We start from the raw sequence: 121896 nt of genomic DNA, 5'->3' as shown, positions 1-121896 counted from the left end.
TTTTTCTTCTATTTCAGCTCAATAAGTAGATATTCTTTAAAGGCAAACTTTTTTTATATGAAAATAAGCAAAATTAACAAAACTAAAATGTACATTGTGATCATCCTGAAATATTTCACTTTCTAAAAAGTTTGCTAAAACTTGTCCATATATTTCTCCCCTTTTTTTTTCTATTTCCCACTTCAAAAAAACTCACCAGCATTTCTTTCTCCATCATTATATTATACCTTATCCTGTCCTGTCTCTTATTGGTTCAAATTTGGTGGGCACAATTATATAAACATTTATTAAGCATGTGCCAGGCTTTGTGCCCTGAAATAAAGATTAAAAACCCAACCATCCTTGCCAACCTGAAAACACATATGATGTAATAAAAAAGCTACACACAAATAAGTGTGATACAAAATGCAATGGAATGCGGCAAACAAAATTATTTAATATGAGGAGGGGTGATAATTTTCAACTAGGGCAATCATAGAAAAATTGGATGAGCGTTCTAGAGCTGGACCTTAGATGTTATCTGGTCCACCCTCCTTGTTTTTCAGATGAGTAAACAAGTCTAGAGAAGCTAAATGGCTTGCAAAAGATGCCACAGATAGTGAGCAATTGAGTATGGAGACAAAATCGAAAGCTTCAGAAATGACTGATCTGAGTTAGGTAAGGAAAACAGTAAATCAGTGCAAAGAAATGCACAGAGGTAGAAGATGACAGAAATAGTTAGGGAACACAGTTGTTATTTGGTTTGTCTGTTAAATAGTTTGTAAGAAAAGGAACAGTACAAGGTGAAACAGGAATTGTAGCTTGGAAGCAGGTTGTAAATAGTTGTAATTAAGGAGGGAAGGTCCTATTGCTTGCCAAGACTGAGATTTCAGAGGATTTCCTTCAGCCTTCCTGGTCCACTGAAAAACCAACTTAGAGCAGCACTGAATTCAACTCATATTCTTTAAAAGTGTGCGCTGACATTTGTTCATAGAAAAAGAACTCAATTATAGCAAAATTCACCTTCAGCAGGATGTTTTTCTTTTCTGCCCCATCACAGAGGGAGGTACTTTCCCCAGACACTGAACAGGAAAGGTGTTGTGGAGGAAAGTGTGCTGAATTAGGCCGGTCCACTAAGCTATCGTTCAGCCTTGGCTTTACCACTTATGACTCTGCCTTAGGCAAATCCTTTAACCATTTGGAGCCTGTTTTCTCAAGTGTATGGGGATAATGATACTTTCATTATTATGGTCTGATAAACGTGAGCCATATTTCCAATTCTCTTCTTTGATTATGTCTTCTTCCTCCCCACCCCCACCTCATCTAAAACAATCCATAAGAAGTTATGCCTCACTCTTCAATTCATAGCTCAAAACACTTAAGATTCCTTTTCTCCCCTCAGTTTGTGTGACTCTTACCTCCCCAAATTGAAAGTGTACAGGTCTTTCATTTGACCTTGAGCAGGTCACTTCTCATTTTCATCTGCCAAATGAGGAATTTGGATGGCTGATATTTAAAGTTTCTTCCAACTCTAAATCCTCTGACTATATATTTTGCTTATTATCACATTCAAGAAATCCAGGGATCATTCACAGATATTGAGAATTATGAGAACATTGGCGATACGAAACTGTCCTGACAGATCTTTATATTTTGCATAGTAAAAAGAAAAATGTCTATATATACAATCCCTATATGAGTATGCACTTTAATTTAGATTAATTCTAAGAGACTTTCTAAAAAGATTCTAATCATCACTCCATATGGAGCTTATTTGCAGACTCTGAATTTCCCTGAAGAATTTCCCTGGAGCAATTAGCTTTTATTTCTAAGGTTGTGTGGAAAATTCATTTCTTTCTTGGTCAAATAAGTTCATTTTCTCCCTTTCCCCCAATTATCTCATTATTTATTGTAAAACAACTTGTAGAAGGTAGATTGTGATGTTTTGCACATATGATTGTTGTGCAATTTTTTTTCTTTTTTGTACATAAAGACCTTACTAGTACATCGGGAACCCTTGAAGAGAAAATCATTCAGACAAGCTGAGCTTTTCAGATCATTGGTTTATCAAACACAAAGTTTTGTTTGGAATCATTTTTATAGAAATCTTTATAAAGTACATTACTCCTTTTCTTGCTTTCTTTAACAGAATGTACTAAAGGTAATCTTTTCATATCTTAGAATCATTGTACATATCAACATATTGTGAATTTATTATTTCACAATAATAAAGTGATGTCTTTAGGGATTCATGAAGTGCTCAGCACCATGTGTACTGGTGGTTGGTCTTTGTGCTCAAAGAAGACCACAATGACATAACTATGTTGGGGTCGAGGTACAGTGTCTAATCCCATATGTGTCTAATCATTCCAATACAAGCTCAGAAAACTGCCACAAGTCCATGAGAATTTTTGGAATGGAAATGTCTCTAAATTTGTACATCTCACATTTCTTTTGAGCTACACAGTTGTTTTATTGGTAGAACACAGCAGCCTCTTTATTGAGTCATCCTGTGTCAGTGTCTCCCTTATCTCACAATCGCTTCCAAAGTTTTAAAGAGAGACCTTGAGAGTATCACTGTATCATTTCTGGTTACTGCTACACAGTCTAAAATTGTTGTATTTTTAAAATTCTTTTGTCTGCTTTTTATAGTTTCTTGCTGACAGCTATTGCTTTTCTTTACTAAGAATCTCCTCAGATTTTCTACTTTGTTATTTTTTTTCTCCGAGTTTGAAAAACAGAACATAAAATCAAAAATTTGAAGGTTATCTAATCTTTCTTTTTAATAGGTGAGAAAGCTGAGGCCCAAAGAGTTTAAATAACTTGCCCAAATTCAAAAATACAATAATGATGGTATTTGAATGCAGAATCTCTGACTCCAAATCCAGCATGCTTTCTACTGTGCCACACAAACTATTTTAAATTGTGAATAAAAAAAGACTGAAAAGGTTCTGAGTAAGGGCTTCTTAAATGAATAAAAGAGCTTCATTACACAAATATTGTGAAATTCATTTTTAACTCGGAGGCCAATTTTTTGGCTTCACTTTAATGAGCATTTATTATTCGTGGTCCTCAGTTGTGTTCCAGAGAGATGAGTTTCTCAGAATAACTGTTGGGCTACCTGTACATCTCTCCCTTTTATGAAACAATATTGAAAAGGTTTTCTTTTTTTTATTCTTAATTATGCCTATACTTTAACTTGTCCTTAGTATGACACTGAGTAGAACAGAATGACATTCTTTTTCATCTGTGTCATCACAGTAAACTTATTTTATTTTAACTCATTTGCATATCAGTTCTAAGTCCATAGATCCTACATTTTGAAGTCTTTCTTTTATCACTGGCAATTCTTTACAAGAAGCATGGGGAACCAAACAAGATAATAGAGCTTTGACTAACATATAAAATAATTTAAAATACTAAGTATATTGTTCTCTAAGTGATTGTATTTTAAGAGCCATAATAGTGAACAAACTAAAATTTGTGATACTTACATAACTAATGTTTAATGTCTATATTAGCTAATTATCATCAGCCACTTTAATTGACAATATTCCAAATGTTCACTATTAAGTCAACAATTTTTTAGTCTGTTATTGTCAATACTAACTACTTGATTAACAGTAAGGCAGTTGTATAAAACAGACTTCTTGTTTTGTTTTTAGTTTCTGATCAGAACTTTGAACTGTCCTTTTTTCTATACCACCCCTCCACATTCATGTAGAACCAAAAATATTTTTCAAGAATACAAAAGATTTTAGTGCTTATTGTAATAGATTATTTGAATTTTCATTATTACTTTTGGCAGTGCCACAGTTTAGAGCATTAATGACCTGTAGCCAAAAAGAATTCTGAGGGAAAAAAAATTCCATCCGGAACAACAACAACAACAAAAATGAATGAATTGTCCACAACTTAAGGTTCAACAAATTTATAGCCAAGCTTTTAGAAAATTAATTCTGTTCTGTCTATATAATGAGATGTAGTCCTAATAGGCAAAATGAGATCATTTGAAAGACATCAAGACATAATTAATATGATTGTGTTGATTAATCATTCTATTTTCAATACCTGTCTCTAAAATTCCTTAAACTTTATGAGTAAAAATGTACCCATGTCATTTGCACTCAGTAAGAGTTAAAATGATTTTTTATAACTGTAGCTATCTATTCTATAATGATGTTACAAAGAATGTATACAAATAAATTCATACATTAAAATTCTCTGTATGCTGTTCTCAAATAAGAAAGTATAAAAATAAAGACTCTACAGCTATTATACCTAGAACCATATGGGAAAAAATATTGCTTGTAATTTTAAATCTTTCAAGAAGGCACATTTTAACTTTTGTATCTTTTGTATCTCAAGGGGCCACTAATATATGAAGTTGATAAATAAATCCCTTTTACCATCAACCCTTTTCCCAAAATTCAAATTAGTTCCATTTTCATGAAGATGAATAAATCTCAACTTTAGTTTTGCCTCTTATTAATTGCATTACTAGTTCTTCTTCAAGGGGAACAAAAAGAGGGTGAGGCTAGGGTAAACACAACAGGCCTTATGTATAATCAGTAGATTCTGAGGTGATTGTAAAGAACTTTTTCCTTTTGAAAACAAACCAATTTCAGAATTTGTCCTGAAAAAAGACAATAAGGAACTGTTGTATTTGGTTTTGGCCGAGCACATTTTAGAACTTCCACGTTGATGCACATTTCTTCTCTATTAAGAGGCAGATAACTTGTCTTTGTGTTTCTGATAGGCTTTTAAAATTTCAGAAATTACTGAAGGGTCCTCCAGAGTGGTAATGTCTCCCATATCCTGAGTACTGTCAGTGACTATTTTCCTTAAGAGTCTCCTCATGACTTTTCCAGACCGAGTTTTTGGAAGACGTTTTACCACCTAATAAGAAAAAGAAAAGAGAGGGGGACATTATTATAATTTGGAAATTATACCATCATTATTAGGAACTGAAGATAGCTATAAAGAGAATCTAATTGAGTGATAAAATGAAAAGGTGTTTTCTCTGGGCCACTTTATTACTTCACATAAAAAAGTAATTTTTTAAAATAAATTGATTTTTATAATTCATCCTATAGAGAGATTCCTTGAGTGGTAGTTCCCAATGATGCACTCTATATATACCTTATAGGATGAAAGTTTCTTGTCATAGTATTCTTCCAGATTTCTGTATTAGTCTCCAATGTAAAGCTAATCTTGACAAGTAGAACGTGAACCCCATATTGAAATTTACAATTGACTATCACTTATAAATATTTCTCTTTTTTCTTTAATTTCCTTACTTTTATGGAGATGGGTGTCTACACCAAACACACTCCATTCATAATAAATAAGAGCATCATGTTTAAGTATACTTCTCTTGCACTTCTATCTTCTTTGCCTAGCATTCAATTTATTTTATGTGTAAAGAGGTCACTTGGGACAATGGATATAAGTAAACACCAATGTTTCCACTTAAATTCTTTACCCAACAATATGGTGTTAACAGGATAATGAATGGTATCCAAGGTCAGCATATATTCCTGATTAAAGGAAAAAGTCTTGTCAAAGGATATATAAGGAATCCAAAAGGTCTTAACTCTTAACAGGGTTCTCTGAGGCACCCCTTCTATGTTCATCTCTAGTTAAAAATTTTCCTCTCCTGTAAATTAAATCAGGGTACCTTGATGCATGTTACTCAACATCCCCCAAATCTAAATATATCTCAGAGAATTTGAGAAGACTTTCTGGTTCCAGGCCATTTACTCAATACACAAGCAGAATTGTCTTTATATAGTGTCTTACCTAAAATCTCTGATCTCATTGTGAAACTGGGAAATCAGCAAATCTTCCACAATTTATTGTTCTCAGAAAGTTATCTGGGGCACTGAGAAATTAAATGACTTGCCCATGATCATGCAGACAATATGAGTCAGAAGTGAGATACGTACCCCTAGTACCTTCCACCTGCCCTCTCCCCCTTTCCAAAGTTTTGAGCATTGTGTTAAATACTTTCAATGCTGTCTTCATCACATTCCCTAGAGATTCCCCAAACATGCCTTTGTATGGACCCAAACCTTCCATAACTGAATGTCTTTGGTGGTCTAACATATGACAGTTATCAATGTTCCACAAATCTTATGTCTGCTATAATACTTAGAAAAATCTAAATAATCACTGTCTTGAACACCCAATGAAAATACATAGATGTTCCCATCTCCCAAAAGTAAGCCATCCTGTACAGAAAACCTGATGACCTATATTAATAAAGAGGAGTTTCCACAACAGGACTTAATATACCATTGAAGTCAGATCCAAACCAAATCAAAATGTTCCCTTGTACCTGTGAGAACCAGATAATAAATATTCTGATAAGAAGGATTCCTTGTATTAACATTCTCTCCATGACATTCTCCCTAAGAGTATCCATGAAGCATTAAATGCCACAATTTTTGAAGAATCAATGTTACTTATTATCCAAAGATTAATGAAGAGCCATAGTCATCCTAAATTAGCCACAGTATATTGCCAATGATAACTTACATACAAATGGCATAAAACATCAAGATATTTAAGATCGAAAAAGAGAGGTGCCTGTCATATAATGACAGCAAGAGATAATAGGTGGTCAGACTAAATATAGAAGTGATGCCCATGGATCAGGCCTAGCAAGCTAATCTCTATAGGACTTATGGGTACATGGATAAAAGAAGCACAGGATGAGAAGCCAAATAAGGGTTGTAGCTTGTACCACTGAAGACAGTGCCCATATCATTGAGATCACGAAGCCACTGCAATATAATAAAAAGCAGTAACTCTACTGAACTGGGACAAAAAAAATTTTTTTGCAGTTAATAAATGTGTATAACTTGGGGCCTCACTCACCAGAATTTGATCAGGCACTGCATATTTGGCTATCTTGGTGGCAACAATTGATTTGAGTTCTTTCAGGATGATGTCTGGATTATCTATATCATCTTTCAGTACTATGAAAGCACATGCAGCTGAAAGAAAAGGAAAGAGATGAAATGTTAGAATACAAATCATCTTCTAAAAATGATTTCTTTTGCTCTGTGTTATTATTTAACCAATTTTTTTTTACTAAATTCATTGACAATATAATTGAGTATTAAATAATAGGTTAACAATCCTACCAAAAACACCATAACTATACTGCAAAGGTACTCACACTGCTATCTTTGCCTTAAATTTAAAGATGTGTTCCAGAATTGAAAAACTTTTGTTACCTTGGAGTACCAACCAATTTTTCAACTAGAATTACAAAATTTTTAAAAGTGGAGACTTCAGTGGCTATTTAATGCAACTCATACTTCAAAACAGAAATACCTAGCAAATCATCATCCATTATCCTATTATCCTATCCTGAAGACCTCTGATGGGTGGAAATATCTCTCAAGGCAAACTACTCCACTTTGGAACAGTTCTCATCATTAGGAAGCTTTTCCTGAAATCAAACCTAATTTTTACTTCTTGGTTTTCCTTCTGGGCCAAAGATATCAAGCCCAGTTCTTCCATATGATAATGTTCCACATACTTGGAGACAAGTATCATGTCCTTTGAAATCTTATCTTCTTCATATTACTTATTCTTAGTTTTTTCAACCATTTCTTCTGTTCCATGAATTTTATACCCTTCAACTCCTTTGGACATGATCATATTAATCCTCTGCTCAAAAAAATGTCAATAATTTCCCTATCATCTACAAAATAGTCCTAATCCCTAGTTTGCTATTCAAGGACTTCCATATTCTGGTTCCAATTAATCTTTCGAGCATTATCCTCCACTACATTGCTTCATGCATCCTTTGCTCCAACCAAACTAGATTCATTGACATTACCCCTAAATACTCTGTGTCTCCTTATCTTTTTATATCCATCTAAAATTTCTTTGTCTCCATTTACAAAAATCTAATCATTCCCTCAAGGTCAAACTCAAATACTGCACTGTCTATGAAGTTCTCTTATTCACCAAATGGGAAGTAATTTTCTTTCTCTACTCCCACAGTATTTATTTTTCCCCTCTTTTTGTAGTGTTTATCTATCATATATATGTATTTCTATACTTTATTTCCCATAATGTCAGTAAAGTCCTATTCTTATGCCTCATATGAATTAAAGGTAAACCCAGCTTCTTAGTGCCTATGCTGGCAAAACCTAAGTTCTAATCAGTCCTATCAATATGGGAAATCCTGCAGGACAAGCCTTTATTTGAGAATTAGCATAATAAAGATCGGAGAAGCTTGCCACGAGATAGATATACCATAAGAAATGAATTTTTCAGCCAAAACATTTTTCATTGACAGACTTTGAAGTTGTAGAGACCTTGCAACTTAGATAGATCAAGTATCTGCATCAGTGAAATAATGGATCCTATTATCCTAAATTATAAGCTGAACATAGGCATTATGATTTATCTTCATAATTCCCCTTTCCCTGATACATATAATGTCTACAGCAGTATTTTGCAGATAACAGGCACTCAATAAATGTTTACTGAATTGAGTGAAGTAAAAATGAAACATCAGATTGAAGTTTCTTAAGATGCATTATAATAAGCAATATCAATTATAGGAATTATTCTCAAATACCATATTGGCTTTCTGTGATATCATTGCACATTCATATAATCTTTTGATAACTATACGTAAGAAAGTACACATTTTAAGACAATCTCAAAAGCAATTTAGTTTAGCATTGATTCCCAGAATACTTTGGAAGCTATACATGTTTTGAAATACATGGTTAATAAAATTATCTGTGTAACAGTTAGAACTAATATTAACAGGAATATCTTAATCCCAGGTACTTGGGATGTTCAACTAATAAATATTCAATATTTTTTTTTTATTTTTCCCAAAAGAAATATGTCAAAAACTTTCTAGAATTTATTCTTCCAGTTCCTCAACTCTGATTGAATTGTATGGGCAAGTAGAGAAATGATTTGTTATAGTAAGCCAAACCCTATTTTTTCTTTTTGTCTTTTAACAGGTTGGATTGATTTAAAGGGAGAGAAGGGAAAAAGTTATTTTTAAAAATATAGTTGAGAGTTGTCCAGAAACTAGGCAGAAAGTCCAGGAACCATTGTAGAGAGTACAACCTGTAAAGATATTATACTAGACATCAGTGAGCAGTGATCTTGAGAGGTCTCAGTTGCAAAACTATTAAGGATTAGAAACTGAGGAAAGAGTAATTAGGGGTCAATGATAGAAATGGATAGTAATGGCTCACTTTGCCATACTCACAGAACAATAGGTTTCCTGTCCTTTCCCAATTACCTGAACTGAAAATATCTCTGATAAGGTAGAGCCAGAACTAAATTTCTAGTAAATGAATCTCTCCCCAAACCCTTCTCCTTATTTCATTTCCCTTTGGGCTTACCTACTGAGAGGTCATCAAAGCAAATCAAACCCTGAAAGGACATTCATTCAACAAACATTTATTAATCTCTCTTTAGAGTAATATGATAAACACTTGAGGAGATATAGCTTACAGTCTAATAGGGGATGAAGATTCAAATAAAATATAAAATAAGTGCTATGTGAAGTTTAAGGAGAAAGGATAATACTTCTTTTTGTGAGAAGATAGAGAAAAGGGGAAATTTATTCCAACACAAAGTAGAATAATCAAATACAGAAAACCGTGTTTTTCTTAGCTCAAACAATCATAAATAATATTATGTGTTTAAGATAGTTACTTGAGTCCAGATTTTTGAACAACCAAAATGAAAGCCAGATAAAGAAATATTTTTATTTCTAAGTTCTTGGCTATTTGGCTGAGAAATCATATATAGATTAATTTCATACATATATATGTTTTCCTTGGCACAAATACAACATTCTTCAGACTAGATGTCAGCTAGGTGCAGAGAAATCTTGCCATCTTTTTAAGGAACCTACTATATACCAGACATTGTAAGGTTCTAAGTTTTACAAAGACAAAAAAATGAAATAATTGCTGCTAGCAAGGAGCACACATTCTTTCAAGGGAGACAACATGTACGTAAATAAAAACATGCAAAATAAATACAACAAGAGCACCAGCAATTGTGGGTATCAGGAAAATCTTTGTAGAGAAGATGAACTTTGTCCTGAAGGAAATGAGAGATTCTATGAGTTGAATGGGAGTATTATATACTATAGACATGTAGCCTTGCAAGAGTAGAGAGAAGGAATGGAGAAAGTTGGATTGTCATGCATGAGGAAGAGAAGAAAAGACCTGTTTAACTGTGCTCTAAGTGGGAGATAAGAATATATATATAATGAGTGTAGAAAAATAGATTGAGACCCAATTGAAAAGAACCTTTGGAAAAAAGGATCCCAAAATTTATCCCACAGGCAATAGTTTAATTACAATTTGTTGAGTGATACTGGCAGGTTTCCTGATAATTATTGGGCAATGAGAGTAGATGTGTAAGATCTCTTGAATAGAGATGAAGATGAGAGTCTTTACTCTTTTAAAGTCCTTTGAAGAATATATTCTACTTGAAAGCAAATATCTTACTGATATTTGGAGTAAAGAAGAAAAAGAAAGGTCTCAAGAAATAAGCCCAAGGGGCTGAGAACTATTATCCAATATACCAACAGAGGTTTTAGAGATGAGAAAATAAAAGGCCATTTGTAAATAATAATACCTCACATTTATATACTGATTTATCAGTTAATTTCCTCACGATTGACCTGAAGGAAAGTGGGAAACATACTGTTGTCTCATCTTAAGAGATGAGGAAACTGAGATTCAGAGAATTTAAAAGTAACTTACTCAAGGTGAGAGAGAGCATAGAACTGGGACTAAAATCCATATTTCCTAAAATCATTCCTGAAATTGTGGCCTGCTGCCAAATTTCCTCCACCTCTTTACTCCTTTTACTTCCCTTTACAAATTCTACATAGTAGTCAAAGCAAGGTATTCACAAACCTCTATCTTGTTTTTTCCTGGATTTATGTCTTTGTTCATAAGCACTCCATGATTCTTGATTGTCCTTTCCACCATCTACCTATCAAAATTTTATTTATCCTTCAAAACTCAACACAAAATCTCATATCCCACAAAAAGCCATGGCTGGCTTCCCCCACAAAGAAATGATCTCTTGAACCTACAAACTCCAATATTACTTGTTAACTATAGCATTTTTGTGATGCTTACCAAATACTACTTGTATTTTGGTTTTAAACCAAGTAAGCATTCAACAAAAATTTTCAAATGAAATAAAAAAAAATTCTAACCTCATACTCTCCAGCCTCATGTTGACTATCCTAATCCTTTCTATGAGAGGAAACAAAGCTGGAGAGCAGTGGAAATTTTCTTGGCAAACAATCCAAGCTCAAGAATAGAAAAGAGAAATAAAAGACTATAAAGCAACAAGAAACTACCAAAACTTTGGGATGGATAAGAAATTTTCTTATGTAAAACTTAAGCCCAAAATAGATGGATAATCAAATATATAATTACAAAAGATCCTTAACTGGTTTTTATTTAAAGAAAATTTAGATATAAGATGATAGCTTAGGAAGCAATAAGAAGAGAAAACCAGAGAGGATCTAGGACATACTTAGCAACTTGTTATGCATTGGTAGGCTTTTTTTTTAACTTCACTATTTTATCCAGGGTCAAAAATTGTCACACTCAGCAAACTCACAAGAGGTCACTGGGTTATTATAAAATTTTTGAAGGAAACAGGATTTTAGGTATTTGGACTTTCTTGTGGAGCCAAAAAACTACAAGAAACCAAAAAATTGAGGGGGATTCTATTATAAGACAAAATGATAAATAGACTTTGGGAGAAGTATCATGGATTCCTTTATAAGCATTCAGAGAATGTGAGGAGGGCATAACTTCCCTTCCAGTGATTCTCAAAAGACACTCACTTCTCTTTTAGTGCCATCTTCAAATAATACACATTTATTATGGATCAATTTCAGACATTTTTTATTACTACATAGAATGCCTACCTTTTATTTCAAATGATAATTTGCCCATTAGGGAGGAAAGAGAAGAAAAGAACTGCATTATACTCTTCTTCTCGCAGCTAGGGACCCCTATTTTTTTTTTTTTTTTTTTTTTTGCTGAGGCAATTGGGGTTAAGTGACTTACCAGGGTCATACAGCTAGGAAGTGTTAAGTGTCTGAGACCAGATCTGAACTCAAGGACCCCTATTTTCAATGTTCTTTCATAATTTGTATAAGAAATTCAAATAACTCATAAATTATATCTCTTCTTTAACACTCACCTTCTCCTTTTATGTCATGAGGATAGCCAATCACTGCTGTTTCAGGCACAGCAGGATGGTTAGCCTGATAATATAAAGAGACAAGAAAAAAACATGAAACTAAATAACCAAATTCAGTAGATAATTAATCCCCAAGTTCGATATATACCAATACACCTGCTTCCCACCCCCTAATTCAAGATATTAAGAAATGAGGTAGTTGCAAAGGAGCAATTAGGAAAATGACAACTTTTCTTTGTGAATTACCAGTGCATCTTCAATCTCTGCAGTTCCTAGCCGATGACCACTGATGTTTATAACATCATCCATCCGTCCGGTTATCTGGTAATATCCATCCTCAGTCCTATAAGCACCATCACCAGAGAAATAATGACCTGGTATAATAAAAGAGTTTAGTATCAGCAAATGAAAACTTAATCCTGAGAAAGATCTTGCCAGAGTTAATATCCTTCCAGTGACAGAAGTTTAAAAACAAAAATTCTAGTGGTCAAAGTGAATCATCCCTGGAATCATTAGTCTAGAAAATATAGTAAATGACTTAGAAATTAAAGGCTAAGATCAAAAGGACCAATAAAATTAAATGCATAGAAAATATAGCAGAAGGATACATGAAAGCAAGAGAATACATTTGTTTCAAGTTAATATACACATTTTAAACAAATTGTAAATAACTTTGAGTTTATGATTTAAGGCATGATCATTTTCTCAGGATTTAAAACTGGAAAAGACATTAGAGATCATTTGGTTTAATTAGTTCTTACTGCAAAGATGAGGAAACTTGAGCTCAGAGGATGGAAATAGCTTGCCCTTTTTTCATAAAGCTGGAATTTGAACCCAAGAATGACTCCTAGAGTCCAGGGTTTATTCAACTGTACATTCCCATCTCCTCTCAGTGAAAATTGTGAGTCTTCTGTCTAGAATTCCATTACTTTCACAAGCCAGCTTAGGAAGGGTAGGGGTTTTTTTTAAGTCATTCTTATAGGATTTAGAGCTAGAAGGAACCCAGGAGATCAAGTGTGACTTCATTATCCCAAAGAAAACAGAGGTCTGGGGATTTTAAGTGACCTGTACAAGATTACACAGTTAATAAAGTAGCAGACTTTTCATTATTGGAAAAGAAGCTGAGAATTCCTCCAGCCTCCAGATAAGCATAAACAAAGAATTCATATGGATTTCACCTTAATTCATCCACAGTAGGTGACACTGTGGATAGAGCACTGGGCCTGAAGTCAGGAAGCCTCATCTTCATGAATTCAAATCCAGCCTCAGACCCTTATTAGCTGTGTGACCCTGGGCAAGTTCTCTGACCCTATTTCCCTGGTTCTGCATTTGTAAAATAAGCTGGAGAAGGAAATGGCCAACCACTCCAATATTTCTTCCAAGAAAACCCTAAAAAGGGTTAAGTCAGACATGAATGAAAAATGACTGAACAACTCTCTACAATAGGTACTTGTCCTTTTATTAATATAACATGTGTTATAATTGTATTTAGTCCTGGACTATAATAGTATTTAGTGAGGACTCTAAGCGAAGTCTTATTTATTTGAATGTTTTATGTAAATACTTTTTATGCTAAAGAAGCATTTTGATACCTCACCATGATATGAAAAATAATTTGCTTTTTGAAAGCTATGATAACAGAGTAAAAGCTCCAACAGGTCTTAATAAAAAAAAAAATGGTTCAAGTACAATCCTAGAGATGGACCTGTTTTCTATTGTCCAAGTAATGGCCTAAATGTAAGCCTGGAACAACTTCATTACTAAGTTGACTTCAAAGGAATGATTTTTTCAGCCACAGAAACTCTCAAGTTATAGAATATTGCAATCTGTATTCCATTGTTGGAGTTTCTACACTAATAAAATCTCAGAAAGAGTAAAGTTTATCAATATTTGTTTAAAGGTGATTAAGAAAATGAGGTCCAATTAATATTCATGAAATTCTAAGATCTTTGAAGGAAAACACTAAATAAACATCATTCCTTCCAACAATAGGAGGTAGTATGTATTGTTTTTTCAGTTTTAAACCCAATAACACAAGACAAAAATTTCCTGCCTTAATTTACATTTTCCTCATTTTTTTTCCTCACTCTTTCTTCATCGCTCATTGTTTCCATGAAGCAAGAAAGCACTACTTTGCTGAGCTTAGATTTTATCATGTCCTTAAGCTATACCAAGTCACTTACTTATACACTCTTACCTGGATAAACTTTGAAGTATGCATCAATAAATCTCTGATGGTCTCCATATATTGTCCTTGCCATGCCAGGCCAAGCCTGAGAAATACACAAAGCACCAGAGACATCACCACCTTCTATGACTTTTCCCTAAAAATCAAAAGATCAAAAAAGAAACAAACAAAAAGACTCATCAGAAAATAGATTCTGGTGGAGATTTGCAGAACTGAGGAAGAAGCTTGCAGTTAGTATTGTTTTCTTAGATGTTTGATATGAAGGAAAGAATGAAAAGTACCTGTCCCCTAAAAAAAATTCCCTTTGACTCTTCATCTCTAGTAAGAATATCTCCCCCAGACTGAAGATTATTACCAAGTACACTATCCAATACTTTTGCCAGGCATTATATGAAACAAGTTATAGAAATGTAGTCTCTGCCCTTTAGAAAATTTAAATCTAAGGCAGATGAAAATGTCAGTTATCTGAAAGAAAAATTGAGGGGAATATCACTATTAAATATTATATATTAACAAAAGGACAAGGAACCATTGTGTATGTGAAATATTATAGGGAAATCACATGAATTCCATGTTAATACTAAGTAGGGGATGGAGGAATTTTCAACCTCTTTCTAATAAAGAAAGGAATGGACTTGGCTAGCTAAACAGGGCAAAATTGCAGAATAAAATATTTTGGTGAAGTACAATCTCTAATTGTTAGGTTATATGACTATTTGACCCAAAAGGCTATGCGTGCAAAACAAAGGGTACTTGAAGCTGCCAATAATTGTCCATTACTTGTTGGACTTTAAAAAAAAAAAAAAAGCTATAAGACATTCTCTTGATATTAGTGGTCTCAAGATGGGTTAGCAGGATGTAGAAGATATAGCAACTTGGTGTTTGAGTTAAAAGGTGTAGTTCATCTAAAAATTATCTTAGTGCTATAGTAAAATCCAAGTTCAATATGAATAGTGGGCTATGAAGCATGGGAAAGAATAGCTGCTAGGGAAGAAAAGGTTAATGAGTACCACTGGTTCCCAAGTCCTGAGACTTGTGTCTAATGCCTATCTCTACCATTATGCAATTATTTAGATATTTAGGGAACAATGATGAAAAGGGCATTCTTCTACAAGAAAACGGCAATTAGAAAAGCACAAGTAGGTCTTGAGGTTTGAGTAAAAGCAGTGTGAATATGAGGAGGTTTACAACACAAATAAGATTTGATGTGAACTTAAACTCACCTTTTCATCCATCAGAACTGGAGTAATTCCAAAAAAGGGTCTCATGGCCATGCCAGGGATGATCTTAGCCCCCTCCTCAGAAGGCCGTGGAGCAATACAAATGCCTCCTGTTTCTATATAAAGAATATGCAAGTATTTTTGATTTCCTTCACAGGCTAATAGTACACCATTTCAAAATCCGATTCTTTTTGTACAGCAAAATAACTGTTTGGACATGTATGCTTATATTGTATTTAATTTATACTTTAACATATTTAACATGTATTGGTCAACCTGCCGTCTGAGGGAGTGGATGGGGGAAAGGAGGGGAAAAATTGGATTAAGAGATTTGGCAATTGTCAAAGCTGTAAAATTACTCATGCATATAACTTGTAAATAAAAAGCTATTTTAAAAAAGAAAGAAAGAAATAAGATAGCAAAACCAGAGCAGTAGGAGGAATTTGATATACTTCTTTTGAAAACAGAAAGGCCAAAAAAGATAAACATGAAAGGCCAAAAAAAAAAATATATATGCAAGTAAGGAAAATTGTAAGTTAGCATAAGGAGAGATATTTTGTACTTATCTAGAATTGCTTTTAAGGGGACCAAAGAATATTATACATATTATCTCAACCTATTCATTCTGCAAACTTCCAAGTACAAAGAATTATCCCTATTAATAAATTCATGGTGATTATATACCTGCAAAATTTGAATTTTCTGAATTTATATGTATTCTATTTTAGAAAGGAAATTGACCAGTAGATAGACTGAGAAATTAAGTGATATCAGAAAGCAAATTAAATTTTGTGGTACAGGGGCCCAGATGACTTCCAATTATATTCATTTTATGAATTTTGCAGATGACTTTGTAATTCCTGCATTTGTCAGACAAAAGCTAAATTCATTAAGGGGCAAGGTATCATTTTTTAATTTGTATATATTTCCATATACTATGACTTGATACAGAATTAAATGATGCCTTTTATTTGATAACAAATATAATACACATAAGCATTTAACATAAAACATATACATATATATAAATAATAATGTAATATATAGTTTCTCATTCTAAATCAATTTACATTGATTTGCAGAACCTATATGAAGTGTTTTGCAAAACTAAATTACTCTGATTACATAGAATTAAAATGTCCCTGCCATTCTGAGCATGATGTGATTATTGTCCATTCAGAACTGTGTTCTTCATCAGCCTGGTTTCATCTCTGCTCAAATGAACTTTATAGCAGATGGATGATTTCCACAAGCTGCATTCAGCAAATTAGAATGGTCTTTTGTAATACATATATTAATACTGTTTCAAATATTTAAAAAAGAAAGAAAAACTATGCTAATTTAAAAGTTTAAAAAATTGGATAATAGAAAACCTGTACTCATTTAAAAGTTTAAAAAAATTTTCCTATCAGAGTTAAAAATTTAGTATCCAGGCTTCTTTAGAAATATCCTTATAAAATTCATGATGGCACATAGACTAGAACCATAAAAACCTTACTATCAGAAGGGACTAATGTAAGAATATTTATATTGGAAACTCCAACACATTGCTTCCTTTATCAAACCAATCTTTGTCTTATCTTGACACTGTTAGTAATATTGCTTTGTTACCTGTCTGCCACCAGGTGTCTACTAGTGTGCACTTGCTATCTCCCACCACCTTGTAGAGCCATTCCCAGGCTTCCTGGTTAATTGGTTCTCCCACTGAAACCAAAAGAATTAAAAAAAAAAAAAAAAAAAAAAAAAAGAATGATGTGAAAATTGCAAGATTTGGGTTTTAAGAAGATTAACTTAATTCTTTATCATTTTTCATTGAGCCTATTTACAATTAATTGTCTTTGTCCTGTAACTACCCAAGTTATAGTTCTTTTCTTTAAACTTAGCTTAGAAATTCAGCTGGTCTTTTTTAGGAGTTAAGCTTGGAAACTCAGTTCTACTAATCTCTGTTCTATTCTTGTCTCAAGAAAATCTGTTATGGGGGATACAGGTGAATACCAAAGAATCTGGTCTAATATCTTTATGCCACTAAGCTATTTTTCAAGGATTTCTGGTCACAGGAGGAAAGGAAGGGATTGTTGCTAGCCTTTTGATTGCCAACTTCCAACCTATCGTATTATCTCCCTCACCTTAATTATATAGCTACTTATGTTGTCCTCAACCCCATGATGTGACCTACCCTGTTCTATTATTTGTTTGAACTTTGTAAAATTAGTTAAGTCTTAAGCTCAGAGTCTTTGGTGTAAAAACTGAGTCAGAGACCTATTCTGTTGATAATTTTGTGCTCTAATAATAAAATGTTATCTTGCTTGGAGAAAGCTGCATAAATATAGCTTTACTGAATTTTATTTGTAATAGTTTTGAGTTGGGTTACTTTCCTCTTCCCATAGACAAGATAAAAAGAAATTAATCTACTAATTACAAAAATATGTATGGTTCTCATCTTTGGCTCCATATTCAAGGCCTGGAAGGATTAGCTATATAGCCCAAAGTAACATGGAATATGAATATCTTGTAATGATCTACTACACAGTGAGTAGAGGTTCAGAATTAATGACTAACACTAGTCATATTGGTAGGGGGGTGGTCCAGAATTAAGGCAGCAGAACTAAAAACTCTAGCCACAGAGAAATACAGGAACAGAGAGTAAGGCACAGGTCAGATTAAAAAAAAGAAGAAAAAAAGATTGTGTATGGGATGAAGGAGAGAATCAGGATGGAAGCCAAAAATTAGGAAGCAGACTTGGTCAGGTCCTTGGTTTTTGTCTTCTATTTTCATCCTGACACAGAGAAAGAAAGTAAGTTCCCCTTTCTTTCCTCCCATAACCAAGAAGCGCTCATTGAGTCCACCTGCAAGGTTAAAAGAGGGGGCCAGAGGCAGCCTGGTGATGAAGTAGATAGATCATGACCCTGAAGTCAATTTGTGAGAGTAATTTGTGCTTTAGCTTTTTCAGGGGATTGGAGATGGGGTTAATAAGCCAGGGTGTAAGACAATGAAGCCTACCTCCTCTCTATTAAAAGTCCTATAAGACCTTCAAGACTGACCCCCATCTAGATCTCATGGCTCTGTCCAAAGCAGAAAAGCACTTGTAGATAAAAGAGTTGAGTATGGCATGCCAACCTTATTCCTTAATGTTAAACATATTTGTATTAAAATGTAAGCATTCTGAGAGTAAGGACTGCAAAATTCCCTGAAGAAAAAACAAGAGACACTTAGTGCCAACTGAGTCAAACTACCAGGTAACTAGAGACACAGGTAGCACAATGGCTAGAGCACTAGCTCTGAAATCAGGAAGTCCTGAGTTCAAATCTAACCTCAGACACTTACTAACTGTGTGATCTTGGGAAGTCCTCAACTATAAAATGGGGGAAACAACTGCCTCACAAGGTTACGAGGATCAAATGAGATAATATTTGCAAAGTACATATACCACATAGTAGGTGCTATATTAATGCTTATTTCCTCCTCTTTCCACCACCCCTAACAACCTCAACAACTGCCACCTTTCCATAAGTCCAAATGGAGATACCATCTGAACCTAAAAGCCTTAGGAATATCAGTACCCCCAGACCATCATTCCTGCTGCCAGTCTGACCCCTGTAGCCTTCATCTGGGGAAGCAAGTCCTGTGGAAAAGGGCCTAGCCATCTCCACCAACCTACTAGGCAAGCAGGCCAACCTAACTGAATCAGGAAGGTATTCTGAGAGGGAGCTAGGATGTGGGAGGTCCAAGGCAAGTCAGACTAACAGCATCATTACTCTCTTTCCTCATACTCTATTTCAAGATTGCCCAGGACCCAAACCCAAGAGCTTTAGGAATAGCAGTGCCCCATTGATCCTCCCAGTCCTACCAACCCCTACAGAAACCTTTGGAAGAAGAAATCACTATAGAGAAGAAACCCATTTTCCTCACCAATATCAAAGTCAACCACTAACCAATACTAACCACCCATAAGCAGATAAGCCCAAAAACTCTAGTAGGATTACACCTTCCTTCTTAACCTCAAACCCAAATCACTGGTCCTGCTTCCAAACTATTCAGTCCATCCTTTCATCTTGGGAAGTAACCCTGAAGAGATGTGAGCTGGAAACTGCTTCTGAGAATTACATAGCAACAGCTACTCAAGATAGAGGAAAAATAGTTCTTGTCACCAAAGTCCTTGGTTCTATTCAAATGATGTATCAGAAACTGATAGGATTCTATCAGAGCAAATGACTTAAAGATAACGCATTTCATCTGGTTTGTTACTGCACTATAACATCTTGGGTCTTGCAGCTGAAATGTTCTCTATGTGTTGTCTCCGTCATTAGAATGTGAGCTCATTGAGAGCAATTTATCTACCCAATATTTGGTGGAGTTCTATGCATATTGTAAGCAATTAATAATTTTTTTCATTCATTCATTCTTTGCTTTTGTATTCCTAGAAAATAGCATAAAAGTGGGGAACCTTTTTTTGCCAAGAGCAATTTGGATATTTATAACATCATTCACATGCTGTACAAAATTATCAATTTAGAGAACTCAAGCAGTGGGAAAGAGATTAGTTTATCTGGCTTTCAGATCATCTTCCCCTATAGTTGATGAGCAAATGATTTGAAGGGATTTATATGGCCTGTGGGCCAAAGGTTCCCCACACCTGACCTAGCATATACCATGTTAATTAATGATGCCATCAACTATAAGACAGGAATAATATAACCCAACGTTGTCCAAAAAACAGCATAGTATTTTTTTCTAAACATAACTTTCACGTATACACATTAAAGCATATTTCCCTCTTCATGAAATAATTGTTTGTAATACAAAATGTAAAACCCATACTTTCTGTTGCTTTTCCAATTATACTATGTTTTTAAAATACTCACTTACTTCTTAGATATTTTGAATAAGAAAAGCTATGCCCTAAACTTCTTCTAACATAAGCAAATGTGTGTCTTACCTGATCCCAAGGTTCTTAAGGAAGATCTGTCGTACTTCTTAACCCAAACATCTCCATAATTCAATAGCACTCTTACAGCAGTGGGAGCACCATAGAACTGATTAATTTTCAGTCTCTCTACTGTCTCCCAGTATCGACCTGCAGAATGCACCAAAATTCATTGTCATTTCCACAGGTCATAGAATGGTATTGATAATTCTAAACATGTATAAATGACAAAGCAGTGGCTACAAACTATAGGATGCTGGCAGGTGGTTTTTTTTCATTTGTTTACAAGGTGATTAGTGCCGAGTTATAAATCTTAGGCAATATTAATACTTTCCTACTGTCCAAGAATACTAAATGTCCATGGCTAACATTTTTAGGAAAAACCTTCTTTTGTCACTAAGTAACCATAACTAGTTGAAAAAAAAAAACAGAATTTGATTCATGCCTCATTGAGAACGAAGATAGCAAAGATCTTACATTTTAATAAAACAATTATAAATAAGAGTAATCTCCTTGTTAGGATTTTGGTAATGCTCCAACAAAGTGACTATATTGCCTTAATTTATTCATTAGTATATGGGCAGAATTAGCCATGAAATCTGAAGAAACATTCACTTGCAAAATAGGCTTTCTAGTTTCCCCTGAGACAAGAATAAAATTATAATCATCATTATAAATATAACCATGATTAAAGAAAACTCAGAATATAAGTATCCAGATTTTTCCACCCAACAAAAGGATCTACTATAGGGATTTTTTGAATAGCCACATTTAAAGTATGGTTTATAATTTACAAAAGTTTGATGTATTCACAATTTTTCACACAGTTATCAAGTAAAACTTCTGAATTATCTTGCTTACATATAGTAGTAATTGGCTGTTTTATCATTTTTCTCTTGAAGTGGGCAAGTATATTAATGTTGTAATATAGTAATTATAAAATTACTTTTAGTATATTATTTTACTATGTTATATATTATATTATATTAATTTAAAAATAGTAATGTTGTTTACCAAAAAAGATAACGGTTTGTTCTATCAGTGACTTGAGCAACTTGTTACATTAGAAAATATTTAAAAGGCAATTTAGTGTCAATTTAGTGCTTTATCAAGAACAATGTTAAGAGCACTGAATTTCAAATCATAAAACTTAAGCTCAAATCTGGACTCAGCAAATTACTATTTGTCCCCAGTCAGCTCTGAGCCTCTAACAGTTTTAGAATACGTGATAGCTTCCTTATCTGTAAAATGGAACTGATAACTACCTATTCTGCAGACCTCACAAGGTGACTGAGATTATCAAATGAGGTAATGACTATGATCTTTGAAACTATAAAATGCTACACAAGCCTAAGTTTCATTATTCTTATTCTTTCTCTTCAGGCAAGGTCCACTGAATTGCCCCCTTCATTTGTTGACTACAGAGGAATATAAAGGAACAGGTTGTTTCTACTCTGCTGCTCTTACAACTGAACTAGTAGTTTTCTTTCACTGTTTTCCCAAACCTCACTGTGCCTCCAAACATTTGCAATCTTCTTTTTGCAGTCCCTAAAACCTCATTATTTTTCAGGAGACTGTCAGTTCCCTCCTTTTGGAGGTCCTTGAGTAAATACAAACTAGCCACTTGTAAGACATGTACAGGAAATAATTTTTCAGATATTTATTTGTTGAGCCATATATCCTCTGAGTTCTCTTCTGATAATGGAATTCTGTGATACAATCTGATTCCAAAAGGAGGCACAGAAACCTTACCTGCATTGGGATAAACGGGGGTGCTCTCAAACAGGACACTGGTGGCTCCATTGCAGAGTGGACCATACACAACATAGCTATGACCTGTAATCCATCCAATGTCTGCCACACAGCCAAATACATCCCCTTGCCTGAAATCAAATACGTGCTGGAAAAAGGACAGATGTTCAAAGATAAGCATTATCATTGTAGTGATGAGGAAGGACCATTTGGTTCTTTGAACACAGGAGATACTCAATCTTCATATCCTGTGTTTCTAAGGTGTAAGTGGGGGGGAAAGGAAAGTCATTTCAATAAAGCAATTCAAATTAGAATGACAGTGACACTAGATAAATATCTGCATTTGTAGTAATAGTGGGAGTAGGAATGGTGGTGGTAATGGTCCAGGTGATTACAGGAGTGGTAGTGTAGTAGAGTTCAATAGTAATGGCACTGATGAAATGGAATTTACCTGAGAGCCATCTGGCAGAGGGACTGCAGTCCATCATCTATGGCCAAGAAGGAGAAGCTAACCTTCAGGCCTAACCAAGATCTAAAACTCTGAAGAATCATGCTCTAATAAACTGTGTTGCCTAATCCAGACCATAAGACATTCAATATTTGCTGATCTTAGAGAATTATTGATTTAAAAAACTCAGAAGTCATTAATTCCATTCCTCTCATTTTATAGAAGAGAAACTGAGGTCTACAAGGTTGTGTGACTTGCCCCAGATCACACAACTTGTGAGAATCAAAGACAAGATTTGAACCTGAAGCTTCCAAGTCCATTGTTCTATCTGACATACCCCATTGCTTCATGTCAGCAGCACATCCTCTCTTTTGAACAATATTTGAACAATATTGAACAATTACCACTTGTAACATCCTCTACATAGGTGACAACATTTCACTAGGCTAATAACATTTCCATAGTGAAATTTAAAGAAAATAAAGATTGAGACACATAATAGCAGATTCAGAGGTAGGGGTAGGGCATAGAAGGAACATGAGGAATAACAAAAGCCTATTACAATTATTCCCAAAAGTAAAGGAATAGGAATGCTGCCCTTTTTCTATCTTCCTCCTTCCACCAGGACTGTGTGACTTGGAAGATGACAAGAAGTGAGGAGATCTACTAGAGAAAAAAGAATGGAAGCATAACTGAGTAGAAACATACCAACAGCTACTCCAAGCAAAGCTCCTAATGGAGTTACAGGGATGGGATATGGTTAAGAGGAGCCTTCCCAGTGCGTTGGCATAGTCTCTTGAGCCAAATAGAGAGTCATAATGCTTTTGAATGCATTCACCTCACAGCATCATATACATGTCAACATCATTTACATATATGTGTAAATTTTATATACACACACACATATATATGAATGTATCAACATCATATTGATTGCTGATTATCTGTTGATAAGAAATGATGGCCTCTTCTACTCCTAGCAATACTCCAATTGGTACCTTCCTTATAACAAGACTACCCTAGGACCCCAAAAGAGTCCAAGTACATACTAAGGGACAGGTCTAATGTTTCTGTTCATAAAATGTCCTAAAACTCTATGTAAGTAGATGATCCCCATCTTGTTTGTACCTCTTCCATTAGAGAGGTAGCTAGGTGTCTAGGTGGATTGAGTATAGGATTTTGAATCAAGAAGACTGACTTTGAATTCTACCATACCCACTAGTTGTGGGACTAGCCAATCACTAAACTTGACCTCAGTTTTCTCATCTGGAAAGTGAAGATGATAATAGTAGTACCTATCTCAAAAGGTTATTATAAGAATCAAGTAAGTTATATACAGTATTTTGGAACCTTAAAATGCTATGCAAATGCTAGTTATTATTATTTGTCTTCTGCCTAAGTGTGATGATAGCATGAGAAAATTTGGGATTAAAAAAAAAACATAATTTGATTTAGCTCTTTCAGATATAAAAGGGGCACTCTACCGCAAGTCTAGTGTAAAAGAAAAGAAGACAATATGATTCTCTTACTCTGGCCACCATTTGCCATGATTCTGTCCTTTGCATATGAGTATACTCAGTATCAAGAAGATTAAGAGTCAGCATATCTTTATGGGATCCATAAAACATACCCCATAGGATTTTATATTATGATAATATTAGTTTCAAATAAAATAATTTGCAAACATGCCTTGTACTCTGTTCATCCTCATTTGCAACGTAAATGTGAGCCAATAAGAAAATAAGTACATGAGCAAAGGTCCAGCTCATTCCCAAAAAGGCAGTTAATGACCTTAATAAAAATACTAGTTTATCACTAGTGATAATTGAATAAATGAAACCAAAGTGAAAGATAAAAATAGTTGGGTAATTGCTAAAATCACACAAGCTTTGTTGTACTATGGAGAATGTGATCATTTCAGGGCTTGAGAACAGGGAATAAGCAGCTCATTGAAAGTCTTTTCTCCTCCCTGTGGCCCAAGAAATTCAGAGAAAATAGGTGGAGTTCTCCATCAATGGGATGATTATGTGTGACAAACTATTCAGGCAAAGTCTGTGACTCTTTCTTGATATCACTCTCATTAATTCATCTCACAATCACTCTAGCAGATTAAGCTGATATTACCTCTTGCCAAATGGAAAACAACTGCCTCAGAAGTCAGCAAAACTAATCAGACTCAGCCTTGTATGTTATATATATTTTTTTTAAGCCTGTGTTAGTATACCTGGAGTCTCCATTTACTGAATACAAAATTCAAAAATTCAATCTTGATACCCATACAGAAACTCACCATACAGAAAGCACAATTGGACTTCCTGTGGTCAAGATTTCTTTATTACTTGTACTTGAGGATTTGGAAAGTATTTTAATTGAGAAAGCTTTTTTATCTATGCAAAGGTAATGTCTAGGCTGACAAAAATCATGGTACCAACTATGTCACAGAGATATAAAGAGTTTTCAAAGGAAAAAAGACTTTAATATCACTTCAGGGCATAATTCTCCATACCTTTGTCATGGGATTTGCTTTCTACATCCTTTAGATGATTGAAAGAACTCTGAACTAGGTTCTCCTTTATTAGTTCCTTTGGAGTACATGACCTTTTTCACAGAAGGAAATGATGACCCAGTCCCTTTTCCCACACCTTAATCTTTGACACAGATTGTTGCCCAATGATTATAACTGGAAAAGGCCACAAACTGATCAGAGATCCAACAACAATGTTAATAGCATATGGAGTACATTTGACTTGAGGTCAAAAGTCCTGAGTTTGAATTTGTATTCTGCCACTATCTGTGCAGCCTTGATTGGCACATCTGAGTCTCCCTTTTCTTACTTATTAAATGAAAAGAATAAAAGCAACACTTCAAATTATAAAACTGAGAAAAGTGGCAAGCCACCTCTGACTACCTTTGAAATGAATTATATATATTTGTGGGAACAAACTGACTCTGAAAGAAAGAAACACTCTGGGATGATGGGAGGAAATAGTGAGACCTCTGGAAAGTAAAAGGGCCCCATGAGAGATGAGGGGAAGGACAGAGAGGGCAAATAGATTCAACATTGAAAAGAAAAATAGTAGGGAGCTGGAATAGTAGGGAACATGGCAGGGAACTGGAGAGAAAACCTGGGTATGAAAGACAAAAATGAATAAGAATAATTACATTGGAATAAGATTTGTTCCCAAGGATTTGTTCATTTCTCTACTGTTAAAACTAGGGGACAAAATTGAGTTGTTTGAACTGAGAAGGCCAAGATTCAAATCTTTCTCCTATTACATACCAATTATGTAACGATAGGCAAGTCCCTTAACCTCTTAAGCAATTCATCAATTTTAGATAACTTGAATATCCACATCAATAAAAGTAATTCACATACCAAAAAATATGGAACATGGTTTGGGAGAGGGGAAGCAGAATTATTTTTAAGTTATATGATTCTTGATCTGCAGCTGAGTATTCATGAAATTAATTCAGTAGGTCAGGTTATAACAGAATTAACAGCAACAAACAACATTTTAGCCATAAAAATCAATTTCTCTATATGTAAGAGGATTGCAATAAATACCTTGTGTGTCACAGCAGCATAGAGCAAATAGCCAGCCTGGGTGTGGACAAGTCCTTTTGGTTTGCCTGTGCTCCCTGAAGTATAAAGCATAAAGAGTACATCTTCACTATCCATGATTTCAGGAGCACATACAGGATTCTCCTTGGCCATCTCCTAACAAGAAAGAGAAAACAAACAGAATTACAGAGGGAGTCTGTTGGCTTCTTCCCCAGATTTCGTATCTGCCATCTTGGCTTTTTCGAAATCGGCATCTCATTGGTGATCAAAATTCTCACAGGGCTCAAGAAATGGGAAGAGCCCTGACCTGGGAGTCAGGAGGGATCTGAGTGGGATTTCTTCTGTTGACCTATTCTCACTATATGGCTATGAGCAAGCTACTTACTTTACCTGGCGCTTAGTTTTCTTATCTGTAACATGAAAATAATAACTGCTGTCAATAAAGGTGATAACATCTTGTAAATCTTAAAATGCTATATAAACACCAGTTATTTTTGAGAGGCAATGTGCCCTTTTGGAAAGTTTTAGAGTTGGAGTCAAATGAAGTGGGTTTAAATCCTGCCTTGGATCTTTAGTTGTATGACCATAGGCAAGTCACCTCAGCTCTCAGCACCTGTTTCTTCATCTATAAAATGAGAATAACACTTTCATTGCTCATCTCAAAGGATTATTTTGAGGAAAGAGAGGGCATTATGAATTTTAAAGCTCTTTACAAATGCTAGTTATTGTTACCAAACAAAAATCACAGATTTCGTCTGTGCTTTCTGTGCCTCTGTCTACTGTCTTACCTGGGACCTTGATGCCTATTACTCTCACTGTCTGAATTACTCTCTTCTTGCACAATCCATGTCCTTCTCTGCCCCTTTATAAATGAGCTTAAAATTCATCTCTACCAATAAATATCTCAATTACTTCTTTACTTCATATTCACTCAGTAATCATACACAACAAAAAGTTATATGCATTTTGTGGCATTTTAAAAGACATAATTTTTGGATAATTTAACCATTTTGTTAATAATGTTAGCATTTTAATTAAAGGATGATCATTTGGAATTTATTTTACACTAAAGACTCTAGTGATAATGGATTCCCAGATTATGTGTCCATGAAAGAGAAGGTATTCTCAAGGCTGGTTCGTTAACAATTAATGAGAAAATTAATATTACAATGAGGATCTTGGGGTTGATGACTTAGATCACCCAAATCTTAGTCAAAGAGACTTGTCAATTTCCATATCACCTGACTGACAAAAGGGAAGATTCACATTTCCCCAGACCTATCTCAGCAAACACAATGAGCAGGTATGCACTCATTAGCCCAAAGGGGAATACTGTTCAGAATTGGGTCCTTATTGATCAGTTCTTCTATTATGGAAATAGGGATTATTTGTAGGTAAATCAACATGGATTAAGGATCATAGACTCAGAACCAGAAATTACTTCAGAGATTATCTAGTCCATCTCTTTCTTAAAACTGATAAGGAAATATAAACTCAGGGAGGTTAAAGAAATTGCTCAGCGTTATATAGGAAGATTAGTAGAAAAGCAAGGATTCAAATTCAACTCTTCTCCCTCCAATGCAATACTCTTTCCACCATATCAGTGGAAATTTCAGAGAAGTAAAGTCCTGTTTAGGGATTACAATTCTTATGAATTTCCCTGTAGCCAGATACCTCTGTCCAGAATCTCCAATGAAAACACAAAACCCTCTTCTTAGGGTAACACTAACTGATGATCATTCAATACTTTATTGGAAATAAATTGTTGGGAGAGAAGGGGAAAAAAATAATAGACCAGAAATTCTAACATTAAATGAACTTACTTCCTCGAGAGGGACATCCAACTTCCCCATGTGGGTTTTGTTGTCTGTTCTCTGAGCTACTAAGACATGTTTAACTGTTGGACAGTTCTTCACAGCTTCATCCACTATTTTCTTCAGTTCAATGATCCGTCCTCCCCGGACTCCTTGGTTGTAGGTGATGACCACTTTGCATTTTGCTAATTATATAAAGATAAATTTGAAGCTGTTCAATTATATTTCCATTCTGCTACCCAACTTGTGTTTCTAATTAGTCACTACAAACCACAATGTTATAAGCCTACCATAGAGAATATTTATCTTTCAGTAATTAGTCTGTCTTATTTTCAAGGTTCCTACACAAAGTAGGAGCAGCTAGATGGAATGGATAAGAGTGCTAGGTCTGGAATCAGGAAGAACCATCTTCCTGAGTTCAACTACTTATTTCCTAGCTATGTGACCCTGAGCAAAATATCTAACCCTGTTTGCCTCAGTTTCCTCATCTATAAAATGAGCTGGAAAGGGAAATGGCAAACTGCTTCATATCTTTGCCAAGAAAATGCCAAATGAGTCATAATGAGTTGGGCACTACTCAACAACAACAACCCAATGCAAATGTTCAAAGGGTATAGAGTACAGAGTAGCCTTGTCAAACTTGAAAACATCAAAGAGGAGATACTTGTACTTATACACATGTCTTTTAGACTAGGGATCCTTAATTTTTTCTATATCAAAGACCCCCTTTGGCAGTCTGGCAAAGATTCCTTTTCAAAACCATATTTTTTAAAAATTCATAACAGAAGGAAATGCTAAATTTCAGGTGGTAAAAATAGAGATTTAATTTTTTTTCCATCAAGTTCACAGATTCCTTGGAATATATCCAAAAGTTCTCTTGGGAACCTAAAGACCTCTGATTAGGAATCTCTGCCTTAGATCAAATAGTTCAATAATTCATATCAACTTTTTATATCAACCTTTGCTCAGCTTTGGGATGATGTGTCTTTTCAAAGATTTTTTTAACAGTCACTATAACATTAAAGTTCTTCTATTTATTCTGAATTTAGACAATATCATACCAAGAAATGTAGGCTAAAAAGCCCAGCACTAAGAAGAGTTCAACAAATGTCTCCTAACTTTCTCAGCCACAAAAGCTACTCTGGTTCTTACAGGAATAACATAAGTCTTGGACAGGTTCAGCAAGTTTTATTCTACCAGACTTAGCCTTAAGGCCATATTTTGCTGACTCCTACTCTAGGAGATTTCTGCTTGAATGGCTCAGTCTTGAGAGTTCTAGCCTAGTCTCCTAGAGAATTACTCCAGTCTCCTAGAGAAATCAGAAAGATTGGTTCCAAGACAAATCTTAGAGTTCAAGGTTACTGTACATTGAATTCAATTCAGTTTTAATCCAAAATGGACCTCTGACCTTACTCAAGCACATAAGAACTCTCAAGTATCTTTCTAACCATGGGCCAGTTTAGGCATCCCAAAGTTACACTAGAGACTTACAATTTGCCATAGAGATCACCTAATCCAATCCTCTTCTTATACAGATGAGGAAATATAAACCCTGGTAGACTGGTCATATAGATAAGGCCACTGGATTTGAACCCAAGTATTTTGACTATTATCAATAAACAACAATTAGAAGCATAACTCTTTAAAGCTAAAAGAGATAATAGATATGATATAGTTCAACTTCCTCATTTTACACACAAGAAAAGTAAGATCTATAACCCTTAGGTGATTTATCCAAGCATACACAGCAAGTTAGGGGCAGAACTAATACTAAAAGCCAAGTCTCCTAAGCATGATTCATTGCTTTTTACCTATATTGTGCTGCCTCCCTAAGTCAGAGCTTTATGGAAAAGGGAAAACATTTACCCAGATTTTATCCAAATATATTTTTTCAATGTAAGCCAAAAAGAGAATGCCTGTAAATATATTAATGTGAAAGCATTCTTTATCATGCATTGCTCATTTATTTGTTCAATAAATATTTATTAAACAGTGTAGAATACTATGCTATATCCTGGGGAAGAAATAAATATAAAGATTAATTAAAACATGATCACAAAACTAAAAAAAGTGTCAGATGCCATTTAATCCAAACTACCTAAACAGTGCATATCCTTTAATCCAGCAGTGTCTCTTCTGGGTCTATATTTCAAAGAGATCATAAAAAAAGGGGGAAAGGATCCATATGGGCAAAATTGTTTGTAGCAGCCCTTTTTATAGTGGCAAGGAACTGGAAATTGAGTGGATGCCATCAGTTTAAGAATGTCTGAATAAGTTATGATGTATGAATGTTATGGAATATTATTGTTCTATAAGATATGATCAACAGGAGGATTTCAAAAAAGCCTAGAGAGACTTACATAAACTGATGCTAAATGAAGTGAGTAGAACCAAGAGAACATTGTACATGGCCTCAGCAAGGTTATGTGATGATCAACTCTGATGGACTTGACTCTTTTCAATGACAAGGTGATTCAGGCCAATTCCAATAGACTTGTGATGGAGAGAGTCATCTGTATCCGAAGAGAGGGCTATGGGGACTGAATGTGGATTACAACATAGTATTTTCACCTTTTTTCTTATTGTTTGCTTGCTTGATTTTTTCTATTTTTTCCCTCTTTGATCTGATTTTTCTTGTGCAGGATGATGAATGTGGAAATCTTTGGAAGAATTGGACATGTTTAATCTATATTGGATTACTTGCTGTCTAGGAAAAGGGTATAGGAGGGAGGGAGAAAAATGTGGAACACAAGGTTTTGCAAGGGTGAATATTGAAAACATTTTTGCATATATTTTGAAAAATAAAAAGTTATCATTAAAAAACATTAACTTCTCTGACAAATGTAATTCTGTCCTCAAATCTAGTAGAGGGGAACTTTTTCATTCATCTATAAATCCTAGTTAAAAACTTTCTCTACCTTCTCTCTGCAACTTATACTGTTAGAGAGCTGCCTGAGCCAAAGAGAAGTTAAATGTTCCCAGAATACTACAGCCAGTATATCACTGGTAGTACTTACAATCTGGTCTTCCTGAATCTAAGGCCAGTTCTCTATCCACTATCCCAGTACACTTCTCAGCAATTGGGAGGATGGGGGAGATTTAGAAGGAGTTCATTAGACAATAAAAGTCAATACATGTCAGGTACTCTTGAAATATATAACATAGGCACTTATATCATTTCACAACATATTATATACACAATTTTCTCTCTATCTATTGAAAATAAAAGCATATACTTGGTATAAATCCCATGCCTTCATTCACTTTTCAAAGCATTGCCCTTCCTAATAATTAGCAATTACATTTACTTTGATGCTGATGAGTTTTAGGGACCTGTCCTTTGAAGGGATAACCACTTTTTAAGTGACAGTTCTAAGAGCTCTCAACATAAACCTAAAGCTGACTAAAACTAACACTGTAAGGATTCTTCTGTTATATCTTTCCATTAGAGATAATGTTAAGGTTGCAGCAACCTAAATTCTATTAATACCTATAGGAACAGGAGCAAGAAATGGATATATAATGAAAGGGCTTATTGAGTAGACACTAGTATGCTTATCTGATAAGAGTACCTCACATGGATGAGACTGGGGAGCTTGCTTCTGGAGAGTCAAGATGACATTAATAAATATACTATTTAGGGTTCTTACAAAAGAAATTTAACCCCAGTGTGTGCAGGATCAATGTGCAAAGAGATCAATTTGGCCTATCAAGACTGTCAAAGACAGTATCTTAGGAGTCTTTTGTATCCTAAATGCTTTTAATCTAGAGGTTTCTCAGGGACAGTCATCCTCCCTCCAGATTTCAATAAAAACCCATTTTCATCTCCTACACTAAGGTATTATTTCTATTAGCTCCTATATTTAGTGTCTAATTAGAATAATGGACATTTAGGTAATAATTTGACTCTAAGAAAGCCACGTAGAGACCATGGACTAAAATAGAAAACTCAGGAAGAGGTGAGAAATTGCTTCCTGAATCTTCCAAATCTTCAATCTTTATAAAAAGGTGGGAAAAGCTACAATTCTCAATAATTGCTAGAGAGTGGGCCAAATGGAATTCATGGCCAGGCTTGATTGGGGTTTTTGGAAAGATTATAAAACTCCTATTCTTTTTCCATATGATCATCATCATTTAATCAACTTTTGTGTCCACTATTTTATTTCATCCTGTAAAGTAGAAGGGGACGCATTATTGTCCCTATTCTATAGATGAGGAATCTGACGCCCAGGAGAATTAACAGTCATCCAGTTAGTATGAGAGCCAGGACTGAAACCCAGATGACTCATTTTGAAAGGTGCACTTTTAAATGGTCAGGGAAGAGCTATATGGGCTGAATCAGAGAAGAAGACTAAACAATGGGGACCAGTGAGTCTCCCCACCCTCTTATGGCCCCAGGGACATGCTTACCATCATTAATTCTTCCAGCTAAGGACTCGGCACTAAAACCAGCAAAGATCACTGTGTGTACTGCCCCAATTCGGGCACAGGCCAGCATGGCTGCCACAGCCAGCGGAGACACGGGCATGTAGATGGCCACCCTGTCTCCTCGACGCACTCCATGTTTCTTTAATGTGTTGGCCAGGCGGCATGTGGTCTCCAGAAGTTCCCTGCAGCACAGGGAAGAGGTTGACATTGGTAACTATGAAGCAGAGACAAAATAAATTTGGCAGGCTAACCAGACTCCCTATGGGGCAGAATTGGCTTTGGATATTATGTTCACACCTAACTTCACAGATAGATTATCAGTTACTTTGGATTTGAAGATAATTTATTCTTGAGTTATTGAGGCAAAAGTTGCTTTAAAATGGTATTCGGTGCAAGAGTTAGAGTTAATCTGGGCACCTAGATTCTCTCAGAGGATATCTTCTTATCTATGAGCTTTGCAAATATACATTTCCTTCTAAAGGAAAAGAGTTTGGGTTGTTATTATCTAATAAAGAAAGTGAAGGCTTCTTTTTTCTGTATCATAGTACAAATAGATTATTGTCTACTAGCTCATGAAAACAGCAAGCATGATTCTTACCCCAATATCCATCACACTACAAACCCAAGCCATGGGCAATATGTTCCTTGGTGCAGAGGAAACAGGGAAAGAATAAAGGATCATGACTTTAGAGCTAAGAGAAATGTAGAAGTCATCTGATCCAGCAGCCTCATTCTACAGAAGGGACAACTAAGGCCCAGTGAGGATAAGGGATTGCTAACAGTCTTAAAGTTCTCAGTAGTAGTGTTAGCAATGGAACCCAAGTCCTCTGGCTTCAAATCCAGCACTCTTTATATGATGCCACACTGAGACATTGTTTAATTTAGTGATTAAAGGGGAAGGGAATTCAGTCATCTGAAGCATACACAAGAATTAATATAAAGGAAGAATGCAGGGAGAAAAAATTCCTTCCCTTTTATCTCCCCTATTCCCTTAATAATGACTCTTTTTTCTAAATACTTATTTCACTGAATTTCATAGGAGATAAGTGTTATAAGAGAAGAAGGAAAAAAAATTTTTTTAAGGCAGTAAGCAGAAATAAGCCCTATAGGCTTATAAATGCAAGCAAATACTTGGTGGCTTGCAGTTCCTGGCTGTTAAAGTATTCTTGGGAGTGGTTCCTGGAGACATTGACCTCAGTAGGACTTATACATGCCCTTGGTTAAAGGTTAAGAATTAATCAGTATATCATGGAGCCTCTTACATCTGCACTTGCATAGTTCCTATTATGAATCAGCTATTTAAGAAAAAGAATATTAAAAAAAAAACATAAGTGACAGTCTATGGGATCAGTAACAATGAAGATGCTAACACTTTTCAAAAGAAAATACTGTATGCATAATGAAAAGAAGGGGAAACATTTTCTCCTTTCTAGCAGAAACCACAAAGAAATGTTATTTCTGATAGGCCAGTTGGAGAGGAAGCTAGACTAGAAAACTTAAATTTTACCCCACTGCTAAGGTTGGTTCTACATTATACGGAATGTTCATTGTGACTGTGCTTTAAGTCTTTTCAATGTTTTCAAAAAATTGTTTCTCCCCAAAGTTTTCAGAACAAAGACAAAAACACTGCTAGAAGCCCAACTTCTACTAGAAGAGCTGTACCTTTTCCCTAAACCAGTCACTATAGTCCTCAGTATTCCAGTCACTCCATCTCATGTGAGCAGAACTGTAAGCATAAGGCTTCCAGGAGGCTTCACAGGGAAGAGGGTGAACTTCTCCAAATGAGCTATGCATGCAAGGACAATGGAGGAACACAAGAGGAAGGTCCATGCAATTATTCATTATCCAGGACCTACTTTTTGTTGCATTAATTACAACTACACCCAACCAGAGCAAATTGTGTAAATGCAATATGATCTGGAGACCTAAATGTGGAGTATACCCAGGATCATTATCATTGGGGAAATGTAGCTGATTCAGAAAGTCTGGGAAGTTCTATTTCTTCTTCTTTCCATAATGACAACCAAATTTATCCCAAATGAATGAATTCTCAATGTTAACTCTGTGGGTTAGAGTGAAAAAAGACAAATATGAAAGGGAAACAGATAAAGAATTTGAAAAATTTTGAAAAGATACAAAGGATTTTAGTTTAACTCCTTGTATCAGAGGGAATCTGGCTAAAATTAAATTTGAACCTCACTTAGCTCTTGTACATACTATAATAAAAGTGATTAGGATTTTCAATGAGACTGACAGAAAAAATAAGGGTAGATCAAGTAATTTGGAATAGTTGATTATATACCTACCCATAATCATAAAATAAATATAGTATATATAAATCATAAAAATAAATGTAATATATGATCATCTCCATAGTTATGTGTTTATTTTACCGCTCTTTAAGAATGAAGAATAACAACCAACCATTTCAGTGATTAGATTAATTTCAGTGATTAGAAATATCAATTTCATAACAATTTCCACCTCTTGGTATAGAGGCATTTTATAAAATGAGTTAAACAAGTGGGGCTCGATAGTTGTATTTAACTATCTGAAGGACTGTCATGGAGAAGAGCAATCAGACACATTTTATTTGACCCCAGATTGTATAACTAGGAATAATGGGTTGAAGTTGCAGAGGCAGTTTTGTCAAATTTGTCTACAACTTAAGGACTATCATTTGGTCTAATGAGTGGTCATAGCCATGGTGGCCATGGAACCATGGAAAAACACTTGAGCACACAGCAGGAAAGAAATACAGTTCTCCAGGGAGGAAATGGCTCTGGGCAAAGCCCCAGCTGTCCTATACTAGTTACCATCCTGATGTCATGTCATTTGCCTTCATTCATTTTTCACTTTGCAGTATCATTTCAGATTTTGTAAGGAATAATTATCTACCTTAGCCTTTTTGGAAAAGAACACTCTATAACACTTCTGAAAAGCTAAGGCTAAGACAAGAGACCACAAATAGGGGGCCCCAGAATAGAAAGAAATAAAAAAATTTGCATGTACACCCAGCAACAGGAAGTGTTTGTCACTTGAGGACAAGTAAAGAGTCTAATCACTTTTATTATAGCATGTACAAGAGGTAAGTGAGGTTCAAATAAATATTTTAGCTGGTACTGAGTACAATCATCACTAGTTGATGGAAAGTGCCAAAAAATTGGATATTTTGTGATGAATTCCCTGACTGGGACAGCTAGCCCACACATGTATTCACACATACATACACACATACACACACACACACACACACACACACACACACACACACACTCACGCTTACAGAATTTAATGCACATGAAATATATGGTCTGCAGGGATGCATGTTTTTTCTGTGTCTATTTAAATGCAACAAAAATATACACAGTGCAGTTATGGCTAGGTAGGCTCCGAAAATATAACCTCAAATGCAAATTAGGATCTTGTCCTGAAATCAATTGCCTTCCAGTCACAATTAGTTGCTTCATAATAGCAGATATCTATCAAATAGAAAAATAATATATGTATTCTCTCCTAGTGTGTTCATGATCAATATCAGATCAACAGACAGACAGGAAACAGAATGTGGCTGTATTCCAGGAAAGGACAAGCTGCAGTGACTTGGTTTTGCAACTTGTAGAGGCCCAAGCTAAGCCTGAGTATTTCTATATTTATTTAATTGCCTAACTCATTGTATGACTCATAGAGTCAGACCTGATTTTTCAGGGTTATTCTGAAGCAAAATAATTTGAATGTACTTTTTGCACCTTCTTTCTCTGATATAGATTCAGTAAGTTATTTAAAATTCTTTCTGTATTTTCCCTTTTAAAAAAAAAAAAACCTGGAAAACATATGTTTTGGCATAGATAACAGTTTAAAAAAAAAAACACTTTTTAGGATATTCGAGTCTACTAGGCACATAGCTTCTTAAGGGAATTTTGTAAAAGTTTGAAGTAAGGAAAGAGGAGTGATGAAGTGGGCTGTAATCCCAGTTTTTTTTGTTTGTTTGTTTGGTTTTTTTGTTTGTTTGTTTGTTTGTTTTTATCATTTGACTCTCTTTTAGGAGACTTAAACAAAAGGACTTTATCTATAGATAAATTATAGGGTGATTACTCCTTATGTGATCTCAGGAAAGTGATTTTATGTCCATGGATCCTGGCTTCCTCATTCAAATAAGGGGGCTGAACTAGACAGCCCATTGGTCCCTTCCAACTGAGAACTGAAGTATGATCCAATTCTTAAGAGATAAAACATGACTCAGTTCTTGAGGGAACAGTGGTTAGAGTACTAGACTTAGAGTCAGGAAGACTAGGTGATCCTGCAAAAGTCACTTAACCCTGCTTGCCTTAGTTTTCTCTTCTGTAAAATGAGCTGGAAAAGGAAATGGCAAAGAAAACCCCAAAATGGGGTCAGAGAGTATCCGAGACAGCTGAATAACAACAATAACAACAAATAGTGCTGAAGAGTCAGGCCATGTGCTCCAAGCCCATCCCTCCCTTCTTTGGCAAACCCTTTCTCCGGGTCTATGATAGTGACACCTCAACTGTCTGTGAGACCAGAGAGAGAAGGGCTCCTTCTTAATGCATGAGCATTGCCTGGCCATACCCTTCACAGGGGCCATCATTTATTCAGTGGGATTTGAAAGAGCTGAAGAGAGGTTCCTAAAACTTCAGACGACAGCTGGGAGCCACCTTGGATATGGCTGGTCCATTCCCCTCACAGTACAAGTCAAAGGCTACTGAGTCCAGTCCCTTCATTTTTCATATATGGAAACTGACCCAAAGAAAAAGAGGTCTTGTCTCAGGACACATAAAGAGCAAGCTCCTAAGTTCCTCAGACCCCCAAAGTCAATGTCTCTCATGCTGCCACGGAACTACAATTCCACCATTAGAGATTTATTCTTTTAGCTTGCCTTATCTTTTCTGGACTGGAAGTCAAAGGGGCTATGTCCTGGCTCTGTCACTTGCTCCATCCTTTCATACCACTGGTCATCGGTTTCCTCATCTGTAAAATGAAGGAGTTAAATTAAATGATCTCTAAAATCCTTCCTAGGCAGCTAGGTAGCTTGCCACAGTGCACAGAGCATCAGCACTTGAGTCAGAAAGACCTGCATTCAAATGTGATTTTTGTAGCTTACTGTGTCATCCTAAACAAGTCACTTAATCCTGTTTGCCTCAATCTCCTCAATTGTAAATCAAAGGAGTTAAATTAAGTGATCTCTACAATCTCTTCTAGTTCTGATGATGTGTAATTCTCTCATTCTAAATTGATAGTGCCTCAAGGTAATTAATTTTATCCTTTAACAAGAAGGACACAGGAACAGCAGGAAAACTAGGCTTCTGGAGAAGGGTGGTACAGAAAGGGTATATGTGGCCACTAAAAACAAACTGAATAACCAGATGACCTTTCTGTTCCTGCTCCTTTTCATCCCCATGTCCCCTGGCCTTAGGGTGAGCCATATTATCAGCATACAAAATGCACCACCTTATCTCTAGGCACATACCCCTAGCCTCTCCCTCATCACTTGAGCTGTAATAGATGTCAGAGGGGTGGGTTAGGAGGGAGCAGTGGAGAAATTTCAAGCAACAATCCCAGTTTCATGAAACAAGTTGCCAACTATTCTATTGGCTAGTTGTATGCCAACAGAGTCTAATTTGTATCCTTTAGACATTCTCAGCCATGACACAGCTCTGGCTAACAGGAAATCAGCTGCTGCTGACAACAACCCCCAATTTCTCACAGTCACCAGTTCTGCTGCTGATACTGAACTCTGTCAGCAAATAAATACCAAAGCAGGAGGCCTAGCTTCAGGGAGGAGGAAGAAAGAAAAACCTTTGTCTCTGATTCCTCAAATTATGGTTTCTTTGGGACCTTTTAAAAATAGTCAAAAGGATTTACGCAATGCCATGCTTATCCACTAGAAGCTCCAAAAAAATAGGGAATAACATTGCTTTCTATCAGTGTTTATCAAGTGAATCTGGTTTCAAGATTCCCATAAGACTTAAATTTTGGCATCCTGGGATGATGTCCTAACCAAGTTAATGGATACCATTACATATGATGCAAGCCCTTTTCCCTGTCATTCCACTAACCGGAATTTCTAGAAAATGAATACAAATTTAAAGGTAATCAAGTCTAACATTTTGGATCCCAAGTTACTTCCAAGCCAGATCTTATTTCTCCTTTAACTTTTATCAATGTTTGGGAGAAGGAGAAAAACAATTATCTTCCTCATCATTAAATCTTCCAGAGTGATAAAAACAAGGACTGCTGCTCCTAATATCCTACCAAAAATGAGGCATCAAAAAGATAAAACATGTGAATTTCTATTCTGGTAAAACTCTAATTTGTCTGACAATAAGATTTCCAAAGTATGCAAATTCATGCCACCTAAGTAATTTTGTTTTTCTTCCCTATGACTTCACAAAGCTGACATTAACATTATTCTGTATAAATACACTAGATAATACATTGGATACAGTACTGAATCTGGAGTCCAAAAGACTTGAGTTCAAAACCAACCTCAGACACTTACTAGTTATGTGACCCTGTGCAGGTCACTTAACCTGTTTGCCTCAATTTCCTTAACCATAAAATGGGAATCATAATTGTGCCTATGCCACAGGACAGTTGTGAGGATCAACTTAAATAAAATCTGCAAAGTCCTTAGCACAATGTCTCCTTGTGGCGTTATGTACCATAGCATACCAATACTCTCCACAGGGTTTTCTTAGCAAAAATATGAGAGTGGTCAGCCATTTTCTTCTCCTGTGGATTAAAGCAAACAAATTAAATGACTTGCTCAGAATCACACTGCTGTAAGTACCTAAAGTCATATTTGAATTCATTTCTTCCTGACTCCAGACCCAAAGTGCTACTCTATCTACTGAGCAATCTAGCCACCCTGACCTGATCCGTACTAAATGCTATGAAACAGAGGTCTTTATAATTGGAGAAACAATTCCATCTTATACCCTGACACCCTCATTCAACTATTCAAAAATCTAAATATTCTTCATAACTAGAACAACTTTTTTGAAAACAGTTTTAGAGGAAACACATAATTGAAATAAACAGTCCAGTTCAATTTAGCTCAGTCTAGTCCGATATAATCCAGGCCAATTTCATCCAGTCCATTCAGGTCTGGTCCAGTTCAGTCCAAACTAATTCAATCTAGTCCAGGACTGGACTATCAAATCAAATCCGGTTCAGTCTGGTATAATCCAGTCCAATTCAATACAGTTCAATCCAAACCAGCTGGGTTCAGCCTAAGTCAATCCAAACTAGTACTGCCTTCCCTCCACTACTATTCTTTAAAAACAGAAACAGTGAACATGTGGCAGACCAAATGCAGAGGAATGAGTGTTTGTGTCTCTCAAAGGCCACATGTACTGGTTAGATAGTACTGGAGTAGCTCCTGAAACCTCTCTGCAATACAGCGATAGAAGTTTTCTCATCCTGTGGTTACTTCCTGGCTGTTGTTTATGTTTATGTTCCTTTGGCAGGGAGTCTATTTGAAACAGACTCCATGATGTACTTGAAGAATATTTCACTTGGACCTAGTTCAAATGGGCTGGCTTTGGAGAGGTGTTGAACAAAACCATGCTTTTATTTCAGAAATGATGTGTTTTATGTGAATATGGGTCAGAAAAAAAATTTTTTTCAAGACCTTTTGCCTACAGGCCCTTTTTAATCTAATCTGAGTATAGTCTATCTTTTCTACCTTCTTTTATACTACTCTAGTTTGTTCCCTCTACATTTTAGCCAAATTGGACTACTCACTTTTCCTTCATCTTTTTCAGAATACTTCTATCTCCTTGCACTTACATGGACCACTACCCATGCCTCAACCAGAATCCCCATGTATCTTAATTTGTGGAAATCTTTCTCTTGTATTAAGATTTAGCTCAAATCCCACTCTCTTCATGAAGATTTCCCAGATACATCCAGCTGTTTCCTTCTTTCTTAGATCTTTCATGCCATTCAACAGAGTTGAATTGTTCCCTACAATGTACTAATCATTGTGTGTGAGTGTGTGTGTGTGTGTGTGTGTGTGTGTGTGTACATGTTGTCCAAAATTTTCAAGCACCTTTAGTGTATATTTTATCTTTACTTTTGTAACAGCATCAGGATTCAAGTCATACCTCTTACACATACGGTTTAGTCCTTCCAGGCAAGTAACTTGAACCTCTCAATGAGATTTAAGTAACTCTCTAAGAATTAAGTTGCAGAGAAGGTCCCTACCTTCATTGGTAGCAAAAGTTGCCTCATCTATAGGTCCCTAGCTAGACCAGTGAAAATACAGTTATGTAATATATAACATTCTATGTTATATGTAAATAACAGAGATGGGAAACAGACAGACACAGAGACATAGAGAGACAGAGATAGGACTAGAATTCAGGGGTTTTTTGGCACTGCGACTTTCAATTCCACTCTCTCTGAAATAGGAGAATTTACTCCTAACATCTTAAAATAATATACTTACTGCTGTTTTTTAGCTCCTGACAAAGAAAGATTAAATTAATAACTAAAATTTTTTTCAATTGAAAGATAAAAGGCAAAAAGCATTCTCTTTTACTCCAGCAGTATTATTGAATATTATCCATCACTGACAGCTGCAGTTTATAGATTGATAGGGTTTTTTTTCCCCAGCAGCTGTTAAAAGAGAAAAAGAAATAATTGTAGAAGCAATTTGTCACATTTGGGATATAAAAAGGCATAAAAAGATTGTCCATTAATGTAAAAACTCTTAGCCATAAACCAATACATAAATTTTCATAGGAATTTGATTCTGGATGTTAAAGTGGAGGAGATGGTAGGGCTTAAATCCACATGAGAAATTTATTTATTCCTTTTTGTACATTCTTTTTTGGCAGGTTTGAGTTCAGGTTGGGTGGGGTTTTGGGGGGGGGTGGATTTTTATATTTCAGACTTTTAAAATAGCCAAAGAAAAGACTTCTATTCTCTGGGCAGCATCTCTAAAAATTATCTATCAATTCATTCCAGAAAGCATTGATTAAGCACCTGCTATAGACAAAGAATATGCTAGAAACCCACATAGATGGAACAGAAGGTGTCTGCTTCATAGAATTTAAGGGAAAGTACTTTAATTTTAGAGATGGAGTTAGGGCAGGATTACCAATTTTTTCCCAGAGTATCATTGAAAGGGGTATGTACTTTCTCCTCTGGATAACCTTCAGATCTAATCCCTTGCTCAGATCTTGGGTATCATTCCTAGGGTTCCAATATTAAGTCTCTTGAGATGATATACTTTTCCTATTCAACAGTTTCTTTGGTTTTCTCATTCTTTCTGGTGAATTTGAAAACTGTTAGCCATGCTTTCAAGGTTCATGTTAAACCTTCTGAGAAATGGGCCACTTCATTTTCCTGTGCAGCTATACTTGAGGTAGATAATGTTTTAGAATACCCAAGCTTCCCATCACCACCACTGAACAGACAACTGACCTGAGCACAATTCCCAAATAGGATTCTGTGACTGTCCAGTTTTTTGCTCACATTTTTGATGTAAACAGCAGCATGGATTTCAATCCAGAAGCCCAGGTCAAAAAGTTAGAAAGGAGCCTCTTAGACTTTATAACTAGATAAATGACCTCTTATTTTAGTAGTCACAATTTACCTCAGTGTAGTGACTCCTGGGGCCAAGGCTTATAGCCAGAGGAAAGCCCCAGCTGCCTTTCCCTAGCCTGTGCTGGATAGCTGTAAAAGCCAGTAAATGTGAACCTGGGCCTGTGGGAATGTTAGGGGATTCTTTCTTCTGCTGTTTCAGGCTTAAAGACAAGACTGGGAATAACAAACTGTGACTCACTCACTGGGCTGCCAAGTGAATTACTGGCAAAGCATCTGGTTGCTGTGCCGCATGTGTTTCTCCATCTAAAGCAGCCTAGAGGGGATGGGGGTGGGGAGGAACAGCCATCACACACACACAAAAAAAAAAAAATCTTTGGACTTGGGCACATTTTTTCGATTCTGCATTGGGCCCATGAAGATTTCTCTACAGTCTTTCATGTCTCTCCAACCTCAACTTCCTTGCCAGCTCCCTAGGAAGGTCTCAGGGGAAGACAAAGCTGTTATAAACACGTGGAGAGGCAGGTTCCCATGAAAACCTAGTGAAAGAGAGTCAAAGTTCATCACTCCTCTCAAAGGCCGGTTGTCTGCTGCTATTCTTGGGGGCCAGCTCATAATTCTTTTGGCACATCCTAATTTGTACGGCCAACTTGCTTCTTTACATCAGAGGCATAGAGTTAAGATGAATAAGCTAATGATTGACATCTAACTAAACTAAACAGGGATTAAGGGTCTGCTTTCTAGGGGCAAGGCTCTGTACTAGACAAAGGAAAACCTACGATATATTCATATAAAAGACAGTGCTTGATCTCCTTCTGTTATTAGCACTCTTCCTTGAAATTACATGTCATGATGTCCTATGGACAGAGAAGTAGAATGTCATGGTGGACAGAGGCTACCTTGGGAGCTAAAGAGACTGGATTCACATCGTGTCTTCATAAATATGGCTGTTTGACTTTGGACAAGGGTCATTCCTTAATTTCTAAGTGCTCTAGGCCAGTGGTTCTCAAAGTATGGTCTAGAGAATCCTGGGGATCTCTGAAACCCTTTTAGAGGGTCTACAAATTCAAAAATAGTTTTTATTTCCAATATGGTAAATATCTATAAATATAACCCAGATAAATAAAAATACTTTGGAGAGATCCTCAATAATTTTTAATATTATTAAAACAAAAGTTTGAGAACCATTCCTCTAGATAATCTTCAAAAACTATAAGCTAGAGCTAGAGAAGGTGTTGCTAACCATTACTAGTAGAGGGATTTCTTTACCTGCAAGTTCTCCATGCCAATGAAATCACAGGTCCAGTTTTTATCCCCATACCTTTTATACACATTGTCTTTACTTATCTGCATATGTGTCCCAACCTCTCAGTAGAAAGATGACCTAGATCAAATGTCTTCAAAGTGTGATTCTCCTGGGGATTCCTGAGATCCTTTCAAGGATTAAATGAGGTCACAACTAATTGTATAATATGCAAAACACTTTAGTTTCTAGTAGTAAACATTAGAAAAATAGCCTATTTAAACAAAACTTCTTTGAGCAGGGAAGGGAGTGCATTTTCAATAATTTTTAAGAGAATAAAGCAGTGCTAAGAATGAAAAGTTAGAAAACTTCTGGTTTAGATAATCCCTAAAGTCTCTCTGAACTTTAAATCCTATAATGCTGGCAACAACAGGTGTGCTTAGTCCTTGAAATCCGTAGAAGAAAAAGGTTTAAGTGAATGAATAAAATGCCCTCCTGTTGCCAAGGTCAGGGAGAACTTCATTCTTCTCAAGTTCTCTGTGCAATGAGCCATTCTCTCTAGTTTACATCTAGCTCTAGGTCTATTAAGCCTCCAAACAAACTATTAAAAATACAAAGAACACACCTCCCCAAATATAGATGAGATCTTCCATGGTATGCCTGAGCATTTATTCCTAAGGTCCTATCCCATAAGACTAGAAACCATATGGTTCCTTTGTAACACTCTATCAGTCAAAAAAAAAAAAAATCACTTCCATTTGCACCTCTATTATCTCCTATTTATTCTGAATGTAGCTTACTTTGTATATATTTATTTCATCTTGCTTTCCCATTAGCCTGTGAACTCCTCAACATCAAGGAGGTCTTTTGTCTCTTTTTTGTATCCTCAGGTCTTAGAACAGTACCTGACACAAAGTAGGCACTTAATAAATGTGTATTAATTGATTGAAGAAACTTGTTTTGACTCTTTTGTATGCTCTTTAACTTCTCCATTAATAGCTTTTAAATTAACATCTCTTTAGAAATCTATATAATATGCTCTAGAAGGGAATATAAAAGGACTAGATTCCTTGGGATTAACTTGAAGAAACTACTACAATAGCTGGAAAGTTTCCAAATCTCTCCAATTTACAGGTCTTACCACATCATATCTCTATTTTAAAATCTTCAATAATTCTCCATGGTCTCCAAATAAAGTCCAAATTCTATAACTTGTCATTCAAGACACTTCATTATCTTGATCCAAACCATATTCATTAGGAATATCTTTTCCCCTCTTATCATCTTTCTCCTCTTCCCCAACCCCTAAAACCTAGAACTCATCTAGATTACTAAATTATATATATGGCATCAATGATATAGAAGTCACCAACTCTATTCTTTCCAGGAGGATGGAAGACCACTAGGCTTTATTATCTGGCCTACAACTGCCTCCCTAAAGATCCCTTAGGGATAACAGATTTCTTCATCAGCAGTGTCTCTTTTTATATGTTGTCTTGCCCAATTAGACAAAGAGCTTTTTGAAAGCATGAGCTATCTTGATTTTTCTATTTATATCCCCAGAATTGAGCACAATGCTTGGCTAAGAGAATAAACATTTAATAAATTTTTTTTAATTCATTCATTCCTCCATTGTCTCACTCCACTTCTTTTCAGAAATTTCTGATAAACAGAACTACACATGCTTTTTTTTAACATGTCCTGTACTTTCTCATCTCTATACCCATGTGCCAACTTTTTCCCATGCCAATAATGCCCTCTCATCTCTGGTCATTGAAATTATACCCATCAGTTTAAGGTCCATTTCATATTCTAACTTTTTCATGAAATTTTCCTTAATCTTCCCTAGCAAAAACTGTTCTTTCTCTAAAACATCAAAGAACATCAGGGGAGATATGCATGATGCAGAAATGCCCACAATCAACAAGGTTGCACAAGGCTAAACATAGTTATTTTGTCAATGCATATGTTTTTATTGCTGGAGTATCTCCTCAATAAAATATAAGTATTGTTTCCTTTGAGGTGATTAAGGAGGCTTCCTATTCTCAAAAAAACTGTTAAATTTTGCTTTTCAAACATACTTTCTATTCTCATCTTTGTACATTTGCTTAAACTATTTCTTATGTCTGTAATGTCTTCATTTAACATCTTGATCTGTTGAATTTTTGCCCATCCTTTAAAACCCAATCAAATATTACCATCTCCTCTCATTCTTTCATTTGGTAAAGATGCTCCCCAGGACCTCACAGTTTGTTAAAATCACTAGAATCCATTGTTCTATGATATTGTGCTTCATAGTGGTTTGCCCATGTGGATATCTTAACCCATATTAAAGTATAAGGTTCCTGAAGGGAAAAGACCTGTGTCTTAACAACCAAATCTTATCTGACACACCTCATTCAGTGCAGTATCTGTACCTAGTCACCATACTTGTACTTTGCCTCAATTATATATTTACCATTTATACTTGTATTCATTTGTGTACATATATTCTCTCCCATATCAGATTATAAGTATCTTGAAAACAGAAACAGTTGTCTTTATAGCTTCCACAGAGACTAATACAATGCCTTACTCATTATTAGTAATAAACAAATGAACATATGGAAAGGAAAGGAGTATATTTCTACGTAATATACTTTGGTGATAAGGGGAAGGTTAGAGGAGGAAGAAAAAGAGCAATTTGAAATGAAGCTTAGGTCATATTTAATTCCAGCTTCCACCTTCCTCATTCCCACTGCTGAATCCCTTCCTTTCTATTTGACCTATCAAAAATTTCCATTCTCTTAATAGTAAAACAGCTACTACATAATAAACAGTTCTGATTTTTAAAGCCTGAAAACCTAGGAATCAGACAGTTCTGCTATCTGCCAGCTATGTAATTGAACAGATCAAGAGGATTGAGAGTCACATACTCTATGATCCTCAATTTACCTATCTGTAAAATAGAAATCATAATATTTGCATTCCTTATCTCAGTGTTATAAGAAGTGTCTTGTAAATTTAGATCACTACAAAAATAGCAGATACTATGATTATCATATTAGGTGTGTGATACAAAGTACCAAAGAGAAAGATTTTATTTTCCTTCATAGACTTTGTAAAACCTGTGGAGATCTTTGTTAATTTAGCAAAATGTATAAACTCCCTAGACTAAGATAGGCTTTTTATGAAGTAGCATCACAAATAAATATGTTGATTGTCATGAGCAATCTGACCCACCATCTCTAAAATAAACATTTTGATTTGTTTTTTCCCCCAGTGGTGATGCTAGGTTTTTGCTGATCACTCTTCCTCATGACCAATGGTATGCTAAGTTTATAGCCTACCATATGGTTTCCATTCCCTGATTAAGTTTAGGCCTTTCTTGGACTATTGCAAGAGCTGACTATTTATTTCCTGTGAAGTTCCTATCATTTCTATTAAGGTGGATATGATTCTATGTTAACTCCTACACTCCTTGAGTATTCCCAAGAAGGACTCTATGGTGTGAGAGTTTCTCAACCTTCAAAAAAAAAAAAAGTCAATAGAGGAGGAGCAGCATCTCAATAGGTGATACTAAGTTTGGAGTGGAGGGGAATATGCTTGAAAATATTATTTATATAGAGAATGTTCAAATTAATTTAAATTATTTATACAAAATTTTGTTTGCCTTATAGAACTTTCATTCAAAGTATTCAGTAAATGCTCACATGCAAATAAAATACAGATAATGCAACAGTAAAGTCTATAATATATACATATGTACTTATAACATCTACCTTAGTATCTTCTATTTAAATAATGCCTCTACTTCTGAAGCACAATCTCACCTTTTCTTCATTCTAATTTTATATATGGTGTACACTAAAAGAGAAAGAAAAGCAGGATGGTATGGTATGGTGAAAAGAGCTCTGAACTTGGAATCAAGTAAGCTGAACTCCAGTCCCAGTTATGCCATTTATCTGCTGTGCGGTCCCACGCAAACTATTTGATCTTTCTGAACCTGAGGATCTTTATCTGTAAAATGGCTATATTATCTATCTCACATGGTTGACATGAAATTAAAATCAGATAATGTATATGAGAATTCTATAATCATTCATACAAGGAAAGAAGGGAGGAAACAAGTATTTATTTGTTGTTCAGTTGTTTCAGTCATGTTAAACTCTTTGTGACCCCATTTGGAATTTTCTTGGCAAAAATACTGGCGTGATTTGCCATTTCCTTCTCCAGCTCATTTTGCAGATAAGAAACCTGAGGTAAACAGGGTTAAGTGATTTGCCCAGGATCACACAGCTGGTGAATATAGTCATATTTGAACTCAGGAAGATGAGTCTTCCTGACTCTAGGCTCTAAGCATCATACTATTTAGTTGCCACCTACAAATATTTATCAAGTACCTATAATATGCCAGGTACTGTACTAAGCTAAGAACTTTCATGTCTTATCTCAGTTGTATAAGAAAAGTAGAATGAAGAAAATAAGTAGGGAAATATGTAACATGAAAAAAAGTTGGGAATTATAGTTAGAGGGACAATTCTTAACCAAACAAGGGATAGACAAGATCACAAAAGAAGAAAGAGAAATGAACAATCTTTTGCACATTTTACACAAAAATGAGGCAATAGACTAGGAAGAAAAATTATCAATTAGGGGGTAAGTCTTTGCACAAATATCTTCCGATATCCAAGATATAGAGATCTACATAAAGATATAAACAGGGAATATAAATATATAAACTCTAGAGCTATCTTTCAGTGGATAAATAATCAAAAGATAAGTACAAATAGCTCTCAAAAGGAAAAGAAGGATTGGTCATGTGATGAGAGTAAGAAATTGCCAGTGGTATCTACACAATGTCAAGAAAACTAGAAAAGACCTACTACACTTCTGAGTATACAACACTGCCACATGTTGAGAGGACACAGATGAGCTGTAATCTGAATTATTGAAAAAAATACTCATGTGAGTGATACATCCATATGAATACCATCATGTCTTGCTCATATAACTTAGCAAAGAGTAACCCTGTGTTATCTCTTCTCCCTCCTAGCTCAGATGTTTTTCTCCACTCCAGTACAAATGAACTCACATATATAATCAGTCTCTTAATACAGACAGTATTTGAGTGAGAATTCCATTTAGGAAGAGAGCTATCATCTATGGTTATTTTCTAAGTTCTATGGAGTTGTCTAAGGTGCAGAAAGGTTCCAAGACTTGACCAGGATAATGTAGCTGATAAGTTTTCAAAATCAAGATTTAGACTCATGTTTTCTTAACTGAGCCCATACAAGTTGCAGATATTCTTATTGTAAACTGTGGCACAGGAGGGGCAAAGATCAAAGCATCCCAGGATCTTAAGGTAGCATCTTCTTCACTGTTACTGAATATGAGAAGAGGCTTAGACACCCTTTCTGGGCATGTAATCCTTGTTACCTCTGTTTTCCTCTGTCAATAACATTAGATGCTATTTACACAGAGGAAATAAAAGCTAAGGCTAGCTCCACAGAATCAGTGGGGTAGCCAGGGTTTCCTAGTGCTGCTGATTCCGCTTAGGCTTCACCTCCATTAGGAAGTAACTCCTGTTTGGGCAGGTGAAATGTTCAGTCTTGTCTGGGAGTGGACTACACTCACAATTCATTTTTGGCAGAACAATCAGTACTAATACCTAGCTGGTCCTGAAACAAAAACCATAGCAAAAACCTGAAATGAGTGAGATAATCATTAACCCAAATCCCACCCTGGACAGTTGGTGGCACAGACAGTCTATAAATACACTATTCAAGCTTTCTTTTCCATCATCAAAGAATGAGTAGAGATGGGTATTCACCTAGGATTGACACTACTTCACAATTAACAATCAAACTAAAAAGATCTCAGCTAAAGCTGAGTTTTGTGTATAGCTGGTTTTGACACTGAAGAATTTGCTTCTGGTCAGGACTGTGTGTCTCCAGCATAGAATTGCATAGTCTGCCAATTAGTTTAAATTGTTCTTAAGCTTATGAATATCACGTCATCCTGAAGAGCCTTTCAGGGTTTTCTGAGAGCCACATTACTCAATACTATTCTTACAAGCAAAATAAAATTAGTGAGCATAGCTTAACATTAAGGAAGTATTTGTACAGCAAGGGGCTCCTCAATGGGAAGAGTAAAGATATTAAGGTATCATAATCCTTGAGCAGGGAGATTAGAATTGGATGTTCAGAATTGGAAAGTTCAATAATCAAGTCCAACTTGTAAATTGGCATGAATCCTACAATAGTCCCAGCAAAGGTTCACAACCTCACCTAAAGAGCTCACTACCTGTGTGATTTACAGCAAATCATTCACCTTTGCCAGGCTTTAGCTGCTTATCTGTATCATGAGGGACTTGATCTTAGACCTTGGATGAGATGACCTCTAAGGTCCCTTACAATTCTAATAGCCCATGATTCTAAGAACTGTTGCAACGGGCAATCTGCTGCGTAGGAAGGCAGCTTATTCCACTGCTAGATTGCTCTGATTATTAGAAAAGCACCATTGATGTGACTACTGTGACAAAATGAAGTTAGTTTTCAGGTGTGTGGAATAGAGAATGAGACAGATATTGATCATATTCTAGAAATCAGTGACAATTCATTGAAACTGAGTCATTAAACACCTGAACCACATTGACCTATGACACAGGGATCTCAAATTAGCATGAGCAGGGAGAGTAGTAGAAGGAATATGGCACTAACAGAGTACTGTACTAAGGGACAAAAGGATCTAGGTTTAACCCCTCCTTTCACTTTTACTAGCTTTGCATCCATGAATAAGTCACATAACTTCTCAGAGCCTTATTTTCCTCATTTGTAAAATGCGTATAGTAAGTACTTCATAGGATATTGTTAGGTATAAATGATATCATGTATATGATATGCTCTGTATGTAAAGTACAAATGTCAGGATTGTTTAGGGATTTAGAGTTGGGGTGGGAAGGAACCTGTGATTTCAATATACAAACTTCTCAGAATAGAAACTTTCTCCGCTAATATAAATTGGTTATTCATTTGTAATTTACAGTCATAAAACACTATCTAGCTGGGGGAAGAGGGGAGAGAGAGCTTAGGTGATTCAATTTATACTTTGTATACATTATATAAATGGCATAAAGTAAAAAATAATCTTAGGTTAGGTGAGGGTCAATGATATAATGTATATGATATGTTCTGTGTGTATTAAAGCATTATACAAATGTCAGGATTGTTTAGGGATTTGGGGAGGAGGGGTGAGAAGGAACATGTGATTTCAATATATAGACTTTCCAGAATGGAAATTCTCTTCACCATTAAAATTTAGCTATTAATTTGTAACCCAATTATACAGCACTCCCTAGCTGGGGGAAGCCTAAATAAACAATTCCATTTATACTTTGTATATACTATGTAAATACTATGTAAATGACATAAAGTTTAAAAAAGAAGAAGAAGAAAGAAAAGAAAAAAACCCTAGCCCAAGACTTCAGAGAAATAAGAAATATATAGATTACAAATATAGAATATGGTCCCTTTCACCAACACTAGAAGAATACAGCTAATAGTGGATAGGAAGAACATCTGTTTAAACAAGTAGAAAGTAAGGCCATGGGACAAGATTAGTCTGGGTCAGAAAAGCTGTAATAGCAAAAATCACACCTACTATCTGTATATTGCACATATTACTGAAGATTAATATATCAGAAATAATAATAAAAAATAAATCAGTGAAAAATCATACAAAATTTGCGTAGTTTGGTCTGTTTGACACCTGAACAAAAATAAGTCAATTAGCATCCATATTTGAAAGAGATTCCCAATTTCTAAGACTTATAACATTTAAAAGGAGAGCAGTGGTACCCGAAGTGAGAACAGAATCTGTTATGATAAAGATTAAATCATTTGTATCAGTAGAAATACAATGTGAAACCAGATTAGGGAAAGATTTTCTGTAGATAGCCTTAAAATGCTAGTTTGAGGAACATAGTCACTACCCAATAGATAACGAAGAGACATAAAGGCTTTAAATCAAAGGAGCAAACATAATCAATATAGTTGGGGGCAGGGAGAATTTTAGAAATCCTCAGCCATAAGTATTCCATCCCCAATCCTTTTAAAAGTTTTTTTTGGGAGGCTGGGATTGAGAAGATGGTTAAACATGGACTTTTTAGCCACAAATTATTGGTTTTTGCTAAGTTGAAGACAAGGAACTTACTGGGCCTACCTTTTGTAGCTTTTTTTTTTTAAATAAGGACAATCAAAGCATGATAATAAGCATGCTGTTCACATTGAAAAGTGACTAGAGAGAATGCATCATACCTGTATGTGATTTTCACTTCTGTACCAGGTTCATCCCTCTCCCAGATCAAAGCAATTCTATCTGGGAACTTCTGCACATGTTGATCCAAGCAGTTTACTGTATTTTAAAAAAAAAAATAAGTTACATATATTACTTTTAGGAGTAATTACTAACAACAAATCAATGGAGTGACTTGAGTTGGCAAACAGCATCCCACAGGAATGGTGGCCACTATTATTACTAAGTTTTCTACCCACTTGATAAAAGCAAAGGATTGTGGTCAAAACCTGGAAAGGACGATGAGTTCAAGAAATTAAAAACCCACAAAGATCATTCTGTTGTCAAATGGATAAGACAAAAGCATTCTAGGGAATATAGGAAAGGGGATTGCTTTAGCTCCTAAGTAAAAAGGAATCACATTTGATACTCCAATGCAAACAGGAAGTGACTAGTTTCATAATATCATCTTTGATAGGAAAGAAGGGAATCTTGAATTAATAAGAATAGGATCTATTCACCAAAACTCTGACAAAATTAGCAGATCCTATACTAAAAAATGATACAGTCACTGGGAAAACCCATCCTTTTGGCTTGGGCATTGTTCCCATTACCCTAGCTGTTAGATCCAGCATGACTTACCCTTATTAAACAGAAGAGTCCTTTCTATTTCTTTTACTGCAAGTTAAAAAGATTAGGAAATTCCTGTTCTATATACACTGTGTTAAATAGCTGCCCCCCACTTTCTTAATTTTCCAAATGAACTAGAAAACTTAGCCTTGGTTAATGCCACCTGCCTTTCCCTTCAAACAACTTAATCCTATGATTTGATTTTTCTTTCTGTTGAGATTGGTAATTGTATTTGTAATGACCATGAGAAAGCTGATACTATCCACAATCCTTAGGGAAACATTTCTTCCTACAGCTCTGTTTCTGAAAAGAAAGTTATTCCCAGTGTTTTAGGAACAGGTGAATGGGATTTAGGAACATGCATCCATACAGGATGAGATCAATGATTTATCCAAATCAGCTGCTTATCTCCTACAGTAGGATGAGGAAAGTTTTTAGGAGAGATAATACTAACTCTTTCTTAAAGTATAGTAATATACTATGTATATAGGAAGGCTGTGTGTATTTCAAATGTCATCTTAATTACTTATTATGAAAATGTAAAGCATTAACTATTCTAACACTTTCTTAAACTTACTGCAGCCAAGGTTCTGAGAGAGTTGAAGAGATGCTTCTTCCATTTCTAGTTTAAGGGTTATTTCCCTTGCTAAAATGAGCACTACAATACCCAGACAAGTAAGAGGATAAAGATTGGGTTGGGGGAGGGGGGGAGAATAACTCCCATCAAAGAGAAAGGCCAGGAAACCCAGAAGATCAACTAACTCACTCTTTGTCCTATGAAGGGTTTCAATAGTTGAGCAACATGCCTAACCCAGCCTAGTTAAGCAACCTGCCTAGTTCTGCCAGCTGAGCAGTAGATCAAAATACATCCATCACTGATGACTCATCAAAGTAAATCTTGTTGAGGATTGTCTGGACAAAAAAAGGCTTTGCCATTCTGGAGTTGTGAGATGGCAATGTGTGTCCCCTACATTGCCTTGCTACCATTTTATTATAAGTTTTACTCACTCTTCCCCTTGATGAACTCTATTGTATTTGTAAAAAAAAAAAATGTAACAAATTAAAGCTTGAGAGATGCTTTGTAATGATTTGGCAGATGGTACAGTAGATAGATTACTGGTAAGGAGTACCTGAGTTCAGATATATCATCATACATCGCTAGTTCTGTGAGCTTGAGCAAGTCACGATGTCTGTTTTTCAGTTTTCTCATCTTGTAAAATGGGGATAATAATAATTCCTACCTTCCACAGTTTATGTTGTGATGAAAAAATATTCATAAAATGGTCACCACAGTGCCTGACATAAAGGAAGTGCTACATAAATGTTAACTATTATTGTTGTTGTTACTATTATTATTGAAACTACTGTTCTTAATCTGACATTTGATTTGGCTCATTCCACCCTTGCCATGATTTAGTGGAAAAGGCGTACTAAGTACTCTTTCTTTCTCTCCCTCAATTCACCATTTCATGGTCCTATTTTTCTTCATTCTTCACTATTTCCTCAAGAAAGACTTGAAAGAAATTCAGGAGTGAAAGTTTCCCAGATAGAAAAAATAGTGCTTCAACCTATAATCCATGGTTATAAAATTAAGCCCAGAATCTTTAGATTGCTTTTCAAGGTCTTTCAAAATCTCCCTAACTCCATTTCCCTCTACTCTTACATATTACTCTCTAGACATAATGGTCCCCCAAATATGCCATGTACATTAATAAAAGCCTGAAGTTCTCAAACTTGGGGAAAAACAGCAAGCATCATCTAATCCAACTTAATTTTGAAGTAGAAAATCCCCTCTATAACATTTCTGCCATGTAGTTCTCAAGTTCTTCCAATGGGGAACTTATTACCACCCAGAGTAGCCCATTCTATTTGAGGGTACCTTTAACTATTAAGAATTGGTTTCCCCTCCTATCTGTTCTGAATCTGTAGCTTTCACTAAATGCTACTGGTTATTCCCTTTGGAGACAAACAAAATAATTCTAATATGTCTTATACAAGGCAACTTTAAATACTAAACTTTTTCTTCTTTAGGCTAATCATCCCCAGTATTTTCACTGATCATCATCAATATAATTTAAATATTTTTCTATAGTACTTTAATGTATACAAAGTAGTTTCCTCATAGCAATTCTCCAGGGTTATGCAAAGATTGTTACTTTCACTACTATGGTAAGAGAGCAACAACACTTCTCTTTTTTGGGCTCATGCCAGTAGGTCCTATTGCACAACTAAAAATTTGTTACACATTACCCAAGAAACTGAAGATTCCTACAACACAGACTAATTTTTCCACTAAAAACATAAGACATAAGATCCTAGCCCCAAATTCCTCAGACTTAATAGACCTCCTAATGTCATGAGAAATCAACATGGAGTCAACAGACTTTCTTAGTGGATATACTATTTTGGCAAATATAGTATTTGCCAATATACTATACTGGCAAATGTGGAGGCAAGAAGCTTTACTCATAAGAATCGAAGTTTTGTCTTTGCTGTATTCCTTTTGTTAAGTATTAAACAGTCTATGAATGTCTTATTCTAATTCCAAACTTGAACAGCCATATATAATTAGGTCAGACCTAGCCTACAACCTATCTCATATCATAGAGCATGGTTTCAAATCTTTATATCCTTTTCACCCTCCTCTAGATACAATCCATCTCTTGTAAATATCTTTCCTAAAGTCCAACAACCACAATTAAATTCCATACTCCAGACATGATTTAACCAGCACAGAGGATAACAAAACTATCATTTCCTCTGTTCTGGAAAACAGTGATAATATGCTAGCTGACACAGCCTATCTTAATAATATCTAATATCTCATTAGATCTTTTGGTTGTCATTTCATGCTGTTGAATGAGACTGAATTTAATAGTCACTAAAATGCTAGGATCCTTTTCTCCAAATCTTTGACCTTAGGCAATTGATATTTTAAATTCAGGTGTATAATTTTATATCTGTCCCTATTAAATATCACTTTATTAGACAAATTTCAGAACCCTAATGTGTTTAAGGGTCATAGAAAAAAGTAAATATGAGAATTTGAGTGCTTATAGTGATTTGGTCCTATTTTCATGTCTTAGACATTCTGTCTTAGGAAAGGTAGGGAAAAAGGGGGAAGAATAGGCAGACAAACCACTGATCATGCAATAGAAGAACAGACAATAAAGAGGGTTTTTTAGTATCTTTATTTCCCCCAGTTACATGTAAAACAATTTTTACATTTTTTTTAAAACCTTGAGTTCCAGATTCTCTTCCTTCCTCCCTAACCTACTCTCATTGAGAAGGCACATATGAAGTTAGGCAAAACATTTACATAAAAGTCATGATGCAAAAGAAAACATAGATCTCTCTCTTCTCCACCCCCCTCAAGAAAAACAAAGTTTTTTAAAAGTATGCTTCAATTTGTATTCAGATACAATCAATTCTTTCTCTGGGTATGGATAGAATTTTTCATCATAACTCCTTCAGAGAAGTCTTGGATCATTGTATTGCTGAGAATGGACAAGTCATTAACAGCTGATCGTCCCATAAGATTGCTGTTACTTTGTACACAGTACTTTTTACTTTGCTTGATTACAAGGATAACTTTCCACATTTTTCTAAGAGCATCCTGCTCATCATTTCTTATAGGTCAATAATATTCCATCATAATCACATTCAATCATTTCCCCAATTGGTAGGCATCCACTCAATTTCCAAGATAAAGAGTATTTGAACATGGAGAAAGGAGTGAGGGAAATGAGTATCTCATGAACTTCATTTGTATCTGAATTGGATAAAGCAAAATTGAACACAATTTTACTCACATACACACAGGTATAGAAATGCTTTAAACCCAAAAGAGAAATAGAGAACCAGACTAGGAAGTAGGAAAAAGAAATGTAAGACTAAGAATAAGGCATAACAAAACAAAATCCATTATTGGAAAAAGTACCAAATCAAGAGATGATTAAAAGGAAAGAAAGAAAGAATAAAAACCTGGAAGAAAAGAGATTTAGTAGAGCAGAAACCAACTGCTTCATCTATTAATCTTGTGTTTGGCAAATTCCTTTTCTTTTATTATTTGCAAAGAGGGGATGGGAGAGGAAAAAGTATAAGAGGGGAAGATGGAGGAAAATATTAAAAATCATAACTATGAACATGAGTGGAATGAATTCATACAGAAAGGAGAAGAGGATAGCAGAATGAATATCACTACAAGAAACACACTTAAAAAATAAAATTAAAATTAGGGGCTAGAGAAAAATTTTAAATACTTCAACTCAGATAAAGTTACAGTAAATGTATATAATAAAATACATAAGCAGGGAAACTACATTATATTTAAAGGCATAATAGATACTAATATCAATACTTTATTAGACAAAGCTATAACTAAGGTGGAGTAGCCTTGGCTACAGAGGCCCCTAAAACTGAGCACAGAGGTTCAGTGCTTGGAGTCAATAAAACCTACATTTAAATCCAGTCTCAGACATTTACTAGCTGTGTGACCATGGGCAAGTCACTTAACTCTGCCTCAGTTTCCTGCAAAAATGGAGCTGGAAAAGGAAATGACAAACCACTGTAGTATCTTTGCCAAGAAAACCTCGTGTAGAGTTTTGGAATATTTTAGCCCACAAGGTCTTAAACAGTCAGACTGGACTGAACAACAACCACCTGGGCATTGTCCCCAGGCTACCTAAGTTTAAAAGGTATTGACAGTAATTGTACTCCTTTGTAATAGAAACTACCAGCCATCCTCATTCTTTTCTCTGGTAGATGATGGCTATTCCTATAGTGAGGTCCTCCTAGGTATAAATATTCTCTACTCCCTCTTCCTTCAATAGCAGCCTCACAATGTACCACCCCCAGAGGTTATGTTCCAGGTCTTTGCCATACGCATTATAGATACCTCCTAAAGTCTTCTCAACAAAGTCTTGTTTGCCCTAATGTATAATAACCTAAAGTCCTTCCTTACCCCATCCCCCAACTTTTTGGACATTTTTCCCTCAGGCACAATAATCACCAACTGTGACTGTTATTAGATTCAGCCTGTCATTCTAGCTTGTCAAGATCTTTCTAGATCTTGATTCCATCATTCAAATTTTCCATTTTATTTGCTTTCTTCTGCCTGGAATGGCTTCTCTCCTCATTTTTGCTTGTAATGACCACATATTTAAAATCAGCTGGAGTCAGGAATTCAGGTTAAAGGGAAAATCTTCAATCTTTATTGAAGTGAAGAGGTGAAAAAGGATTGCGATAGCAATATGGGCAAGAAAGATTGCAATAGCAATATGGGCAGCTATGACAGGAAGCCAGCTTGCAGAGGGGAATCTGAGCTGAGAGGCCGTCGTAATGGTAATCCGAGCAGCTGTGACAAGACACCAGCCAGCAGCCTCTCTTTATGCTTCCTTTTCCACCCCCCTGCCTCCACCCACCAAAATTGTCATTTCCTATACAACACATCAGGACTTGCACAAAGAATGGGTGGGGGCCATTCTTTCTCCAAGCTTATATATTAATAGAGTATGGTCCAATTACTACTTAGCCTCACGTGCTTGGGACCTCAGTGCATCAACTCGAGCCTCAGCCCATTACATTTGCTTATAAAAATTTTGTGGATTTTTTCATCCTTCAGGGATTAACTCACATTGAATGTCTTCAGTAAGACCTTCCCTGACAATCTTCAAGCTTTATTGAACAAAGTCTTCTTCCTCTGACTCCCTCTAGCACTTATAATCTATAAGACAAATTTGATATCTGTCATATACTCCCTTATGAATTTAATTATCTTTTTACATCTCTATCCTATCTCTCCTGAAATCCCCTGTATTATAAGATCCTTGAGGGCAGGTTCATGTGTCTCAGAATTCTCTGTATTTTCACCCCAATAGCACAGGATTCTTAATATAATAAGCTTTTAACAAATGTTTGTTGTTAATGATGATGGTGGTGAACAACAAGCACCATGTGCTTTCAATCACATAGTGAAGGATCAGGGAAAAACCTGGACACCTTCAATTGTATAATTTTCCCTCCTAGTTCTGGAGGAAGTGATGCTATCTATTTTTACTCATTTGGAGCCTCTGGTCTCTGAGGAAATTAGGTCTTGGGCCTGCATTTGTTTACTAGCCCAAACAATGGCAGAGGCACAGAGTTCCTAATTGTAGCAGGACATTCAGTGCAGAGAAGGAACAAGGATAACTTTAATGTCTGGCAAAGGAAGAGTAATAAATGTAGGCTGGCAGGTTAATTTGCTGAGTTAATATTCCAGTCAGAAAGTCATACATCATAAATACACACATAGGCTTACTGGTTGCAGATCTGAATTGGAAACAATTACACTTCCCAGACTCTAAAATTGGATAAAGTAATCAAATAAGGGGCTAGTTATGTATGCCACTATGTTTCAACTAAAAATGGATATATCCAAAGATTCTGCTCTGGATTGTGTTCTGTTTCACTTTTCTCTTTCCTACCATTTCTCCTTTCTCTTCCTTTTCTTTCTGAATAAGAATATAAGATCCTTAAGGCCTGGAATATAGTAATATAAATATGGTCGATTATCTGGTTGATTGATAATCTCAGCTCTCATGGATAACTCCATCTAGATAACTCCCAGATTTATGTTTCCAACCCTCGTCTCTTCCCTAAGCTTCAATCCTATCACTACCTAATGGGCATTTCCTATCAGATGTCCCATAGATATCTAAAATCCAACATGTCCAATGTATAACTAATTATCTTAAATAAAAAAGAACTACCCCTCTTTTGAATTTCCTTTTTGTCATCAATAGTCCCATTCCCTTCCTAGTCTTTTTAGATGACCCAATTGTGTCTCTTAATTCTCTCTCCTTCCCCCAATATGTGTTTGATTTAAGGAAGTCTTATCAATTTTATTTTCACATCCTTTATGTTTCTTCTTCTTCATTCATATGACAACCATCCTATCACTTATTTCATAGCCTATTATCATAGTTTCCTAAGCAAGCAACCTGGATCAAATTTTATCTTCTCCAATTCATCCTACTAGTTTTTGCTAAAGTGAGATTACTAAAGAACATCTCAGAACATGTCAATGTCATGCTCAGAAAAATTCAGTAGCTAGCCTTTAGGACAAAATAATTCAGACCCATATTTGAATTTGGGGCAGCTTGGGGTGCTGGGCCTAGAGTCAAGAAGACTTGAGTTCAAATTCCTCCACATTGTTAGAACCTCCTTATCCCCAAAAAAATACTATTAGTATTTTGTTTGTCTATATATCATGTTTACTTATATGTCTACATACTGTTTCTTCTTAGTTAAATACAAGGAGTTTGAGGGTGAAAACCAATTAATTTTTCTCTTTATATTTCCAACATTTTGCATGGTTCTAGGCACATAGTATATACTTAATGATTGACTGATTGCCTGTCAATTTTGTTAAGGAATGGCACATCCTCTCTAAACTATAGTGTTTAGAGTTGATAAAGGGAAAAGCAATACAAGGCAATTCACTGTCCTCTTGACCAATAAGAAGATTCTGTGTATTTCTCCATGGAAAGTATTTCACAGACATAAGCTCCAGGGAAAATCAAGGAAAGTATTTTCTATCTCACAGTTGTCTACATAGTGCTATAAACACATTGGCCTTCAATAATTATTCAGTGCTATTGCTGAAGGAAAGAAAGATTCCAGCAGCAGCAGGAACAGGGAGAATAGCATTTGAGGCAACCAAACGAAAAGTATTTATAGCATTAACAAAGAAAGCTCATCCTCCACCATCAGACAGGGCAGTTAGGGAAGGAAAATCCTGCTTCCAAGAATGGTTGGGCAACAGAACAACTGTTCTTATTAAAGATCCGGTTGAGTCTAATCTTTTAAACTACAATGACCTTTTGCCCTCTTGCTGTACCTCAGACATGACATCCCACCTGCCTTCCTAGTCTTAGCACGGGCACATCTCCACTGTCCCAAAGCCCACCGGTGTGAGACTCTCTCCTTATTGATGGAGATATCGACCTAGCCTGCCTGAAACAATGCACCCCCTCCTCACAGCTGCCTTTTTAAAAGTCCTAGCTTCCTTCAAAGCTCACTCAGCTTAGGCACTACATGTTGCATAAACCTTTTCTGATCTCTCCAGGTTTTAGTGTTCTTCCACAAATTGCTTTGTATGTAATTTTGCATATACTTTGTTTTGCTCATCTATGTGCATATTGTATTCGTGCACAGGTCTCTTAAGATCCCTCCCTATCCCGGACATTCTGAGGAAGGTAAGCCACTTGCAAGCTTGTCTTTATATCCTCAGCCTTTATTAAAGGGGTTCACACTTGGTGAGATCTTATTAAATGCTGAATTGAACCCTTTTTATACTAATATTCATGTACACCAACATTCCAAGTGATACTTATATAAGTTCTATTGTCATCTCAAATTTCAGTTCTCTCATTTATAATAGTGGACAGAGCACTGGGCATAAAATCAGAAGGATGTGAATTAGGTCCTAGCAGAGATATGAACTAATTGTGTGACCCAAAATCAGTGCTTAAGTTTTCTCATCTGTAGAATGGGAAAGTGAAATGGATGGCCTCTGAAGTCCTGTTATCATTAAGTCAGCTGCACTTTAAGATCCCTGAAGCAAAAATTACATCCCATACCAGCACCCAGAATAGCATTAGCCCAGTGTATACGTTGAAGTGTTATGATTGATTATTAATAATATTAAAAATGAACAATTCCACAAATATAAAACTTCAGTAAATGAGGAGGAGAATATAAATGCACCAGAGAATTTATTTAAAGAAATTCTTTTGTGATATGAATAATTATTCCTTAAAATCTTTTGCATAATTCCAGATTATTATATATATGGTTGAAAGTGAATATGTATTATTATTATCAATAATAATAACAATAAGAATCTTCCCCGTTATAATAATAGCTTATTTATATAAATATATCACTTTACATAAAAGAAAAACTAGAGATGATGATTTACTTCACAAAAGAATGCCTTTAAATAGAAAATGCTAGCCCTCTCCCCCATTCCATGCATTTAAAATACTATTGATTTACTAGAATTTTATTCAAATAAAACATTTAAATAATTTATTATTTAATTTTTAATTTATGGAATAAAACAAGCATTTCTATAATAAACTGTCATAAAAAACATGATTGCATATAAAACTGCAAATCTACTAAGTACAACTTGCTATTTGTTTTAAATATATGTTATCATGTAAATTTCTTTTTTTCCCCTTTTTTCTTTCCTTATCCCTCCAATATAATTGTATATGAAGAAAGGTACCTCTATAGTCATTAGGAGAAATTCAGTGTTAGTTTCTAGTCATCTTCAAAAGTGGGGTTCTTAACTTGAGTTCTATTGACCCCCGAGGTCCATGATATGGAGTCCATGAGGGGAAAAAAATTACACCTTTATTTTCACTAAGCTGAAATTTAGTATGTGCTTTCATTATGAATTTTAAAACATTATTCCGAAACAATATTCAGAGACTTTACTAGGCTGGCAAAGGAGTCCATCAAAGACACACACACACACACACACACACACACACACACACACACACACACGATAAACTCCTCCTGTAAGGTATGAGTCTGCACTCCTGATTCTGTGAAAGACTGTGGATAAGGTATTGAATGAAACCTGGACTCCAAATAATTAAATGGTTTGCTCTCTCTTGCGTGTGAGCATAGCCGTATTACTGATGAGTATGTCATGAAAATGAAACTAAAGCCATACAATAGTTTTTATTCTGACAAAAAAGGAATCTCAGAGCATATATACAGAACCCTGACTGACAGACTTCAACTGAAAACAAATTTTCAACAACTTGGCTTAAAATTGTAAATGTATACAAACTTGGTTTTTGAATATATAAAATGCAATCAGATGGAGAACTGGGACCAGAGATATTAGAATATAGGAAAGCCTAATCAAGTATTTTTTAAATGATTTTCATCATAACCCTCCATGCTTTTGTTTTTTCATTTACTGATTTCTCTGACATAGATTTAAAGACCATACCTTACAAACATCTGTTGCAATATCTGTAGTGCAACAAAAGCTGGATTGAGAAACAGAAAAATTGATTTCCTAGAATGTCCCTGCAAGGAAACTTTAACCACAGAAATAAGACCATAAATATGAAAAATCATATAAACCTTTATTTTCCAGACAAGAGGCATATGGCTTTCACACCCCGCTTTGGTCCTCCCTTCCACCCACCCCAAGTGATCTCATTTAAGACTTCCAGGCTTCTTGGCAGGCCTGATTGGTATAATCCCATCGTTAAATGTACCCTCCCCTAGAACAGAAAAATTGGCAAGAGACCAGAGTGATTTCAGAACCATAATGGCACTCAAAAAATATATAATACCATCTTTTGCTACTGTAACAGGCCAATCAGACAAGCCAACTTGGTTTCATTCTACTAGAGATCAAGTGAAACATGGCTCTCCCATACTTTTTATACCCCCTACTCCAGAGATTTCCCAAAAGCTAAGGTCCCCCAACTTTTCCAGCAATCCCCCGCTCTAATACCATGTTTCTTTCTTTCTTTTCTTTCTTTCTTTTTCTTTCTTTCTATGCTCAAGTGAAGAAGACACAATCAAAGAATTTTAAGAAGATTCAACCTTCTCTTGTTCTAGTTGTGACTCTCATGTGAGATATCCAACAAGAGGGATGATGGGAATTTCAGAAATAGGACACATTTTGGAAAAAGTAAAAATCAGACAGAGTCAGCCTGAAAAGAACTCTAGAATCCAAACAAATAGGGGGGAGGAAGGAGAATGTAGGTGATGTTTTTAACAATAAAAGACAACAGTAAATACCAACCCAAATGCCTGTTTTTTCATCTCCATAGTAGAATCTCATTTTTATGATTCTTTATGCTTAATAATAATAGCTAACATTTATAAGCACCTATTATGTGCCAGGTATTTTAAAAAATATTATCTCATTTGAGCTTCATAAAAACTTGGGGAGATGGATGCTATTCTTACCATATCACAGTTGAAGACACTGAGGCAAACAGGTTAAGTCATTTGCCCAAGATCATATAACTAGTAAGTGACCAAATCTAAATTTGAACTCAGGTCTATTCTAACTCTGAGCCCAGTACTCCATCCATTGTACCACCTAACTACCTAATTTCACAAAGCATTTTCCTTACAATAAGGCTGGGGGTTAGTACATATATGTTCTACAAATGAAAAATGTTTTTTCTGGCTTGTCACATCTGTAAAAAAATATCAGTATCAGGACTAAAACACAAGTTTTCTGGCCATACAATCAACTGTGTCTTCAGAGTTTTGGTCAATGTATCCCCAGTACTCAATCAAGAGCCTTTTACACTGGGGACATTTAATAAATGCTTGTTGAATAAAATTAGTCCATTAATGTTTATCCTAGACAAGTTGAAAACAACCACTTTGACCCAGAAAGAAGAATATTATGCTATATTACATCTGGGAAAATATGAAGTACTTTCAGTGACCTCAAACTACTTCCTGTTACAAAAAGCTTATTCTTTAAAATTCTCCCAGTGATACTAAGAAACATGGAACATAGAGATTTCAGAAATACTTAAATTATAAAAGATAAATGCTATAAAACTTATCAAAGACAAATATTAGTGTAAAACAAAATGTAGTGGTCATATATCAAAAATGTAGAACAACAAATGGACAGCCAAAAGTAATTTGAGGTGCTAAAGGGAATAGAGTACTAGCCTTAGAGTTAGGAAAACAGAGGTCAAATCCTGCCTATAACATTTATTGTATTATTGTAGGCAAGTTACTTAATTTCTCCTAACCCCAGTTTTCTCATCTTTAGAAAAGAGATCAATAATATCCATAATAGTTCTACTATACTACCTCACTGAATGGTTCTAAGGCTCATGTAAGAAAATATGTACAATTCTTTAGAAAGGTAAAGTGACAGAGAATGGATAAAGCAATTAAAATATGTGTCTATAATGTAATATTGTTGTACCATAAAAAATGGCTAAAGGAGTAGTCTCATAAAAATCCTGTGAAGATTCCTAAAGGGTACAGAGCAAAGTAGACAGAACCAAAAGAATTTGTACAAAACCCACAAGATTTTAAAGAAAAACTATTTTGAAAGACTTGAAACTTCTGACCAATGTAATGAACAAATTTCTAGAGGACCAATGGGGTAGATAGGCAAACCTGGGCCTGGAGTCTGGAAAATTCATCTTCCTGAATTCAAGTCTGGCCTCAGACATTTACTAACTGGTCAAATCACTTAACTGTTTGCCTTAGTTTCCTCATATGTAAAATGAGCTGGAGTAGGAAATGGCAAACCATTCCATTATCTTTACCAAGAAAACCTCAAATGGGGTCAGGAAGAATTAGACACAATTGAAACATGACTGAATAACAACAAAACAACAAATAATGAAGCACACCAACTACCTTAAAGAGGTGATGGTTTCAAGCTACAGAATGAGTTACATTTTCAGACCCAGTCAATGTAGGAATTTGTTTTAGTTGACAATAAGTATTTGCTACGAGATTTTTGTTTTCCTTTTTTTCCAATTGGGAGAGAAGTAGTGATAGAATTTCAAAAAGGAAAAGGAAAAACAGAAAAGAGTTACATTGGAGAATTTTTTAAATGCACAAAAGAAAACAAGCCAGAAAGAAACACAGTCAAGCAGAAAAGGAAAGCTTAGAAAATTATGTGCTGAATATATATATATATATTAAAACTAAAACAAATTTTACATACTGAATTTCCCCAATGGGTTTTTACTAGTTATTATTTAAAGAAATGTTTATGGATCCTGGAAAGTCTCCAGCAGAATACCACCAGGGATTTGTCGTGGCCCTGTTTTGTTTAATATCAATAACGATTAAAGCCATAGATGAAATTCTCATTAAATTTTCAGACAACACAAAGCTGGGAGACATAGCTAACAGAGGAGAACAGTCAGGATCCAAAGGAATCTTGACAAACTAGAGCAGTGGGCTGAATCTAATAAGATTAAATTCAATTGGAATAAATGTAAAGTCTTGCACTTGGTTACAAAAGATCGGCTTCACAAATTTAAGAAGGAGGGAACATGGCTAGATATCAATTACTCTGAAAAATCTCACTCTACATCAACAGTATAATATGGCAGCCTAAAAACACTGGATTTTATCTCATATTTTGTTAGGAGGAGCATGGCTTCCAGAAATAGCAAGGAAATTGTCTCACTATATTCTGCTTTCATCAGACTTCATATAGAATATTGTTTTGAATTCTGGATTGGAGCCATGGATTATAGAGGAGAAGAGAATAGAGGAAGGAAGTTGAGAAGGTGTGTAGGATAGTGGTGAGAGCTTCCCCTAAAGTAACAGAAATGAGAATATCATTGAAGTGATGGATTGAGTAATATTGCTGGGGCAAAATAATCACTGTCAATTTATTTGAAGTTAGAAGTAAAAGAGGGGAAGCATTAAAGATTTATACTGGATTAATAGCAGATAGGACAACTATTACTGCCCCTTAATAACAGAAATTGTGAAAGAAGGAACAGCTTTTGGGAGAAATAAAAAATCACTGTTATAAATGTGAGGAGTTTATTCTATTCCACAAATATTAAATGTCAAGACACTACTCTAAAGGAAATGAGGATAAAATACATTCTAGATCATGATTTCAAAGATACATGAGAATGAAAGTCTTACAGATCACCAAGGGATAATGGAATAAATGTGAACCAAAGATGTAGGCAAAGGATCATGAGAAATCTTAAAAGTGAAAAATCATTTTCCACCAGGATTTCATAAAACTGGATCTTGAAGGAAAAAGAGCATTTAAACAACATTCCAACAATATAAGGGGGGAAGGTGGTAGGGGAATCCACTTCAAGTATAGATGGGTAGGATGAACAAAGACAAGAGAGGGGAAAGGGAAAGATGAGAATTAAGAGACATAATCCTGCTTGACTAAAACTGTCATAGAGCATGTGAAGACTTAAGCCTGAACATTTAAGTTAGAAACTAAATGTGGGTATCAAATAGGATCAGAAATTTATATTTACTCAGGAGGCAAAGAGGAGCTACTGAAGCTTTTTGAGTAGATGATTTACATGGTCACATTTTGAAGGACTGATCAGAGAAGAGCTATTGAAGTTTTTTGAGTAGATGATTTACATGGTCAGAGAAGAACATTAGGTAACATTTCGAAGGCCTGATCTGATTGAATGTAGAATGAGAGAAAAGAAAAAATTAAAGTGATTATAAGATTCTAAATCTGAGTGACTAGAAGGATGGACATATGAATATGCACAGAGAAATTAGGGCTAAGGCCAAATTTAGAGAGCAAGATGAGTTAAGTTTTAGAGATGTTGGATTTGAGGTGCCAGATGGTCATCCTGGTGAAGATATCTTTTAGAGGCAGGCAATTGTTGATTCAGGTAAGTTGAGAAAACAGCTCACACAGATTTAGGAGTCATCTGTGTAGAAATTATGGTAAGAGCTGTAGGAACAATGATATTGACAAGATGACTGGGTAAAGAATAAAGACAAGGGAAACAAGGAGAGATCGATTATTCAAAGAACATCAATATTAATGAGTGTGAAAGAGGAGCAAAGAAACAAAGAAGGGACCATTAGAAAGGTAATAGAAGAAACAAGCAACTATCTAGCTCAGCTTTCAGCCTCCATGCAAGAATACACTTATAGGGGACAGCTAGGTGGCACAGTAAGTAGATAGAGCACCAGCCCTGAAGTCGGGAGGACCTGAGTACGAATTTGGCTTCAGACACTTAACCTCCTAGCTGTGACCCTGGGCAAGTCACTTAACCCCAATTGCCTCAGGGGGGAAAAGAATACATGTATAGATAAGCATTTGTCCTCTTTTATGATGTAAGAGAGTAAGAATATTCAGAAGTTCAGAATGGTCAAAGTTGTTAAATGCTACCGAGAGGGGCGAGAAAACTGTAAGGTTCCTTAACGGTCTTCTTGTCCAATCTTTCTTTTTATAAAAGAAGACCAGGCTCAACATAGGAAATGGTTTCTCTAAAGTTACTAAATGGCAGAGCAAGCAAACTCAAATTCTTATTTAGAACCTATGTTTTTTCCAATATGTCACAACATACCGAATTTTGAGTTCTATTTTCTTCTTCTTCCTAGTTGAATATGTTCCTTAATGTTTTGTAACATGCCTTTTATGACTTTCTATTACCCTATAAAATGCCTAGTGCTGTACCTTATATTTTTAATGGCTGAATCAATATTTGTGAATTGATAAATCCAACTGACAATGTTTGAAACCAAGAAAAAAATAAAAGGTGTAAGACCCTTTATTATTGAAGACCCATACCGGTGTCAAAACTCTTACATGTAATCGGCCTTGAAAATGAAGTAAGTATATCTCTTAGAAAATCTAAACGCATAGGCGACCTTATCCTGAGAATAATAAGAGTTTCCTAGAGGGCTGAGGAATTTCGTCTCAGCAAGTAAAGCATTATCTGAGCAAGAAGATAATTTTTTTTTTTAATTTACTCTGCTCATTGACCAAGTCTCACTCTTTTTTGGACGCTACAAGGAAGCATGTTTTTATTTGTTTATGCGGACAGAATTAATACTTAGACAACTTCTCCAGCCGACAGTAAGTCCCTGATGCCCGAGTGATGCGTCTGGGTATTGTGGGATAGTCACTAAGGCAGACCAACTACCAGACTGCAGGAGTCGTTTTGTTTTCACTAAGGAGTTTTATTCGCAGTTTATTTACTAGCTCAAATCCCAGGGGCGAAAGAAGAAATGGAGGAGAGGAAGCCAGAACTCCCGCAGCTGTCTAGGTCCTGGGGGAATCGAGACAAGAACTCTTCCTAGCTCAAACTTATAACACGGACACAATGCGGACACAGGCATGGAGTTGGGGTATGAGGCATAGGGAGAGGAAGGAACCAGGGTGGAATGTAATTCCCTGAGTTGCCTATTCGAGTCTGGAGGTCCCAGCCAGCTGCCCAATACAAACTGATCACCTACCTAGAAAAACCAGCATGGAAGGATAAATACAAAGAAAAAGAGTCCTCTGACATCTCAATCATCTCGGACAGCAGCTGGAAGAACTAATTCTCTCAACTTGCCCCACGAAGCTGACAGAAAAGCAGCTTGTGGGGGAGGAGGAGGGAAGGATGGGCAGGGGGCGCGCGAGTATTCCGAGGAGGTTACAATAATCAGTGTTGAAAAGTATGAAGAATTCCTGGGGCCGGAAAGGTTTTTAGGGGCTCTGTGGGAGAATCTATGGTTTGCAGTGGGAAGAGGATAATAGAAAATGACGTGACTTCGGACTTTGCCTACAGATTGTTAGGGATAAAGGAGATCAAAGTAGAAAGGAAGCCGGAGGAATTAGCGGCACAGGATAGGTTCCTTGGGGAAGATGAGAATGACCAGGGGAGCTGAGAGTAGTGCATTGTTTGGACAGGTTGCTAAGAGTATCCAAATTTCCGAGGGACTGATGTCCGGGTTCTACGAGTTGCTAGGGACAGGTGACCAGGATTGCTAGGGCAAAGTGTAGGAATGGACTCCTAATGGTTGTGGGTTCAAGGAAGAAGTTAAACGGTGGAGAAAATGGAAAGAAGGAATAGTTTCAGTTCCTTCACCCTTTCCTTGAAATGCCACCCCACCCCACCCCCATTTCTAGTCTTACCCGACACGTTTAACTGGCCGCCCAGGAACCAGCTGATCTTGCCCTGGCTGAAATCACAGTCCTTGACTGTATGGTAAGGGGTGTCCCACACCAGCGTATCCCGGGCAAGGCGCCCCCAAAATACTTGGGGCTCTCTGACAGCCTGCTCGCACAACTCTGCGTAGGTGCTGAGGGTCCGTGTCACCGCTGGGGCGGCGCTGCCGGCCCCTTCCCGGGCAGCCCAGAGGCCCCGGTTGCCGCTGCCCAGGAGCCGGCTGTGCTGCTGCAGGGGCAGCCCAGTCCCCCAGTTTCGTGACCCCACGCCCCCTGGGAGCGCCCAGAGGTTCCAGGACAGACTGCGGAGCAGTCCGCGGCCCCCGCCGCTGGTGCTGACGCAAAGACTCAGAGCACTCATAGCGCGTACCCAAGCCCAGACCCGGTTTCCCTGGAGCCCCCTCGAATCCTGGCACAGCACCCCAAGCAGGCTGCAATCTTCCAACGCAAACTAGAGGAACTCAGCGAAGCGGGCACAAGCCAATAACGGGCTCCTCCCATTCTTCTTAGTCCCTCCCAACTGCCAGTTCTTGGGGGAAGGGAGGGGGTGAGGGGAAGTGGAGGGAGAGAGAGAGTGTGAGAAAGAGAAAGAAGACATTTAGCGTCCCTACTTTCCTCGTGATGGAAAGCTGGATTGGGGCTTGTAGTTGCTCTCTCCTTCCCTCCTCGAAGCTTCCATCCCCTTGTCGGGTACCTTTCTCTTCTCGGAGTCCATGCTCTAGAATTCAGTTATCTTTGCACCCCCACCCCCTTTCCTGCTGTCATCTGGGGTGGGGTAGGATTAGGGAAAGTTATGATTTTAGGAGGGGAATTTAGGGCTTGGAAAACAGCAACGTTCTAAGAGGCACTTCTCAGTACCTGAAGAGGATGAGGAATGTGGAATGTAAAGTTGAAGTTTTGCTTTGGTTTCGTTTTGAAGGTTGTCGTTGAGCCTAGTAAAGCAAAGCTATTATCTGGATCTTGTACAATCTTAGTTTTGAGAGAGACCTTAGGAATCCTTGAGTCCAAAATCGAAGTCCAGAAAGATGATGACTTGTTTGAGTTGAGATCACAAAGCTATGGAGATCTAGAGAATTGGTGGGTAACTTGTTCAAGGTCTCTTAATGTCAGGCTTTCAATCCAGGTTTACATGACTGTAGGTCCAATGCTCTTTCCACTATATGTTATCTTTAAGGAGATGAGAGAGAGAGAGAGAGAGAGAGAGAGAGAGAGAGAGAGAGAGAGAGAGAGAGAGAGAGAGAGAGAGAGAGAGAGAGAGAGATGATTATAGATTATACCCCCTTAGGGAGGGGAAAAAGGCAATGTGTTCATCTGGTGTTTCCCCTCTCCAATGCATCCTCCACTCAGCTTCCACATTAATTTTCTAAAAGATACCACTTTTCTGTCCAACAACTTTCAATGGCTCTCTACCTTCAAATTAAGACCCTTCATAATGTCTTGCTGACCTTCTCTTTCAGCCCTTTGACACACTCAATACTCCCATCTCCTATTTCTTTGCCCCTTCTATCTGTCTCTCCTATCTGAAATTCCTTCCTTCTTTCCTCCCTAGAAGATTCCTTTGATTACTTCAAGACTCAAATCAGGTGCCATCTCCTCTTGGAAATCTTCTCTGATTCCTCCTCATTTTTAATGCTCTTTCCCTTTTTGAAATTCCCTTTTATTTACTTATCTGTCTGTGTTAAATCTCCCCTCCAATGATAAGCTCCTCAAGGACTTTGGTTTTTGTGTTTAAATCACAGGACCTAGAACCTCACCTTGCATAATAACTAGGATATGAAATAAATCTTTATGGAAATGTTGAACCTTAGTGATGTAGAGAAATATACCTAGTCAAGCAAACAACTAAATGTAAACACTTTTATGAGCGTTGTTGTTTGTTTTTATCAGATTGAAAAATCTCTGAATATTTCCCTATTGCTCTACTTTGCCAACAAAGTGCTGCAAATTAAAGTACCCACAATTACATGTGCATGAAGTGGTAGAGGTTGAATAATCACAATAGTCACCAGGTAGTCAGCTTTCTGGGAAGTAATCTTTCTGACAAAAAGAGCTGTCCAAACAAGTACACTTAGAAGACAGTGAGTTCCACAAAGTGTCCAAATAAAGACTAAGTAACCCCCTATTAGTGATGTTTTGAAAGAGATTTTAGCATGGACGGAAAGCTGGACAAGAAGCCCTTTCAAGTTCCTTCAGCTCTAAGCTTCTGTCATGGGGCCCTCAATTCAAGAGAGGCAACATTGTCAAATAATTAGAGCATGGAGGACAGTAGGATTCTAACCCAGTTCCTGATGTTGACTGGTTCATCTTAATTAAATCCTTTAACCTTTCCTGACTTCATTTTTCACATTAACTCTTTAAAAAGGAGAAAAGATAAGAAAAAAATCAATCTGTCATTACTTTATGACATTTTGGGGAACCTGCCCTTAACTCAGTAGTTGTAGGTGCAAGGCCCAGAAATGAGAAATATAGGAATTTGGCTAAGGACATATTACATACTTCCCAAACCCTGTTATTTTGATCTCCTCTATAGACCCTACTTCCTTACTATAATATAAGAGGGCAAGTTTGGAGAAGGAAATAGGAAAGGAACCATCACTTCAAATGCTTCTATGCATATTGAGGATTCCATTTTTTTCAAGTTGTCCCAATTTCATAATGATCTCTTCCTATTCACTTATAAAAATATAAAATCTGAGTACTATAAAAAATCATGAATTTTTCTAGTCAAGAATTTTCTTCTCAACTTCTATCATAGAAGCCATTGGTAGTCCAATGAAGTCTATGGACTCTTTCTCAGAATAATGTTCTTAATTGTTTAAATAAAATACAAAAGATTATCATATTGAAATACAGTTATCAAAAAAAAAATCAAGGACCCCAGATTAGCAACCTCAGGTCTATCTCATCCTCCCACCTCCTTTGTATAAAGTCCGTTAGTATACCCATTCAAAAAAGGGATTAAAATGAAAGAAAAAATAATTAAAACCTCTGGTGCCAACTGAGGGGAGTGTGCAGGGAGTACAATGCAGTGTTTGGAAGGATAAGCAGGAGTCAAATTATACACACCAGATTGAGAAGTTTTATTTATCCTAGGGAGTTCTGAAAATTTTTGAATAAAGGAGTGACATAGTCAGCCCTGTGCAGCAAGGAGATGAATTTGACAGATGTTAAGAGGATAAAGAAGAGAAGGGGAAAAGTAGAAGCATGAATCTTGTTCTAATATCACCTAAGTGACCTCAAATTTCAATTGTAACCTGGTTGGGCTCCAGTTTCCTCATTTGTAAAAATAAAGGGATTTTTAAGGGCCCTATCAGTTCTGGATCAATATCCCTATGAACCATTGAATTGGTATTTAGGTTATTACAGATAAATGGATTAGGAGACCTTTGCAATTGTTCCAGGTAGAGGGAAGGAGGATTTGAATTTAGTTAGTTGCTGTGTGAGACAAAGTGGACAAAAAGAAGAAAAAAATTGATTGGATGATTGGATGAGGGTGATGGAAAGTAAAACAAAACGAAGGATGGCTTTATTCTTTGAAAACCTGCAAGCAGAAAGATGAGGGTACTTTCAAGAGAAATGAGTGGAGCCTAAATGTCAGAGTAAAAGAAAAAAGAACAGCTGAGCTTTCCCCCATACCTCCTCCACAAAGTTCTAGTAAATGCACCAGACTGAATCCTGATTGGGAAATCCAAGAAGAAAAAATCACGATGAGTCATGTTTCCAGTCTGAATCAGCATAAGGAAACAGAAAATGTTGTTTCTGGACACTGAGGACAAGGCATGAGGACTATGCCAAAGAGCAAGGAGAAGTCATAGAGCCATAGCAGGGCATTGTGTTCTTGTACAGGATGTGGGAACAGGTGCCAACTGACAGCTTTGTCATTCACCTCCCAGTTCCTGATCACAAATCCAGGATGGACTAAGGACCTGTACCTTGAGGTGGGATTCAGATTAAAGAGCTATCACAAACCTTAGGGCCTGGACTAAATAATGAGCAGACATAGATCAGTAGCAATTAACAGCTGTATGGTTATGATCCTAGGAGCAGAGCACAGATTCAATGCCAGCCTCAAGGTCAGTCTGAAGCCTACAGGTATATAACAAAGACCAGAATCTCAGAGTTTTTCAACTGACTGAGTCTAGCAAAAGTCTACTGAAACTACCAACAATGCAAAACAAAAGGAGTATTATGTAGATCCAAACCCAGGGCAAGAATTTGCAAAACAGAGAGTAGAAAAGCAGCAATGAGACTTTGCCCAGCAATGTAGTACTTTGGAATCATGAAAATCTTCAAGTTCTCCGCTACAGCTATTCCTGAGATCCTGGATATATACAACACTTAGTATCCCAAGAAAATAGAAATTGGTCCCAAGAAGACAAAAGCTCAACCAAGACATACCCCTCAAAATATATGGGACCTCATCCTAACATCAAATCTAAAGTCAGGAAGTAGATTAGAAGAATGAATAATCACAAAAAGAATGTAGCCATAAAGAGCTTCTATGATGAGAGATGCTCAAGACACAAACTCAGGAGAAGATAATGATTCCAAAACATCTACAAGCAAGACCCCAAGCAAAAACAAAACTTGGACATGTCTGACCAAGAATTGCTAGATGAGAGAGAGGTTATTGTTTGTTTTAAATTGACTTAAAAACCAAAGGAGAGTGCTAAATGAAAATATGGGGAAAGAAATGAGATCTATGGATAAAAGATTTGGAAAAGAAAAGACTGAAACAAAAGGTGTAAAACTTTACCTAAGGGGGGAAAAACCCTGAAAATTAAAAGAGATTAAATAGAAGCTCATGATTTCATGAGACTTCAAGAACTATTAAAGCAAAATCAAAAGATTGAAAAATTCCATTTAATATAGTCAGTCTATACACACAGGAGCCATATGAATATAAATATGAAATATTCTTTACATAAAAACAAATCTAAATAATTGTAGCAATATTAATTGTTCATTGGCCAGGCAAATAGGATAAAAATTATACTTCTATCTAAATTAATTTCTTTATTCATTGCCAGATCAATCAAATTACTAAAGGATATGTATACTTTATAAAACTTGAGAAAAATAATAAAATTCACCTGGAGGAATAAAAGATCAAGAATCACAAGGGAATCAAAAAGAACTAAGAAGGAAAAATCCTAGCAGTCCCAGATCTTGAAGTGTACTACAAAATATTAATCATCAAAACAATTTGGGACATTAAGTATCAAAACAATTAAGAAATAGAGAGGTTGATCAGTCAATATGGGAGTTCTCTCCAATAATGCAGATTGCAGCCCATGACTCTTGTCCATGTTCTCTTAAAAATCCATTTTTGATTGGATTATAATTGAGGAGTAGAAAGGTATATTGGGAAATTAGTATAATTAAAAGCAAAAATGAAACATAGTAGCTATATAATATAAAAAAAAACACAATAGCCTAATGTTTGATAAATCCAAAGATGCCAACTATTAGGGCAAGAATTCAACAAATCCAATTATTATTGGAAGACTGGAAAACAGCTTAACAGCTCTTAAATTTAGACCAACATCTCATATCATATACCGAGATAAACTTCAACTAGATTAATGATTTAAAGGAGGACATCATAAGCAACTTAAAGGAGAAAAAATGAAATTTCAGGTCATAGCTATAGAGAAAGAGTCCATAACCAAATGAAATAAAGAGGATCACAAGAGGGAAAATATACAATTCTGATTATATAATGTTAAATAATTTTTGTACAATCAATAACAATACATCTAAAATGAGAAGAGAACAGGTAATGGGGTAAAGGGAGAGGAATCTGGGGTAAAGGGAGGGGAATCTGAAGTACATTTCTCTAATAAATATCTTTCTAACAGTTTTGGGAAATTGGTAGAAATTTATAAGAATGAGAACTACTTCCCAATTGATAAATGTTCAAGAGATGTGAACAGGCAGTTTTTAGAGGAAGAAATCCAAACCATCAATAGCCATATGGAAAAAAAAAAACTCTAAACCACCAAAGACTAGAAAAAGGAATGCCATGATTCTATCACATACCCAACAGATTGGCAAAGTTAGAAGAAGAAGAAAAGAAGAAGAAGAAAAGAAGAAGAAGAAGAAGAAGAGAAGAAGAAGAACAACAACAACAACAACAACAACAACAACAACAACAACAACAAGAATAAAGGAAATTCCAAATGCTAGAGAAGCTGTGGGAAAACATATGCATTATTGGTGGAACTATGAAATAGTCCAGCCATTCTGGAAAACAATTTGGAACTATGTCCAAAAAGCTATTAAATTGTGCAGATCTTTTGATTTAGCAATATAGCTTTTATGCTCTGAAAGAAATTAAAGAATAAAAGAACTCATATGTACAAAACTATTTATAGTTGTTCTTTTTCTGGTGACAGAATTGGAAACTAAGGAATTACTCATCAATTGGGGAATAGTTAAACAAGTTATAGCATATAAATATAATGGAATCCTATTGTGCAAATGAAACAAACAATTTTAAAGAAACATGAGAAGACTTTTGAGTAAACTAATAAAATGCAATAAATAGAACTAGAAAAACAATTTATATAATATAAAGACAAATAACTTTGAAATTCTTGGGGACTCTCCCACAATGAGCAAACACAATTCCACAATACTTGTGATGAAATATGTTGCCAATTTCCTAAAGAATGGTAATGAACTCAGAATATAGATTGAACAATGTAGGGATCTGTTTTTCTTGGCTATATGTTTGTCACAAACCATTTTGTTTTTCTTGCTTGGGACAGGGGAGGGAGGAGGTGAGATAGAAGAAAGATCTCCATTTGAAAATTTTTAAAATTTAATTTAAAAAAGAAAAATAGGTTAAATGTGAAAATGGAATGGATTTGGAGGAAAATATGAGCTCTGCTTCAAATGTGTTAATTTTGAGGCAAAGTGAAGGGTATGAGGAAACTAGTGGGGAGGGAAACTTTCCCTTACAAAACTTGTTACATATTTCCTCACTCTAGAATAATTCTAGAAAGATGTTGAAAAGTGGAAGTATTTTGAAAAACTGGTCTGTTTGGCAATTTAATTTGGGGAAATATTAGTTCATAAATTATGAAATCCACAGGAAGAGGATAATTTCCCACAGGAAGGGCCTCTTATAAAAGAATTTGAGAACTCTGAAACTGGAAGGAGACTTAAACATTAATTCAACACTTTCCCGGAAGGAGAAGTTTGGGATAGATCCAGATCTGTAATTTCATCTATATAAGAAATTCCCAGCGTTGGAAGCTCCCTCTACAGGAACAGATCATCAACTCATTTGCAGCTTCTAATCTCAGAGGGTTGTTCTGGGCACTGAAAAATTAAGTATCTCAACCATGGCCACAATCACTATGTTAGAAGCAGTGGTCAAGTTTTCCTAAAATCACCGTGCCAGGAAAGACAAGGAAACGGACTAAGAGAAGCAAAAAATATTGTCTAAGTTCACCTAAAGGATTAGTTTTAATAAAAACAAAAACAAACTTAGATCAGGTTCCTAGATCTCCTGGCTCCAAACTCCACGCTTCTTTTCATTCTATCAAATTGCAAAATTTAACATGAGTTTTTATTACCTTCAGACAAAGAGAAAAGAGTGGATGTGGAAGATATTTTTAACCTTGGACTAGATGTGTATTTCCTACAATCTATAAATTATTTAACCATTACCTAACCATTTCTTTTTTAACTGAATCACACCTTAGGCAACTGTGACCCATTCCTACTCCCTCTAGGCTGCTATACCTTTTTTATATTTCGCAGCATTTTTGTTGATATCTTCTAGAACCATAGTAACAGGAACTATTGAAATTTTATATGAAACAGGGCTAGACCATTTCCCCTTATCCCATCAAGCAAACTCCCTAAAACCAAACAAAAGAGGATTTCTAAGGGAGTAGCAAGCAATTTGCAGATATGATAGGTTATTTTTTCTCCCTACTCTATTGCTTGGTAAAGTTCATATTAACTTTACAGAAAATAATCAGAGCCTTTCAAGGCACAAAACATATGTAACACTGCTGGTCCAGAGTTGAGAGAAAACATGGGCACATTGACAGGCAGTAGGGAAGAAGCCAGTAGACAGGGGAGATTGAAAAGAAGTGAGAGTGGATTTGACAGAAAAGGAAATATGTTGGAGAAGAACTTGCAGTCCATTAAACCCCACAAATCTCAGGTAAACATGTCTGACTATATCTCCTGTAACATATTTCCCTTTCTGTCAAATCCATATGATCATATGTAGTCATTTCACCTTCACTTTCCCCTAACAGCCCCAACCTTGCTCTTTGTCCTCATTGTGACTTCCACTCCCCCTATCCTTTGCCAGCTCCATCATCCCTTCACTTTCTATATTATTTTCCATCTCCTACCCTTTCTCTTGGTGAACCAATTGACACATCAGATCAAACACACAATCTTCTGCTGTATGCAGTCTGCAACAGTCTCAAGTTTATCCCAAACCAAATTAAAATGTAATTGGGAAATATTTAGCAAAGTACATAAAAATAAAATAAAATAGAGATATTACATTTTAAAACTGTCAATATATGACTGGCAGAATTCTTTATATATGATTTAGTAGTCTCCATTTCTATTTGAATTGGTCACTACTGTTCTACACTGTCCTCTACATTTTAATAACTTAATCCCTTAACCTATCATTATCACATTTTGCATACCCAATTTGGAGATCTATCACCATCTACCTCCTTTACTCTTGGCTGCTATTTGAACCAAAGAAAAATCACAAAACTGCTGAATGGATTCACAACAAATTTATGTAATGTCTATTGGGTCTTCATTGCAATAAGATGGATCATTGTACTCCTCTCCAATTTATTCATTCTCTCATTTACCACAATGGCTATTCTAAACCTTTTTTATCTCTCCTCAAGTTTCCTCCCATACCTCCTTCTCCCATCCTCTATGATGAGGACCTTGACTCATACTTCACTGGAAAAAAAATCAAGGTGTTTTCTTTAGAGCTTCCTCTTCTCTCCTCCTCATACCCAAATATATTCTCCTAATTATTTCTTCTTTGTCTCTGATCAAGAAGTAGGCCCTTTTCAGACCCACCTGTGCAAAAATGTTTGTAGCAGCTCTTTTTGGTGGCAAAAATTTGGAAGTAGATGACCATCAGTTGGGGAATGGATAAATAAATTATGGTGTATAAAAGTAATAGAATATTATTGTTCCATAAAAAATTACAAACAGGCTAATTTCAGAAAATCCTGGAAAGATTTACATGAACTGATGTTGAGTAAAGAAAATAGAATCAGGAAAGCATTGTCCATAGCAACAGCAAGATTATGTAATTAATAACTATGATAGACTTGATTCTTCTCAGCAATTCAGTGATTCAAAGCAATTCCAATAAATTTTGGATGGAAAATGCATCCACATCCAAAGAGACACCTATGGAAACTATGGATCAACACACACTATTTTCACCTTTCTTCTTCCTTTTCTTTCTCATCGTTTTCCCTGTTGTTCTGATTTTTCTCTCCCAATATGAGCCATATAGGAATATGCACAAAAATGTACATATATAACCTAAATTTTTTTAAAATTAAAAACAAAAAAAGAGGTAGCCCCTTTTCAAGACAAACCCTTCTACATGGCACCCTTGATGCCATCTCCTCCAATCTTTTCTATTAGCCCCATTAATATCTCTCTGTGTGTATCTCTATCTATATGTGTGTGTGTCTATGTGTTTTTCTACTTCTCTCTCTGTCTGTCTCTCTCTGTATCTGTTTCCACAACTTCTCCTTTTCTACTTCTCTTTTCCTACTGAGCAGAGAGAGAATAAGCATTTATATAGTGTTCATTGTGTGCCACTTACTGTGTTAAGCACTTTTACAATGATTATCTCATTGAATCCTCACAATAATTCTGTGAGATAGATACTATTTTACAGTTGAGGAAACTGAGGAAAAATAGTTTAAGTAATTTGTCCAGGGTCACATAGCTAATAAGTGTCTGAGGGCAATTCTATCTCACTCTACGCCTAACACACTATCCACTGTACAACCAACTGCCCCCAAATGTGCATAATCTTTAAAAAAAAAAAAATTCCAGGTATTATCTACTATCTCTCCTCTTCTTCCCAACTAAACTTTATGACAAAAATATCTACAAAAAGCACATCCACTTACTCTTCTTTCATTCTCTTTTAAGCCATATACAAGTTGGCTTTTGACCCACGAAAACTTAAGCTTCAAAGGTATCAGTAATCTTTCATTTGCCTTAATCCTCATCCTTCTTGACCTCTCTGCTGTCTTTGCATTGTCTATCACTATCACCTCCTGGATATTCTCTCCTCTCTAGAATTTCATGACACTTTTCTACTGGTTCTCTCCTACTTGACTTCTCTTTCTCAGTTCCCTGTGCTGCATCTTTACCTATGTCATGACCACTTAGGTGTCCCCCCAAGATTCTGTCCTGTGCTCTTTTTTCCATATATAGTTTTTCATCAGTTCCCATGAGCACAATTATCAACTTTATGCACATGATTTCCAGATCTTTATAGCTAATCCAAGTCTCTCTCCTAATCTCTAGTCCTTTGTTTCTAATTGGTTTTTTAGACATCAAAAACAAGATGTCCTGTAGAAATGTCACATTTAACATGTCTAAAACAAAACTCATTCTCCCCCACAGACAAAAAAAAAACTATCTTTCTTCCTAATTTCCCTATTTATGTCAAAAGGACTACCATCCTTTTAGTCTTGGGTATCCAAAATCAGCATCTTTGATTCTTCAGTATTCCTTACTTATAATGAATAAACTGACAAATCATGTTGATTTTACCTCCTTATTTTTCACATCTTTCTCCTTTTTACCGATCTCTTCATCCCTCATCACCTCTACCCTGTGCTACTAAACTATTGTAGCAACCCCCTAATCAGTGTCCTAGCTTCCAGATTATTTCTTCTCCAATATATTTCCAACACAGTTGCCATATTGGTATTCTTAAAGCTCAGTCTGACCATGTCACTATCTGTAGAGGGCTGGCTGAAACTCTGAAAAGATGTATTTGAATCTGAGACTGAAGAGCATTTAAGGCTAATTACCTATTTGATGTGAGATAATGGTTAGATAGATAGATAGATATAGATATATATATAGATATAGATATAGATATAGATATAGATATAGAGGAGATGGTAATGTGATGGCTCTCCTCACCATTGGTGCTTGCTGAATGTGTGATGGTGAGGTAATCACAGGCAAAGATTGGAGGGCTGGGAAAGAGAGGTCAGAGTTGCTTTGCTGCAGGAAGAGGAGGAGTGAGACTTCAGCCTCCTGGCTCCAGAGTCTAGGATTCATCTTTGGCAAGCCTTGTGGCAGCTTGCCTGATTCCTTCACTTTTCCCCCTAAAGATCAAGGACTTTGATTGATCCTGACTCTGACTGATCCTGAAGCCCTCCAGAGATCTATTATAACTACCCTCCTTCCCAAAAAAAAACAAAAAACAAAACAAAACAAAACAAAAAACCTAACTTCACTGGCTTCCTTTGCCTCTTAGATAAAACACAAATGCTCTGTCTTAGACTCCAATCTGTCATCTTGAATATATTTCATATGACTTAATCATTCTGGGTTTTTTTGTCTTCTCCATTTCTTTTCTTTTTCTTCTTTCTCTTTCCCTTTCCCTATGCCATTCTTTTCCCCTTTCCTCTCCATTATCTTTCTCAGATATCTATCTTTCCAAAACCAAGAATTGCCCTAGACAGAACTTTGAAATAAAATTTGTCATCCATACTCCCTGCCTTCATTTTTAAAGTTCCCCCACTTCTAATGTACCACAATTCTTTCTCCAACACTGCCCAGCATTCTGTTCCCTTAGATCTTCAACCTCTAACTTGTTCTATTCTTCTGCATTATTATTTCTATTTCTTATCTAGGCTTAGTCACTAATTGGGTCTTGTCTCAATCAAACTGAGACCTGTTAAAGACCTTTTCTTAAAAAGACCAATGTCTCTCACTGCATCCAGGGCTACCTCCAGTTGTCCAGTTGTCCTATGATATATATCTATATCTTGTCATCGGACCCAGATGATTCCAGAGGAGAAAGTGAGGCAGGTGACCTTGCACCTGCACTAGCCTATCATAGCATCACCTGATGTCTTGGTCCTCTTTGAAAACAAAGGACAAACAACAGCCACCTGTATTTTGTCACTGCCTTAGTCTTCATTCTGCTACTCAAGGATATTTACTAACCTTTCATCCTCTCCTGTCCACAGCTAATCTAATCAATTAGTCCATGCTAATTTGCTGATAAGAGTTCTGGGCAACAGGTACATTTTAACTATGACTTTTGCACCCCTTCACTGATTCAAAGCTGATGACTCAAAAGATGAAAATTTCCAATCAAATAGAAAATAAAAATTGCGCAGGTCAAAGAAGGATATAAACAAAGGTATTCCTTCCAGTCATACAGATTTCCTCACTTCTGGCTGACCTTGATGAACCAGTGAGTAAGCAAAACTCATCTAACAAATTACATTTGGCTAGGTTTCCTTCTATCTACCCAGATAACTTAGGGCATTTTCTATCTGTCACAGCACTGGATATACCCTAACTTTTGTTCTGGGAACAGTAATCAAATCTAAATCAATGCTATCAATACTACATATTTTCTTTCTTCTCTTACTCCTTCCTCTTCTCTCCTCCTTCCTTCTCTTCCTCCTTCCTTCCCCTTCCTCCTCCTTTTCTGGAAAGATATGACTGTTGATTGATTCCTGTAACTCCTTAAACAAAACTTCCTTTCCCTGGTCACAATTCCTACCTATGTGTTATGTCCCCTTGAGTCCTTCTCATCCTGGAACTTTCATTCCAACCTTGTGGTCTTCTTATGCTCCATGATCACTCTGCCCCTGTGACCTCTAATTGGTAATACTCAGGCTAGCCATATTCACTGCTTCATTCCTCTTCAGGTTCTCCTGACTCTGTAAACTTGTTTTTCCAATCTACCTCTGAGCTAGTGCCTTCTCCCTCCTCCCCCATCTGGATTCCTTTTTATGTGCTGTCTTCCCCTACTAGAATGTAAGCTCAAAGAGGACAGGGACTATCTTTCTTTCTGCTTATATTTGTATTCCCAGAACTTAGTATGTTACCTAGTACACCACAAATATTTAATAAATATTTGCTGATTTCACTCGATTTGACTCTAAGGTCTCTTTTACCTCTAAACTTGTAGTCCTATAAAAATATTGTTTATTGCTTATTGCCTATCCCCCAAAATTTATTCTTTCAGTGAGACCTCTAATCTGTCTTTTTCTTACATATCTAAAGATGTGTGACAAAATGGAAAAGATTGAGGCACAATGTGGTCAGAGAAAATCAGAATCTGAGAAATTATAACTTTGTGCTCACTATACATGACATTCAGGATTAAAATACCAACACAGTGCTTTGGGTTTGCCTAATGCTTTCTTTCAAAGATTTTAAACTTATTGTCTATAAATTGGAAACAACTAAACAACTGATGTTTAACATCAAATTTGCTCTCACCATTTCTATATGGTGATATATGTGTATATATGTACACACAGAGATATTTACATACATTTATGTATTGAATATAAACATATATTTTACATATTCACATTTTGTAGCTGGAAAATAGAGAAGGCAGGTAAATTGACAAAGTTGCATCACTGAATTCAGTTATTCAGAATACCAATGCAGTCATTTCTACACTAATCTCCCTCACTTCTCTTGAGAGTCAAGATTCATATTCCATTAACTGTAAACCATTCTATTCTTCAGAGTTAATTGCTTGTACAATCAATCAATCAACAAGCATTTATTTAGCATCTACTGTGTTTCAGGTACAGTTTCAGATACTATACATATAAGAACAAAGAAGAAAACTGTCCATCCCTGTTCTCAAGATGCATATTATTGTTCTATAAGAAATAATCAGCAGCAAGATTTTAGAGAGGCCTGGAGAGACTTACATGAACTGATGCTGAGTGAAATGAGCAGAACCAGAAGAACATTATATATGGCGACAGCAAGATTACACAATGATCAATTCTGATGGATATGGCTCTTTTCAACAATGAGATGATTCAGGCCAATGCCAATAGACTTGTGATGGAGAGACAGAACTATGGGAACTGAGCATGGATCACAACATAGCATTTTTATTCTTTTTTTTTGTTTGCTTACATTTTATTTTCTTTCTCATTTTTTGCTTTTTGATCTGATTTTTCTTATGCAGCAAGATAATTATATAAATATGTATGCATATATTAGATTTAATATATATTTGTACCATGTTTAACATATATTGGATTACTAGCCATCTGGGGGAGGGAATGAGGGAAAGAGAAAAAAATTGGAACAAGGTTTTTCAAGGGTAAATGTTGAAAAATTGTCCATGCATATGTTTTTAAAATAAAGAGCTTTAAAAAAAAATTAAAAGAAGCATATATTCTAATGGGAGAAAGATGTAAGTTTATATGTATGTGTATATATACATATATAAATATACATATCTATACATCATAAATGATAAAAGTGAATACTTGAAAAAGAGGAGGAAGAAGAGGAGGAGGAGAAGGAGGAGAGGAAAAGAAGAAGGAAGAGGAGAAGAAGAAGGAGAAGGAAGAGGAGGAAGAAGAGGAGAGAAAGTAATTCTAAATTAATGATTTGCTGCACTCCTCAATCCATTCTTTTTTGTTGTTGTTATTGAGGCAATCAAGGTTAAGTGACTTTGACTCTGGACAAGTCAAATTAGTCACATAGCTACTATATGAGTGAGATCAAATGAATTTAGGAAGATGTCTTCCAGATTCTAGGTCTGGAACACCAGCTAATAATCTGGCACACCAGATAATCTATCCTTAAGGATAATCTATCCAATAAGGATAATCTAAGCCAGCTAAGCAAGTTGTTGAAAATTTTGCCATATTACCATATATATTACCCATGCTGGGAAAATGGTAATTGTTGCACTAAATCAGAAAGTGCTTGAATTGTTAGATGCTTGTATTTTCCCTTTTCTTATCAGTCTCCAACTCTTCCATCTCCTTTCTCAACTAATAAATTTTCTCTTTAACAGGAGCAAGTGAACAGATTTCTGACCACCTCCACTTCACAGTAGCTCTTTCTAAATGCTTCTATCTGATAAATTTTATCTCTTCCTCAGGGAGATTTGAGATATGGGCCTCTGTTTTATGGACTTCAATAGACTTCACTTTGAAGTGGAGACTCAGTTTCCTAGTCCTGACAGTGGTTAGACTTAGTTTATTTAATTATAGAAGATCCCTAGCTTTTCAAGGCTTACATTTCACAGCTCTGTTCATTCAAAGCTGTGTAATCAGCACCTTGACTTCATTTGGCCATGCCTTTCCCACTCACTTGGCACTTTCTTGCAGGCACCGCACTATGCTTCTGATAAATGACTCAGGGAAACAGTCAGAGGGGGAGAAAAAAAGGTGGCACCAGTCAGTTGGTGTTAATAAATTAAATTTTAAAACTGGGATTCATTGCTCTTCAAAAAGCTCATAAACATTCCCAGATTGGAAATTCCAGTTTTCTAGTCATTTACCACTAGGACTTTTGGGATGGTAGAATCCATTCCTCATCATTTGTGTCCTTTATTCTTCTGTATCCCTGAAACAAGTTTAAATGTTAGTATAGTAAGAATCACAGAATTTCAGAGTTGAAAGAGTCCTTCAATGGTAATCTCAACCAATCCTTCTCCAAAAGAATCCTCATTAAAATGAACCAAAGAGGTTGTTATCCAGACACAGCCCACTATCGTCTTTGGAATGGCTCTAATTGTTTGAATGCTTGAGGATCTTCAATGCCCTGGTCATCTTCTCCTCGATATACTCTAGCTCATTGATGTCCTTTCTAAAATTTGGTGATCAGAGCTGAGCAAAGTACTTTAGAATTTATCTCATCAAGGCAGAGTTTACCATGACTTTTTGCTGTTGTTCAATTATATCTGACTCTTTGTGACCCCTTGTTGGGGTTTTCTTGACAAAGCTACAGGGGTGGTTTTGCCATTTCCTTTTCCAGTTCATTTTTACAGGTGAGAAAACTGAGGCAAATCGGGTTGTGAATTGATCAAAAATCACAAAATTAGTAAGTGTCAGGCCATATTTGAATTCAGGAAAACTTCAAGCCAGGCACTGTATGTACTATGGCATCACCTAACTGTCCCAAAGGCACTGTTATTATTATTATTCCCATTTTATAGATGAGGAAAGTAGAGTTGAAAGAGGTTATCCAAGGTCACACAGCTAGCAAAAGTTTGAGGCAAGATTTGAATTCGAGGCCTGATTCCAGGCCTAGCAGTCTAACCAAAATATTACCTAACTTGGATACCAATAACATTTAATCTCATTAAATTCACCCCCAGGTTCTAAACTGACAAGATATTTTGAGGTCTTGACTATCATCCTATGTCTTAAAAACACCTTCCAGCTTTGTGTCATCTTAAAATTTGATAATCTCATCATCTGTGCCTTTATCATAAAAAAAAAGGAAAAAACATTAAGTTAGCATAGATTTTTGAGGAAATCCACTAGAGATCTCCTTCCAAGTTGACATTGAATCATTAATGATTACCCTTTGAATCAGGCCATTTATTGATTTCCAAATTCACTCAATTATATCATCATCTATCCCACATGTATCTATCTTTTCCCCAAGAATAAGGTGACATACTTCACCAAGCACTTTCCAAAAATCAGAGAAACTGATCTACTAGTTTAGCAAGTTTATCAAAAAAAAAAAAAAAAAAAGAAAGAAATAAGATTAAAATGGCATGCCTTGTTCTTGAAGAAGCCCTTCTGGCTCATGATCACTACTTCTTTTCCTAACTATTCACCAACCATCTCCTTTAATCAAGTATTCTACAATTTTTCCATGAGTCATTGTCAAGCTCATTGACCTATGATTATCAGGTTCTGTTTTCTTCCCTTTAAAAAAAATTTAATTAGGATAACATTTGCCCTTCTCATGTCCCCTTATATTTCTGCCATTCTGACAATCTTTCAAATCACTCATAGTGATTTGAAATTTCAACAATCACATCAAGTTTTTCTCATCATTTGAGAAGATAGTTTATCTGAACGAGGTGACTTAAATGCATTAAAGACAGCTGAGTGACATATTGTTGGGATTCAAGCAAATAATCTGCAATGTCATCTTTGAAAAAATTCAGAACTCAGGCCATCTTTAAATTAGGTAAAGGCATGTATTAAGATTTATTGAGAATCATATACTCAGAGCAGACTGTGCTCCTTTTTGGAAGTTAGCAGCCCAGCAAAGCAAGACAAAGATATTTAGGGAATCTAATTACAGCACAAGATATATAGATTTTGAGGTTACAGGAGGAATTTGCTAACAGAGGGAAGTCCTAAAGCCTTGATGGAACTGTGCATGTGGTTACCCAAAATGAATACAGAAAAGCCCAGTGGGGAAGGGGTAATACTGATATATGGTAACAGTATTATGATTATCCTGACTTCATCATAAGTTCACTCAGAAGACAGCAAATAAATATAGTGCTCAGTTGCCATCAGGGCAAAGATTTGTTGAAAATTGTGGTTCAACGTCCTAATCTGCATCCTGTTGGTGATAATTTGTTATTGGCTAATGTCTAAACTTGATGAATGATGGAATTACTGATCATATAGACCTGTACCTGTGAACTAATGATTGAGGATTCCTGTAGGGGAGGCTGGGGAGAAAGGTAGGTCTGTGATGAGGGCAAAAATCAGAATCCCATCGATCTGACTCTATTGTTATTATATGTGACACATAGTTTGTGCTTAATAAATGTATATTGACTTGACTTGTGGAGTAGACTTCCTCCACTGACAATCACTCAAATGTTTTCTACCATGCTTTCTTTCTCCCATTCCTCCTCTCAGAAGTATACTTTCTTAATATGCAGTATCCTCTTTCTAGCCCCCTTCTTTTGAATAAGATATACCAATTCAGAGCCATAGATCAATCATGACTACAAGTCTCAGTGATATATATGAGGTTAAATTTACTTTCTTGTGCTAAGAATTCTAGTTCTTTTTATCATCAGATCATAGGTGCAGTGGCAAAGTAACCTTAGAGGCATGTAGTTAAACATGCTTATTTTATAGATAAGGAAACTGAGGCCCGCAAGAGACTTGTCCAAGGTCACTCTGATTAAAAAAAAAAAAAAAGCTGAATAGGTTTCCTCCAGTAGACAGTCACAAATCATTACAACTACTCTCTTCTTCTGATCCTTTCTCAATACTCATTCACTACTGAATCTATTGCATCATTCTTTGGAGAATAAGCAAATTTTTCTTTATCTTTATCTTTAAAGCAAATAGCTCCCCTCCTCTTCAGGAATAATCTCAAATTTGTTTTTTAACTTCAAATAAACAGTGGTCCTTCCCTATCTCCTTGTTGTGATATTCTTCTTCTACTCTTCAACCTTTTGGTCCCAGGTCAAGTTTTCTCTGCCATTTCAAGTATATTGCAAAATTAAAGCCTTGTTTCTATTTGTAGGCACGTGAATATGCGTGTGTGTGTGTGTGTGTGTGTGTGTGTGTCTGTGTGTCTGTGTGTTTTAAGGAGCATTTCATTGTTCCTAATAATCTGGAGTTCACCTCTTCTGGGAGGAGAGATGAAACTGAATATTGATCCAAGACAGCAGTCACCAATGGAAACATAACCATCGTAGATTTAATGTAGTCACTGTAAAACTTTCCCTGGAACTCTATACAGTTTGAGATGTTATAACTAGTCATTTATAATGCTGGTAAAAGTTTATAACATATTTTTAGGCACTTCCTAAAACCTTGACGCCTTTCTTTAATCACCTCTTTACACTCTTAAACTCTTTTATCACCTCTAAACAACTTGAAAACCCCACCCAAACTGACTTTGTTTTCTTTCAATCTTCACAGTTTGACAGCCACACCTATCTTTCATTCCCTTTTCTCACAAAAACTATTCTTTTGTTTTCTGAAAACTGTATATACATTGAAAGAACTCTGACTTTTGGAGTCAAAGAATTTTGACTCAAATTAGACTTCCCATATTTATTGCCCTTTGGATCATGGACATAGTATTTTAACATTTCAGCCCCTCTATGTCCTTATCTATCTTGTAAAGGAGAGGCTAGCTAGATCTCTGATCCATGCTAGGACATTTTCTTGCTTACCTTGCCTCACCAATTCTCAACCACCTGAAATTGTTTCTTCAAGAATTTGTCTTCAATATCTTTCCTTCTCCAGATTAAGTCCTTTCTCCTCCTCTAGCATGAGTTGTGCTCCAACTTTTCCTCAAAACTTTTGAGACCAGTAGATAAAGAATTGATCTCAGAATCAGGAAAATCTCCATTTCAAGTCCCATCACCAACAACCTATGAGCTAGATATTCTATAGATATCTCAAACTCAGTATATCCAAAACTGAATCACGACTTCTGTGACATTGGATAAATTTTGTCTTAACACCCCAAATAATTTTCGGATTATTTGCAGACAGTGGTGACCTGCATTTGTAAAAGGAGTTCCCATATTTGAGAGTTCCCTATAGCAATGAAACCACAGGTCAGGAGAATAATTTATACAATAACAGTACTATACTAAAATAACTATGAAAACATTAAGAACTATTATCAATATAATGATCATTCATGATTCTAGAGTGTTATTGCTTATGCATTGTTTTCAAAAAAGACCAATGACATCAAGAGGGAGATGTCTTGATTTGCAAGTCAATTGGATTTTAAAAAGGCAGAGCTGTGCAAAGTCATCAATCAGCCTTACTCTCTCCTCCAGAACAGGAATCCAGTGGCAAGACATAATTAAAGAAAATTGGCGATTGCTCCTGTGCCTCTGATTCGATTGCTCCTGTGCCTCTGATTCCAGAATATGTATGAATAGTATCCATTTACATATATATGTGTGTATGTATGTATACATATATGTGTGTGTGTATGTGTGTGTGTGTGTGTGTGTGTGTATATATACTATCCATTTAGGGTCCAGAATGAGAGAGAGATGATAGATACACATATATGTATTTTTGTTATTCAATCATTGCAAATTCCCTCTGACTCTATTTTGAGGTTTGGGGCAAAAATACTGAAGTGGTTTGTCATTTCCTTCTCCAGCTCACATAGATGAGGCAAGTGAGGCAAAGAGGATTAAGTCACTTGCTACTTACATAGCTAGTAAGAGTCTGAGGAGAGATTTGAACTCATAAAAATGAGTCTTTCTGATTCCAAGCCCAGTGCTCTATCCACTGTACCACCTAGTTTCCCTGGTATTTGCATGTATATCTAGCTATCTATGTCATATATATATATATAATATATATACTTTATGTGTATGCATATAAACATTGTATATATGTATATCTACTGTCTATATCATAAATACACATATACCTATAATGTATATACTTTGTTTATATGTGCATATGTACATGTGTATATGTGTATACATGTGTGTATATGTACATATATATATATATACACACACACAAAGACAGCCAAAGGAAATTTGTTTTTGTTTTTTTTCCTAATGGGATAGGAGATGGGAGGGAGAGAAAATAAAGTTCTGCCATTTTTTTTAAGTAGAGGGAAGGTGTTACAGATGTGAAATGTACACTTTTTTTTGCCCCATTTCAAGGCAATGGGGGTTAAGTTACTTCTCCAAAACCCCATGACTAGTAAGTGTGGAGTGAATTCAGGTCAAGGCCAGTTTGAAATGTATATGCTTTCTGATGCAATCACTGTTTTTGTTAGTTTAATTTAGCAACTTTATCTTACTTCAATAGACCTCTCAGAAAATAGAGAATGATCTGCAAATGTTTGTACTATAAAAACAAATATTGTGAATAAAAAAAAAAAATCACAAGTCAGTCCCTCTCCTTTTCCTGAAGTTAATATGATGATCCCGTCCCTATCTTAATTTGTTCTCCTCTCACCTATCTGACAAATCCTTCTCCATTTTCTTTGCTGATTCATCATTCAAATGAACCCCAAAAGTAGATATCCATAGATACTCTTCTTCTCCTTTATTATCACTGATTCTTTTTTTGTTTTTTGGCAATTGGGATTAAGTGACTTGCCTGAGTCACACATTAAGTGTCTGAGACCAGATTTTAATCCTCTCTTCCCAACAGGGTCAATGCTCTATCCATTGCACCACTTAGTTGCCCTTGCACAGTAGTTCTTAAATTGAAATCAATGAGAATCCAGCAGTTCAGATGGGATAAAATAAATCTTTATATCCATATAATTAGTTTCCTTTGTAATCCTTTAAAAATTTTACTTTATGCATTTAAAAACATTATTAGAAGAATCTATGGGCTTGATCAGACTGGCAAATGTGTCTATTACATATACAAAGAGTTAAGAACCAAATTTCTACTCTTTCTCAGTAACTTCATCAGATTCTGTTGGTTAAACATCATCTTTAATGTAGATAATTCACAGATATATAAATGTATTCCCAGTCTCTACTGTAATTTTCATTTGCATATCACTTACTGCCTATTAAACATTTCCAAGTGGAAGTCCTGGAAATATCTTAAGTATCACATGCCTAAAACTTCCATCTCTGTGAAAGGCACCGACCATCATCTTACCAGTCTCCCAAACTTATAACTTCATTCTTATCCTCTGCTCCTCACTCTCTCTTACCCTATATATTCATTTCTTCTTACCATTTCAACTTCCACAACATCACTCATATCTGACCTCTTCTCTCTACTTTGAAAGCTACCATCTTAGTTTAACGATCACAACTTGCCTAGATTGTTTTTTTAAAAGTGGAGGTAGAGTGTTACAGATGTGAAATGTACACACTTTTTTGGGCAAGGTAATTGGGGTTGAGTGACTTCTTTGCAGACAAGTTTGTCCTTTATAATTTTGCAATATTCACTTTTGATTGTTTTGTGGCTATTATTCTTTCCATTTACATTGTTGTAATCTTTGCTTACAATTTTTTCAAACATGTGGATTTTAAATTATTTTCATTTATTATATAGCAAGACTGCATTTTTACATGCTGAACTTAAACATTATAATTTTTAATGAAGCCTTGCTACAAGTACAAGTATACTATGTGACATTATACAATTAACATATATAATACATTTTTAATCACTTAAGCCATAGCATAACCAAATTACCAAAATAAATTAGTGTGGAATCCCATGATTACAGTCTTTTTAATCAAATGACCAAGTCATTTGTTATGCCTATGGTTTATTTTATGCCAAAATTTGTAGGAATGCTAGCTTAAATTATAATAATTACATTTGAAAAAGTACTGTGTAATCTTCAGTGATGGGGTTTACTGGAAAATCATTGTAGCAAAAACTAGAGACTGGCCATCTATAATTATCTTCTCTTAAGAACTCAGCACATCTCCTTCATCTCCTCCATGATGTGATGGTTTTCCTCCTTTTCATTCTTCAAAATACTATACTTCTAAGTACATCCCATCCTTAAAAGAAAATAAACTTATTGAGGGTAAGTACAATTTTGTCTTGATTTTTTGTGTCCCCAGAACCTAAAAAAGTGCCTCAAATAGTTAGCTTTTAATAAATATAGCTGGATTGAATTATGACCTTTTATCTTTCTCCAGGTCAATCCTTTATAGTCCCACTTTCTAGTCCCAACGTCCAAGATTATATTGATAGCTTTATTGCTGTCTATCTTTTTATTATGGTATCTTGAGGAAAATATTCATCTGCTTTGAAAAGAGAAAGTTTTATAATAGGTATCAAAATGTCCTCTGTTGCCATTTGGCAATAGGGGCCAGATTAGTCACTTTTCTATTTAAAAGAAAATCAAACCAGTTTTATATGAAATCCTCTTTTTCTGTTCAACTATTTATATAGAAATGCCTATTTTTATGGGTGTATAAATTCTGAATAAAGAAAAATTCTTTTTTAAAAGATATCACCAAGAAAATAAATTTTTATTAAAGCCTTTTATTTTCAAAACATATGCATAGATAATTTTCACCCTTGAAAAATCTTGTGTTCCAAAAATTTTCCCTCCCTTTCCCCCATTGCATCCTCTAGACAGCAAGTACTCCAATGTATGTTAAACATTTGCAATTCTCAAGAAAATAATTAATAAGGAAATGGGATGGACTGATCAAGTAGCAGGAAACAAACATGTTCAGAGACTGAATGCTACATTAATAATCACAAGATATCAAAAGATCTAAATTAAATCAGGGTAAAAATTTAAAAGATCTCAGCAAATGCACAGAAGAGAAATTGACACGTGAGGCATTTCTTCAGTGGAAGATTTATAGAAAGATATTAACAAGAACCACACAGGCTGAGAAAGCAGGGATGGAGTATGATCTTCTTTAATATAGAGAAGATCCACAAAATCCATCAAAATATTAAAATATAACTGATATTTGTTTTGTGACTCTATAATCTTTTATTCATGCCTAGGATTTCATAAATGATAAAATGCTTATATATAGCTTTCCTGCAACTCTTTGAGGTATTACAAGGGTTAACATCCCCATTTTACAAGTAAAAAAAACTGAGGTTGAAAGAGATGGCAACTTGTCCATAACAATATAGATATTTAGTGGTTAAACTAGGATTTAAGAACTAAGATCTTTTGACTCCTGGTCTTTGCATTATGCTACAATGTCTAAGTAATATGTTATGTCTTTTTTTTTGGGGGGGGGGTAGAATTATTTGAATTCTTTATATCCGTGATTATTATGTTACAACATTTCAAGGTATATATTCCTTCTGCTGATACAAATCACAACCCACTTCATACTTTCTAATTGTGTATGAATCTTATCAATGGCCTTCCAAACATTCTTCATTTAGGAATTGATGGAGTTTTTCCTATAGATCTTTTAAAATTTTGTGGATGCCAGGGAAGCACTTAGTTGATCTGTTTCTTATTTTTCTCATTTGAGATGTGGTTGACCTGCCTTCTTTTCTAATTGTATATAGGTCTGTCTGCTGAATAAGGGATTTAGAATAGGTGGAGATGTTCCTGATGGTATCTTTATGGCACTTCTTTCAATAAGTTATTATTATTCATAGATGCTTACCCCAACCACAGTCTTCATTGTCTTTACAGAGTTACTGACAATTTTGATTCTTTGGAAATACTGGTTTTCCAAAGAACCATATATTTTTTTGTTTTCAGTGAGAGGATTTATACTTCTCACTCTTCTACTTCAAAGGGATTACTCTCAACTTTGGGTTACTGGAACTCTTTATCTCTTTGTAGAATCTTCATGCAGTTCCACTTAGATTCTGAGTTCCAAGGGTCATTACTTTTTCAGAGTCTAAAGTCCCTGGTACCTCTCTTTGCCAGGAACAGTACTCTCTGAATCTACTTTTCCCAGAAGGCTATTTTCTATATCTGAGAATGTCTATTTTTATCCTCATTTTTAAAAATCTCTGCCTCTAGCTGAATGTTTGATTCCTATTATTGATATTTTTTTCTATCAAAGAGGGATTGCAGAATTGCCTTCAGACTCACTTTCCCACCCTCACCTTCTGCTGCCTTCAGATATAGATGCAAACCTATCTCCTAAATCTGAAAACAGACCACTCAACTAGCCTACCTCTGAATCAAATAATTATTGAACTTGCTCATAGGCATAGATGACTTGTTTGCTTAGCCAGTCAAAGGGTCCTCTTGATTCCAATTAAAATGAGTACACTCTGATAAAGGGATCACTGGGTAAAGACAATACCATTCATATGTTATTTATCAAATCCTGTTGATTGTTTAGTTGGTTGGATGAGATTGATTACTGAATCCTCTACCTTAATTTGTTGTTACAAAGGAGAGTTATAAGCATCCAAGTGCATTGGAGTTAGGGTGGGTGCGGAAAAAATTATTGGGAAATGACAGTGATGTGATATATAAGTTGTCTTTTGGGAAGAGAATGGTGGAATTAATTCTAATGGCTTTTCAGATTGTTTTCAGTGAGAGGATTTATACCTTAGAAATCCACAATCACTACAAAATCAGAATTTGATTTGTTTTAATTGTCTAAACTTTTAAAAAGTTAAAAGTTTAAAAAGTGTTAATAATGTAGATTAAACTTTAAAATGTGTCTATGTAAATTTTTCCCACAGGGAATTTCTCATCATACCCCTGTTTAAGTATTTTGTGGGTAAAATTGTCAGTACCACAATAAACCAGAACCAGTATCCCAAAATCAAAACTATAATGCAAGCCTAGTACCCTAAATTTAGGAATCATCCAAGAGTTTAGAGGGTTCACCAACAAGGCAGTTTAATTCTCAGGGGCTTAGATGCTCCAAAGGAACAAAAAGACAAAGCTTTATGTTGGGTTTCAATTTAGGCAAGAGGTGAATTGGATATGGGTTTTTTTTTCTTTTTAGACTATTCCTAGGGCTACAAGGAAAGGAAGAGGGGATGGGTATCCTGTGATTGAACAAATCTTTTCCTATGGCTAGTAACAGGAAAAGCTCTTCTTCAAATTAACTCTCTCTCATAACCCTACCCTAAGAAATAGAACTATTCTTGCTGTTTCAGCAGTAAAGAAGGTTAATCACAGGGTTGAGGCTGCGATACAAAGACAAGCAAGATAGAGAAACTATAAACAAAATAGAGTTGCTTTATATTTCTCAGCTATACAGTTTCTACTTTCAAGTCTTACATTCTAAGAACAACAAGGTGGCTCAGTGGATAGAGTGTCAGTCCATCAGGAAGACGAGCCAAATTTGCCTTCAAACATTTGTTAACTTTATAGCTCACAAACTCTTACAGAACATCTAATAGATCATACTAACTGAATTGAACTTCAATAAATATTCCTTGAATAAGATTCTAATATCTTTCATTAATTCAGATAAATGGTAGATAAAATAATTAATGCCACCAACTATAGATTCCATAATTATAGAAGTCATATCCCTCATAGTACCTAATACAGAACTTTGCACATAAATACACCCTAAATGTTTGGTGAATGAATGAATGAAGAAAAATTAGGGAAAAGTACCCACATTGATTAAAATCCCACATCCACTAAAATATCTCAAAGAATTTAATAGTATTAAATTTCTTCAATCATCTTTCCCTTTGTGCTAACAATTTTTTTAAGGTTGAAAAACACTGACACCTTGTGTTGAAATATTGAAATTCAAATAAAAGGCAATTTCTAGTTTATTTGAGAGCAGGTTTCCATGGAAATCACAATGGACACCTTTGAAAACACCACCATCCAAGAACACTCAATAACAAAAATTCTAGGTAGTTAGAGTGCTGCACCTAGGAAGAACTGATTTCAAATCCAGCCCCTGACAATTAATAACTTCATGACTCTGGATAAGCCATTAATAATTATTTACCTCAATTTTTCTCATCTATAAAATGATGATAATCATTGTACCTATCTCCTAGTGTTGTTATAAAGATAAAGTAAACTTTAAAGCGCTCTATATTCACTATGGCATCATGCAGTCATCTTGGTCTCTTGAACTAAATAATACATATGTGTTGAGGATGTGGGGTAAAATGAAGAATATAAAAACACTGTGCTTGTCCTCAAGTAATCTGCCACTTGATTTTAGACAGAGTTCAGATAAACATCAGATAGAGACATGATATAAACATCTTAAAAGATAACAATCAGTACAAAAATGTATATGACAAGGACTGAATAATCTGTATAAAAGTCAGTGGAAAGTATGGTCACCGGACTCGGAGTAGCCAATGAAGTCTTCATAGAAAATGTGAGGTTTTTGCCTGGACTCTGAAGCACAGGTAGGATTTGAATATGTAAAAAGGAATAGAGAAAGTATCCTAGAAGGAACAAATGTTAATGCTTAATCCTAGTAAGACAAGTATCCTCTTCTTTAAGTTCCCTTGATAATAAATTTGAGGAAAGTATACTTTATTTGTTCATTCTTTTTGATAGGAAATCAGATTTAAATGATTTGCTCAGAGTCATACAGCTAGTAAATATCTGAGATCAGATCTCAACTCCTTTCCTCCTGAATCCTGGACTGGTGCCCCCCCCCATATCCACTGTACCACCTAGATATCCCAGGGAAGGTGCATTGTAGAAAGAACATAGCTCTGTAAATGTACAGTTTGAATCTTATTACCCTGAATTCTATTATGACCACATTTTCACAATAATTCTTTAATTGCTATAATAAAATACTTGCCAGGCAGTGGTTCCTAATCACTGTTGTACAGTCATTTCCTACTCTTTATGACTCTTGGCGGGATTTTTTTTTTTTTTGGTAAAGATACTAAAGTGGTTTGCCATTTCTTTCTCCAGCTCATTTTACAGATGAGAAAACTGAGGCAAACAAAGTTAAGTGATTTGACTGGGATTACACAACTAATAAATGTCTAAAGATATGAACTACATTTCTGAGTCCAAGCCCGGTGCTTTAACTACTGAGCCACTTAGCTGCTCCATATAAAGTCTATCTATAATAAAAACATTGGGGGTTTGAGATTTTGGGTAAAGGTTTCTAGACATCTGGAGGAACACATTACTGTGTCATCCTAACAAAGCCATAAATATCATACTAAATTCACTTTTAAAAGGAGGACCTAGTATTCCATCAGATTGCTGTTTCTGGGCTTCCCACATACATATACACAAAGAGAGAAACACCTGATAGTTTCTTATTTTAACTAATTCCTATTTCCTACTAGGTACTAACTGTTTATTTGGAGATTTTTTAATAACTGATAAGAGATTATAAGTGCCCTCTAAATGTGTCTCCCTAAAGTTATGCCCCAGTCACACCCCCTAATTGTGGCTCCTTCTCCTACAGACCATGAGAAGAATTAGACAAAGAACTACTGAAACATTTTAAATTTTATAAGCAAAAGTTTATATATAGTACAGCATTATGTGAGCACCAATCCAATAAAAATTGGATGAGTCAATTCCATTAAGCTGTATTAAGTATTAAATTAAATATGAAGTATTAAATTAATGTATAATGTATTAAATAATCCAATTTAAATGTCTTTGGAATGCATGATGCAGAAAACATTTCATGATAGAAAAAAAAGTATTGTGGAGTTTTTACATCCTTGTTTCATGCTAATAATCAGTGCTAAAAGGGTGCCCATAAATTAGAGAATAGCAGAAAAATTATGCGATGTAATGGAATGTTTTTGTTCCATACGAAATACTGAAAGACACAATTTTAGAGAAACTAGGAAAGAATTATATGCAGAATGAAGTAAGCAGGATCAGAATAATATATACAGTAACAAGAATATTATAAAGAAAAACAACTTTGAAAAATATAAAAATTATAATCAATGCAGTAACCACCAAAATTCCATAAGATCTATGATGAAATATGCTACCCGCTACCTAAAACAGAGATGATAAAGTCAATATGCAAAATGAGATACCAAAAATTAAAAAAAAAAAAAACTTTACACAGCCAAGGTGGGAATTTGTCTTTGCTTAATTACTCTTATTTGTAAGGAAGGTTTTGGTTATCTTGAGAGGGAAAAAAATATACTTATTAATTAAAAATGTAATTTCCAAAAAAATCAATTAGTGTTTTAGATCTGGAAAGCACTCTACAAATATTTGGTTAAATTTGATAATGCTGTACTATCCCATCTATGGCCCATCAGGCTTAGTATAAAGCCTTTGTCACTAGAGGGCACCCTTATCAAAATTTTATCATTTAATTCATTTATCCATCTTTCAGTCAGTTCTATAATCTAGGGGAAAATGCCATTTCTAAATGGCTCCATTGATGGGCTCCATTTTGCTATCTGTGGCTCAGAAGCTGAGCATCAGAGATAGCTAAAAGGAGGGGGGCAGGAAGAGCTACTGATATTGTAGGTTTTCATCAACTTTTCAATAATATAAGATATTTTAAAAGAATCTGGATCTTCATGTCTGTAAATCTAATGTTTCTGAAAAGTGTTTCCTGACATTTCTAGAATGTTTGTCACATTCTAATATGCTCCTAGCTGGGAACATTGACTTGTATTACTTAGAGGCAGGGAGACAGGCTCCTAATAGTTAAAAAAAACTATATGTGGATGATAATAATCAGAATTCTCATTCATACAATATGACATTTTAAGATTTAGAAAGAATTTCCTTGCAACAACTCTGTGAAATATTACAAGTTTTATTTATTCATTCCTTCAAGAATCCAATGCAATTGAATTGAACAAAATGCCTACTAAGTATGAGTGTCAGCTTCATGGATGTCCCCCTGTGATGGAAAGAAAAAACAAAAGATCAACACATCCCCTGATCCCACAGACAGGAACAAGCCTACAATCCCACTCCAGGACAAAGCATGGATAAAAGGAGAATGGCAGGCATGGATGAGCTGAGATTTGATTCCTTGGAAGGAACACATATATTAATCCAAACATAGATTCACTTAAGTATCAATTAATCAATATTAATAATAAAATTTCTATTACATATGTATATAAGTACTAAGTTAGGTGGTGTTGTTCAGTACCTTCAGTCATATCTGACTTTTTGTGACCCCATCTGGGATTTTCTTGGCAAAGATGCTTAAATGATTTGACATTCCAGCTCATTTTTACAGATAAGGAAACAAAGGCAAACAGGGTTAGGTGACTTGCTCAGGGTCGCACAGCTAGCAAGTGTCTGAAACTGGATTTGAATTCAAGTCTTTTTGGACTCAAGACGTGCTCTATTCAGTTCACTACCTACATATTAGGGATATAGATCCAAAAACAAGATTCTCTCTCTCCCCATTACTCCATGGAGCTTATTCCAATTAGAATATTGTTTTTGAGTATAAGCAAGCCACTATGTTAGCTGCTAGGTTAAAAGGAAAAAATCCCTCAAGGGATTTGTATTCTACCATGAGATACAATATACACACAGATAAATAGATATAACAAAGAGCAGGGGAAAAAACAACAGAACACCAAATAGACATTATAAATAAGCCAATCTGAGAAAAGGGATTTGAATTATCAATAAAGGAACTATCAAAGAAAAAATTCCTGGCCCAGATGAATTTGCAAAAGAATGACAGCAATTTTTTTTTAAATAACTAGTGTCTATACTAGACAAATTATTCTCAAAAGTTGAAGCATCTTCCCAAATTCCTTTTGTGAAATAAATATATGCTCCCAGTCTCAAGTGATTTAAAAAAAAAAAAACCACACAACTTTTAGGATTCTCCTTAAGTCGAGCAAATTGGGATATATATATATATATATATATATATATATATATATAATATATATATATATATATATATATATATAAATAAAATTTAACAGTAAATGTTGGAGAAGTTGTGGAAAGAAGGATATAATATCATATTATTGGCAGAATTGTGAATCTGACATAATCTATTTGAAATGCAATTGGGAATTTTGTAAATTTGATCTAGATATTCAAATGTGCAGGCATATGTTCTAAGGAGACTAGTGACCAAACCAAAAAAAAAAAAAAAAATCCCATATGAAACAAAATATTGTCAACAGCAGAGCTGCTATGGCAAACCACTGTGAACAAAATAGATGTTCATTTATTGGGAAATAGTTAAACAAGCTATGGTGCAAAAATATAATGAAATATTACAAACAACAAACATGATGAATATAGAGAAATATGGAAAGACTTATATGAACTGATGCAAAGTAAAGTAAGGAAAGACAAGAACATAATTCACATAATTATTAATAAAAATTCAAAAGGAAAGACCAGTGCAATCAAAGTTGAATGATTCAGTGTTATATTAATCAAATTTGTCTCTAAAGAAGAGCCACTTCTCCCTGTTCTTTTCCATAAGTGGAGAAGTATGCATGTAATATCAGATTTTCTTGATATATTGTTTCATTTTCCAGAATATTTTTTCTTCCCTTCTTCAATGTTGATCATAAGGGATAATTCTCTAGAAAGGGGCAAAAATCATGGGAAAATAAAAATAATCTTTTAAAAATATATCAATAAAATATATTTTAAAAAACAACTGGGGGAGATCACAAAAAGACTTATCTTTAAGAAATATCATCTGAGCTGATCCTTGAAGGATATCAAGGACTCTTAAGAATAAAAGGCAAGCAAAGTGTAAAGAAAACATCTTTACAAAGGCCTGGAGATGGGGAATAGTTTTTCAAGTTTTGGAAAGTGCTATGTGGCTATTTTGACAGGAAAATAAGGGAGAACAATATGAAAAATATAGAGCATCAGAAAAGAACCAGATTGTGACTCATCTGAGGTATTTATTTGTTATGCTATCTGCAATAGAGAAACAATGAAGATTTTAAGCAAAAGAGTTATGTGGTCAAACTAATGCTTTAGAAATATAATTTTGGCAACTATGTGGCTGATAGGTTAGAAGAGAAATATTGAACACAGGGAGACCAATGAGACCATTATAGTAGTCTAAACCCTAGCTTCTTAAACTGTAGTTTACCACTCTGCATCATGTCTCATAACTGAATACAGGAGTCAAAAAATTATGGTTCACAATCAGTAAATGTTTGGTTTTTATACCTATATACCTAGAAGCACATAATTTCTCAGGCCAAAAGGAGTCGAGAGTGGAAAAAGTTTAAAAAACTCTGGTCTTGGCAAGAGGTCAAACTAGGGTATTAGCCAAATGGGCATTGAGAAAAAAAATAAATATAAGAAATTTTGAGGATATAGAAAGTACAAAAGTTGGCAACTGGCTGGATATAGGTGGTTGAAGCAGGGAAGGAAGAGTCAATGAATGGTCCTGAAGGTTTGATTCTGGGAGATTATGAGGATAGTTGTCTCTTCAATTGAAATTAGAAAGGGGGATCGATGAGTTTGGAGCGGGGGGAAGAGGGGGAAGGAAAATAATGAATTATGTTTTAGACATATTGTATTTAAGATGCTTAAGAAATATATAGGTAAAAATGTAGACAGCAATCAGGGAAGGTCTAGAGCTCAAGAAAGATTAGGGCCACCTACTTTGATCAATCTGGAGAGTCTTCTATGAACCCATGGGAGATGAAATCAGAGATACAGAAAGAAAAGAGCCCCATATAGAACTTAAGGAATTCCTATCATTAGAGGACAAGAGATGGATGATGGAGACTGAAAATGAAATTTTGTGATTTCATGGGGCCTATTGTCCACTGGCTGAGATCCCATTTCTTTAAGATCTTAACAGTTTTTGTAAATTTCTGCCAATGAAAATTTTCATTACCCTGTGGCCATCTGCATAAGCCTCTCCAAGCTTAGGTAGGCTCATCTTCAGATGGTTGATATATAATTACTTGAGCTTCCAGTCAAAGCTAGCTTGCAAGATAATAAATATAACCTGGGGTTCAAAACTAGTGCATTTGCAAAAGACTTTCCCTATTCTCTGAGAGAATGATAATTCACTACTGCATACCTTCCTGATAAATGGAGTTGGCATGAGAATTTCAAAGAGAAAAAGCTTTCTTCCTTTATACTGCAGAAAATGAGAGGATTCTGGGAAGATGGCAGAGTAGGTTGGTAAATTTCAAGCTCTCTCGATTTCTCTTACAAATAGAACAAATTTCCACCTCAGGGTGAACATAGACTGGTGAAAAATCAAGAAGAGTTGGGGCAGAACACAGATCCTCTAGGTACAACCTGAGAAGATTTGAAGAAAGACCCCAAGCTGGGGAATAACTCATCTGAAGTGCAGACATCTTTGGGCTAGCTCTGTAGAAACATCAATTCGGGATACCTAGGGCTATCAGTGTGTGGCTGGAGCTTCCACAGGAACCACAGAGATTTTCACCTCCCTGACTATGTATCTAGTCAGGGTTTGAATCCAAGAAGATGAAACTCGACTGATTGGGAGCACTCGACCCAGCAACAGTGGCCCTGGGTCAGAAGGAACCAGCACTTAGTGAGTACAGAAGCAGTGGGGCAGGGATGCTGCTGTCTGTGGGCACTTGCAGGAGAGTGGAGCTCTTAGTTTGGGGTTCCTGGAGTGAAAAATTAAAGGGCAGCTTGAGGCACCATTCCCCACCACACAATTCGAGGTGCTTACACTAATGCCTTTCATTTTAAAAATGAACTGGCAAAGAAGAAAGAGCCCCACCATTGAAACATATTATGGGAACAGAGAAGACCAGGATTCATCTTCAGAAAAGAATACTTTAATTTAAAAAAAAAAAAAAAAAGCTTCTCTCCCAAAGAGTAATGTAAAATGACTCCCTGCCCAGAGAGAATTTATTAAAAGACATTCAAAAACAAATTTAAAAATCAAATGAGAGACACTGAGGAAAAATTAAAAAATAAATATTATCCAAGAAAAACAAGAAGATTATGAAAAAGAGTTAACCAACTAGAAAAGGAGGTACAGAGTTTCAAAAATGAAAATAATTCTTTGAAAATTAGAATTGGGCAAAGAGAAGCCAGTGAAGCTATGAGAGACCAATAAATAGCAAAACAGATTATAAAGAATGACAAAATAAAACAGAATGTGAAACATAAGGAAAATGACAAATTTGGAAGAGAAAATGTAAGAGTAATTGACTGCCATAATGTTGTGACCAAAGAGAACCTTAACACAATAATGCAGGAAATAATCCAAGAAAAGTATTCTGGAGTGATAGAACATGAGAGGAAAGTAGAAATAGGAAAAAATCCATTGATCACCTCAAAGAGATCCTTTGTAGAAAACTTACAGGAAACAAAACCCAACAGTTAGAGTTACAAAAAGAAATTCCATTTAAAGTAACTACTGATTGTATAAAATATTTAGGAATCTATCTGCCAAGGGAAAATCAGAAACTTTATGAGCAAAACTACAAAACACTTTCCACACAAATTAAGTCTGATCTAACCAACTGGAAAAATATTAAATGTTCTTGGATTGGGCGAGCAAATATAATAAAGATGACAATACTACCTAAATTAATCTACTTATTTAGTGCTATACCAATCAGACTCCCAAAAAACTACTTTGATGAATTAGAAAAAATAACAACAAAGTTCATATGGAAAAACAAAAGGTCAAGAATTTCAAGGTAATTAATGAAAAAAAAAAATCAAATGAAGGTGGCCTAGCTGTACCAGATCTAAAATTATATTATAAAGCAGCAGTTACTAAAACCATCTGGTATTGGCTAAGAAATAGACTAGTTGATCAATGGAATAGGTTAGGTTCAAAGGACAAAACAGCCAATAACTTTAATAATATAGTGTTTGACAAACCCAAAGACACCAGTTTCTGGGATAAGAATGCATTATTTGACAAAAATTGCTGGGGAAATTGGAAATCAGGATGGCAGAAACTAGGCATTGACCCACACTTAACACCGTACACCAAGATAAGGTCAAAATGGGTTCATGACCTAGGCATAAAGAATGAGATGATAAATAAATTGGAAGAGCATAGGATAGTTTACCTCTCAGACCTGTGGAAGAGGGAGGAATTTATGACCAAAGAAGAACTAGAGATCACTATTGACTACAACATAGAAAATTTTGATTATATCAAATTGAAAAGTTTTTGTACAAACAAAACAAATGCAAACAAGATTAGAAAGGAAACAATAAACTGGGAAAACGTTTTTACAATCAAAGGTTCTGATAAAGGCCTCATTTCCAAAATATAGAGAGAATTGACTCTAATCTATAAGAAATCAAACCATTCTCCAATTGATAAATGGTCAAAGGATATGAACAGACAATTCTCAGACGAAGAAATTGAAACTATTTATAGACATATGAAAATATACTCCAAATCATTATTAATCAGAGAAATGCAAATTAAGACAACTCTGAGATACCACTACACACTTGTCAGATTGGCTAGAATGACAGGGAAAGATAATGGGGAATGTTGGAGGGGATGTGGGAAAACAGGGACACTAATGCATTGTTGGTGGAGTTGTGAACGAATCCAACCATTCTGGAGAGCAATCTGGAATTATGCCCAAAAAATTATCAAATTGTGCATACCCTTTGATCCAGCAGTGTTTCTACATATATACATAAATACATGTTTTCTTAACTGTAGCTTGCTTGGGGGGGGGGGGAGAATAAAGTAAATAAGGTTTACACCATAGAACCTGTTATGCCACAGTTTCCTTTAATTGTTCTGCCTCAGTTTCCCTGAATTGTTCTGCCTCAATTTCCCCAAATTGTTTTACTTCTGCTTCCCTGGATTGTTCTGCCTCAGTGGCAATCCTCCTTCCTGACCATTTAAACTGATATAAATTAGGACAACAATAACTAGCCCTGACTACTAGCATTCCATAGAACCATAAAATGCAGATGGTAGGAACCTCTGAACCAGGCATCCTGACTCCTAGCCTTCCAAGTTATCAAGATTTATGATCCTTACCACCAATCTGTCAGAACCAAATTATGGTCCATTCCTGGAAGTTCCTGCTCACCAGAGCTTTAACCCTACCCTGCTTTCTTCCCCTGATTGCTGAAGCTCTATAAGGATCCCTGGAATTTTTCATTCATTGTTGCATGCTTTGAGACAGGAGTCCAATTCAGCCCTGGGGACAACATGGATCCTGTTTTGCCCCCAGCACAATGTCTCTCTCTCAAATAAAATATTTAAAACTCTCTAATCTCTATCTTGCCTCAGTTTCTCCAGGATTACAAACCAAAGAACAACTTATACAGAAGTAAAGAAAAATGGACATTCATGAATATAATTTCTTCTACTAATATATATATATATATACTTTTTTCATCTGGTCATTTGTTCTTATATACTTTGAATCCTCTAATGTTCTGCTGGGCACATGACAGTGTTCTCTTTTGCTTTGCTTTATTTTGTTTTGTATTTCTTTTACGTTTTTATTTTTTTTCTTAATGTTTTTTCAAATAAAATTATTATTTTTAAATAGATAGAATAAAAAAAATGTCACATATGGTTCCAGATTATCTTCAAGGATTAAAGGAGAAAGAGACTAGATTTTGTAAGGCAGACACCAAGGAAAATCCAGATCATTAAAATACTTCTGATTTTCTAGGAATTTCCCCTTGGGTGAGATCAGTAATTCTATTTTGATTGAAATGAGATATCTTCCTACTGGAAGAGCTCTTTTACTCTCTGGTATTGTCTGGTTCCAATGTCTATTATTTCTCCGATTCCTGTTTACTGTATGCTTGGATAAATGGATTTATTGCTATTCATTCTTTTTGATGCTCTTTTTGTGTGACTAGCATTTGATAGGAAGAGGTCAAGCCTTCAATATGAATTTAGGGAAACCTTTCCTCTTTAAAGGCTAATGACCAGAAAGATGGTTCAAAGAAAACATTCCCCCAAACTAGCAATATGGAGGACAGAAGGAGAGTTGGGAGCAGATAGATTTAATTATATGTGTATACATGTGATAGGTGTATGTATATATGTGTATGTACATATCATTTATATCTATATATGTAATATAAAATCCTAATCTGGTATTCTCTGAAGAAAAGTAAGCAGTAAGGCTCATGGCTCCTTCTCCTTCTCTTCTTTAATAGTAAAAATCAGTTTCCTCTGGAGAATGGCGGGCAAAGTTCCCAAAATGTCTATCAAAAATTCTGAATTGCCTTTAAACAAACACATGTGGACATGCCTATAATCTATACGGACAACACACACATCCTACATATGGATCTTAGATTTAAAGCTGGAAGGACCTCAGAGGCCATCTAATCCACTTCTTCATTTTCCAGTTGAAGAACTTAAAAGCCAAAGCAACTGCCTTGCTCACCAAAATCATTTGCTTAAGGTCACATTAGTAAAACTATCAGGCAGCAATAAGGTTTTTACTCAGGACCTCTGTTTCAAGAGTTTATGCACTCTATTATACCATGCTTGTGCTTTTATAATAGAGAACCAGGAATCACTTTTATAAGATAATGAAGCATCAGAGTAGAACTTTAGTGGAAGAGTTCAAAAATCACTATCCCCATTTTATAGATGAGGAAACTGAGGAATAAATAAGAGTTTCCCAATGTCATGTGATCAATACATGTCAGAACAGGTTTTCTGACTCCAAGACCATCACATTTTCCATTATATAACTCTATCTCTCTAATCTATATTAGGAATCCTTCCAAATTGGCCTTACTGGGATTTTCATTTTTTTTAAATCACTTTAGATTTTTCCAGCTAAATTTTATCTGGCAAATAATTTATTTCAAAAACTGGAAATGATTCAGCCATGCTGTTAATACATGGTCAAGTTCCAATTTTTACATCCCCATGGCCTGAATGACTTGTGAATGGATTAAAGAGAAAATGTGTGAAAAATCTGATTTGTTCCTCTTTATTAAGCAGGCATTTGATATTGAATTCAATAGCCTTTCTAAAGGCAGACTTTTTCAAAGCACCAATGAGAACCATTTAGGACACTTCATTCTCTGCCACAAAATGTACAAATCAGATATTCTAAGGGGAAAAAAAAGCAAAATGAAAGAGAAAACAAAGTAGTCTTTTGAAATTTGTTGTTGTTACTGCTGCTCTTGTCTGGTCTGTGTTTGAAACTAAGAGATATAAGGAAAAGAAGGAAGCTTAAAAACTGCTTCCTTGTCACTTCTCCAGATTTACAAAGACATAGTCTGGGGCCAAATAATCAGTGAAGACCAATCCAAAGAAGAAAACAGCATGGTTGATCCAACAAAATTAAGGTTTGAATTCCAGATATCTGAACATATATATATATATATATATATAACTTCTACCCAATTAGCAGTCCGTATATAACCTCTGTATGAACATCTTTGCTAGAGGAAAAAAAACAGCCTAAGCATATACTGCATGTGGGTGCATACATGTATGTGTACATACACACACATATACGTATTGCGATATGTGCAGATGTAAACATGCAGTGCATGTGTATTGTGTATAAATTGTGAATAAACGTTGTGTATGCACACATTACATCATATATACGTGTGTGTGTGTGTGTGTGTGTGTGTGTGTGTGTGTGTGTGTAGAGAGAGATTATTGGGCTCAGTTTAAATCCAGCTTCAGGTACTTAGCTATATGACTCTGGATAACTTTCAGCTTCAGTTACTTCATCTGTAAAATGGGGATCATCATAGCACCACCTTCACGAGGTTGACATGAGTGTAAAATGACATCATATTGCATTTTTTTCAAACCTCAAAGCACTATTTTAAAATTAACTATTATTCTGTAACCAAAGGAAAAACATTGATATGGCCATATCTGCCTCTGGTGCCAGATTTTTATCCTTTTAAGCCAGTGAGGAATCAGGAGAAGTCAAATAGTAGGGTGATTGATCCCTAAATTACCTTACGTGAGGATCATTTGGAAGAAAGGGGCATACTTAGTCTAGAGAAGAGAAAACTTATCAGAAACAAACTAGATATACTCCCATATTTGGAAGACTCTCATATAAAATCCAGATGACTGGTTCTGTTTTCATGTCTCCAGACAACAGCATCGGGTGCAATGGATGGAAGTAACAGAAAGGTTAAGTTGATGCTTGCCATAAAGAAAAACTTACTATTAAAGCGATCCAAAAGCAAAAGTAGACTATAGGGGAGAGAACAGGTGCTGAGGGGATTTCCCCTCATTAGAGGTCTTGAAGAAGAGATGAGCCCCCCATAGAACAGGAGCTTCTTCAGAATCGGACCCATTCTTTGACTTTCTTTTTATTCTCATTGCTTGGCACAATGCCCGGCACATAGTTGTTGTTTAGCCATGCCCAGCTCTTTATGATCCCCTTTAGGATTTTCTTGGCAAAGATATTGACTGGAGTGGTTGGCCACTTCTTTTTCCAGATCATTTTACAGAGGGGGAAACTGAGGTGACTTGCCCAGGGTCACACAGCTAGTATCTGAAGCCAATTGAATTAGTAGGACTTAATAAATACTTGTTGACTGGGGGACTTATTAGATGACCATTCACAGAATTTGTTATAAATGGGATTCTTTTTCACATACCAGTTGGACGGCTCTCACTTAAGGCCCTTCTAACTCTATGATTCTGTTATAACTCAGATCTGCATAAAGTACCTCCATTAATATCATCAACATGTTTTGAGTGGCCAGTCTGAGTGAGATTGCACAACCACTGAGGATATGCATTATAGGCTTTGAAATCAGTTTAAAGTTATGAAATATTTACTTTCAGATAATGTAGGGAGAGAATATTGCTCAGGACTGGTAAAATGCTTAGTGGTCTAAAGCTGTCTACCATGCTATGATTTTTAAAATATGTGAATGAAAGGAAGGAAAAATTCAATCATTAGAAAATACCTTTCTGGGTTGACTGGATTTTTCATAATATGTCATTCTCACTTCTAAAAAGGAATAACTATAACTAAGACAGAAAGTTTCTTTTTTTCCATTTAGGCCAAGAATTATAGCAAGAAGCCTCCAATGAATTCTAGAATATGTAATTATCATTGATTCACTTGACATTTTAAAAGCGCCTATATGTAAAACATCATTCTAGGTGGAACTAGAAATACAAACACAAATAATGGTCCTATCTTTTAAAGTACATACATTCTACAAGGGTGAAAAAGGCAATGATATGAAAGTAGGAGGTGAAAAAGGTTCAGACAAAGTACTGTCCAAAAATATTTTGGGGGAGGGGAGGAAGAATACATTCCACTTGAGGAATCAGGGAAAGCTTCACAGAGTAAATGGAAGTAGAAATTTGCCTTGAAATACAATACAATAATTTTTTTTAAATCCTAAATATTTGTCTGGAGGGGAATTCAGAAAGAGCAGAAAGCCCTTAGCTGGGGGGAAAAAGCTTTGAATTTGGATCAGAGAAGCCACATTTGATCTCACCTTTGCTAATTATTGATGCCATGGGTAAATTGTCTCTTCCATTAGAATATAAACTCATTATGAGGAGGGGTTGCTTCATTCTTGGTACTTGTATTCCCAGTGCATTGCACAAAGTAGACACTTAGTAAGTTGATTATCTTTGCCAAGAAAACCCCAAATGGGATCATGAAGTTCAGTTGAAGATAACTGAACAAAAACTAAAATTAAAATAACATATTACCTAGGACAATTAATTGGTAGCACAGTGGCTAGAGTGTTCATCCTGGAGTCAGAAAGACTGAAATTTAAATCCAGTCTCAGACCACTATAAAATGGGGTTAAGAGCATCTACCTCACAAAGTTGTTGAGAGGATAAAATGAAATATTTGTAAAAATATTTTTTGTACACTTGGTATAGTCCCTGGCACATAGTAGGAATTATACAAATGTTCATTCCCTTTTCCCCACTTTCACTTAACAGGAATATATGTGATATATTCCTGATATAAGATACCTTATACATATAAAAACTCTATATAAATACAAGTTATTATAATTTTACAGAAAACTCCAATAAAAGGTGCTGTAAGTGATATACAAACTACCATAAGAATTTCAAAGATGGAGGTTCATTCTAGTTTAAATAATCCTGCTGTTCAGTCTTGCTGACCTCATTTGGGCTTCTCTTGGTGAAGAACCTGGAGTGGTCTGCCATTTTCTTTTCCAACTTATTTTTCAGATGAGGAAACTGAGGCAAACATAGTTAAGTGACATGCCTAGGATCCCAATTAATAAGTGTCTGAGGCCAGATTTGAACTCAGGAAGATGAATCCTCCTGACTTCAGACCCAGTGCTCTCTGCACTAGGTGTCCAGTTTAGATAATCAAGGAAAACTTTATAGGCAGAGACTATATGATTTAAGATTTTGAGTTGGAAGAAAATATCGCTTAGTCCACTACTTCTGTTTTACAGGAAATCATCTTAGAATGAAGACCTGCCAAATGTCACACAGGAAATAGAGCCAGGATTCAAAGCCAGACCCCATGACTATACATTCAGTGCCCCTTTCTTTACCATGTGATGTGAGCTGTTAGAACACAACCCTCATCAGTGAATAAGGCAGCATGAAAACACACAATCTCTCCAATCTACTGAAATATATTCATTGAAAAGCAAAATTATACATAATGTTTATTTATGTGTACGAAATAAATAAATGATAAACAAAATACAGGAAAAGGAAACATTCAGAAATTCCAAATAACTAAAGTGCTTTTAAACATAAATATAATAAGACCAAGAACAGCCTTATCTTATAATACGGCTTTACAGATATTAAAGAATTTTAAAATATTTCCTATGCCATTTCACAAAATAGTCTACTTTCAGGAGAAAAGGAAGTGGAGAATATGGCTGAATTTATACAAGTTGGAATTGTCTAAATTCTGTTATGTCAAATCCCTTTCAGAAGTTTATAAAATTATTGCATATCAGCAAAGGAAATAACAATGTGGTCCGAAGTCATATTTATACTAAAAATGGAGGAAGTTTCCTGTAGTTAATAAGGCTGTGTTGATTTTGTCTTCCTTTAAAGATCTATACTTCTTTAAAGATTCAGAATGGGTATTTTGAAGCAAACCTCTTCACATACAATGTCTTCAATTGAGTTAAGTGCCCCTATCAGTAAAATGCCTGAGAATCCCTGTACCACCTCTTGCCACCAGTTCTTCAAAAATCAAGCGAAATCTTCCTCCATTTTAATCAGCTCAAGTGCTTTTTACTGAACTCTCCATTCTAAAACTAATTGGAGGTTTTTCTAAATTACTAATTTGTCCTTAGCAGCTTTGAAGCTTAAAATGAAAATTTTATTGACATATCTGATCCTGACTCCATAAATAGAAACAAGAATAAATCAATATAATTCATCTTGGGCAATTTTTAACATCTGAAAAATTCTAGTGCTAGTTAGGCACATGTCCCCAAGTGCCTTGGGAAGGCCCACAGGAAGTTATTCTCCTTCTGTGGTTCTCATTTCTCATTCCCAATGTCCAATGCTTTTCTTATTGATGCAATCTTTACTTATGTGATCCTAGCATCCAAGGCCTTCAGTGTGCTTTCTTCTCCTGTTTTGCTGTCCTGGAGAGATCAATAGCAATGTCTTCTGAGCTGTCCAGGAGATTGACTTTTTCAGAGCTCAACTGGGGCTCTCCATGCTTTGACTTCAAGTCTTCCTCTGAGTGGTCATAACCCCAGTTTTCTGATACTTTTTCTTCACCTTCTGATTTCCTTGTCACATCCATGGATTTTTTGTGCATCCCTTGGAAAAAGAACAGGGTCATAGAGCTAGAAGGAATTTTAGAAATCTTCCAGTTTAAACTGATGACTGTACAGGAGGATATTAGGTCCCAAATATTTTTTTAAAAATCAAAAGTGTTATTTTCATCAACACCATTATCACCATAAAATCAATTAAAATGATGCCACTTGAATAAATAAATAAAGTGGGTACAAGCCTTATAAAGACTAGCTTTATGAGAAGATGATCACCTATCTAACATAATTTAAGGGGTATTAGGATGGCTTCTATGTTCCTAAAAGCTATTTACTCCAAAGTCTGAAATTCTGCCATTACAGATTCATTGCCATGTACTCTTATATTTCCCAGCTTCTTGATTCAAGACCTTTTTAATTTCCTTGTCCCCTTTCCTTTCATCCCTGGTAAGATGTTAGCTGAAAAATGTTTGATAAAGTAAAAAATGTTAGCCTTCCCAAGGGTCCTTTGTCTTTCATTGAAGGATTTCTAAAGTTCAAAAAACTATGAAAATTTAGAATCATGAAATTTTTTAAGACTGAAATAAACCTGAGAGATCATATAATCCAGCCCGCCCCACCCCCTCTCTCTCTCTTTAAATACATGAAAAAACCTAGATCAGAAAAGTAGTTTTTTTCTAAAGTCACAAAGATAGACATTAGGTTTCCTGATTATACAATAGGATATTTTAAGTCATTCATAAAACATTATTTTATAAGTTTATTTGAACTTAATAAATTTATTGAATTTCCTATTACAAAGATGTATTTCACCAAAATGCATAATGAAAAAATCTGATTTTCCCAAAAGACAAGAGATGATTATGCATTTTACAAAATGATTTACCATAGAACTCCTTTAGTGTATTTTAAATGATATGATTTTATAAATTCAATTTACCTATATCTGTCATATAAAGTATATAGTTCTTTTATTTTTAAAATCTCAAAAATAAATCATTAAGTTTACAGCACAAATCAACACCAAATAATTCAAGGCAAAAAAAAAAAAAATCCATACAATTAAATATCTTTAAATATTGAAAGGGCATATTGCCTTACCTTAGATAACTTATTCTGCCTCTTTTGACTGCCTTTTTATCTATAGAATGAGTAGATTGGATTAAGTTTCTCTAAAATAGCTTCTCTTTTTTAAGCTAGGTCTTTCCCAGGTGCCAGTTTGTCTGGAGCAACACCCATTCAGTAATTAAAGGCAAGTTAAGAATGGAGGCCAAAGATGGCCTGGTTTGCCTTCACAAAAGAATCAATCTGGGAAGACCAATGATTCTAGAGAAGAGAGTGAGGTTGGTTAAAGCACAATTCTGCCTCACTCAAATCCAATTCACTTGCAAGTCAAGATATTACACTCCTGATGTCATTGATCCTCTCTGAGAATGAAGAACAAAGAACAACTACAAACTGGTTTCTAGTTCTAGAATTTTAGGATTATTTCAAAAAATACTTTGATTAAATTCTGGGAATGGGTCTTTAATTCTTTACTATCAATCCAACTAGCATTTTATAAACACATACAATTTGCAAGCAATTGTAAGAGTTTGCATTATTTTTCTTTTATAAATCCTATCTAAAATTGTTTTAGTAACATCAGCTATTCAATATGTAGCAAATTCTTTCTTACCAAGTAACCATGGAGCACAGGAGCCCACCAACCCACTCTTGGCAGAGTTGATGATTGATTCAGGAAGTGGTATGGAATGTCTCACCATGGCACCATAAAGACCATATTCTGCCATGACACTGCTCCTACCCCAACATTTTTCCCTCTTCCTCCATTTGGCTCTTCTATTTTGAAACCAGACCTAGTTTGTGATTGGAAAGGAATAAATAAAACATTCCAGGAAAGAGACAAGGAGGGAGGGAGGGACACATGAAAATGAATGAAAGGTCATTTTGTCTGCATATGGAGTTCTTCTTTAAGTGGTGTAAAACAACCCCAGCTTAATGAAAATAGATTAAATAACTAAGGAACTTTTCAGAAGAGATATCCACAGTTAATTTTCAAAATAAGAACTCTGTCTAAAAAGCAATTGCCAACTAAAGGGCTAGCTAGTTCCCCTGGAATTTGTATACATCCTCAGCAAAAAAAGAAAAAATGGGTTGAAAATATAAAATATATTTTCCTATATATTAACATTTTAAAAACAATAATCATGATTTTTTTTTTGCTTTGTGGTTATTCTTGGTTTGGAAGACTTTATTGGGAAAAGGAACTAGAAGTATCACATATAATTTGACTGTTAGATGTTGCAAATTGAAAAATATTCCTTTTTTTTTTTAATCTAATTGAGTTATTGCAAAGGAGTATCTTACAGGAAGTAAGAATTAAAATCCCTGATATAGACATTCAGATGAACAGTCTTAACTGGCTTCAAACTTGAAGGACTATAATAGTAGAACTCTAAGACATCATTTATAAAGAAAAAGAGACCAGTCTAGCATTAAACTCTACCTGTATATTTATATCTATCTTTTTTGAACATGTTAAAAAGTGTAACAGTTATATTTCTGTGTGTATTTAAGGAGACATTTTTGTGTATAATAATCTGAGAAAGGAGAACACAAATTCAAATACCTGTATCCTGTCTTCTGGAAGCTCAGTTTTTAGAGCTAACATTTCCCTGGCATACACATCTGGATAATGTGCCTCATTAAAAGCCTTTTCCAATTCTTCCAGTTGGTGAGCAGTGAAAACTGTCCTGCAGGAAATACACATATGCATATGGATATGTAGGTATAAGAGAAAACCTAGCTCTTCTCCCTATGTGTCTTTCCTCCCTCAAAACTTCCCTATTCCCCTCCATTAAAAAGCTAGTAATTCATCTTCCAATCCACCAGTTTCTCTGCCCCTGCTAAAGTCTTTTCTTGAACCAGACAAGATTTCTTGAAAATTCTAGAAGTTTAATTCTTAAGTTCTCTTAAGTGAGTTCCATTCTACTATCCAGAGATCTGAGTAAGATGATAAAAAAAAAAAATCCCCTCAAAGTCTTCTACTAAAAATACTGTAAAAAATGGCCCATGTGTTCTGAATCAGATATTCTCATTCCTATCGTCCTCTTAAGAACTGTTTTAATTCTTTTCAAAATAATATCTGTCTTTTCCATTATAAACTGAAATATTTACACTCAGCCCAGGCCTTGGCTTTATGGCTGAGGAACTACAATAGTAAGAACTCCAAAAAGGAAAAGAGAATAGTCGACATTAAACTATACCTATGCCGCCGCTTTTTCCTCTTAATATGTGATGAGGGTGTCTTCAGTTCATTTTTGTCTTCAGACAGACTGTCTTCATCTGTTTACATTTGGAGAAAATAAAAAAAAATATGTTTTAAATTTGAAATTATTGTTCAGATTGTTATATACACATTTTGATTGTACATACTGAGCTAAACAAAAGAACTGGGCAATTGTATGTTATACGTCATTTGCATATATTTATCTACATACTTATATATCTTTAGATAGTAGAGATATATAAATATCCATTTATAGATACAAAATACTCAAGGAGACCTCAGTTTCCAGGTATTTCTCCCAAAGGAAGAAGAGTCTTGGGTCAGTTTGCTTGTCCTAGATAATTCTAAGGCAAAGAAAATACAACATATTCTATCAGAAACAATAATTAAGGTTGGCCTACTAGTGATTGGGTTCAGGGCAAGAATTTGGAGAAAAATCACTTCTTCCAGATATCTCTTTCTTCCATACCTCACATCTGGAACTGGTCCACCAACTAAAGCAGAATGGCAGAACCCCGATTCCCTTACTTGCTCCTCTTCAGAGTCCCTATCACTATGGCACTATTTTTGCCCCTGACTTTCTCTCTCTTTAATCTGTGTTTGTTGAGGGGAAGGGAGGAGGAGAATTGCAATATTCAATTCAAGGGCATAATTCAATAATAACAATATAGTTCTTTAAGGTTTGCAAAGAACTTTATAAATATTATATCATTTGACATAACCTTATTATCACATTTGAAAACCTAAGTGAGTAGGTGCTGTTATTTTCATTTTGCAGATAAAAAAAAATCAAAAACAAAGACAAAAAAACCTGAGCCAGACAGTAATAATACAGTAGTAATTGCTCAGAGCCACACTTCAAGTAAGTATTCAAGGCTGAATTTGACTTGAGGTCTTCAGCATAATCCACTGTGCTTTTGTCTAGCTATCAACTTGAAGATGAGCAAGGAAAAAAAGCAGAGGTAGCATAGCATAGTGGAAAGGACATTGGATTGGAATTCAGAACATGAGAACATGAGATTTCACTCACAGGGAAAGGGATCTCAAAAGCTATTGAAACCAACTTCTATTTGGGGAAGAACCCCTATATCACATCCAAGTGGACACCTAGCCTTTGCTCCTTGAGTTCCATCAAGGGAATCAGAGAACCTGAGTTCAAATCTTTGTACCACTCCTTACTATCTGTGTGCAAGAAATTTTCCCTTTCTAGGCTTTAATTTCCTCAACTATAAAATGAAAGATCTAGACGAAATGCTTCCTTTGAGCTCTAAATTCTATGAAGAAAAAGCTTCTATATTCCCACCCTATAGCCATCTAAACATGAACTTTTTATTCTGAGGCTTCTACTCTTAGTGAGAAAATAGTAAAGTCACTGAAATTCATTGACATCTCAGATAAACTTTACATATGAAAAGATCTACAAAGGAAGCATTCCATTGTGTGTCTTTCCTGAGGAGATTGTGCTACCCTGTAAATGGATTTTTCAGACTCTCCTAAAAGCCCTAGTAGAATAGTGAAAGTTAAGGACTGAAGAAAGGCCAAGTACTGCAAGGAATGAAATAGATATATGAACAAAAGGTACCAAAGAAAAGGTAGACCTTGAGTAAGTAAAAACAAGATTCTATCATGGTGATTGTTATTTAAAAAAAAAAAAATCTCCCTTGGTATATAAGGATTCATCATTGTAAAATCTCCCTCCACTAATACAAATCAACAACTGTCCATTCAGTCATAGAGAGCTGCCTTGGGCATGGAGAAATTATATGGGTGACTTGCCCCCTGTTCAAGCAGCAAAAATATGTGCTGGGGGCAGAATTTGAGTTATCATTTTCATCATTCTAAACCTGAACTGCTATCATAGAATAGAAGAACTAACTCAAAAGATGAGGGAATTAGGTATGGAAGAACTGCCAAAAGAAAGAAGTAGCAACCCTCAATGCAATCTGTCAAAAGTACAGGTGTAATTAAGCAAATAGTTGTATGAATAGCAAGAATACAAGAAATGCCAAGACTACTTTCTTTTCCTGACTGAAAAGTCAAGACTTTCAAAGAGAGTGGTTGTGAGAAGAGGAAGATCTTTTGATTTTGCTAGTCCTAAGAAGCCCAGCCCACAAGTCTAGTCACTTACTCTAACCCTAACATCAGTTTCCCAGGGAAACTGGAGAACCTACCTGAGAAACACCCAGCCTTGCTCAAAAAGGCATTAAAACTAAGTACTGGCCTAGATTGAAGATTTCTAGATCAGGAGTCTGAAGCTAAAATGAGAAACAACTAAAATGTTCGCTTCTCTGCCGGATCTTGACCTCAGATTCCTAAGGGAGCAGAGAAGGGAAGTTCAAAAATACATTTTCGCCTCTGGGAGGCTCCAGCCCCAGAGAAGAAACAAGTTAGACTCTAGGCAGGGGTTAGAGGAAAATTAAAAAAAAAAAAAAAAAAAAATGCATGTGGCAAGATCATGGACACAACCTGAGAGAGAATAAAATCGAAAAGCCATGACTTCTATAGCCCTAAATGGGTCTCTCTGCTTTAGATCTATGAGAGATATTAAATGATGCAAGCTTCTTTTTCAGATAAAAAAACAGATTAAGTGACATTCCCAAGATCACATAGAATAGTCATAATTTGCACTCAGGTCTCTAAATAAAAATGCAGAGTTCTTGACACAGCAACAATACAACCCGGAACTAATCATTTTCTCTCTTCTGGATATTCTACCCTTTCCTTGGATCAGGAGAAAAGAAATTTGCCAAAAACTGAACTTTAGGGAAGAGGCATCTTTAGTCTCAAAATGTGGAAAGTGGACAAAAGTGAAAGCTATTGTGGGAAAGGGTTGTTGTTTTGTTTTGTTTTAACCCTTTAGGCCCTAGGCTGTGAGAAGGGGGAGGCTGATCTCGGGAGAGGCATGCACAAGTTACCAGAAATGCTTTCCTTGGGCTTCTCGGAGCCCAGCAGGTATCGCTGGTGATGCTCGTGATGTTGATGGGGGTCCGGTCCCCGAGATTGCAGGAAGGGGATGTCCGTGAGCAACAGACAGGGGGTCCCACCAGCCGGGGGTTGCTGCGCTGCAAAGCCACAGAAGAAGCCCAGACCCAAGGGCAAGGAGCCCCCGGGCAAAGAGGTCCCCCCGATTCCAGATCCAGTCCCAGGACCTGGCCCCAGTCCAGCCCCAGAGGGGACCTGGCATCCCGAGCCAGCCCCAGGGCCATTGGGAGGCTGCAATTCTGCCTCTAAGCCCAGCAAGTCATTGATGGCGAAGCCTTTGGATCGTAGACTGAGGGAAGCCTTCTCATGTCCCGGGCCAATGGGCACCAACGCCTTGCCCTTGGTTTTGCCATCTGAACTCGCATCTCGGCCGGTCATGGTTTGGCTCTTCCTTCCCAGGCTTGTCTGGAATAGCTTTTGCAGGACCCCGAGTCCAGATGGTGGAAGAGCGAAGCCGGTCCAGACCTTTTTATCTGGGTCCTGGGGCCAGGGAAGCAGGGCAGTGGGTGGGGAAGGCGCTTGGCCTCCAATCAGCTTGGTGAAGGGTCCTGTTGCCTTAGGGGCGTCCCGTGCTTCCAATTCCAGAAGATTAATTACTCCCAATTTCCCTACAATCTGATAATGCACCTTCCCTTCCCTAGCTCAACTCCCAGCTGCTTCCCCACTTCAGCTCCCAGCCACTACCTCCCTTCGGAAGTCCCATCCCCCTTTCCCAGGGTCACTTTTTCCTCACTTTCTTCCTCCTTCCCCTTACACGTCCCCCTGTCCAGCTGTCATCTCCTTTCTAGTCCCTTCAATCTGTCCTGGCCAAGCCCGCCCCTCCTACAACAAACTCTTCTGGAGCAGGGGTGGGAAGAGGGGGCGGGGATGGAGATTTCACTTAATTTCACCTCTTCGAAAGCATAAACCTCCTTAGTTCTACAAGCTGTTTAATATCCACCCCCTTCTCTCCCTAGGACCCACACATCTTCCTTTCTTTTCTAAGACCTCACTTTCAATCCCCTCAGATTTAGAGGGCCTCGGTGCCAAGCCTTTGGTCAGGCTAGATCAGTAACCATAGAATTACGTCGCTCACACAACTCTCTCTCCCCCGCCAAAAAAAATCCCCCAAAATATCCCTGTTTCCGCCGAGATGCTCATCTCTCCGTCTCCCCGAGGGGAAGGAGGTAGTGGGTGGGTTTCTCTCGTTCAGCTTGCTCGCTCCCGAAATGAAGCTGGGGCATACAGGTTTGCACAATTGTCCTCTAAACCCAAGGCTGAGATTTTGTCCCACTTCAGTTAGCTGGGTCTTTTCGCTGTCAGTTCTTCCCCAGAATCGAGAAGCTAACGAAAGAGGAAGCAGGGTGCGAAGGGGTTAAAGTGAGGTATGGGGAGCTTGTGAATCCCCCTCTCCCCCTCCCCACCCCCCATCCCAGCCCCTACATCCTCAGGCTGTCTGGGCTGAAGCCGAACATCTCTCCTCCTCTCGTTTCTTTTTTGAGTCGCGCGTACTCCATTAGTGCCTGCATTTTCATGGGCCTTACGAAAAACCCCAGGGGCAGACGTTTCTGGAGAGAGAAAAATTCGAAAACTCCAAACTTTTTTTAAATTCCTACACGTTGTTATGCTCACACGTGCCGCTTCACAGCAAAACATGATTTTCAAATAAGCCTAATTATTCTCTCCTCCAGTATTTGCAATAGCTTAATTGAACTTGGCAAATCTCTCCCTAATACAACTTTTGCCAAAATTTTGTCCTAAAGCTTAGTTCTGACCATGTCATCACTCCCCTGCTCCATAAACTCCAGTGGCTCCTTATTGCCTTTTGACTGAAATAAAAACAAATTCCCGTTGAGAATTTAGAACTCTTTACAATCTTTTCCTTCAAACCTTCCCGATCTTACACTGAACTCTTTCTCTCTTCAACCATACCCTCTAACTTGCCATTCCGCAATGAATCTCTCTCTCTTTCCCTCTCTCTGTGTCTCTCTGCCTCTGACTCTGTCTCTCTCTCTGTCTCTGTCTCTCTTTGTCTCTCTGTCTCTGTCTGTCTCTGTCTCTGTCTCTCTCTCTCCCTTCTCTGCTCCCCACCTCTGTGTGTGTGTTTTTCTCTATTTCTCTCTGAATTTCTGTCTCTGTCTGTCTTTCTGTCTTTCCCCTCCCCCTTCCCATAGCTCTAATTTGTATTTCTTTCCCAAAGCCTAGAAGCCTTCCTGCAACAACAACAACAACAAAAAAAAAAAAAAAAAAAAAAAAAAAAAAAAAAAAGAATATAATGGAACAGAATGGAATGGAATTTTGTTTAAGAAAATATGGACAAGTTCAAGTTTATTTCCTCTGCTGATTTCTAAGTTGTTTTTTTTTTTTTTTAATTTTACTGACATCCTACCTATTCTCCCTCCCATCCTATCTCCCTAACTCGAAACATCTAGTAGTTGGCCCCACCCTCAGCTCGGCAACCGGAGAGGAGAGAATGTGTTGTGTAACCTTATCCTTGTCCAAAAAGGACTCCAGTCTGACTCAGTCCATCAGATCCCAGCTCTTGCACCTGGATTGAAATTCCCTGCTTCATCTGTTTATGCAAACGATTTACAAACAGCTTACATCAACTACTTTAAAGTAGATCTCTCTTCCATCCCCCCCCCTCTTTTTTTTTGGTACTTTTCTGCTAAACACGCAGATTAAACAAGGGCCTTCTGATAAAGATAATTACAAGAGGACTACGTATTAACTTTACATTATTAAAGAAAGACCCAAATCTCCCTTTGCAAGCTGTTCCTGGGATTAGAAAAACAATAACTTTCATTTGGGATAATTGTAATTTGAATTGCTTGGGTTTAGGGTTGGCTTTTGACGATTACGTTTGACCTGAAAGAGAGGCAGGAATTTCTTTTGAGGAGCTTTTCTTAGCCGGGTTCAGGTGTAGAGATGCATTCAGGTCTCTGCCATCAGCTCTTGGAGGAACATCAAAAACCTAATTATTTGATTTCCCCCAAAAAAATTGGGGATCACGTTCGACAGCAGATGAACTATGACCAAATTATTAGAAGCACGACTCACCAGATGAGCGATGCGACAACGCTACAGTGTAAGCAAGCGAGCGTGCATGCTCTCCTGACAGTTCTGGGTGAATGGTGAACCTTATCAGACTTAGAAACTATCAGATATGGACTTCAAGAAATGCCCCAGAAATATCGCCTGCGGAAACAGTACCCAATGCCCAGGGAACGTTGACTGGGGCGTCTCGACACTCGTAGGTGGGGACACAAATGTTTGATTTTCCTTCCTTTGGGGCATCTAAATCATCAAAGAAAACAGAGATTGCAGATGATCAGAGTTTGGGTCCGCTTCCTGGGACTAGAAATCGAGTCATTAATTCGTTAGTGATTTTAAGCTAATCACGTCCCTTTCCTGGCTTCAGTCTAAAATGAGGACGATGGATTGGGTGCTTTCCTTGGTCCCTTAGATCTCTCATTGTTTATGCTTTTGTTTTATGTCGGTTGTCACAGATTTAGCTCATCCCGACCACTCCCAGAGGGGAGAAGAGGAAGGAGAGAGAGGGGGACCCAGAGAAAGGGACTTAGACATACAGAAAGAAAGAAAAAGAATTCGGTATTTATACTGACTTTTCCTGTCTTTTTTCCCCACCACCCACCCTTACGAAGTAGAGCTTCTCCTCTTGGGCTCCCTGATATCGGGGCAGAGAAAGCTGACCACATTCACTTTTCAAGTTGCGCTGGAGTCCAGTCCAATTGAGAGGACCGCCCGAGGAGACTTTCACTGTTAAACTGAGAGCAAATCTCTCACAGAAATTGGAAGTGCTAATCCGGCCACCAACCCCCAACAATTTCCAGTCCGGCCCGATATTAGTGGCTAAAACCCTAATTTTTTGACATCGCCCAGAATCAGCTTAATTTTAGCAGTTTACGCTGAGGCTCAGCTGCCGCCAGGGATGATGAAGCTTTTAACTATGCATATGGTAGAGTCATTTGGAAAGTTTGGGATAAAGCGTTTATAATTGCTTGTAATCAGTTTAGGGAAACATAAAAGCCGAAAACGGGGAGAAAGCCTGCTACAGGGGAATAGGAATAAGAGTTTAAATCCCCATGTATTCTAAAGAGTTGCCTGGGCTACTTCCTAGCCACGTGCACGGATTGAGGATACAGTTCTGGACATCCCCGGAGCCGAGGGAAGACAGAAGGTGGGGGTTAGGTGATGTTTTTACTTTTGGTCCCAGATCTTCCTCCCCCCAGCTCACCCCGCATCTTCCCTAGAAACTAGGATCATTCCTTTCTTCGGAGAACAGCACTTGCACCTCCACATCGCAAGGCTGCTTGTGAACTTTTTATTTGATTTTGTTTTGCTTTATTTTAGAATAAATCTGTTAAGGGATATCTTGATCTATGCTCATCAGATAGGATTATCTGGGATTAAACTAATCAGTAAATGTTTCTCTGCTCATTATTTTCCAGGGAAGATTTTCAACCCCATTCTCCAACCCTAACAATTATTAATCCCCTAAAGAATATGGCATTTAAAAAATCACTTTTCGCTCTAATTTCTTAGACCAGAAGAGAATGAGCCTTCCCGGTGAATGTTGCTGAAAACCAGCATTCAAAGTTTTCCAGACTTGAAGTCTCTATAAGAGCCACATCTGTCCTAAATCCAATTCTAGGAC

General features: G+C 35.9%; 2 protein-coding genes across 2 annotated transcripts; both read right to left on the bottom strand.

Annotated features, from left to right (window-relative positions):
- Positions 1–2027: 2027 nt before the first annotated feature.
- ACSS1 (acyl-CoA synthetase short chain family member 1) lies at positions 2028–69422 on the bottom strand. Its single transcript, XM_051975827.1, has 14 exons — positions 68930–69422; positions 51669–51765; positions 32541–32740; positions 28140–28315; positions 26320–26472; positions 22307–22454; positions 20567–20704; positions 17242–17334; positions 15634–15746; positions 14420–14546; positions 12469–12596; positions 12223–12286; positions 6862–6980; positions 2028–4878 (listed from the first exon to the last, which is right to left on the bottom strand). The coding sequence occupies exons 1-14, from the start codon at positions 69321–69323 to the stop codon at positions 4702–4704; spliced, it is 2127 nt and encodes a 708-aa protein (XP_051831787.1). The 5' UTR covers positions 69324–69422; the 3' UTR covers positions 2028–4701.
- Positions 69423–109909: 40487 nt separating this feature from the next.
- On the bottom strand, positions 109910–117871 carry VSX1 (visual system homeobox 1). The gene is made up of 5 exons (XM_051982946.1): positions 117173–117871; positions 114235–114313; positions 113598–113721; positions 112644–112824; positions 109910–111011 (listed from the first exon to the last, which is right to left on the bottom strand). Exons 1-5 carry the CDS (start codon positions 117615–117617, stop codon positions 110800–110802), a joined length of 1041 nt encoding a protein of 346 aa, XP_051838906.1. The 5' UTR covers positions 117618–117871; the 3' UTR covers positions 109910–110799.
- Positions 117872–121896: the final 4025 nt, after the last annotated feature.

Source organism: Antechinus flavipes, chromosome 2 (assembly GCF_016432865.1).
Source record: "Antechinus flavipes isolate AdamAnt ecotype Samford, QLD, Australia chromosome 2, AdamAnt_v2, whole genome shotgun sequence".
NCBI lineage: Eukaryota > Metazoa > Chordata > Mammalia > Dasyuromorphia > Dasyuridae > Antechinus > Antechinus flavipes.
The sequence above is the reverse complement of the archived record's forward strand: the minus strand, read 5'-3'. Positions and strand labels throughout refer to the sequence as shown.

Coding starts and splice junctions, on each gene's coding strand:
- ACSS1 (XM_051975827.1), bottom strand. CDS start 69,323: ATGAGTGCTCTGAGTCTTTGCGTCAGCACCAGCGGCGGGGGCCGCGGA. Junction 14,547..15,633: donor CAGTTCTGATGGATGAAAAG/GTGAGTTTAAGT, acceptor TTTGATTTTTAG/GGAAAAGTCATAGAAGGTGG. Junction 12,287..12,468: donor CAGAGATTGAAGATGCACTG/GTAATTCACAAA, acceptor TTATATTATCAG/GCTAACCATCCTGCTGTGCC.
- VSX1 (XM_051982946.1), bottom strand. CDS start 117,617: ATGACCGGCCGAGATGCGAGTTCAGATGGCAAAACCAAGGGCAAGGCG. Junction 114,314..117,172: donor GCCCAAGGAAAGCATTTCTG/GTAACTTGTGCA, acceptor AAATGTAAACAG/ATGAAGACAGTCTGTCTGAA. Junction 113,722..114,234: donor AGGAAAAAGCGGCGGCATAG/GTATAGTTTAAT, acceptor TATTTCCTGCAG/GACAGTTTTCACTGCTCACC.